The 144,179-nt window shown below is 38.5% G+C and overlaps 2 protein-coding genes across 7 annotated transcripts; one reads left to right on the top strand and one right to left on the bottom strand.

The window, feature by feature from the left end:
* Positions 1–34,897: 34,897 nt before the first annotated feature.
* Positions 34,898–93,524, bottom strand: SRP54 (signal recognition particle 54). Of its 2 annotated transcripts, XM_066277738.1 has the most exons (16): positions 93,290–93,520; positions 84,610–84,720; positions 81,655–81,746; positions 80,525–80,609; positions 64,579–64,683; positions 63,734–63,800; positions 63,595–63,652; positions 60,885–61,035; positions 58,163–58,311; positions 57,805–57,905; positions 57,258–57,344; positions 53,107–53,180; positions 52,790–52,898; positions 46,816–46,986; positions 41,922–42,017; positions 34,898–40,830 (listed from the first exon to the last, which is right to left on the bottom strand). In XM_066277738.1, exons 2-16 carry the CDS (start codon positions 84,685–84,687, stop codon positions 40,739–40,741), a joined length of 1,515 nt encoding a protein of 504 aa, XP_066133835.1. In that variant the 5' UTR covers positions 84,688–84,720; positions 93,290–93,520; the 3' UTR covers positions 34,898–40,738. The 2 variants fall into 2 exon arrangements, with proteins under 2 accessions (XP_066133835.1, XP_066133837.1); XM_066277740.1 differs by lacking the exons at positions 52,790–52,898; positions 53,107–53,180 and having other exon boundaries at positions 93,290–93,524.
* A 156-nt stretch (positions 93,525–93,680) lies between these two features.
* Positions 93,681–138,725, top strand: LOC136336242 (uncharacterized). 5 transcript variants are annotated; one of them, XM_066277742.1, is made up of 9 exons: positions 93,681–93,808; positions 93,909–94,058; positions 115,544–115,671; positions 118,295–118,433; positions 121,140–121,261; positions 123,522–123,632; positions 129,351–129,457; positions 135,792–135,882; positions 138,409–138,725. In XM_066277742.1, exons 2-9 carry the CDS (start codon positions 93,962–93,964, stop codon positions 138,523–138,525), a joined length of 912 nt encoding a protein of 303 aa, XP_066133839.1. In that variant the 5' UTR covers positions 93,681–93,808; positions 93,909–93,961; the 3' UTR covers positions 138,526–138,725. The 5 variants fall into 5 exon arrangements, with proteins under 5 accessions (XP_066133839.1, XP_066133843.1, XP_066133841.1 ...); XM_066277744.1 differs by lacking the exon at positions 93,909–94,058 and adding an exon at positions 97,554–97,623 and having other exon boundaries at positions 93,722–93,808; XM_066277746.1 differs by lacking the exon at positions 93,909–94,058 and having other exon boundaries at positions 93,685–93,808.
* The last annotated feature ends 5,454 nt before the right edge of the window (positions 138,726–144,179 follow it).

The following is a 144,179-nucleotide window of genomic DNA, read 5'->3' as shown; positions in this document are numbered from 1 at the left end:
ACCAAATAAAAACAAAAGATAGAAAAACGAAAGAGAAGGATCAAACAAGACACAAAACTAACAGAAAGCAACCTATAAAATGGCAATAGGGAACTCACAAGTGTCAATAATTACACTAAATGTAAACGGATTAAACTCACCAATAAAAAGGCACAGAGTAGCAGAATGGATTAAAAAAGAAAATCCAACTGTATGCTGCCTACAGGAAACTCATCTAAGTAACAAGGATAAAAACAAATTCAAAGTGAAAGGCTGGAAAGCAATACTCCAAGCAAATATCCAAAAAAAAGTAGGCATAGCAATACTCATATCTGATAATGCTGACTACAAGACAGCAAAAGTACTCAGAGACAAAAATGGCCATTTCATAATGGCTAAGGGGACACTGAAGCAAGAAGACATAACAATTCTTAATATATATGCACCAAACCAAGGAGCACCAAAATATATAAGACAGCTACTTATTGACCTTAAAACAAAAACTGACAAAAATACAATCATACTTGGAGACCTCAATACACCGCTGACGGCTCTAGATCGGTCATCCAAACAGAGAATCAACAAAGACATAGTGGCCTTAAACAAAACACTAGAGCACCTGGATATGATAGACATCTACAGGACATTTCATCCCAAAGTGACTGAGTATACATTTTTTCTCCAGTGTACATGGATCATTCTCAAGAATTGACCATATGTTGGGCCACAAAAACAACATCAGCAAATTCAGAAAAATCAAAGTTATACCAAGCATATTTTCTGATCATAAAGCCTTGAAACTAGAATTCAACTGCAAAAAAGAGGGAAAAAATCCCACAAAAATGTGGAAACTAAACAACATACTTTTAAAAAAATGAATGGGTCAAAGAAGAAATAAGTGCAGAGATCAAAAGATATATACAGACTAATGAAAATGACAATACGACATATCAGAATCTATGGGATGCAGCAAAAGCAGTGATAAGAGGGAAGTTCATATCACTTCAGGCCTATATGAACAAACAAGAGAGAGCCCAAGTGAACCACTTAACTTCACACCTTAAGGAACTAGAAAAAGAAGAACAAAGACAACCCAAAACCAGCCGAAGAAAGGAGATAATAAAAATCAGAGCAGAAATAAATGAAATAGAGAACAGAAAAACTATAGAAAAAATTAATAGAACAAGGAGCTCATTCTTTGAAAAGATCAACAAAATTGACAAACCCTTGGCAAGACTTACCAAGGAAAAAAGAGAAAGAACTCATATAAACAAAATCCAAAATGAAAGAGGAGAAATCACCACGGACACCGTAGATATACAAAGAATTATTGTAGAATATTATGAAAAACTTTTATGCCACTGAATTCAACAACCTAGAAAAAATGGATAAATTCCTAGAACAATACAGCCTTCCTAGACTGAGTCAAGAAGAAGCAGAAAGCCTAAACAGACCTATTAGTAGAGAAGAAATAGAAAAAACCATTAAAAACCTCCCCAAAAATAAAAGTCCAGGCCCTGACAGCTATACCGGCAAATTTTATCAAACATTCAAAGAAGACTTGGTTCCTATTCTACTCAAAGTCTTCCAAAAAATTGAAGAAGAAGCAATACTTCCAGACACATTTTATGAGGCCAACATAACCCTCATACCAAAACCAGGCAAGGATGGCACAAAAAAAGAAAACTACAGACCAATATCTCTAATGAATACAGATGCTAAAATACTAAACAAAATACTAGCAAATCGAATACAACAACATATTAAAAAAATAATACATCATGATCAAGTGGGATTCATCTCAGAATCTCAAGGATGGTTCAACATACGTAAGACGGTTAACGTAATACACCATATCAACAAAACAAAGATCAAAAACCACATGATCTTATCAATAGACGCAAAAAAGGCTTTCGATAAAATACAACACAATTTTATGTTTAAGACTCTCAACAAAATGGGTATAGAAGGAAAATATCTCAACATGATAAAGGCCATATATGATAAACCATCAGCTAACATCATATTCAATGGCACTAAACTGAAGGCTTTCCCCCTTAAATCAGAAACAAGACAGGGTTGTCCATTCTCTCCACTCTTATTTAATGTGGTACTAGAGGTTCTAGCCAGAGCAATCAGACAAGACAAAGAAATAAAAGGCATCCATATCAGAAAAGAAGAAGTAAAGGTATCACTTTTTGCAGATGATATGATCCTATACATCGAAAACCCCAAAGAATCCACAAAAAAACTACTAGAAACAATAAGCCAATACAATAAGGTCGCAGGATACAAAACTGTTATGTCTTTTTGATTCAACTTCCCCTTAATCATTATGAAATGACCATTTTTGTCTCTGAGTACTTTTTCTGTCTTGTAGTCAGCATTATTAGATATGAGTATTGCTACGCCTGCTTTTTTTTTGGGTGTTGTTTGCTTGGAGTATTGTTTTCCAGCCTTTCACTTTGAATTTGTTTTTATGCTTGTTGCTTAGATGTGTTTCTTGTAGGCAGCATATAGTTGGATTTTCCTTTTTAATGCATTCTGCTACTCTGTGTCTTTTTATTGGTAAGTTTAATCCATTTACATTTAGTGTAATTATTGACACTTGTGGGTTCCCTACTGCCATTTTATAAATTGCTTTCTGTTAGTTTTGTATCTAGTTTGATTCTTCTCTTTTGTTTTTTTATCATTTGTTTTTGTTTGTTTGTGTTCCATACTTCTTTCCTCTGTTTCTACCTTTTTTAAGTCAAGTGTTTTTTGTGGTGGTTTTTTCAAGGGTGGTTACCATTAAGTAATGAAAAGGGTACCTACCATATTCATTGTAGTACCCTATCTTATAAGTATTTCTGCACTTCATCGTCCTTTGCTACTGTTAATCTCCATCCTCTCCCCCCTTTTTTTCCTTTGTTGTCACAGTTTAAGTTTGGTTTTATTGTGTTCTTGGTGGAGCTGTTACTTGTGGTGTTGTTTTCTTTTGTTCTTTGAATCTGGTTGGAAAACCCCCTTTAGTATTTCCTGGAGTGGGGGCTTTCTGTTGATAAATTCTCTCATCTTTTCTGTATTTGTGAATGTTTTTATATCTCCTTCATACTTGAAGGATAGCTTTGATGGGTATAGTATTCTTGGCTGAAAGTTCCTCTCTTTCAGGGCTTTAAATATTGGGGTCCACTCTCTTCTAGCTTGTAGAGTTTCTGCTGAGAAGTCTGATGATAATCTAATAGGCTTTCCTTTATATGTTGTACTCTTCTTTTCTCTGGCTGCCTTGAGAATTTTTTCTTTGTCATTGGTTTGTGTCATCTTTATTATGATGTGCCTTGGAGTGGGTTTGTTGGGGTTAAGAAAACTCGGAGTTCTGTTGCTTCTTGAATTTGAGGCTTTAGTTCTTTCCACAGGCTTGGGAAGTTCTCGTCTATTATTTGTTTGAGTATATTCTCCATTCCATTTTCTTTCTCTTCTCCCTCTGATATACCTATTATTCTTATGCTATTCTTTCTGATGGAGTCAGACAATTCCTGTAGGGCTTTCTCGTTTTTTATTATTTTTGAATCTCTTTCTTCTTCTCTGTGTTGTGCCTCAAGTTGTTTGTCTTCTATTTCACTAATCCTATCCTCAATCTGGGCTGTTCTGTTAGCTAAGCTTGTTACCTCATTTTTCAGCTCGTGAATTGAGTTTTTCATTTCTGTTTGATTTGTTTTAATAGTTTCAATTTCCTTGGTAATATATTCTTTGTGTTCATTGAGTTGTTTTCTGAGCTCCCTAAATTGCCTTTCTGTGTTTTCTTGTATATCTCTGAGTATTTTTAAGATTTCTATTTTAAATTCTCTGTCATTTAGCTCCAAGGCTTCCAATATGTTAAGTCTTTTCTCCATAGATTTTTCCACATCTATTTGTGTTACCTCTCTTTCTTTTGTATCCATAATATTTGATTTCCTCTTTCTTATTGGCATCTGAAGGTGGTCTTGTTGATAGCACTAATTAGAATTAATAAAGAGTAAAAAGTAAAAAAAAAAAAGGTAAAACACCCCACAAAAGAAACCAGTAATAATTTATTATTTCCCCCTTTTTTTCTTTCTTCTCTTTCCCTCCTCTCCCCTCCTCAGGGAAATATCGTGCCTATAATGGAGGGCCTGATTTGGGGTGAAGAGGTCAAGGGGCAAAAAAAGGGATTAGGGACTTACTAAATGCAAAAAAAAAAAAAAAAAAAGGAAGAAAATTTTAGACAAGCATAAGATGATTTTCTTGTAAGTGATGGTCAACTAAGAGATATAATGAGAGGGATAAGAGGGAACCAGAAAAAAGGACCAAAAAAGAATAATAAAGAAGAAAAAATAAAAATAATAAGTAAAAATCTGTTGTATTAAGTGGAGCGAAGGACTAAATACAATGGAGACCTTGGGTTGGGAAGACCCAAAATGCCACAAAATAAACAAACAAGAAAAAAACAAAAACAAAAGCAAAAAAGAAAAATAAAGCCAAAAAAAGCCTTGAGTCCCAAATTAACTAATTGTTTGTGATTGAGGATTAAATGGGAGGAAAGTAAAACGAGAAAAGAAAAAATGAATAGAAAGGAAAAAATAAGAAAAAGAGAAAAACGAAGGAAGAAATAAAAAAGGAAGAGAAAAAAACAAATAAAGCAAATAAAAAAAAAAACAAAAGAGGAGAGAGTGAGAGTTAAGTGTTTTGGAGTATAACCTTAAAGGAGGGTGAGGATGAAGAAGAGAAATAAAATGTAACAGTTATGGGTAGTGTAGTTCAAGAAAAGGGAAGCATAAGATGGGCAGAGAATAGAAGGACCGAGGTGGAGGAAATAAAGGCAATAAGATAGAAGAAACAAACAACAACAACAAAAAAATTAGTGGAACAAGTTGTGGATTTTTCTTGATTTTGAGAGGTTAACTTCTTCCTTTTTCTTTTCTCTCCCTCTTCCTGGTCTGTGACTCTGTACCCCAGGCTCTGCCCCTGTGTCACACTTAGGTAGGGATTTTCAGTTGATGGGATTCTATGGCAATGTCATATAATTGGCTTTAGTCTTGCTGGTAGTCAAGGCTTGTTGGCGTTTGCAGGGTCCAACGATGAGAGAGTTTGCTTTTCTGGATTCTCTCTCCTAGTCCCCCCTTCCTGAATTAGCAGCCTGGTGATCCAGCTATAAGGCTGCAACTGCTTCTGCCTGGGGAGTAAGAGGCTCAAAGAGCTGGGAAATCCCCACTCTATCCCCACTCAGTGCAAGGCTTTGGGAAAGGCTCTGGCAGTCAGGGCCTCCAGTGTAATCAGGTGGGGTGGGGAGTCAATTGTTGTCAAGGTGACTGTTCAGCGCCTAGCATTCAGTTGGACCTCTCAACCCAGGCTTTCCACACTTTGTAGCCTGTTTTGGCTGGGAAGAAGAGGCACTAGTCTCTGCTTGCGACTAGTGTAGTATAGATCTTATTATCTGCCAAGTCCCTCTTGTTAGCGTTTATCCCTGAATATGGAGGCTCTATCAATCAGAAGTTGCCCCCACCCCTTTAGCGAGAGGCACTAAAAAATATCACGCCTCTTGTCTTGGGTCGCTGAACTGAGAGAGATCTTATCAATTAGAACCGAGGGTGCGCAGATTTCATGGGTTAAGCTAATTTCAGTGATTGGGTCGCAGCTGTGCTCCTGAAGGTATTTTAGGCTGCCTGCGTGCACCCCTCCCCCAACGCTTGATTGTTAGCTTGAATGGCTGGGTGAGGTGCCCCGCCCACGGAGAGAATCTCCCAAGTAGAAGACCACCCTGGTGCCTCTCCCGCTCGCCCTGCCACTGGCGGCTGAATCCCACCAGGCGCAGGATAATGGGGCACCCTGGGTGTGCGGGCCAGTAAGGTGCTCTGGGCGTGTGGAATGCCCAGGGCACGCGCGCGAATGGGGTGCTCCGGGCACCGGTGGCTGGCGACTCTCACTCGCAGTGCGCCGGCCGCTGGGAAACATTAGCGGTGCTCGCTCTGCAACCGGACCCCGTGGCGCGCGCACAGCGGCTGGCTGGCTTGCTCCCGAGTGTGGGGCGGTGCTGCTCTGCAACGGCCCGGGCACGTGGGTGGCTGGCTCCGCGCTCGGTGAGATGGGCGGTGCTCGCTCTGCAACCCAACCGGGCGCGCGCCCGTGGCTGCTCGCGGCTCCCGAGTGTGGGCTGACTCACCACAGGCGCACTCCCTCACGGCTTGAATGAATGTCGCTGTGGTAGCTTCCTCCACACCCTCGTCTCTCAGATTCAAGTGATAACAGTCCTTTCGCTTTCAGTTTGTGTGGAACTCCGGAATGCTCCAAGGATAAATTTTTCTGTTTCTAGTTGATAAATTTGTTGTGATTTAGGGGAGATCTGTCGGACGCGCTGCTCACGGCGCCATTTCCGTGACGTCACTCAGGATACAAAATTAACATAAAGAAGTCAATAGCCTTTCTATATGCCAACAATGAAACAATTTAGAATGAACTCAAAAGAATAATCCCCTTCACGATTGCAACAAAAAAAAATAAAATACTTAGGAATAAACATAACAAAGAATGTAAAGGACTTATATAATGAAAACTATAAACCATTGTTAAGGGAAATCAAAAAAGATATAATGAGATGGAAGAATATACCTTGTTCTTGGTTAGGAAGAATAAATATAATCAAGATGGCTATATTACCCAAAGCAATATACAAATTTAATGCAATTCCCATCAAACTTCCAATGACATTTTTTAAAGAAATAGAGCAAAAAATCATCAGATTTATATGGAATATAAAAAACCCCGAATAGCCAAAGCAATCCTAAAGAAAAAGAATGAAGCTGGGGGCATTACAATACCTGACTTCAAACTCTATTATAGGGCCACGACAATCAAAACAGCATGGTATTGGCAGAAAAATAGACACTCAGACCAATGGAACAGAATAGAAAGTCCAGAAATAAAACCACATATATATAGTCAAATAATTTTTGATAAAGGGGCCAACAACACAGAATGGAGAAAAGAAAGTCTCTTCAATAAATGGTGCTGGGAAAACTGGAAAGCCACATGCAAAAGAATGAAACTGGACTACAGTTTGTCCCCCTGTACTAAAATTAACTCAAAATGGATCAAAGATCTAAAGATAAGACCTGAAACAATTAAGTACATAGAAGAAGACATAGGTACTCAACTCATGGACCTGGGTTTTAAAGAGCATTTTATGAATTTGACTCCACAGGCAAGAGAAGTGAAGGCAAAAATTAATGAATGGGACTACATCAGGCTAAGAAGTTTTTGCTCAGCAAGAGAAACTGATAACAAAATAAACAGAAAGCCAACTAAATGGGAAATGATATTTTCAAACAACAGCTCAGATAAGGGCCTAATATCCAAAATATACAAAGAACTCATAAAACTCAACACAAAACAAACAAACAATCCAATAAAAAAATGGGAAGAGGATATGAACAGACACTTCTACCAGGAAGAAATACAAATGGCCAACAGATATATGAAAAGATGCTCATCTTCTTTAGCTATTAGAGAAATGCAAATCAAAACTGGAATGAGATACCACCTCACACCTGTTAGATTAGCTATTATTAGCAAGACAGGTAATAGCAAATGTTGGAGAGGCTGTGGAGAAAAAGGAACCCTCATCCACTGTTGATGGGAATGTAAAGTAGTACAACCATTATGGAAGAATGTATGGTGGTTCCTCAAAAAACTGAAAGTAGAACTACCTTATGACCCAGCAATCCCTCTACTGAGTATATACCCCAAAAACTCAGAAACATTGATACGTAAAGACACATGCAGCCCCATGTTTATTGCAGCATTGTTCACAGTGGCCAGGACATGAAAACAACCAAAAAGCCCGTCAATAGATGACTGGATAAAGAAGATGTGGCACATATACACTATGGAATACTACTCAGCCATAAGAAATGATGACGTCGGAACTTTTACAGCAAAATGGTGGGATCTTGATAACATGATACGAAGCGAAATAAGTAAATCAGAAAAAACCAGGAACTGCATTATTCCATACGTAGGTAGGACATAAAAGTGAAACTAAGAGACATTGATAAGAGTGTGGTGGTTACGGGGGGGGGAGGGGGGAAAGGTAGAGGGAAAGGGGGAGGGGGAGGGGCACAAAGAAAACTAGATAGAAGGTGACAGAGGACAATCTGACTTTGGGTGATGGGTATGCAACATAATTGAATGACAAGATAACCTGGACTTGTTATCTTTGAATATATGTGTCCTGATTTATTGATGTCACCCCATTAAAAAAATAAAATTATTTAAAAAAAATGAGACAGAGGGTGTGAGTTACACAGAAAAGCCTATAAAGCCCCTTTATCTGGGCTCATAGACATAGGAGGCTGGCTATGATATCCCCCGAAAAGGGTTAAGTCTGTACAAAAATTCCCTCCTATAAATCATGTTAGAAAAAATAGATTGTGACTTATGAATAGGTAGAAAATAGTAACTATGCACAAAAACACCTTTCAGCCTTCACTTAATCCATTACTTTACCTCCCTAGCTTTTTCATGTGGTAGAGCAGAGAAACTTTTCTTTCTTCTTGCATACCTGACCTGCAGGTGGTGGAACTCTCTGAGAAAAATAAAGTTGGAACTTAACTACTATATGAATACAGTAGACTAATAAAATTTGACTAGACAATAGACCTTTAGATAAAATAGAGTTATTAATCAATGCTAACCTTTCAGAAGCTTGTGTCAATATTGTTGTTGCTGCTCAAGTTATTATATAACTGTACTTCGAATGACTTACCACCTGATTTATAGCTTATAGAAATGTACTAACCATTGCCTAGAAATATGTAACCATAGTATAACAAAAACAATTATTAATCAACGTATTCTGTATACCATGTGATTGTAACTTAGTGTGTGTATGTAAAAATAAAGCTATACTAGCCATTGGCAAAGATGCCTGGTGTGAATGCTAAAGAATTTGGCTCTCTCACTTGTTTCATGCCGACGCTGTCTCTTCATGTGGGATTTCTGGATTCCCCCCAGGGCTGGACCCTGGCATTTGGCGCTCAAACATGGATTTGCAGGTAAGCCCCCTCATTGTCAAGGGATGGATAGGACTCCACTCAGGGTGCTGCAGACCCCCCTGTAAGGAAGACAAGATGAGGATAGGTGGAAAGTAACAGAACTTGAGATTTTGAGAAGTTATGGGATATACTGAGTCTAAAGAAAGAAAACTCTTTATAGGAATTATTAAGCATACACTTCCTCTGAAAGGAGTTAGTGTTTCCCCTTAACAAGTGGCTCATTTTCTGCATATTGTACAAGAATGTTCTCCATGGTTTTCAAGAAAAAAAAAAAACGCTGAGTCTCAAGACATGGGCTAAGGTTGGAGAAAATTTGAAACTCTATTATGAGCTACATAGGCCAGAAAAGGTCCCAGTTGATACATTTGCATTATGGAGCTTGATTAAAGATGCTTTAAATCCAAAATACGAGGCACATAAATTTTCAAAAACAACTGCTCCTCCAAAAGAAGGGATTTCATTAATTAGAAATAGAAGGCAGTCTCAAGATAGTGCAGATTATGGAATGGCCTCTTTAAAATTAAGTAAACATCAGGATGATAATGAAGACCATTTATCACCATCTGGTGAGGCTGTATTAAAAGATAAGGTGGCCAAATATAATAGAGACAATGAGAATTGAGGTTCAAAACCAGTCTTGCCCATATTACATTCCCCCGAGACTGACAAAAAGAATAAAAATAAGGTTATTAGAATGCCTTTGCCTTTACCAGTACAATCACCAAATGTTTAAAAGAAAAAAATCATCAGGGTTAACAGGGTAGCAGAAGGCAATTCAAGCTTCTTGCGACCAAGGGGAAACTGATTTGGCATTATATTTCCCTGTGGCTACAGCTGGTGAATTTGATGATGATGGGTTTCTACATAGGAGCCGCTTCCTTATAAATTATTGAAAGCTAAAAATGGCTTGTAGTCAATATGGGCCCACCTCTCCTTATACTATGTCCTTGGTGGAAAGTGGAAGTTTCTTATAATTGGATGACTCCTTTTGATTGGGAACAGGTAGCTAAAGCTTGTTTATCTGGAGGAAATTATCTCCTTTGAAGAACTGAATATGAGGAGCAAGCTAAACAACAGGCAGTTAGAAAGCAGAGGTCTTATAATCCCGTAATTAGAGAAGTGATCACAGAAGAAGGAGATTTTGCTAATATTAGTAAACAGTTAAAACTTTCTAAGCCAGCTTTGATGCAGCTGAATGGTTGTGCTATGAAAGCTTGGAGAAGGTTACCTGCTCTGTCTAGTGGAGATGCTACTATAGTGGGAGTAAATCAGAAAGGTGATGAACCTAATGAGGATTTTGTTGCTTGGTTGATTCAGACAGAAGAGTTATTTCAAATGAGACAGCAGGAGATATCTTAATTAAGCAATTGGCTTATGAAAATGCTAATTCCACCTGCCAGACCATGTTATGGTCAGTAAGGAGAGAAGGAACAATAGGAAATTTCATCAAAGCCTGTCAGGATGTAAATCCTGCCTTTATTCAGGGAGTGACTATTGCTGCAGCTCTAAAAGGAGAAATGTATCCTCAATTTATTAAGACTATGTATCAAGAAAAAAATGCCCTCTAACAATGAGGCTTCCTAGGGAAGCCCTACTTATTTTACTTGTAACCAAACGGGCCAGTTTAGCAGACAATGCCCTAACAAGAGTGGGCAAGTAGGCCCTGGAGTGCAAGGGACAGATCATAATAATGCCAATAATAATGTCCCATTACCTAAGACTCTGTGTCCATGCTGTCAAAAGAGATTACATTGGGCAAAACAGTGCTGTTCTAAATTTCACAAAAATGGACAGCCATTAGGACCAAATTTAGGGATGGAATGGCAGCCCCCACAAAATCAAAATCTGGCAAGTAATCAAAGTAGCAATCATGAAAATGGCAAGGGAGCCAGCCCCAAGCCCCGATAACAATTGGGGCTAGCCTGAATCCATTTGCTAACTCCATTCTGTCACAAACCTCACCAGGGCAACCCCAGGCAGCACAGGACTGGACCTCTGTTCCACCGCCTCAGCAATATTAACACCTGACAGTCCTGTGGTTACATTACCAACAGGAATTAAAAGTCCCCTTCCTAAAGGAATGGTTGGATGATTAATTGTCAGAAGTTCAACATCTTTAAAAGGAATAAACGTAATGCCAGGAATAATTGATTTGGACTATGAAGGGGAGATAAAAATAATGATTGCTTCCCCAATTAAAACACTTAAGATTTATCCTGGCTGAAGAGTTGCTCAGCTTTTACCTGCTCACACATTGCCTTACTCTCCAGTTGAAAAGCCTATATCTGAACAAAAACGAGGAGAAAGTGCTTTTGGCTCCAGTTATTTTGTATTTTGAATACCAGAAATTAAGAAAATCCAGCCATTAAAAAAATTTTAAATCTCTGAAAAAGAAATTGAGGGGTTTTTAGATACTGGGGCAGACGTTTCCTATATCGCTAGCAAAGATTGGTCTCGAGCCTGGCCAATCAGCCAACTCCAACCTCATTAGTTGGACTTGGCCAGGCTTCAAATGTTCTCAAATATTAACCTGGCAGGATGAAGACAATAACCAGAAACTTTCTGCCCCTATGTAATGTCAAGTATACCATTATCTCTCTGGGGTAGAGACATTTTAGAATAGATGGGTTTTTTTCTGTATGGCCCAGATTCAAAAGTAACTACACAAATGTTACAGATGGGTATTGACCCTAATCGAGGGCTAGAAATGAAACAGCAGGGCCAAGTTTATCCAGTTCAGGTGCTGGAGAATCAAGAGAGACATGGTATAGAATATAGAAATTTATAGTTGGGGCCACTGAGTTATTAGCTGTCAATGCCATTAACTGGAAATCCAACAACCCAGTATGGATAGAACAGTGGCCCCTGAATTCAGAAAAAATTAAGGCAGCCAGAGAATTAGTTATGCAACAATTACAGGATGGACATATAGAAGCTTCTAATTGTCCTTGGAATACTCCTATTTTTGTTATTAAAAAGAAATCAGGAAAACGGAGGCTGTTACAGGACCTTAAGGCTATAAATGCCACTATGGAAAATATGGAGTCACTATAACCTGTACTCCCCTCACCAGTCTCAGTACCTTATGACTACAGTGTGATTGTAATAGATTTACAGGACTGATTTTTACTATACCATTAATTACACTGAATTGTCAAAGGTTTGCATTTAGTTTGCCATCAGAAAATTTTAAACAAGCTTATGAGTGGTATCAGTGGAAGGTATTGCCCCAGGGAATAAAAAACAGTCCCACGCTTTGTCAAAAATTTGTGAATCAGGCTTTAGAACCAATAAGAATAAAATATCCTGTCCTTTACTTAATTCACTATATGGATGACATTTTACTTGCTCTGCCTGATCGGCAAAAATTACATAATATTTTACAATGAACAGCTCAGTCTTTACAGAATTTTGGATTAAAAATATCCTCAGAAAAAATTCAAGTAAAGCCACCTTTTAATTACTTAGGGTGTATCCTGTCTATAGACATTGTCAGTCCTCAGAAGTTTCAATTAAGAAAAAAATATTTTAAAACTCTAAATGACTATCAAAAATTATTAGAAGACATTAATTGGATTAGACCTTATTTGAAATTAGCTACAGCAGAGCTTAAGCCATTGTTTGATATTTTGAGAGAAAATGCCAGTATAACTTCTTCTCGAGAGCTCACAGAAGAAGCGGCAAAAGCTCTTAGAAAAATAGAATAATTAATAACCAACATTTAGTCAGAGTTAAAATAGAGAAACCATGGCAGCTTGTGATTTTAGCCACTAAACAACACACCTACCAAATGTTTGTGGCAGAATAGCCCTCTAGAGTGGCTTCACTTGCCTGTTTCTCACAAGAAAGTTATTATGCCCTAAACTGATTTGGTGGCTACTCTTATAATTAAAGAAAGAAACTGCAGCAGAGAGTTGTTTGATAAAGAAATGATGGAGGTAATTGTTCCTTATAATAAGAATCAATTTTAAGCATTATTACAGCTAAATTCGGAATGGCAAATTGCTTTTAGTAATTTTGCAGGGCAGGTTTTATTTCATCTTCCTGCTCACACATTGCTGCAATTTCTAAAAAGACCATCAGTAATTTTTCCCACTAAGACTTCTAAAAATCCACTGCCGCCACCAGCTGCACTGGTTTTTACTGATGGCTCATCTAATGGTAAAGCTTTATCAATTATAGGGAATGAGCATGTTATCACTGAAACTCAGGAGAAATCAGCGCAAAACCCAGAAATTATTGCCGTTATAACAGCATTTCAGAAATTGAAACATGTTCCCTTTAATTTGTTCACTGATTCACAGTATATAGTTAAGATGTTTCCTCACATTGAAACCGCCTCCTGGGCCACATCATCAAACCACCATTTTTTCACTTTTAAACAGCCTACAAAAGCAAATTTACTCCAAAACACTCCCTTTCTTTTTTACTTTTTTTAAATTTTTCTGAAGCTGGAAACGGGGAGGCAGTCAGACAGACTCCCGCATGCGCCCGACCGGGATCCACCCAGCATGCCCACCAGGGGGCGATGCTCTGCCCATCCGGGGCATCGCTCTGTCGCTACCAGAGCCACTCTAGCGCCTGGGGCAGAGGCCAAGGAGCTATCCCCAGCGCCGGGCAAACTTTGCTCCAATGGAGCCTCGGCTGCGGGAGGGGAAGAGAGAGACAGAGAGGAAGGAGAGGGGGAGGGGTGGAGAAGCAGATGGGCGCTTCTCCTGTGTGCTCTGGCCGGGAATCGAACCCAGGACTCCTGCACGCCAGGCCGATGCTCTACCACTGAGCCAACCGGCCAGGGCCCAAAACACTCCCTTTCTTTATCAGCCACATTTGCTCTTACACTTCTATTCCAGGACCACTACATGAAGGAAATCTTCTTGCTGATTTACTTACACAGCAAAACTTAGTGTTCACAGCAGTCGAGGAAACTAAGCTTTCGCATGCTTTACATCATCAGAATGCATCTGCACTCCCATGGCAGTTTCAACCATCTCATAAAGCTGCTCAAACTATTATGCATAGCTGTGACACTTGCCCTACTCACTTTCCTAATCGTAGTTTTGGAGTTGACTCATGAGGACTCCACCCAATGACCTTTGGCAGATGGATGTCTGTCATATTCCATCTTTTGGCAAACTTTGCTATGTGCATGTTTGTGTTAATACCTTTTCAAATGTTGTCGCTTGTACTGCACGAACTGGGGAGGCCTTCAAAAATGTAGTACAACCTGACCAGGTGGTGGCGTAGTGGATAGAGCATCGGACTGGGATGCAGAAGACCCAGGTTTGAGACCCTGAGGTCGCCAGCTTGAGGGTGGGCTCATTTGGTTTGAACAAGGCTCACCAGCTTGAGCCCAGGGTCGCTGGCTTGAGCAAGGGGTTATTCGGTCTGCTGAAGGCCCATGATCAGGGCACATGTGAGAAAGTAATCAATGAGCAACTAAGGTGTCACAACGAAAAACTAATGAATAGCCCTGGCCGGTTGGCTCAGTGGCAGATAGTCGGCCTGGCGTGCAGGAGTCCCAGGTTCGATTCCCGGCCAGGGCACACAGGAGAAGCGCCCATCTGCTTTTCCACCGTCCCCCTCTCCTTCCTCTCTGTCTCTCTCTTCCCCTCCCGCAGCCAAGGCTCCCTTGGAGCAAAGTTTCCTTGGGCGCTGAGGATGGCTCTGTGGCCTCTGCCTCAGGCACTAGAATGGCTCTGATTGCAGCAGAGCAACGCCCCAAGATGGGCAGAGCATCGCCCCCTGGTGGGCATGCCGGGTGGATCCCGGTCGGGCGCATGTGGGAGTCTATCTGACTGCCTCCCCGTTTCCAGCTTTGGAAAAATACAAAAAAAAAAACCAAACCAAAAAATTAATAAATAATGCTTCTCATCTCTCCATTCCTGTCTGTCTCTATCTATCCCTCTCTCTGACTCTCTCTCTCTCTCTCTGTCTCTGTAAAATAAATAAATAAATAAATAAATAAAAAGAATGTAGTACAACACTTTTTCCACTATTTTGCTATTCTAGGCATGCCAAAGGCCACTAAAACTGATAATGCCCCTGCATATACGTCAGCTGCTTTAAAAGGTCTTGTAACACCTTTCATATTTCACATGTTACTGGCATCCCTTAAAATCCACAGAGACAAGATATAGTAGAGAGGACCGATTGGATCATGAAAATGCAGATTCAAAAACTACAGGAAGGTGAGTTAAAATATAATTCCCCACACCAGCTTTTAAATCATGCTTTGTTTGTGATTAACAATCTTAATTCAGACTGTCAAGGCCACACTCACATGTTGTGACATTGGAATATAAATCTGGATAAGCCTAAACCAATGGCAAAGTGGAAGAATTTATTAACAGGTCAATGGAAGGGAACAGATGTAATTCTAACCCAGGGGAGAGGGTATGCTTGTATATTTCCACAGGACGCTGACTCTCCTCGCTGAATCCCAGATCAGCAGATTCACCATGTCTCACCAGAGGCCTCTGCTGCCACCGTTGCCCCCTCCTCATCTCCATCCTCTTCCTTATTCGTCCAGCATGGAGGAGACTCCTGTGCCACCCTCGTCACTGGTGACTCTCCAGAAAAGGCCATCGAGAAACTCTCCATATAATCCTGTTACTAGAGCGATGCAACGACTGTCACTACAGGAAGCTAGACAACCTCCTTATTGTGGTCAATGGCTGGCTCGCTCTGCTCAAACCATCAACCCACCAACTTGGAGCCAGTTGAAGGTGCTATCTGAGAGGGCTGATTTAATTTGTAATCAACAAAATATACATCATAACCCTACTACTATGTTTCTTGCTATGCTAGCTGTAATTTCAATTCAAATACTGACTGTTGGGGCTATTGGACAAAACAAATCTTATTGGGCTTATATTCTAAATCCATCATTTTTAAGCCTGTTACTTGGGAAGGAGATGATATATCTGTATTTAATAATCATACTAAATTCTTGAAAGAATCATCTAGTTCTTTTATTATACATAAAACTAATTCAAATTTCTCATTCCATGAAAAAACAAATAATATACCTATATGTTTTATGTTTAATAATACTCTTAAGATTTCTGGATGTTTTCCTACTACACTTAAGACTATTTTGACTGACTCTCCTGAAAGTAATAAACCTGGACATATTACAAGAGACTTATGGTCTCTCACAATTTTAATGAATGGAGGCCCTGACCCCCATGAGTATAATCCTGTTGCATTGCCCGTAAGAGATTTCACCCATATAAACTTTATCCTCCAAAAAAGGCAGCTCGAGAGCCTTACTGATGGTTTGTGAAGAATAGATCTGGTGTTCCCCCATGACAAGAATGGGCATATTCCAATTATATGAATTATAAAGCATGTGCTGTTAATTTTACTATACAAGATTGGTCTAGTCCTTATTTTCCTCATGATTATAGAATGCTAGTACAGAAAATGAAATATGTATATAATTGAACAAATGAATATCATTTTTTAAATAAATATATCACATGCTGACAAACTACTGGATGAATACCTGCACAGCTGACATCAGAATGAATCAACCGTCAGATATCAAACAAAGCTTTGATAGGTAATTGCATCTGCCGCATCTGTGCATATGGTTAGACCTCACCCTTATCCTGTTCAAAATATTTTTGTTCAGGTTTGTATACAGACTCCTTATGTACTCTTGATTGCTACAATAGACAGTAATCTTTCTATTATCACTTATAATTCTATGTTTAGCATTTCCTGCTCTCACAGTGTTTTAACAAACTGTCTATCTTATGATATCAAAGCTCAAGCCATGTTTATTTTACAGCAGCCACCTTATGTGATGTTACCTGTTTGTCTCAGCCTTGGTATGATGACCCAGGGTTGCATGCATTACAGGCTGCTTCTGAAGCGCTTGCTCACCATCGAGAAAAGTGATTTATTGCAGAATTAATTTTAGAAATTACTGCTCTTATTGCTATTATAGAATCTGTAGCCACTTCTACCACCACATTAGCTCAATCAATTTACACTGGAAATCATATAAATTGCTTATCTTGTAATATATCTCTTGCTTTAGCAATACAGGAGACTATAGATAGAAAGTTAGAAATGAAAGTGAATGCTTTAGAGAGGGTTTTTATTCACATAGAAAATGAGCTGTTAACTATGAAGATTAGAATGACTCTTAGATGCCATGCAGGGTTCAAGTAAATATGTGTGACTCCTCTAAAATACAACCAGTCTATCATATATTATAATAATAATATTAGTTTAAATTTGAAAAAATTACATCAACAAATACAAAATTTAGAACATTCAGGCTCTTTAATCTATGCCTCAGAAGTAGCTGGTCAATTTGTTGAAAATATTAAAAGTATGTTTTCTATACATAGCCTGACCTCTTTGGTTACCTATATAGACATAATAATAGCTGTAATAATTATCATTTTTCTTGTCCTTCCAGTCATCTTCTGACTCTTAAACAATGGTCTCTGGGAAACAGTGGTGCAAATAGAAAAGTTTCAATTAAAAAACAAAAAAGGGCCTGACCTGTGGTGGCGCAGTGGGATAAAGCGTCGACCTGGAACACTGAGGTCGCCGGTTCGAAACCTTGGGCTTGCCTGGTCAAGGCACATATGGGAGTTGATGCTTCCTGCTCCTCCCCCTTCTCTCTCTCTCTGTCTCTCTCTCTCACTCCTCTCTCTCTAAAAAAAATCAATAAATAAAAAACAAAAAAGGGGGAGATGTCGGAAGCTGATCAACAGTTGCTGGTTGACATAGTCACAGCAAAGAAGATCAATAACTGCTGGTTGACACAGTCACAGAAAGAAGAGGCACAACAATACTTCCCCCTTTCACTTTTTGAATTAATTTGGTTTTTTATCTCCCCTTTTCTGGGTGTGTGTGCTATCATTTAGGACACAGAGATTCTAAATAGCTTCGTGCTTTCCCTGCAGATTTGTAGTAATTTCTCTAAAAATGAGACAAAGGGTGTGAGTTACACAGAAAAACCTATAAAGCCCCTTTACTTGGGCTCATAGACATAAGAGGCTGGCCATAATATCCCCCTAAAAGAGTTAAGTCTGTAAAAAATTTCCCTCCTATAAATTATGTTAGAAAAATTAGATTGTGACTTATGAATAGGTAGAAAATAGTAACTATACACAAAAACACCTTTCAGCCTTCACTTAATCCATTACTTTACCTCCCTAGCTTTTTCATGTAGTAGAATAGAAAAACTTTCCTTTTTTCTTGCATACTTGACCTGCAGGTGGTGGAACACTCTGAAAAAATAAAGTAAAACTTAACTAGTATATGAATATAGTAGACAAATAAAATTTGAGTAGACTATATACCCTTAGATAAAATAGAGTTATTAATCAATACTGATCTTTTAGAAACTTGCGCCAATATTGTTGTTGCTGCTCAAGTTATTGTATAACTAACTTAGAATGACTTACCACCTGATTTATAGCTTATACCAATATTAACCATGCCTAGAAATATGTAATCATAGTAAAACAAAAACAATTATTATTAATCAACATATTCTGTATACCATGTGATTGTAACTTAGTGTCTATGTATAAAAATAAAGCTATACTAACCATTGGCGGAGATGCCTGGCATGAATGCTAAAGAATTCGGCTCTTTCATTCATTTCATGATGACACTGTCTCTTCCTGTGGGACTCCTGGATTCCCCTCAGGGCTGGACCCCGGAAATTCTGTTTAATCTTTTTTAGTAAGCAGTCTTCCTGTTGAAGACATATTGGGCAGGTGGGTGTATATGTTCAGCTTCTCATTGGATCCTGCTGACGTTATCCCAGAAAAAGTGGAGTGCTTATTCTCACTGCCTTGCTGCAAATGGATGAAATGGAATTTTATCTCCTCCTTGGTTTTTCTCAACAAAAATGGGATATTAACTCATACAGCTTTGCTGCATATAAGCTCAATTCCACAGAGTCCCTCTGACACCACATGAAGAACCATTGGAATTACTCATGCTGGCTTTCTGCTGCAGGAGATTGGTGCGATCTCGGCTCCCTTGGAGACCCTGGCATACCAGAGAAGGGGAGAAAAAGCAGAGTGATGACTTGTCCCACCTCCTACCACCTATTCCTTTTTGTTATTGCTGAGTAGGGGTAGAAGTTCAGCTGCTTGATACTACTACCCATTGACATGCAGGTAGTAGGAGACTTTTTTAGTAGTTTATGTAAAAAATAAAGTTGGCTTAATTACAATTTTCTTTATTTAAGTTCAGGTCAGTGGAGATACTGAGCTTTCCCCCTTCTTTCCAGTTTAATTGAAGTATAATTGACAAAATTTTTAAATATTTAAATTTTAGCTCTGGTGGGTGGATCATTTGGTTGGAGCATCATTCTGATAATGCCAAGATTGTGGGTTCAATCTCTGGTCAGGGCACATACAGGAATCAACAAATAAAAGTAAGAAAGTGGAACAACCAGTCTCTCTCTCTATCTCCCTCCTTCGCCTCATTTCCCTCTTCCTCCTCCCCTCACTCATTTGTACCCTCTCCCTCCTCCTCCCTCTTCTTCTCCTCTAAATCAGTAAAATGTTTACATCATAATTTAATATACAGAGTCATTGTGAAAGAATTTCATCTATTCAATTAAAGTATCTATCAAGTTATATATTTTTATATCTATATTGGTAAGCACATTTTAGTTTTAATTTAAAATTTTTTAAATATTTTTTCAGAGAGAGAGAGATAATGGGAAGGACAGAGAGAGGAAGGAGAAGTATGAGAAGCATCAACTCATAATTGCTTCACTTTAGTTGTTCATTGATTGTTTCTCATATGTGCCTTGACTGGGGTGCTTATTTTGAGCCAGCAACCTTGGGCTCAACCCAGTAACCTTGAGATCATATTGTTGATCCCATGCTCAAGCTGGTGACCTCAAGGCTTCCAACCAGGCACCTCAGTGTTTCTGGTTGATGCTCTATCTACTGTACCACCACTGGTCAGGCTGCCATGTTATACTTTAGATCCTCAGATCTTATTTATGTTATAGCAGAAAGTCTGTACCCTTGTACCAACTTCTCTGTTTTCTCCATCCCCCAGTCCCTGGCAGCTTCCACTCTGTTTTTGTGAGCTTGACATTTTTTAATTTTAGTTTCCACATGTTAAGTGAAACCATGGAGTAATTGTGTTTGTGTGGCTTATTTCACTTAGCATAATGTCCTAAAGATCTATCTATGTTGTTTGCAAATGGCATATATTACTTTTTCTTTCTTTATCTGTTGATGAACATGTAGGTTGTTTACATACTGTAGTTATTGTGAATAATGCTGTCATGAGTATGGGAGTACAGGTCTCTCTTTGATATCCTGTTTTCATTTCCTTTGGCTACATACCCATAAGTGAAATTGTTGGATCACATGGTAGTTTGTTTTTAATTTTTTGAGAAACCTTCACACTATGATCCATAGTTGTTGCATCAACTTACATTCCCATGAACAGTTCACAAGGGCTCCCTTTTCCCCATTTCCTCACCTTGCCATGTGTTATCTTTTATGATGAGAGCTGTTCTAACAGATGTGAGGTGATAATGAATTGTGGTGTTTGGATTTGTGATGATTAGCGATGTTGAGCACCTTTTTATGTCCTTGATGGTTAGTTGTATATCTTTGGGAAAATATTCAGTTCCTTTGCCCATTTTTAATTATATTTGTATTTTTGCTACTGAGTTATGTAAAGTCTTTATACTGTACATTTTAGATACTAACCTGTTATCTAATATATAATTTGCAAATATTTTGTCCCATTTTATTTCATAAGTTGCCTTTTCTTTTTTTCTTTTTTTTTTTTTTTTTGAGGCTCATTAGCATTTATAGGTTTCGACAGTGAGATAGTCCGTGTTCCTGGAGCCTCTCTCCTAGTCTTTCCTTCCTCAATTAGTAGCCTGACAATCCAGCTATGGGGTTGCTGCTGCCTCTGCCTGGATAGTAAGAGGCTCAAAGAACTGGCAACTCCCCACTCTATTTCCACTCAGCACAGGGCTCTGGGTAAGGCTCAGTCAGTCAGAGCTGCTAGCATAATCAGGTGGGGTTTCCGCCCACTCAAAGACCTCTGGCTCTGCCACTCTGTCCGGTAACACGGGCGGGTGCCCACTCCTGGGGCTCTTGGAGGAAACTCTCGCTCACTATCTGTGTGCAGACCAGGATATCAGGCCGGAAGTCTCACACTCTGAGTGAAACCCCCGCCTGCATGGAAAAGTTCCAGCGTTGGAATTGGCTCTCGCTCCCTCCCCGTGCGCGGCCTCTTCAGGGCACTGGGGTGGCCTGGAGATTCCGCCTTTGGCCCACACAAAGGCCCCCAACTCTGCCCCTCTGTGGGACAACAGGGGCGCGCACTGCTGAGGCACTCGGAGGAATCTCTCGCTCACTATCCCCGCTAAGTTGCCTTTTCATTTTGTTGATGGTTTCCTTTGTTGTGCAGAAGTTTTGTAGTTTGATGCCATCCTACTTGTTTATTTAAAATTATTGTCAAGACTGATGTCAAGAAGCTTACTCCCTTTATTTTCATCTAGAAGTTTTAGAGTTTAAGGTCTCTTTTATTAAAAAAAAGATTTTATTTATTGATTTTAGGGGGCATGGTTGAGAAGTATAGCTGCTTCACTTTAGTTGTTCATTGATTGCTTCTTGCATGTGCATTGACCAGGCAAGCCCAGGGTTTGAACCAGCAACCTCAGCACTCCAGGTCAATGCTCTATCCACTGTGCCACCATAGGCAAGGTGGATTTAAGATCTTAAATTTGATTCTAATCTGTTTTGAGTTGATTTTTGTGTAAGATAGGGGTCCAGTTTTATTCTTTTGTATGTGGGTGTCTAGTTTTCCCAGCACCATTTATTGAAGTGGCTATCTTAAGGACTTTTAGGTTCTAACATTTTATAGTTTCTAATATGAAATGATAGAATCATGGCTCACTGAACTCATGCTTCAGTTTCTGTTCTGTAAGAGGTAGCATTAGATGGTTTCTGCTCTCAGGAATATTGTATTGGTGTTTGGGAGACTTAAGTAAACACTTAATTTTAAAGATTGAAGGAATACTCAGTATTTATTTTTGCAAATGGAAAATTTACAGGTCAAGGTTATTTAGCTAAGATTTTTTTTTACCAATTCAACTTTTATAATTATTGTGACAAAGTAAGACATGGACATGGTTAGACTTTCAAACTATATAAATTGTTTTATGTACTAACGACTCATTTAAAATCACAAATCTCTAAAATATGAAATGCTAACTATATTACTTTATTAGAAAATTTAAAACAACACAATGACTAGGAAGCTATTAACAGTACTTATAATCATGGCAGGTAGGCCATTATTTCATAAGACATTACATTACCTTATTCAATCTCACTTAAGTATAGTTTTGTTTAAAATAACTGCCTCTTACCTTGCCTGTGGTGGCACAGTGAATAGAGCATTGACCTGGAGTGCTGAGGTTGCTGGTTCAAAACCCTGGGCTTGCCTGGTTAAGGCACATACAAGAAGCAAGCAATGAAAAACTAAAGTGAAGCAGCTATACTTCTCAATCCTGCCCCATAAAATCAATAAAATACCTGCCTCTTTAACATTTCTTCTAGAATGACTTAGAAACATCCCAAATTCACATATCTGAAATTGAAATAATCACAGCAGTTTCCATAACTCTTCTTCTTCTTCTTCTTCTTCTTTTAAATTTTTTTTTTTAGTTTTTTTTCCAAACACTTGTGTCTAGGACTGACTTTCAGTAGATCGCAGTGAGAGAGCTGCTTTGCTACATAGAAAACCCCAATCCATATACCTCTTCTTAAAAGCTATTTCTTATTGTGTAATCACTAGTTTTCTAAGCCAAAAACTTGGGAATGACCCTTGTTGCCTCATCTAATACATCTCTGTACCCAGTCTGTGATATTCTGGTGATATTTTGTTTGTGATGTATTTATCTTACATTTTTGGTAACCGGGTAATGTTGGTTTCTTAAAAAGAGCTCTGAAATGTTTTCTCCTCCTCTGTTTTCTAAAGAGTTTGTGAGGTTTGTATTATTCTCCTTGAGAGAATTCACTGTTGAAACCAGCTGAGCCTGAATTTTTATTTATTTTTAATTTATTGTTTTAACATTGTTTCATGGACTTTGTATTGTAGAAGATTTTAAATTACTAATCCAGTTTCTTTACTTGATATCCTTATACGTATTTAGTTTCTCTGTTTCCTCTTAAATCAGTTTTGATAATTAATATTTGTCTAAGAATTTGACTTAAGTTGTCTTAACATATTGGCTTAAACACATTCTTAATATTCTCTTAGTTTTTGATACCTGATTTTTAAAAATACTAACCAATTCTTAATTTGCAGGCCATACAGGAAAGGCCGGACCTGATTTGGCCTGTGAGCCTTAGTGTGCCCATCACTGGACTAATAACTGATCTGTCCTTGAGAATGTTCCCTCTGTGCTTGAAGAGAATGTGTATTGTACTATTTTTGTATGGAGTGTTCTTTGTCAGTTACATCAAGTTTTGGTTAGTATGTTGTTCAAAGCTTCTGTATCCTTACTAACTCAGTTTTTAAAAAACGAGTTTCTGAGGAATAAATATTGAAATCTTCAACTGAAATTGTTGAATCTTCCATTTCTTTAAATATATTAGTTTTTGCTTCATGTATTTGTTAGGTACATAGATATTTATAATTGTCATAATTTCCTGTGACAATTGACCCTTTATTATATAAAATGTTTATCTTATCTTTGTGTCTAGTAATAGTCTTCATCCGAGAGCTTTATCCACCCCTTCCCATGTCAATATAGCCACTCCACTTCTCTTATGATTACTGTTTTTATAATTCATTTTCCCCCCTCCATATACTTTTAACCTGTTGTGTCTTTGAATCAAAATGCTTATTTTAGACAGCATAGAGTGAATTTTTGTGTTTTATCCATTCTGACAATATGTGCTGTTTTATTGAAATACTTAGTCCATTTATATTTAATGTAAGTAATGATATGGTTGGATATAGGTTGGCCATTTTCTATTTGTTTTATAGCCATGTCATGTCTTATTTTAATGTAATTTTTTTAATAAATAAATTTTTATTAATTTTAATGGGGTGACATCAATAAATCAGGGTACATATATTCAAAGAAAACATGTCCAGGTTATCTTGTCATTCAATTCTGTTGCTATACCCATCACCCAAAGTCAGATTGTCCTCCGTCACCTTTTATCTAGTTTTCTTTGTGCCCTTCCCCCTCTTCCTCCCCCTCTCCCTCCTTCCCTCCCCCTGCCCCCTGTAACCACCACACTCTTGTCCATGTCTCTTAGTCTCATTTTTATGTCCCACCAATGTGTTTTTTTTCTGATTTACTTATTTCATTCCATATAATGTTATCAAGATCCCAGCATTTTGTTGTAAGTGATCCGATGTCATCATTTCTTATGGCTGAATAGTATACCATGGTGTATATGTGCCACATCTTCTTTATCCAGTCTTCTTCTTCTTTTTTTTTTTTTTTACAGTGATTAAAGCCTTTAAGCAAACTCTTGGCCATTAAAGCAAGAATCCATAAAAGAGTAGTGTCCTTAACATGTTCACCAAGTCCAAGTTGGCCCCAACACCATGCCAAATCCCTGAAAAATGCAACCAAACCCCAGTTCAGTCTGTTAGGAGCTGTCATAAGGAGCAGGAGTCCAGGAAAAGTCCACATCCATGAAAAGTCCGCATGGTACTGGAATTTGTTGTCACAATTCTATACTTTGCAGCTCTCATCCAAATCCCAACGGCTGCTGCTTCTAGCTGGTAATGATTCAGGTAGACTGGAAAAGCCATCTGCAGCATGTGTGGAGATGGAGCTTCTGTTCTCCTCTGCCTGAAGAGATGAGACCAGGTTGCTCTTCCCTGGAGCTCTGCGACTGTGGTGTGGTAAAGAGAACCTTGGGATACACTAAGCTGGGTGGCAAAGGTAGATTCATAATAGAAGCTGGCAAAAGGGGGAAAGAAAGCTCTAAATTAGGAGTAAATCCCAGCCTGAAATCTGAGTGGGGCATTGAGGTAGGAGGAATAAAGGAAACACTATATATTAAACAAAGCAGCTGAAAATAGGATTATCAACACCCACAACAGAGATCTTCGAGGGAAGAATTAAAAACCTGACTATTCAGGCAAGACATAGTTAAGTGGCCCTTGTGCAAATGAGATCAGTTTACCTGCTTCTTGGAAGAAATACCCTAGGCTCGTCCACAGTGCCGTAGATGGGGCCGACGGCCCTGGGCACCTTCAGCCTTCAGTGGCAAACCCCAGCATTCTGGGCAAGGTTAGGTCATAGGTGGCTGGAGTAGGGCTGGAAGAGACTGAACCCTCCCTTAGAGGAGCGAGGGGGAAGCCTACCTTCCCGTGTCCCTGCTTCCTCACAGCAGAGGCATGTAAGTCTGTCAGGCTTCAGCTCGATGGCCTTCCTTTCCACTATTGAAGCAGGACCCAGATGGCATCCTATGAGATCCCTTTGGGGCATTGGAGCCTTTAAGAGCATATCCTAAAAGCTGGTAGTTCCCCTGATCTCTATTAGGCTTTTTCTGCCTCTTGGTATCTTAAAAACCATGCTCAGAAGATCTTGCCGAGGGGTTTGAGGATCCCCATCCGCCTATATAAATCTTTTCCATATATCTGGAGCTAATGTCATTTTTTTGTTATGGTTTTTACCTAGCCTTTTTCATTAACTAGTATTTTTAATGTATTTTTAACAATTTCTTTGGTTGCTGTAGCAATTACATGTCTTTTTCACAAGACACTTCTGGATAATACTGTATTAATTTTCTTAAAATATAGCAACTTTGCTCCACTATAGATCCATTCCATACTTTGTACTGTTATTGCTATATTATTCTATTTATATGTTTAAAATGATTATTGCTTTAAACAATCTTATGCTTCTTTTAAACAAATTAAGAGAAAATAGTTTTTTATATCTTCCCTCATGTTTATCATTTCTAGTGCTTCTCATTTTTTTTCTGTGGATTTGAGTTATAGTCTAGTTTCAATTCTTTTCAGCCTGATGGATTCCACATAGTATTTTTTGTGGTATAAATATGCTAGTGACAACCTCTTAATTTTTTGTTTATCTGGGTATATTTTTGTCTTCATTTTTAAAAAGAGTTTTGATTGATATAAAAATCTTGATTTATAAACCTCTTTCAATTCTTTAACAATATTATTTAATTTCTTTCTGGCCTTCACTGTTTCTGATGAAGTCAGATGTTTATGGTGGCTTTGTCTGGTTGGCTCAGTGGATACAGCATTGGCCCAGTGAGCAGATATACTGGGTTCAGTCCCTGGTCAGAGGCACACATGAGAAGTGACCATCTGCTTCTTATTCCCTCTCTCTCCCTCTTCTCTCCCATAGCCAGTGGCTCAATTGGTTTGAGCGATGGCCCTGGGTGCTGTGGATAACTAGGTTTCTTTGTGCATCGGCCCCAGATGGGGTTTCCAGGTGGATCCCGGTTGGGGCGCATGCAGAAGACTGTCTCATTATCTACCCTCCTCTACCTTAAAAAAGAAAGAAAAAGAAAAAAAAAAGATGTTAATGGTATTATTACTCTGTAAGTCAAGAATTGCTTTTCTCTTGCTTTCAAGATTTTCTCTGCATGTCTTTGTCTTTCAGCTCTTTGACTGATATCTTTAGGTTTGGTTCACTTTGCATTTATCACATTTGAAGTTTTTCTAACTTTTGGAATCTTCAGATTAATGTATTTCATAAAGTTTGGAACATTTTTGGCTATTCTTTATATTTCTTACTCCTGACTCATCTCCTGGGACTCTCATTACATTTGTGTTGGAATTCTTGATGTGGTCTCTTTTTTAGGTCTATTTTCCTCTTTTAGATTGGATACTTTTCAATTATCTATCTACAAGTTTACTCAAGCCTGTTATTGAGCCCAGATATGTAATGACATTTTTACTATGGATATTGTACTTTTCATCTCTATGGGTTATCATTTTTAGTTCTCTCTTGAGACTTTTCTGTATGTTGAGGCATTGCCATTGTATTTTACTTTATGCTTTGAAAGGTTCCTTTTATTCTTGGAAATATTTATACTAGCTGCTTTGAAATCTTTGTCTACTAACTTCAGTGTTTGTGCTCCATTGATTATTGACTGATGATTTTTACTCCTGAGATTAGGTTACAATGACCTGTTTCTTTGAAAGTTTCCACAACTTGACATCTTAAGGTAGTGTAGCAACTCTGAATTCTGCTTCATTTTTCTATGGTTGTTGCTATTTTTTAGTAGCTTGCTTAAAGTATAAAATCTGTCTTCTGTGCAGTATGTTGCCACTAATGTCTCATATATAATTTGTTTTGCATGGCTTCCTGGGGGTTGCTCCTGTATCTGCATAGCTTGGTAGTCAGCCTGGGCTTTGGCAGGAGTTGTGGTCTTGAACCTATGAGCCTTACAACCACTAATGATTGATCTTGTGGTTTTGGAATCACATTCAAAGTTGCAGCCAGTTTTTACTTTCACTTGGCCTTTTGTTTTTGCTGGGCTTTCCTGGGTCTTTTTTAATTTTAATTAATTTATTATTATTATTATTGTTTTGGTGACAGTGACAGAGAGAGGGACAGATAGGGACAGACAGACAGAAATGAAAAGAGATGAGAAGCATCAACTCTTCATTGCAGCACCCTAGTCGCTCATTGATTGCTTTCTCATATGTGCCCTGACCGGGAAGGGGGGACACAGCAGACTGTGCTCAAGTCAGCAACCTTGGGCCCAAGCTGATGAACCCTGCTCAAACCAGATAAACCCGTGCTCAAGCCGGCAACAATGAGGTTTCAAACCTGGGTCTTCCACATCCCAGTCGACGCTCTATCCACTGTGCCACCACCTGATTAGGCATCTTGGGTCTTCCTTTTAGTTGGCCAGATATGTGTGGAAAGTTTATTTTAGTCCTTCTCTGACTCCCATTTTCAATATCTCATATTAATTTTCTTTTGGGGCAGCTGCTTGCTCTGTGATCCTAACCTCAGGACAGCAAAGCTGTTTTTTTTCTGAGATATCTATCTTAAAAGCTTCTGTTTTCATATTTGCCTTTTTCCTGCAATTGATTCCACCTCATATGGTAGCAAAACTGCTGTTTTTGTTTTTGTTTTTTGAAAGTTTATTAATTTCAGAGAAAGAAAGGGGGGGGGAGAGAGAGAGAGAGAGAGAGAGAGAGAGAGAATCATCAATTTTTTTGTTCCACTTATTTATGCATTCATTGGTTGATTCTTGTATGTGCCCTGACTGCAGATTGGACCTGCAACTTTGGCAGATCTGGACAATGCTGCAACCAGTTGAGCTACCCTGCCAGAGTCTAAGTTGCTGTTTTTATGGCCAGTCCTCATTCTAGTAAAATTAACCTTGCAGACCAGACTGTTGGGGTGGGAGTTGGGAATCATAAGATCATCCTCAGGTGAAAGGCCAGTGCCTCTCACTGTTTTCACCTAAAACTCTAGTAGTTTTTATACAGTAAGCACTGTATGTGTATGTGACAGTTTTGTCCAGTTTTAGATCTGTGCTTTGAAAACAGGATTTGCTCTTCATTCTTTCATTAGTTGAAGTTGGCTAGCTGTTCATTTTTTCTTTTGTACAAAGCCCCTTTCCAAGTGCTCAATTGCCAACTATTGTATTGGCTACTACATTGGACACTGTAGATATAGCACATTTTCATTATTGTGGAAGGTTCCATTCATTACACAGTGATGCTCTAAAATCTTTGATACAAATGGTAACTAATAATAATAGCTAACACTTTTTGAGTCTTACTGTGTGTCAAATTTTATAGTTATTAACATATGCAGTTTTTCAACACATTTTAAGATAAGTACTATTATTATCACCCTCATTTGTATTAAGACTCCAGTGTTAAGGAACTACTAACCCAAAGCCACATAACTCAGAAGGGGGTGGGCTTGGAATTGAAACCTAATTGGTCTGGTTCCAGTCTGTGTCATTAATTATTTTGTTATATTTGCCTCTTTGATAAATGGTGCTTGGTTTCTGACTTTAAAAGTTTTTAATGTTTGGCTGGTTTTGAATGCTGTTTGATTTTTTTTGTGGGGGGGTAAATGATTCTTTTCATATTTAAGTTTCTCAGACTTTTTATTAATATCTGAATTTTATCATATGCCATTTTAGTATTTATATAATAACCATATGGCTTTCTCCTTTAGTTGTTTTGACAGGATTACTTTGTTAATGATCCTGCTGTTGAATAGTTGAATTCCTGATGTAAAGCTTGGTTGATCATATTTTTTTTGACAGATTGCTAGGTTAATTACTAACATTATATTTAGAAATATAGAATTGAGATATTAGAATGGTCTGCAGTTTTTTTTTTCCTTTTCCATTGTCTTTGTCAACTCTGAATATTAAAATAATGGGCTTTATGAAATAAATTGAGATTTTCCTTTTATACTATTATTCTAGATGAACTTAAATAATGATGGAATGCTGGCTGGCCTGTTATTTAAACATTACTTTTCCATAAAAGAAGCTTGATTTGGATTTTTTTAAATGGCAGTTTTTTCCAAATGGTATGCTAATCTCTACTTCAGTTTGTATTTTAACTTTTAAAAATTTTTATTGGATCATAATCTGGATATGGATTGTAAAAATTATTGTCTTTTGAATTGGAAGTTCTTTTATTTGTTTTGATAACAAAATACAACATTACATTTTCTCAGTAGTCTAAGGACATGACAAACAATATATTTTTTAAAACCTAATATATAAATAGTTCTTAAATTATATCATTTTCTTTTTGTTTTTCTTTTTTAATCTTATTTAAAAAGTATATGAAAAATTTCAGTATACTTTTATTTTTATCATGGACTCCTTTCATTTTAATACTTTAAAGTTTTATCATTTAGTTGTTTTTGTTTCTAGATTACTGTTCTCTTTGAAATTTTTTTGTTTTTTTCTTCATCATAGTAATGGTATTTTGTTTTTGTTACATTAAACATTCATTTTATATTTATTTACTGATATCTGCAATCTCTGCTGTTACTTTTTCCCCCCCAAAGTTTATCACTTGGTTGGTTTGATTATTCGTGTGTGTGGGTTTTCTTGCTTTCACTGCTTTAAAGATGTTACTCCATTAATCTCTGGTTTTCATAGGTTCTGATGATAGGTCATTGTTCTATTTGTTCCTTTATATGTAATGCTTTTTACTTTTCTACTTCTAAGATTTACTTTTTATTATTGGTTTATAGTAGTTTGATTTTATGATGTGCTTTGGCATGGTATTGTTTAGAGGTATTATCCTCAGACATTATTGAGAGTCTCACATCTCTGGATTATTGTTTTGTTCAAGTTGAAAAAAAATGGCCATTAAAAAAATAATTTTCTCATTATTTTTTGTCTCTTCCCCTCTGGGACTCCTCCAATTACACATACAGATGATCCTTGAACAACACAGTTTTGAATTGCATGGGTCTACTTATATGTGGATTTATTTTCAATAAATCGAGTTGGCCCCTCCTATTCACAGGTTTCATATCCATGGATTCAACCAGCTGTGGGAGGAAAATAGTATTTTTACATTTTCTTTTGAAGATGTCTAACCGTGGATTGAAAATACTATTTTGAATCTGGTTGGTTGAATCTGAGGATACTAAAGGCCATAGAGTCTAAAGTTATATATGATTTTCAACTGTGCAAGAGTTGATAACTAACCCTGCGTTGTTCAAGGGTTGGTTGTATATTAAACCACTTGATATTGTCTCACAGGTAGTGAGCTTCATGGTTTCTTCCTCTACTCTTGTATTTATGTTCATGCTTTGTTTTATTTCTTCCTTAATTTTACCAGTTTTTTCTTTATATATTTTGGAGCTGTCTTGTTAAGAGTACCATATGATTATAATTACATCTTTTTGAAAATTGACATTTTTATCATTATAAAATGTTTAGTTTTCTTTGTTAAAAACTTAATCATATATCAGTATAGCTCCAGTGTAGCTACTGTTTCCATGACATTTTTTTTGGACAGAAGCAGAGAGAGTGGGTCAGAGAGAGGGACAGGCAGACAGGAAGGGAGAGAGATGAGAAGCATCAATTCTTCATTTCAGCATCTTGGTTGTTCATTGATTGCTTTCTCATCTGTGCCTTAATGGGGGAGGGGAGGAGAGGGTCTACAGCAGAGCAAGTGACCCCTTGCTCAAGCCAGTGACCACTGGGCTCAAGTGAGTGACCATGGGGTCATGTTTATGATCCCATGCTCAAGCTGGCGACACCATGCTCAAGCAGGTGAGCCTGCGCTTATACTGGCGACTTCAGAGTTTTGAACCTGGGTCCTTCGTGTCCCAGTTCAAAGCTCTATCCACGGCGTCACCACCTGGTCAGGCTCTATGACATACACAGCCCACAAAAATTAGGGGATATTTTATAGCTTCATATTCATTTTGAAATATCCTTTAATTTTTGTGAGATTTTTCCATCCTATTTGTGTCTTTGATCTAAAGTGTGTTTCTTGTAGAAGTGTATATTAATATATTTTTTATAACTAGTATGGCAACTTCTACCTTTTGATTAGTGTTTAATTCATTCTTTACTGTTATTATTGATACTATCAGATCTGTTTGTTTTCTAATGTAACTCAGATATGTTTTTGTTGTTCCTTGGTTCTTATTTATCTTATGTCTTAGATGTTTTCTTTCTTTTAAAATATTAATTTATTGATTGATTTGAGAGAAACATTGCCTTGTTGCTTCACTCATTCATGCAATCACTGATTGATTCTTCTGTGTCCTGACCAAGGATAGAATTAGAAACATTGGCTTATTGGAATAGTGCTCTAACCAAACTGAGCTACTTGGTCAGAGCTGTATTAAATAGATCTTTTTTAGTGTTCTATTAAAGTTTTTATTTTGGTGTTTTATTTAACTCTTAGTGTTAACGTTAGTAATTAGTGTAGAAATTTCAGTACATATTATATATATTAGTTTATCATAGTCTATTTCAGGTTACTACTGATTTGATTTCAGTAAGATATAGAAACTTTGTTTAGTATGGCTCCTTTCCTCCTCCCTACGTTGGCCTTATATACTGCTCACAAAAATTAGAGGATCAGGGAATGTGCAAATACTCCACAAATTTCAGCCTTTTGTATAGTGCATTTTCACCAATAAAATAAGTTGGTTTTGCATGTCATTTGCATAAGAACAGCTTTCTTTGACTTGTCATTTGCTTTTCTGATGTTCTTGTTTAATTAAAAGAAATCAAATGCTTTTTTCATTGGTTCATATTCACTTTTGTATATCCCCCAATTTTTGTGAGCAGTGTATGTCATAAATTCAGCAATACCGTTATAGTTATCATCGATAACTTATGGTTTTAAAGAAATTGTAGAAAAAGGGAAAAATATAATCTTTTATAGTAACTTTCATGTATATACCATTTTTGATACTTTAATTTCTGTCAATTTGAGTTATGATTTGGTGATATCCCCTTACTCCACTATAACTCCATTTTCTGTCTTCTCCTTTATGCTTTTTTATTGAATCAGTTAAAGAAAGAAATAATAGGTCTATACTGTGTTGTATATTTACCTATGTAATTTAACCATACCTGTTATTTTATATGCATTTTTTCAATTAATTTTTATTTTTTAGTTACAATTGACATATATTATTATATTAGTTTTAGGTGTAGTCCCCAGTATTTAGACATTACATAACATGCTAAGTGATTATCCTGATAAATCTTGCACCTGACACCATAGTTATTATAGTATTATTGACTATATTCTGTATGCTGTACTTGACATCACCATGATTCTTCTATAATAACTAGTTTATTCTTCTTAATCCCTTGACCTTTTTCACCCATCCTCTCAGCTCTCCTCTCATCTGGCAACCATCAAAATGTTCTTTGTATTAGTTCGTTTCTATTCTGCTTGTTTGTTCACTTTGTTTTTTAGATTCACCTTTTGATATGTATTGCTACTTTGTTTATATTTTTTATCTTTCTTTTTCTTCTTAAAGAAGACCCTTTAATATTTCATATAATAATGGTGATGACCTCTTAGCTTTTTCTTGTCTGGGAAACTCTTTGTCCTCTGATTCTAAATTAATAGCTTTGCTGAATTGAGTAGTCTTGGTTGTACATCCCTGCTTTTCATCACTTTGAATATTTCTTGCCAATACCTCTGGTCTGCAAAGTTTCTGTTGAGAAATCAGCTGACAATCTTATGGAAGCTCCCTTGTAGGTAATTAACTGCTTTTCTTTTTTATTAATTTGAAAGGGGTGACATTAATAAATCAGGATATATATGTTCAAAGAAAACATCTCCAGGTTATCTTGTCATTCAATTATGTTGCATAACCGTCACCCAAAGTCAAATTGTCCTCCATCACCTTCTATCTGGTTTTCTTTGTGCCACTCCCCTTCCCCCCTCCCGTAACCACCACACTCTTGTCCATGTCTCTTAATCTCGTTTTTATGTCCCACCTATGTATGGAATCATGCAGTTCTTAGTTTTTTCTGATTTACTTATTTCACTCCGTATGTTATCAAGATCCATCAATTTTGTTGTAAATGATCCGATGTCATCATTTCTTATGGCTGAGTAGTATTCCATAGCATATATATACCACATCTTCTTTATCCATTCATCTATTGAAGAGCTTTTTGGTTGGTTCCACGTCTTGGCCACTGTGAACAATGCTGCAATGAACATGGGGCTACATGTGTCTTTATGTACCAATGTTTCTGAGTTTTGGGGGTATATACCCAGTAGAGGGATAATTTTCGATAAAGGGGCCAACACAGAATGGAGAAAAGAAAGCCTCTTCAACAAATGGTGCTAGGAAAACTGGAAGGCCACATGCAAAAGAATGAAACTCAACTACAGTTTGTCCCTTTGTACTAAAATTAATTCAAAATGGATCAAAGACCTAAATATAAGACCTGAAACAATAAAGTACATAGAAGAAAACATAGGTACTAAATTCATGGACCTTGGTTACAAAGAGCATTTTATGAATTTGACTCCAAAGGCAAGGGAAGTGAAGACAAAAATAAATGAATGGGACTAAATCAGACTAAAAAGCCTTTGCACAGCAAGAGAAACTGATAACAAAATAAACAGACAGCCAACCAAATGGGAAATGATATTTTCAAACAACAGCTCAGATAAGGGCCTAATATCCAAAATATACAAAGAACTCATAAAACTCAACAACAAACAAACAATCCAATAAAAAAATGGGAAGAGGACATGAACAGACACTTCTCCCAGGAAGAAATACAAATGGCCAACAGATATATGAAAAGATGCTCAACTTCATTAGTTATTAGAGAAATGCAAATCAAAACTGCAATGAGATACCACCTTACACCTGTTAGATTAGCTGTTATCAACAAGACAGGTAATAGCATGTGTTGGAGAGGCTGTGGAGAAAACCCTCATCCACTCAAAAACAAACTGCAATAAACTAAAAAAAGCCAATTGTTAAAGATGTCATGAATTGATTTTCATAAACAAGATAGTTCTACACTGCATCCAATCAAAATCCCATTCTTCTTACTGGCAAGAAGAGTAATCAATAATCTTTATCATTAAAAACTTGTAGATGTTTATAAATATATGATTTTATTTTACAAATTGGCAATTAAACATCAAATTACAATTTTCAATGTTCAAGCAGAACTCATTTTCATTGTTTTTAAGTATATTCACTAGTTTACTGAAAATTTAAAATGAAAGTCAGATTCCAATATTAGTATTTTCTAAGAGTTATTTTTAACACAAATATGCAATTGAAGAGCAGTCTATTATAAACAACTCATGGCAACAGAAAAACATAAAAATTCGAACAGTTTTAGTTTGGGCATTTACATTTCTATCATTTCCATACTGTCAAAGGTCAACTAAAAGTGGGCAACAAAGTAAGAGCCAAATCTCTCCTTCTTTTACTTTATAGTATAAGTTGTATCACTATGGCAAAAATAAATCCAGGTGTTACTATAATTTATCTACTTGAAAACATAATTGTGGTCTAAATTTATCATTTAATGATACATACAGAACTAAAAAGGTAAATTTGGATCTATTTCTGTGAAAGGCTGGGAAACAGCTGGATAAAATTCAATAACCAGGACTGTGCCTCAAATAGAAAACAAGACTTCTTGTGGTTTTGACAGTTACATTTTTGTAAAGTATATTTTTAAGGTTAGCCCATCCCTCAAATATGGAGATATATTTTTATCATCGATGTACAAGAATAAGGTGGTAAAAATGGATGTTAAGTTGATTTTAAGTATAAGGATAAAGACACTGTTAACACTAATTCAGTTATTCACTTATGGATCCCAATATGCTAGGTTTTGTGATAGGGCTTTCCTTGCAATAATTTCCTCACAACTCTGAGACACTATTGTAATTACCAATATTTTACAGATGAGCAAACAAAGGCTTAGTAACTTGTTCAAGGACACAGTTGATACACAGCAAAGACTCAAACCAGACTGTCCAATTCCAAAGCCTATCCTCAGCCACTCTGATCGTGAGACTGAAAATGACAGACAATAGACTATTAGAAAGGCTGTAAATTCTTAAGACCAAAGCTAAGTGTGATATTTGGAAAGATTTGCATTATTAGTAAAATGTGTACATTTTTAAAGTCTATTATAAGTAATAGCCATTTGTAAACTATAAGTCCCTCTATGTAAGAAACAAATGAAAATGTCAAGTAAACTTGTTTTATTTAGTGCTATGTGAATACATTTGTTTTAATTGAAATTTGGCCAGACTTTTTCGCCATAATACTCTATACCCTTGATATTCAATTATCAAAATTTTTCTCTTTTTTCCTGTTGATTGTTGTGGGCCCATTACCAAAAATCAAAACATTTTCTGTCACTGTATTTGTCTTTCTTTACTCCCCTCCTCCGCAACCTCCTCCCCCTAGTAATTACTTGTTTTATCTATGTCTATGAGTCTCAGTATTATATCCCACCTATGTGTAAAATCATAGTTACTAACTTTTCCTGATTTACTTATTTCACTTAGTATAATGTTCTCAAGGTCCATCTATATATTTTTTTACATGGCATTAGTTATATTAGTTTCTCTGTACAATATGCCTAAATGCAGTAATCTCAGTGTCAAAGATCTGTGCATCTTAATCTGAAGCCCACATAGAACCTTAGAGGTCCTCTGATAATCTAAAAAACGAGTTTAAAGATGTAACAAGGATTTACACCAGTAAGTATGCTTTTTCTCTTGGGGCAAGATAATTAACAGTATCTTTTAAAATAAGGAGCCTGACCAGTGGTGGCACAGTGGGTGGAGCATTGACCTGGGACACTGTGGTCCCAGGTTCAAAAACCCAAGGTCACCAGCTTAAGTGTGGGATCATCAACATGATCCCATGGTTTGAGCCCAAGATTGCTGGCTTGAGCAAGGGATCACTGGCTCAGCTGTAGCCCCCCAGTCAAGGCAGGTATGAGAAGCAATCAATGAACAACTAAGGTGCAACAACTACAAACTGATGATTCTCATCTCTCTTCCTTCCTGTCTTTTCTGTCTCCCCCTAAAAAAACAAAAAGACCAAAAAAAAGAAAAAAAAAGAAATTGCAGAAAAATCAAGGTACACACAACTGTGCATTTCCTATCAAATAAAGTCAAGAAACGGGCTATTTCTTGCAACACTTCTGCCAGAAAATAAATTCTGAATCCCTTGATTAATTTCCCAAAATCAAAAATTTTGAGCCTGACCAGGCAGTGGTGCAGTGTATAGAGCATCGGACTGGGATGCTGAGGACCCAGGTTTGAGACCCTGAGGTCGCCAGCTTGAGCGCAGGCTCATCTGGCTTGTGCAAAAAAAGCTCACTAGCTTGGACCCAAGGTCGCTGGCTCAAGCAGGGGTTACTCGGTCTGCTGAAGGCCCACGGTCAAGGCACATATGAGAAAGCAATCAATGAACAACTAAGATGTCATAACGAAAAACTGATGATTGATTGATGCTTATCTCTCTCCATTCCTGTCTGTCTGTCCCTATCTAACCCTCTCTCTCTCTCTCTGTCCCTGTAAAAAAAAAAAAATTGAGCCCATGAATATATCCACCTTACATCCTTTGGGCCACAGAGGAGCAAATTTCCCTAATTCTATTATAAAACCATAAAAATCAAGCAAGCATGATTCTTAAACTTTATGCAGATATGCAGACATTATATGTTCTCCTCCCCTGATTCAGATATGGGACCTTTCTCTGAAAAAAGGCTCACAAAACTTTGCCATACGTTGCTTCAGAAAAAGAGATGTCACAGAATATCACTTCCTTCTGCTTGCCCTAAGAAGGAAAAACCTTTATGCAGCAGTGTCAGAGGAGTCTCAGGCACCAAATAGGAGATTTCTTTACTTGTCAGGCTCTTCTGAATTACCCCTCTTACAAGCAGGTACTGTTGTGTAACTTCTTGACTGTTTTTCCATTTATGACCCAACTGTTACCAAGAAATACATTATTTTAGGCCAGCAATTTTCCATTTATTTTTTATCTTATGGCACACATAAACTAATTACTAAAATTCTGCAGCATACCAAAAAGGGTATTTTTTTTTGCCAATCTGACAAAATGAAGGTATAATTGTGATTTACAAAAACAATAATAATAAATATTAGTAATTACCTATCCTTTTTGCTTCAAAGTGACTTTTTAAAAAAAACCAGGTGCCTATACTTCTACATAAGAATTTCTGGTACCAAGAAATTAACCATTCAGACACAACCTTATGATATAACGGGACCAGTAAGATGCAACTCTATTATATAATCTATACATTTATGGTTCAAGACATGGCATTCACACCAAACGGCTATTTTTGTATTGACTGTTCTCACTTTTTTTTTTGACAATCTTACGAAAATGAGGTCAGTGCCTCTGACTAAATAGTCAAGTATTGCATGCTTTAAAAATTCTTGTGGCACACCAGTTAAAAAAATCACTGTATTTAAGCTAATGAGAGAACCTATTAAGGCAAGTAAAGCTAAAAAATATAACATACTATTCAAATGCCACCAAATATACTACCAGAACACTGACAACCATCACATCACATTAATATTGCCTTTTCTTGGTAGTGTTTGCTGATAATTCATTTCTAAGTATTTTTGTTTTATAATTACATACGCACTGAGGGCTTAAAGAATTATATACCTAGTTTTATGTCTGTACATATTTAAATAACATTACAATAAAATTCTCAAGGAATTCAATGTTGTTCGATGTTAGATCTAGCTGGTGGTTTAAGTTGGGAATATAACATCAAAAAACGAAGGAACCAATTTTAACAATATTGAAAAATAAAAGGAAACTTGTTCAAATTATTAAAGAATTTAATTTTAGTATATAGTACTTATGCTGTCAAAAATCAGTATCTTGATGCCTAGTTAAAGAATTAATGAAATCTGAATTTTAGCAAGCTTCAATTCCTTCATTTTACAGAAGAGCAAAGGGAAATACAAGCTGAACTATGTGTTCTAACCTTTAGTTGTTATTTGCCACTGTTACTTTTGCTTCTAAAAAATATCATTTGCATCAGACACAAAAATACTAAAAACAATGCCTAAAGCCATAAAGTTTGGCCAAGTGTCTCATTTCCTTTTCTGGTCAAAATATAAAACTGGTACCCCAAAGATAGAAATCACAAAATACATGTCCAGAAAAGGCGTATACATCAGTTTAATTAGAAACTAAGCTAGAGAAGAATATTTTCTATGTTACCAAATTTCTGTAGTTGGATCTTGCGATGACATTTCTACAAAAACAGGATACATCATTTTCATAGGGTAGATATATATAAAATGTCCTATAGGAATATTCTAGTTTTTAGCTAGTAAAAATTATTTAGTGGGATATAAAATCTTTACCCAAATAAGCAAGAAGATCAATTACATTCTTTTTTTTTCTTTTTTTCTTTCTTTTTTTTTTTCTGAAGCTGGAAACGGGGAGATACAGTCAGACAGACTCCCGCATGCGCCCGACCGGGATCCACCCGGCACGCCCACCAGGGACGACGCTCTGCCCACCAGGGGGCGATGCTCTGCCCATCCGGGGCGTCGCTCTGTCGCGACCAGAGCCACTCTAGCGCCTGGGGCAGAGGCCAAGGAGCCATCCCCAGCGCCCGGGCCATCCCTGCTCCAATGGAGCCTCAGCTGCGGGAGGGTGAGAGAGAGACAGAGAGGAAGGAGAGGCGGAGGGGTGGAGAAGCAGATGGGCGCTTCTCCTGTGTGCCCTGGCCGGGAATCGAACCCGGGACTTCTGCATGCCAGGCCGACGCTCTACCACTGAGCCAACCGGCCAGGGCCTAATTACATTCTTTATATAATTATTTTTTTTAAATATTTAAAAATTTTTAATTGATTTTAGAGAAAGAGAGGGAGAGAGTGAGGAGAGAGAGAAACATCTACATATTGTTCCACCTACTTATGCATTCATTGGTTGATTGTTGTATGTTCCCTGATCAGGATTGAACTCACAGCCTTGGTGTATCAGGACGATGCTCTAATAAACTGAGCTACCTGGCTAGGGCTAAAAACACTTTGACTTATGAGAAAATTAGTACTATAAAATTAGTACTATAAAAACTAGCTATTTGTTTCACTCTCTCCTACTACTACAATCAACCATTTGTAGAAGATCAGTTCATCCTAGTTCAAAATACCCCACATCTATTATCTTCATGTTGTCAATAATAGACATAATTATTCTAGTATTTCTAAATAACTCCATAACTTATTTAAAAATCATTTGAAATCAACTGTGCAGCAATCCAAAGTAACCAACAATCAGATTGACCTTGTTATAGTCTCATTATTTTTAATATATAACATGACAGTCTAATATTTGCAATTATTTTTCCACTAGGACATCTATATATATTAGCTATTGTCATCAAAGTAGATCAGTTTCTTCCAGCAGATTTTTGGTATGTAGGAAACATAACAAAATTGGCTTTTCAAAAAAATCAAATATTGCCTTAAGGCTTGAGAAATATGAGGTAAAAAATGCAAGTTATATACAAATCATTATATTGTGAATTGTAACCAAATTCACAATTTCAATTTAAATGGCAGAGCCAAGACTGTCTATGGCAAAACTATCTTAATTATTCAAAGTTAAATAAAATTTCCTAGTACTAATGGTTAAGTTACTCTACCATGTTTCCCCTTAAAGGTATACTTCTAGGGATAGCTTTAAATGACATAGAGCTATAGATTTTTCTGTCTGCCTTTTAATGTGATACACTGATAATTTTAAACCATAAAGAAAGTTAACAAATCCTTAACTGATAATGACTTAGAAGTTTATTTTATAGCACTTTTATTGAGAAATCATGTAACTACTGACCAGGACTGTTTACAAATGAAATGCTTGGCCACTGAAACAATTAAAAACTTAAATACTAAAATTTTACATCATGATTTGTTTAACTAAAGAAGTGTTATGATGGTCAAAACAGACAAAAGAAAATCTAAAGCAAAAATGATTTCCACTAAAACCATATATTCTTCCCTTATATCCAAGGGAAGGAGGAAAGAAAGAAGAAAGGAAGAAAAGGAGAGGGAAAATGATGAGCAGAGAAAAAAAAAGGGCAAGACAGGCAAGAAAAATACTTTTTCCCCATTTGCAAAAAGAGGAAACTCTGAGGTCTCAGCAAATAATGTGATCAACTGAGTCAGTTTATATTAAGGCATCTTCTTTACATATTATTGAATCCCATCATGCCTTTCATATTGCCAGCAGCACCCTGTTGAAACTGCCTCATCATTGACTGAAGTCCTGCCATACCACCTAGAGAGAAAGTAAAATCACATCATTATTAAGCAGAACTTGAAACATTTGTTTCTTTTGTCTAATATGTTAACTTCTAAAAATTATACTGGGTTCTGACTGCAATTTGGTCCTCAGCCTTGAAGAACAAACCATTTCAAAATTTGTATATTCACCAGTAACCTCATCTATAAAAGAATGAAAAACTTACCTCACCAAGTTGTGAAAAATAAATGAGATAATACCTGAAAGACCTTAGAACAGTGCCTGTCATACAGTAAGGCGTCAATGAATCTAAACAAAAAAACTATTTCCTGGGAAATACAGAAAAGTCTTATTGTAAACAGTAATCAATTTGGGAGGGCAGGGAGTTCTTTCATGAAACTTACAGAAAGAATTAACCATTTATTGAACATCTACCATATGCCCATAACTGTACCAAATGCTTTCATATTATTAGCTCATTTAACTGTCACAATTTCCTGATGAGATATCATCTGTGATTTTAAAGAAGGAAAAAGTGAGGTTTAGCAAGTTTAAGAAACTTTTTATAGGTTATACAGTAAAAGTCGAAATGGGTTTCAAAATCCCTAAATAATTTCAAAGTCTCATCATTGGAAATGTCCATATTCTAAACTAGGGCAAAAGGTCACCAGAATAAGCATTAATAAAAGATAATTAACTAGCCTAGCCTGTGGTGGCACAGTGGATAAACCTGGAATGCTGAAGTTACCAGTTCCAAACCCAGGGCTTGCCCAGTTAAAGCACATAAGCAATCAGTGAACAACTATAGTGAAGCAACTCTGAGATGATATGTCTCGCTACCACACCCCAACCCTTCTCTCCTCTCTCCATAAAATCAATAAAATAAAATCTTAAAAAAAATAAAATGATTAAGTAGCTTGCTCAAAAATCACACAGATGACAGCAGAAAAATTAACAAAAGGTCAGCTTATACAGTATTATTATAACCATTTAACTTAGAATTCAGATACCCATTTCCCTCAAATCACACATTTGTCGAACAGATTTTCATAATATCACAGCAGACGCCTTATTAAAACTCAACCCTTATAAACTGTATTAACAACTGACAACAACTTTGTATTTACCCATGTGATGAAGAACTCTTGGGTCCATCATTTTGGCCATTTGTTGATTCAATTTTGCCATCTGTGACTGGCTCACATTCTTAGACATGTCACCACCTAAAAATAAAAAAAACATTTTGAGTCAATATAGAATGTAATACAATCAGGATATCATAGAACAGTTAATAAATTGAGTAAATAAAAAGAAAAAGTCACCTATACTCTTATGCTAAATCAATTATTCGTTTGTACATACTCCCTTCTAATCTTATCTCAACTACATACATACTTTTGAGAAAGTATAAGTGACATTCTATATTAAAAATCATTTAGCCCAACCAGGCAGTGGTGCAGTGGAGAGAGCATCGGACTGGGATGCGGAAGACCCAGGTTTGAGAACCTGAGGTCACCAGCTTGAGCGCGGGCTCATCTAGTGTGAACAAAAAGCTCAACAGCTTGGACCCAAAGTCACTGACTTGAGCAAAGGGTTACTAAGTCTGCTGAAGGCCCATGGTCAAGGCACATACGAGAAAGCAATCAATGAACACTCGCAACGAAAAACTGATGATTGATGCTTCTCATCTCTCTCCGTTCCTGTCTGTCTGTCCCTATCTATCCCTCTCTCTGACTGACTCTGTCTCTGTAAAAAAAAAAAAAAAAAAAAAAAAAAAATTTAGCCTGACCAGGTGGTGGCGCAGTGGATAGAGCATTGGACTGGGATATGGAGGACCCAAGTTCGAGACCCCGAGGACGACAGCTTGAGTGCAGGCTCATCTGGTTTGAACAAGCTTACCAGCTTGAGCCCAAGGTCACTGACCTGAGCAAGAGGCCACTCGGTCTGCTGTAGCCCCTTGGTCAAGGCACATATGAGAAATCAATCAATGAACAACTAAGGAACCGCAACGAAGAATCGATGTTTCTCATCTCCCTCCTTTCCTGTCTGTCTGTCCCTTTCTCTGACTCTCTGTGTCTCTGCCACACACACACACACACATCATTTATGGGACTTTCTTCATGCCTAAGATTTTTCTTAATACTTTTAGTTATACCTGTGAATGAGTCATTATAAGCAAAACTATATCCAGTAGCTACTAATGTAAGCTATAACTATATTTTTAAGAGTGATATGGCAGATCACCAAACAAAAAACTGTGTTTATAAATATGAATTGGAAAAGGCATTGAATTGCTAGTAATCGAATATGAAAGAATGAGTCTTAGACAACTTGAAAATTTGTATGTATATAAGAAACTATTAAAAATATCAAAAGGCTTCAAACAATCCAACTCCATTGATGAGTGAATTTCCACACATTTAGTCACAACTCCACAGTAAAAAAGGAAGCCAATGAAAGAGACATACTCTGGGGCTAAACAGGTAAGAGCTTTCCTTTATAGAATAGCTGCTGTGCATAAGAGACAAAAAGCAAAAGAGATCAATGTAACAGCAATGAATCAATAAAACTGCTTCAGTAAAATTATTTATTTCAGGCCCTGGCCAGTTTGCTCAGTGGCAGAGCATCGGTCCGGCGTGTGGAAGTCCCAGGTTCGATTCTAGGTCAGGGCGTACAGGAGAAGCGCCTATCTGCTTCTCCACCCTTCCCCTTCTCCTTCCCCCCTCTCTCTCTCTCTCTCTTCCCCTCCCACAGCCAAGGCTCCATTGGAGCAAAAGTTGGCCCGGGCACTGAGGACGGCTCCAATTGCAGCGGAGCAACACCTCAGATGGGTAGAGCATCGCCCCCTGGTGGGCATGCTGGGTGGATCCTGGTCAGGCACATGCGGGAGTCTGTCTGTCTACCTCTCCACTTCTCACTTCGGAAAAATACCAAAAAAAATTTATTTCAAAAACATTAACTATCATACTTCTCAGGAGCATTTGGGAAAATGAAAAACAAAGCTGCCCCTGATTTTCTTTTTTTTTTTTTTTTAGATTTTATTTATTCATTATAGAGAGGAGAGAGAGAGAGAAGGGGGGAGGAGCAGGAAGCATCAACTCCCATATGCGCCTTGACCAGGCAAGCCCAGGGTTTCGAACCGGCAACCTCAGTGTTTCCAGGTTGACGCTTTATCCACTGCGCCACCACAGGTCAGGCTTTTTTTTTTTTTTTTTTTGCCCCTGATTTTCTGATCAAAGCAGGCGAATCTGAATAAATTATATGAACTAACTATGTATAAAAGAGATTTTTTTTATAAAACATGATAAAACCTGTGAAAAAGAAATCTGTATAAAATGTGAATTCTATGTTCACTGGTGAATTGACATAAGAGTTTGTTTCTGAGGAGCTAAAATTTATAAAAAAATGTTTAAGACTTTGCTGTGACAAGGATATGCCCCATATCCAATGCCAATTTCATCTTCGTTGTGCCTTTAAGTCTTTATTGAGTAATCAATGCTTAGAAAAAATCTGATTGACAGATCTGCAATAGTTTTATCAAGAACAGTCAGGGACATTTGGGAAAGATGTTAAACTGATACATGTTAATTAATTAATCACTATCTGAAACAGCATATGATGTTAGGAATTATATAACCAAGTTTAAACATGTTTGTTAATTTTTTTCCCCTTGCCACAAAAGAGAAACTAGGACATAGCAAGCAAGGAAAATAAGTGGCAAAGACAAAAAGTGGTAAGAACTTCTTATAAATACTCATTTTTAAGAAAGATATACATCTTTAGAGTATGCCTAATCAATAGTTTTTGAAATAATTAAGTTCACTTTAATAGTGTTTATAATATAGGAGAGAAAAATTAAGACAGGGCCAGGACAGTTGATTAACCTTTGGAAAAACAAACATATTTTTACCTTACACAATACAGAGTAAAATAAAATTCAGATGGGACAAAAAGTAACACCTAAAATTTACATAAACCCAAAATGAGTATTAGAAAATATAGCTGACTACTGTTGTACATGGGATAAACTTTTATGAGCATAAAATAAATCAAAGAAAATGATAAACAGTCTTGGTTACATTAAAAATGAACATTGGGCCCTGGCTGGTTGGCTCAGCGATAGAGCGTTGGACCAGCATGTGGAAGTCCCAGGTTTGATTTCTGGCTGGGGCACATAGGAGAAGCACCCATCTGCTTCTCCACCCTTCCCCCTCTCTTTTCTCTCTGTCTCTCTCTTCCCCTCCCACAGCCAAGGCTCCACTGGAGCAAAGTTGGCCCAGGCGCTGAGGAAGGCCCCATGGCCTATGCCTCAGGCGCTAGAATGGCTCTGATTGCAGCTGTGGAGCAATGCCCCAGAGGGGCCAAACATTGCCCCCGGGTAGGCATGCCGGGTAGATGTCTGTCTGCCTGCCCCCCCCCCCCTTCTCACTTCAGAAAAATGCAAAAAGAAAAAAGAAAACTGTTCGTTAAAAAATAAAAGACAAGTGAAAAACTGGGTCAGACTGGTGGTGGCAGTGGACAGAGTATCGACCTCAGACACTGAGGACTCTGAGTTCGCCAGCTTGAGCATGGGACCATTAATATGATCCCAAGGTTGCTGGCTTGAGCAAGGGGTCACTGGCTCAGCTGGAGCCCTCCCAGTAAAAGTATGTATGAGAAGCAATAGATGAACAACTAAAGTGCTGCAACTATGCATTGATGCTTCTCATCTCTGTCCCTTCTTGTCTCTCTGTCTCTCTATCAAGAAAAGAAAAAAAGTGGAGGGGGGGCCCTGGCCGGTTGGCTCAGTGGTAGAGCGTCGGCCTGGCGTGCAGAAGCCCCGGGTTCGATCCCGGCCAGGGCACACAGGAGAGGCGCCCATCTGCTTCTCCACCCCTCCCCCTCTCCTTCCTCTGTGTCTCTCTGTTCCCATCACGCAGCTGAGGCTCCATTGGAGCAAAAGATGGCCCGGGCGCTGGGGATGGCTCCTTGGCCTCTGCCCCAGGCGCTAGAGTGGCTCTGGTCACGACAGAGTGACGCCCTGGATGGACAGAGCATCGCCCCCTGGTGGGCGTGCCGGGTGGATCCCAGTCAGGCACATGCGGGAGTCTGTCTCACTGCCTCCCCGTTTCCAGCTTCAGAAAAATACCAAAAAAAAAAAAAAAGTGGAGGGGGGAAATATTTGCAAACATAAAGGATTTTAAAGAAATAATGAAGAAAATGAAGTAAACAGGAATCTTGAAAGGTGATTCACAAAGGAAATTCAAACCAGTAAATGCAAACATGTTAAAACTTGATTAGTAACCTAAAAACCACATCTGAAAAACATTTGACCATTAAATTGGAAATATAAAATTGTGTCAAAATGTATTCAGTTATCTACTATATTTCTGACCAAAAAGACAAAATCCCTGGTCTCATGGAAGATGGCACAGAAAACAACGCAAGAACTGATATTGTTGAATCAGATGAATATACAACAGACAGAGAAGCAGATGAATCAGCCCAAATATCCAACATAGAAGTACTGCATTAAACAAAGATACATGCTCAACTGAAATAGTATACAGTGACTAAATGTTATAATTTGAAGATTTGACAATATGGAAAATAGTCACAATGTATCAGAAAAAAATACAAGTTAGCCTGACCAGGCGGTGGCACAGTGGACAGAGCATTGGACTGGGACGCAGAGGACCCAGGTTCAAAACACCTGGCATGTGGAGGACTCAGGTTCAAAACACCGAGGTTGTCAGCTTAAGCACAGGCTCATCCAGCTTGAGCACAGGTTCACCAGCTTGAGCACGGGGTCACTGACTTGAGCCTAAAGGTTGCTGGCTTGAGCAAGGGATCCCTTGCTCTGCTGTAGCCCCCCGGTCAAGCCACATATGAGAAAGGAACCAATGAACAACTAAGGTGCCACAACAAAGAATTGATGCTTCTCATCTCTCTCCCTTCCTATCTGTCCCTCTGTCAAAAAAAAAAAAAAAATACAAGTTATATCAAATATTTTTTACAGTAGGACCCCTGGGATTCTCTTACCTTTGAAAAGTCCTTTGATACCTCCCATCTTTTTTACCATCTGTGCAAATTTGGTATATTGCGTCAAAAGTTCTTGAACATCTCTTGTTGAGACTCCTGATCCTCTTGCTACTCTTTGGATTCTTCCTGGTTGCTTACTAAAAACCTTGGCACCATCTGTACTGTCAAGTTCTGCAAACAAGGGTCAATTACTTTCACTTACATACAATTTACATTCATTGTCAAAGCAGTAAAGTGCAAATATCTTACACACATAAAAACAATTATAATGGTCAAACCAACAACAGCTTTAACAAATGTTATCATCTGCTCTGCTAGCCTGATTTTTAAAAGTTAAACACGATCAAAAGAATACTTGTAATATTCATAAGCTATAAAATAAAAAACCAAATATATGCGTATTTACCTTACAGTTTAAGTAAAATAGAACATTCTGAAAATATTTGAAATCCATGTCCACCCTTTCCATATCTCATTTCTATCTGCTCCTCAGAGCATGTAACAGCTAAAAGGTCTATTTCAAAAAAGAACAAACGTGCTCACCTCAGCTCTCAATACTATTAACATTTATATCATAAATTTAGGCATATAAGCAAGCAGCAGTAAGTAGTTCTACTTATAATCAATAGAATAATTGTTATATTTTCTATAATAAAGTAGTTACTACTAGTATTTTAATCCTTTCTGTAACATAAAGAATGAGTAATTCACTTTAGTGTTTTGATAACTCTTAGAATATGAGGTGCATTTCTTCTGGTGTTAGCAGCATACAGTCTCAGAAATGAGAGAGCCTTGAGTCAAATATTTATTCTGTTTGAATTTTCTATACAACATCTCCCCAACAGGTCATCTAGTCTCGATCTTAATATCCCCAGGAGAGATGATCCGCTATCTAAAATAAAGCAATTTCTGCCATCCTATTTTATATATTATTATGGAAAATCTTTTCACATATTAAAATGAAATATGTTTGCCTGGTTCTTCTTTCTATTTGCATAAATATCTCCTCACCAGGAACAAAGAATAAGGCTTTCAAATATTTCAGAGACACATGTTACCTATGAATTTTCTCTAGGTGACAAATATCCAACTTTTTTGACTATTCCTCCTACAACATAGTTTAGAACCCCACTTATCATCCTGACTTCCTAAATACAACTTCTAATTTGTTTCTGCTCTCTAAGCATACTGTCCAGAAGTAAACTGAAATCCAGGTGAAGTTTAATTTCTAATACAATACAAATAAAGATCAAATTGTCTCATAATAATCTTACAGTCCATTAAAACCTCCAAATCCATTTCATAAATGCAGCTTTTAAGCCACATCTTCACTATAAAATATTTAGGAACTGAGTATCATATTCCTTCCAAGCGCTCAAGTATACAGTACGAGAGAAAGAAGGTAAGCTAATAACAGCACATAATGGTAAACAATATGATAGAGTTAAACAAATTGCAGAAGGAGACATAATTTAAAGAAGACTGGAAGTCAGGAAAGACTCTATGTGGTGGAGTTAAAGGTTTCTCTTGAACTGAGTAGTCTCTCCTCCCCCAATTGATTTGAGAAAGGAAGGAGGGAGAAAGGAAGGGGGAAGGGAGAGGGAGAGAGAGATAAGCATCAACTTGTTGTTCCACTTAGCTGTGTGTGCAGTCATTGGTTTACTCGTATGTTCCCTGACCACAGCCTCAGTGTACTGGGACAACGCTTTATCCATTGAGCCAGAGCCTTTAAACAAGTAGTTGTCTTGAAAGACAAGATTGAATTAAGTTCAGAAGAGAAAAGAGCAAGGGATACACTAGGAAGTAGAACACAGATTCCTACAGTAATAATTGTGGGTAGAAGGAACCAAGCATGGGTAAGAAGAACTGAGAGACTTAAGAAGTTGCATAAGTAGATAAAGACAAGATTATAACAGAATTTATATGCCAGGCTTAGGAGTTTGGAATTCATCATGAAGACAATAAAAAAACACTGAAAGATTTTTGACCCCAGAACTATTTTAGAAAGACCATTCTTGTGGCAGTGAGGAAGAAAGGTTGAAAAGAAGAGTGAAAAAAGAGAAAGGATAATATTAGGAGGCTACTATAGCAATCCAGATAAGAAATGATGAGTGTATGAAGTAATGCAGGGGATCCAGAGGCAAAGAGAACAAGAAATAAATGAGAAATATTTTGGAACTAGAACTCACTAAAATCTAAGGCAATGTTAAGGTTTCTATATTCCACTTAAAAGAAGTAAAACACTGATACAAGTAGGTACATTAAAATAATGTTCAAATAATCCATGGGCAAGTAGAGAAAAGAAAGAATAATAAAATGGCAGAACTAAATCCTAATATGAGTAATATATCACCCACATCTGTTTTACTAGCTTCTGGCGTATCAATCAGTTAGATATATTATTAGAAGGTATTAAAAGAAAAAAACACCCCAATTGCAGGCTGTTGACATGAAACTCACATTAAATATGATATAGGTAGGTTAAAAAAAAGGATGGAAAAAAATACACAATGAAAAAACTGAAGGAAAATGAAAGTGGTTGTATTTATATCAAAGTACAGTGGTCCCTCGTTTATTGCGGGGGTTAGATTCCAGAATGCTCCATGATAGGCGAACTAGCGACCTTACTTTATTATTTATATATGTATTAAGGCTTTATAAACCCTCCCCACACTCTTATAAACATTTCCCACACTTATTTTCCTTATTTTACCACAAAAATAATTAAAATAATAAATATATAAAAATACCAATATACCACAAAATCCTGCAATATAGTGAAAAATCTATGATACAAAATTAGATATATATAATTTAAAAATCCGTGACACAGTGAGACTACAAAAAGTGAACCACGATATGGCGAGGGATGGCTATAGATCAAGAACAAAAGAGGATATTACATACATAATGATAAAAGGGTCAATTCACCAAGAAGCCATAATAATTCTAAATGTATATGCACCCAACAAAAGAGCTTCAAAATACATAAAGCAAAACTGACACAACTGAAAAAAGAAAATTTAGGCACTTCAGTAATTCTATCTCCACAATCAATAGAATCTCTAGACAGAAAACCAGGGGTCCCCAAACTTTTTACACAAAGGGCCAGTTCTCTGTCCTTCAGACCGTTGGAGGGCCAGACTACAAAAAAAAACTATGAACAAATCCCTATGCACACTGCACATATCTTATTTTAAAGTAAAAAAACAAAACGGGAACAAATACAATATTTAAAATAAAGAACAAGTAAATTTAAATCAACAAACTGATCAGTATTTCAATGGGAACTATGCTCCTCTCACTGACCACCAATGAAAGAGGTGCCCCTTCTGAAAGTGCGGCGGGGGCCGGATAAATGGCCTCAGGGGGCCGCATGTGGCCGTAGTTTGGGGACCCCTGCAGAAAACCAACAAGAATATACATCTAAATTGGCCCTAGTTTCTAGGTTGGGTGACTGAGGAGATAGATGGAAGTATCACCAAGGGAGAAGCACATTTTGGATCTGATATGACTCAGAAAACTTTCAAACATGAAAAAAAAAATGTCCACCATTTAGTGAACACCTAGAGAAAAGGTGATCTACAGGGTAGATTCTTAATCCAGAATAACTGAGTTTGAAGCCCACTCTACTCTCTAGTTAGTGATTTTAAGAAATTACTCAACCTCCTTGTATCTCAGTTTCCTAATTTGAAAAGCTAGATAACAATGGATTTTGACCCAAGAATTGTCCCTTAAGAGTTGTTGTGAAAATTAATTGGGTTAATATGTTTGGGGAAAACATTTTAAATGAGAAGAATATTAAGAAACACTACCTGAGGACAAAACCCTGTACCATATAATCACTTAAGAGGTACTGAGAAAGACCCTGGCCGGTTGGCTCAGCAGTAGAACATCGGCCTGGAATGTGGAAGTCCTGGGTTCGATTCCTGACCAGGGCACACACACAGGAGAAGCGCCCATCTGCTTCTCCACCCTTATCCCTCTCCTTCCTCTCTGTCTCCCTCTTCCACTCCCACAGGCAAGGCTCCACTAGAGCAAAGTTGGTCCCGGGTGGTGAAAGTGGCTCCATGGCCTCCGTCTCAGGTGCTAGAATGGCTCTGGTCTCATTGGAACAATGCTCCAGATGGGAAGAGCACTGCCCCCTAGTGGGCATCCCAGGTGGATCCCAGTTGGGCACATGCAGGAGTCTGTCTGTCTGCTTCCCCACTTCTCACTTCAGAAAAATAAAAAAATAAGTACTGAGAAAGAAACCCATGAAGAGACTGAGTTAACAAGAAAGCTAAGGGGTAAAAATGGGGAGATAGTATAATAGAAACTAAGAAAAAAGGTGATTAACATCCAATGTTGTATAGGTCAAGAAACAGACTATAAAGTATCCATTGGAGCAGACCAATAGGTTATTGACAATCATTGTATGATCTATCTCAGAGTTATAGTGGAGAAAAAGTCATACTTCAATAGTTTAAAAATATAAACTGTTCTTTAAGAACCTTATCTGAAAAGAAAAATAGAATAAAAGCATAAGGGAAAGCCTAGAATATGTGAGTATAAGAATATTTATACACTGATGAAGAAAATAAGTCAGTACATTTGAAGAGACTAGAGATACAGAAAATAATTTTATTGATGTTGAGAGATCCTTGAAAAAACTTAAAGAATGGTTAGCAAAAGATAAAAAGAATTCAATGCCAAAAGCCTGTATTTCTTTGTAAATAAGGCCAGAAGTCAAGCAGTAAAGAAGAGGGACTTAAAAAAAGGGTATGTTTGGTATACCTGCTGGATTGAATCAAAAAAGTTACTTAAAAAAATAAAGGAGTCATGGGACTAGAAATGCTAATGGAATGAAGACCAGATGAAAGACCTAAAGTACAGAAGGCAGTGATAATAAAGGATTAGAGATAGAGCAATGAATGTACTTTACCTGAGAAGCCGGAAAAGTAAACAAAATGCAAACATTGCTTAAACTATCCCTCTCTTATAAATCCCATTTCATGTTAGCATATTAGAGCTCTGAAGAGACTTCCAATAAATAAACTTGGTTGTTTTGTTTTGTTTTTTGACAGAGACAGAGAGAGGAACAGATAGGGACAGACAGACAGGAAGAAAGAGAGATGAGAAGCATCAGCTACTAGTTGTAGCACCTTAGTCGTTCATTGACTGCTTTCTCATATATGCCTTGACCTGGGGGCTACAGCAGAGCGAGTGACCCTTTGTTCAAGCCAGTGACTTTGGGCTTCAAGCTAGCAACCATGGGATCACAGATATGACCCCACATTCAAGCCAGCAACCCCTCATTCAAGCTGGTGAGTCTGCACTCAAGCCGGTGACCTCAGGGTTTTGAACCTGGGTCCTCCACGTCCCGGTCTGATGCTCTATTCACTGCGCCACTACCTGATCAGGCTAGTTGTTCTTTTATAACCCAGCATTCCACTAAATTTATTTCACTACAGAACTACCCTACTTTTTTCTTAATTTTTCCATTGATTTGAGAAAAAGAGAAGAGGGGGGGGGGAAGAGAGAAGAGAATGGGGAAAGAGGGGGAAGTGGAAAAGAGAGAAAGAAGAATCAACTTATTGTTCTATTTAGTTGTTCCATTTATTTGTTCACTCACTGGTTGATCCTCCTATGTGCCCTGACTGGGGACTGAACCTGTGACTTCAGTGTGCAGGGACAACATTCTATCCATTGAGCCACCTAGCCAAATCCAGAACTACTCTTTTAAAGTTCTTTCTTCCAACATCATGAAGAATTAGTGTTATTTCCATGGAACTCGTTCAGAGAAGCACTATACTAGACTTCTCTCTCAGTGAATTCCATCTACTAATCATTAACCTTTGAGTAAGAGCTTTCAAACAAATATAAATCTATCTAATAAAAGTCTTGCAATTTAAGTCTTTCCCCATCTTGTCCTCAAGACCATAGTAAAACTCTCAACTTGTTGAAATTCAAAACAAGTAATCTAATATCTTACCTTGATCATTCATACTATCCATTATGGTCATTAATTTTTTTAGCCTTGCCATTGATTCCTGTTCATTTCCTTTGCTCATAAAATCTGTTCCAAAACCAGGGATCATCCCCTAAGACAGATATATTTAAACATAAAATCAATAATAGCTTGAGATTGTTCACAGTATTGACATTTAATTATTGGCTTTAATATTGACACTAAGGTCTTAAAGTATGTATTTTACCCAAATATTAAAAGTAATTAAAGCAAGGGCATCTGTTCTTAAAATTTTAATAAAGAATAAAAGAAGTTAGGAAAAACTTTTTAGGGTAACTAACCAAGATTTGACTGAAGGGGCCCATTTTCATGATATTTTGAAATTGTTCATACATGTCTCGCAATGTAAACTGACCTGAAATACAATAAAAGTGAGTCAGATATATTCAAGAATGTACAGTTCATTTAATAAAACTAATCTTTTCCTTAATTGTGGATTCATCTTTATTTCTTTTTTTAAAACTTATTTAATGATTTTTATTTAGAGAGAGTGGTGGTGGGGGGAACAGACAAACAGAGAAACATCTATCTGTTTCTGTATGTGCCCTGACCAGAAATCGAAATGACAATTTTTGTGTATTGGGACAATGCTCTAACTCAGCCATCCGGCCAGGGCAATCATGGGTTCATCTTGAAGCACACTTATGAAATATCCAATCAATAAATATTCACTGAGCAGTTACTATGTGCAAGATGATAGAATGAATGCAATGGAGAATATACAGATACACAGACCCTATTCTAAAGAAACTTACACTCTATCAGAGAAAATGGAATAAAAAAATTCACAAGAAACTTGAAAACAAGGCAGAAAAACTGTACCTACTAGAATGACTAAAATTAAAAACTTTGACAATACCCAAAGTTAAAGAAGATGTGGAGCCCACAACAATCTTGAGAAAGGACAAAGCTGGAGAAATCATACTACCTGATATCAAACTATACAGGGCTATAATAATCAAAATAGTAAGGTCCTGACAAAAAAACAGCCATATAGATCAATGGAACAGAACAGAGTAACCAGAAATAAACCCACATCTCTATGGTCAATTAATATTTGACAAAGTAAGCAAGAACATACAATGGGGTAAAGATAGTCTATTTAATAAATGGTGTTGGGAAAATTGGACAGATACATGCAAAATAATAAAACTAGACCACCTTTTTACACCATACACAAGAATAAACTCAAAATGAATTAAAGACCTAAATGTTAGACTTGAAACCATAAAAATCATAGAAGAAAACATAGGCAGTAAAATCTCAGTTCTCATAGCAATATTTTTTTTCTGATATATCCCGAGGCAAGAGTAACAATAGAAAAAATAAATAAATGGGACATCAAACTAAAAAGTTTCTGCACAGCAAAGGAAACCATCAAAAAATAAAAAGACAATCCATTCAATGGGAGAACATATTCATCAATGATACATCTGATAAGGGGTTAACATCCAAAGTTTATTAAAAACTTATAAAACTCAAGACCAAAAAACCCAAACAATCTAATTTAAAAAATGGTCAAGAGCCTGAACAGATACTTTTCCAAAGAGAACATACAGATAGAAAATCGACATATGAAAAGATGTTAGAGTCATTAATCATCAGAGAGATGCAAATTAAAACTACAATGATATCACCTCACACTTGCCAGAATGGCTATCATCAATAAACCACTAAACAGTAAGTGTTGGCATAAATGTGGAGAAAAGGAAATGTTTGTGCACTGTTGATGGAAATGCAGATTCGTGCAGCCACTGTGGAAAGCAGTATGGAGTTATCTCAAAAAATTAAAAATAGAACTGCCTGATGAACCAGCAATTCCACTTTTGGAAATGCATCCGAAGATACCCGAAACAGTGATTCAAAAGAATATATGCCCCCCTATGTTCATTGCAGCAGCATTATTTACAATAGCCAAGATTTGGAAGCAGCTCAAGTGCCAATTAGTAGATGAGTGAATAAAAAAGCTGGAGTACACAATGGAATACTACTCAGCCATAAAAAGGAAGGAAATCTTACCCTTTGCAACAGCATGGGTGGACCTAGAGAGCATTATGCTAAGTAAAATAAGCCAGTCAGAGAAAAACAAGTACATGATTTCACTTATATGTGGAATCTAACGAACAAAGCAAAAAAAAAAAAAAAAAAAAAAAGATGTGGAACAAGCAGAACTTTCATATATTGCTAGAGAGAATGTAAAATAACAAAAACACTTTAGATGATTATTTGGGAGTTTCTTAAACAGCTTAATTGTCCATGAACGGGAAAATGGATAGACTGTGGATGATATACCACTTAGCCATGAAAGAACAGACTTCAGGTAAGTAAAACTACATGGACGAATATAAAAAATATTATGCTGAGTTAAAGAAACCAGATGAGGAAAAAAAAGGACATACCATAGAATTCCTATGATATGATATACTGGGAAGGGTAATAAACTTACTGGAGTAACGGAAATATTGTTTCGTGATGGAGTATGAATTATTGTGCATTTGTCAAAACTGATAGAATAATATCTTATGATCAGAGCATTTCATTATATGCAAATTAACTTCAATTTAAAAAAAATAGAATTAACAAGACAGGGGAGCAAAAGTACTTTCTATTTATGTCCTAAAGATATAAATGGAAAAGGTATTTGACTTTTAGCATTCTGAATTTGAAGTGGCAGTACAATATTTTTAAAAAGAAATGTACCAGTAAGCAGCTAAAAACTCAGAATTAAACGGTGGTAGAGAAGATTAAAGCTGAAATACGTATCTGGCCATTACACAGAAGAAACAACTGAACCTACGATAATATAGGAAATCCACTTTCATGGAACCTAAGTAAAAAGTCTGAAAATAGAAAAGGCATATAACACCATTAACTATTGGGAACCAAGGAAAAAGAAAGATCACTATATTTGAAAATTAGGAGGTCCTTGGTGACCTCAGATATAAATAAGATGTTAAGAGTAGAAGCAAAATGCAGAGAGAAGTAAGGAATGACCAGGAGTCAGAAAGTAGACTGACTAGGAGGAGTATGTTACCCACTTTAGTGTGGTGGTGAAAGCAGTGGTAGGGCTAGTTAAGATAGTAGAAGGCAGGGGGACAGAATTAGGCACTAAAGGAGAGATTCTTTCATTCAACAAGTATCTACTAAAGACCAACTGAGTGCCAGAAACTGAAGTAGATACTGTGAACATAAAACACGAAAAATATAGCTGTGAAATCTCCCTTCTTCTTCAAGCAGGGAAGACATCAAATAATTGGGATGAGTAATACAACAATTACAGGGTGAAATGGAAACAAACATCAAAAGATTCTACTTAGCCTAGGAAGCAGGTAAGTAGTTGCTAAAGGACATTTAGGGAGAAACCTGAAGTATGAGCAGAATTAGCTAGTTTGGCTGAGGAGAGGAGGGTAGAAGTAGAAAGAAGAGAAGATACCTAACAGGCAACTAGCAAGGGCAAAGGCCCAGAGCTGAGGGCTGGCAATATACCTTTGAGACACTGAGAGAAATTCAGTATGACTGGCACATGGAATGCTAAGAACAGTGTTAAAACATACCATGGAAGAGGTGGGCTAGATTGTAGTCATTTTAAAACATTCTAAGGGCAATGGGAAGCTAATGAAAAGATACTAAGAAAGGTAGTAATGGGATCAGATTTGCATTTTGAAAGAACATTTTGGCTGCAATATAAAAAATAGATCCAAAGGGGAAGAGTATAAGAAGCTAGAAGATGTTAAAAGACAGAACAGTCTCACCAGGTGGTGGCACATTGGATATAGCATCGAACTGGGACACAGAGAACCCAGGTTTGAAACACCGAGGTTGCCGGCATGAGCGCAGGCTCATCTGGCTTGAGCACAGGATCACCAGTTTGAGTGAGGGGTTGCTGGCTTGAGCGTGGGATCACAGACATGACCCTATCGCCGCTGGCTTGAACCCAAGGTCACTAGCTTGAGCAAGGGGCCACTCGCTCTACTGGAACCCCCTGGTGAAGGCACACATGAGAAAGCAATCAATGAACAACTAAGGTGCTGCAATGAAGAATTGATGCTTCTCATCTCTCTCTCTTCCTGTCTGTCTATCCCTATCTGTCCCTCTCTCTGTTTCTGTCACAAAATATAAATAAATAAAAATTGTAAGTAAACAAACAGAATAGAAGAGAATGTTCTAACTTTTAACCTGTTTTACTTCAAGGAACCCAATGAAAGCCTCAATTTTAACTTCAAGACAATTTAATTATAAGAAAAAATAAAACGTAATTTTATAATTGCTCAGATGTCTGAGGTTTTGCATGTTTAGGTTTCACCTAAAAAATAAACACTTGAGGAACTGACTTTAGCAACAGATTTATCATTTCAAACAAATTAATACTAGTTTTATTAAAAAGAAATCAAGAGAAGATATCTGAGAGAAAATGCTTTGGCTACTCATATACCATGTTTCAACTTCTCTATAAGTGCTTCATTGTCATCCAACTTCAACTCGTTGACTTTATCTATCAGTCCTTCAATGTCACCCATACCTAGAATACCCCAAAAAATAAAATTAGCAATAGCATACTTGCTTTACATTATACAAAATACATGCACATGCACAATTACCCTGTGAGATAAGCAGGTCTGTTATTTCTATTTCACTTTATAGGTGAGAAAACTGAAGCTAGAGAGATTAAATGGTAAAGCAGGGACTCTGGCTGAGGGTTGAATTTCAAATTCCAAGCTCCCTCTAATACCTGGAGACATTACAAAAGTTTTACCACTGCTGTTACTACAACCACGTATATTTCCAAAGCTCATGTTACCACTCTCTACACAAGAAGCAGATAACCATCATCCCTATTTTACTGGTGAGGAAAATAAATCATAGAAGAAAATGATTTCCTGAAGTAGGTACTGAGAGCATAGAGTAAAAATACTAAACTGCCCTTAAAGATTCATGCTATTTCTTGAAGGTTTCTGTGTATCCATCACCACCATACATACCAAGAAGTTTGCTGATAAAAGGCTGTGTTTTGAAGGGTTCAAAGTCATCTATATGTTCCCCTGTACCAATGAAAATAATTGGACTTTTTGTGGCAGCAACTCTGCAAAAATAAAACAAATGACTCGCATATTTCAAAGTTAATTAGACAAAGGTACATAGCTCAAGTTTCTTTTAACTAGTTAAAACAGAACTATATATCAGAGGGACTCTAAAATTGTTTCTACTTAAAGTTCTTTTATAGGCCATATTAAATCCATTATTGGAATATATTTTAAATGATTAATAAGAAAGCCAAACACACACACACACACACCATATAAGCATAAGACGTAGGACAAGAGCATCAATGATACTTACGCACTGAGTGCACCACCTCCTTTTGCATGGCCATCAAGTTTTGTCACTATTACTGAGGCTACATCTACTTTATCTTTAAAAGCTTTAGCCTGAGCTTCACAAGCCTGTCCAATGGAGGCATCCATCACATAAACAATGTTATCAGGTTGCTAGAAAATTTAAATAGGAAAGATAAATAATTTTCCTGATTTTCAGCAATTTCATCATTAGAAACTATACAAAATATTTATTATAAATAATTACTCATTCAATCAATAAATATTAATTGAGGAAGCACTAATTATTAGGCACTATTTAGGTACTAATACAAAGAAATGAACAAGAAAGTCCCTGTCCTCATGAGACTTACATTCTACTCAGAGGAGACTGGTATTAATAGGCAAATAAACATTTCGTATGTACAACGATTAAAATAGAATAGAGAATGTCATTTTTGAGGTGTGAGAGACTTCTTTAACAGGGTAGTCAGGAAAGGCCTCCCTGGAGGTAACATTTGAGCCAAAACCTCAATAAACAGAAAAAAGTTATATAAAGATCTGGAAGAACTACATTCTAGACAAAAAGAACAAAAAGTAAATCAGAGAATAATAAAACGTAGAAGAGTGTACATGGAAATCAAAATAAATAAAATAGAGATGAAGATATTTCCCTAGCTCTGTTCAACTGGGTCAAAAAAATAGTACTGCAGCCTGACCTGTGGTGGCGCAGTGGATAAAGTGTCGACCTGGAAATGTTGTGGTCGCCAGTTCGAAACCCTGGGTTTGCCTGGTCAAGGCACATATGGGAGTTGATGCTTCCAGCTCCTCTCCCCTTCTCCCTCTCTGTCTCTCTCTCTCTCCCTCTATCTCTCCTCTCTAAAAATGAATAATAATAAAAAAATGGCATTGCTATAAAGAAGCTTATGGCCCTGGCCAGTTGGCTTAACACTTGAGTGTCAGCCTGGCATGTGGAAGTCCCAGGTTTGATTCTCAGTCAGGGCACAGAGGAGAAGTGCCTATCTGCTTCTCTACCCCCTTTTCCCCTCCCACAGCCATGGCTTGAATGAGCAAGCTGGCCCTGGGTGTTGAGGATGGCTCCATGGCCTCACCTCAGGTGCTAAAATAGCTCAGTTGCCAAGCAATGGGACAGTGGCCCCAGATGGGCAGAACATCAGCCTGAGACAGGGGCTGCTAGGTGGATCCTGTTGGGGTGCATGTGGGAGTCTGTCTCTCCACCTCCCTTCCTCTCACTTGATTTAAAATAAAAAAAAGAGGCCCTGGCCGGTTGGCTCAGTAGTAGAGTGTTGGCCCGGTATGTGAAAGTCCCTGGTTCAATTCCCAGTCAGGGCACATAGGAGAGGCACCCATCTGCTTCTCCACCCTTCCACCCTCTCTTTTCTCTCTATCTCTCTCTTTCCCTCCCGCAGCCAAGGTTCCATTGGGGCAAAGTTAGCCTGGGTGCTGAGCATGGCAGCATGGCCTCTGCCTCAGGCGCTAGAATGGCTCCAGTCGCAACAGAGCAATGCCCCAGATGGGCAGAGCATCGCCCCCTATTGGGCATGTTGGGTGGATCCCGGTTGGGTGCATGTGGTAGTCTGTCTGTCTGCTTCCCCGCTTCTCACTTCAGAAAAATACAAGAAAAAAAAGAAAAAAAGAAAAAAAGAAAAAGGAAAAGAAAAAGAAACCTATTAGTATTAACTATTAACAAAAGAATCACTGCCTCTACCCCAATGGTACAACATGGGTTTGAAATGTGCTACAGATTACCTATAAACTACCTGTCCTCCCAAAATTTATTTATTTATTTATTTTTAATTTTTTTACACAGAGAGAGTCAGAGAGAGGGATAGACAGGGACAGACAGACAGGAACAGAGAAAGATAAGAAGCATCAATCATCAGTTTTTTGTTGTGACACCTTAGTTGTTCATTGATCGCTTTCTCATATGTGCCTTGACTGTGGGGCTACAGCAGACTGAGTAACCCCTTGCTCGAGCCAGCGACCTTGGGTCCAAGCTGGTGAGCTTTGCTCAAACCAGATGAGCCTGTGCTCAAGCTGGTGACCTCGGGGTCTCAAACCTGGGTCCTCCGCATCCCAGTTTGACGCTCTATCCACTGCGCCACCGCCTGGTCAGGCACTTCCATCAAATTTTAAAGAGACACTAAATGATGATTAATATTTTGAAATGCATCATCTTGAAAATTTCTGAAACCCATTTAAATGTTTCTAATTTAATTTAAATATTTACAGAAAGGAAATTCAATAGTTATTAAAGATTAATTCTTAAATATTTTGGGGTTTTTTTTGGTTTTATTTATTCATTTATGAGAGAGAGAGAGAGAGAGAGAGAGAGAGAGAGGAGTGAAGGGGGAGGAGCAGGAAGCATCAACTCCCATATGTGCCTTGACCAGGCAAGCCCAGGGTTTTGAACTGGCGACCTCACTGTTCCAGGTTGACACTTTATCCACTGCGCCATCACAGGTCAGGCCCATTATTTTTTCTCATACATACTAATAAGATGAATGAGACAGGAAATTATTTTTCTGATACTTGCTCATAAAAATTTCATATTTAATGTAGAGAGGATTAAGTCCTTATCATATAGATGGAGGTGCCCAAAACAAAAATAAATAACTTAGAATCTGTCTTCCAGGCAAAAAATAATTTATACAAAACATAAATTCAATCAGGGTTTACAATGAAATTAACTAAACTCTTTATAATGTTAAATTAAAGCAACTTACTATAGCATTAGCAACTTGAAGCATTTCTTCAAACAAAGAGTCTTCCTGTTTATGACGGCCACTTGTATCAACAATAATAATTTCAAAATTTTCATTTTTGAATTTCTCCACTCCTTCAGAGGCAATGATAACAGGATCCATTTCCGTATAGCTATTTAAGATGAACAAATGATTTAACACCCACAACAGCAAAACTTCCAAATACTAACTATAAGGAATTGTTATATACCTTTAATCTACTCTGGAAAAGTCATAATGATCTCAATTTCAATTGAGAAGATAAAATCTAGTAAGTGTCAAAAATAGTAATTTACTTCTAGATCAGCATGTAGTATCCAGTTTTTCAACTACAAAATCCTGTATGATCCTCCTGCATGTCTTTTCTAAGTTAGTTGTGTTTCCTTTAATTTTTTAATACAGTAATTGAATTTATATTACCTTGTGCTTCACACATTTTCTTTAATACAGTAATTGAATTTGTGTTACAAAATGTTTCACACATGCTTTTTCATTTAACACCTTTTTGTAGGCATTACAAAAACTATTAAATCTCCCTGTACATGACTTTCAGTCTATACAGCATTCCATCAGATGGTTATTCTATCATTTAAGGTTTCTCCAATTTCTACTGTAGGCCATTTAAGGTTTTTCCAATTTCTTGGTATTAAAAATATAGCCAATATGAGAAGTACATTAATATTGTTTCTTTGAAATTGTTATGACACACTTCTACAGGTTAAACTTGAATAAAGTGGTCTGATCATTTAGACTTTTGGTTTTTAAAATGAAAATGTCAACCTGACCAGGTTGTGGCACAATGGATAGAGGAGCGTCAGCCTGGGATGCTGAGGAGCCGGGTTGAAGCCCTGAGGTCACCAGCTTGAACACTGGCTCATCTGGCTTAAGCACGGCCTTATTCAACTTGAGTGGGGGATCATAGACATGACCCCAAGGTCGCTGGTTTGAGCATGGGCTTACCAGCTTGAGTGTGAGTCACTGACTTGAGCAAGGGGTCACTGGCTCAGCTGGAGCTTTCAGGTAAAGGCACATATGAAAAGCAATCAATGAACATCTAAGAGTGCCACAACTCCAAGTCGATGCTTCTCACCTCTCTCCTTTCCTATCTGTCTATCCCTGTCTGTCTCTCTCAAACAAATAAATGTCCACTTTAATCTGCTAGGCTGAATCAGAGGAGTCGTGTTATAGTAATAAAAATTAACAAAAAAAAGTTAACAATTTATTAAGTATACCCCCACATTGTCCCAGGAAGGATATAAGCTGTAACTATATTATTAAAATGTAGATTAAGAAATTATGATTCTATCAATAAAAATTTTCTGATTTTAAATATGCAAGGACTATCAAATAACTTTCCATGCAAAATGTAAAATTAAGAGTTTAGATAGGTTGACGAAGTTATTCTTAATACTCAATATTTTCATATATCTTGTGAAATCTACAATCACATGGATTATTCTCCTTGACTGCTCAACATCCATGTTAACTTTTTAGTTGTATGTGTGAAGAAAACAAAAGGAATGTTCTCTTTTGATTTAGTACTCTTTGGCATTCAGTGGTCGGCAAACTGCGGCTCACGAGCCACATGCGGCTCTTTGGCCCCTTAAGTGTGGCTCTTGGGTCAGCTTAGGAGTACCCTAATTAACTTAATAACAATGTACCTATCTATATAGTTTAAGTTTAAAAAAATTGGCTCTCAAAAGAAATTTCAATCGTTGTACTGTTGATATTTGGCTGTGCTAATGAGTTTGCCGACCACTGGCATAGATTAACTTCTACAGAATAGCTGTAATTTCAAATCATTGCAATGCAATGTAAGAAAATGCTTTAAAAATTAGAATTTAGTCAAATGTGCTATTTTTTTTTTTGTACTTTTCTGAAGCTGGAAACGGGGAGGCAGTCAGACAGACTCCCGCATGCGCCCGACCGGGATCCACCCAGCATGCCCACCAGGGGGCGATGCTCTGCCCATCTGGGGCGTCGCTCTGTCGCGACCAGAGCCACTCTAGCACCTGGGGCAGAGGCCAAGGAGCCATCCCCAGTGCCAGGGCCATCTTTTGCTCCAATGGAGCTTAGGCTGCGGGAGGGGAAGAGAGAGACAGAGAGGAAGGAGAGGGGGAGGGGTGGAGAAGCAGATGGGAGCCTCTCCTGTGTGCCCTGGCCAGGAATCGAACCTGGGACTTCCGCACGCCAGGCCGACGCTCTACCACTGAGCCAACTGGCCAGGGCCAAATGAGCTATTTTTAAAATTACTGAATTGTAATGAAATCTTTACCATTCACATCCTTGCCTTCCTCCTTCCCTCCCTCCCTTCCTTCTTACCTCTCTCCCTTCTCTTGCTCTTTTTCTTGAAAGTTTTTATATGTGGGTCCAGTATATAGGATAGTGATCTAATTTGGAACAAAGACTAAGCAATTTAAGCTGATGAAGGAATGCCATTAGTTTGAAATTGGGCTCATAAAGTATTCAATTACATGATTATGTGGAAAATCAGGTCACAAAACAGTGTATATGCAATAATCACTTTATTATTAAATATACCTAGTTTTAATTATATAGAGTATATTTGTGTGAGCACATGTGTATCTAAGAAAGATTTAAAAAGAAAGTTAAATAAATAAAATGTGACCAGATAGCAGAAAATAAGACAAAATGAGGCACTTGATTATCAAAATAAAAAACAAAATCCCACCTTCCATAGAATGGAATTCTTGCTTTAGTAGCATTCTGTTTTAGTTGGTCAAAAGCCCCTAGAAGATAAAGAGTTAATGAGTCTTCAACATTCAAAATTAAAATTATAAAAAAAAAGTTTTCAAATTTCAATACATTACCTGCTCTAAATGTGTCTGCACATATCAAACAGGTCTTCCAACCTTTCCTCTGATAATAATAGGCTAACTGGGAAAGAAAGATTGAAATATATATAATACCAACAAAAACAAATTATTATATATATACTTTTTCTTCTATTTATCCTTGTTATTTGCTTAAGGAATTAAGTAAAACTACCCATATTCTCCTAAGAGTAATGTTATTAAATTTTTAAATAGAGCAACTTTCCCAAAGAGTTTAAATTTTAACTGCCATACAATCACATTCAAAGGATATAAGACAATCAAGCAACAAATGACTATAGTACAAAATTAGTGTTAAGTAAAAAATAACATAATCCTCTAAGAAATGACCTTTTCCTTTTTCTAAACAAAATAGTTAAGGCTTGTGAAACAAAAGATGGTAACAAAGAGTAGGCACCCAATTCTGGAGGAAAGGGTGGTATAATACATTAAAAATTAGCATAAGAATATATAAAATGAAGATCTATATTATGCCGGGTGTAACAATGTGAAAAAGGTGTATATGAGCCATAGGAGATAAGATAAATGTTCCATTTTTTTCCCCCTCTAAAAAATCATATACTCATCTCCTTAAAGGACAGGAAGTCTTTTCAGTAAAAGAAATAACATAGTTATACAAAAGTCTATTACTCTTACAAAAAACAATCACAAAAGAGACTATGGGATTACTTTTCTTTATCTTATAAAAAGCTATTACAAATACATAACAAATACATTAAGTAACAAAACTGTAAAGCAACAATACTATAAAGGGTGGCTTTAACATAAGATTTGATTTATATAAACCTATCTTCTCTATTTTAAAATTAGGTATAATTTACCTTTGAACATGTGGTAGTTTTACCACTCCCTTGCAATCCAACAAACATGATCACATTCTGTTTTCCTTTAGTGGGTGTCCATGCTTTAACCCCAGGGTCTACAAGCTACGTTCCAAAAATAAAATAAGCATAAATTCAGGTTAACACATGCTTACATTCAAAACCTCTTTCCACAACTTTTAAATTGTAAAATTAATTTAAGGACATGTGGTATTACAGGTAACCATATGTCTACCATTCCAATACAATTAATTCTATTTCCCTTTGTACACACAGTGAAATTTACACTATGTTAATCACAAAGTTACACTATGGGCCTGGGTAACTTTCAAGTCACATACTAATATATTTTATTAATTTACCACAAGGTGGCATATACATCTTGTTATATAATTTCTTCTTCTTTTTTTTTTTCTTTTTTGAAGCTGGAAACGGGGAGAGACAATCAGACAGACTCCCGCATGCGCCTGAACGGGATCCACCTGGCACGCCCACCAGGGGCAATGCTCTGCCACGACCAGAGCCATTCTAGTGCCTGGGGCAGAGGCCAAGGAGCCATCCCCAGTGCCCGGGCCATCTTTGCTCCAATGGAGCCTTGGCTGCGGGAGGGGAAGAGAGAGACAGAGAGGAAGGGGGGGGGGGAGTGGAGAAGCAAATGGGCGCTTCTCCTATGTGCCCTGGCCGGAAATCGAACCCGGGTCCCCCGCACGCCAGGCCGACGCTCTACCGCTGAGCCAACCGGCCAGGGCCTAATTTCTTCTTAGTAACCAATAACATTCTTGGAAGCAGTTATCAACTCTAACCTGAGATATCAAAGTAAATGCTTTTGCAAGTTGTCTGCAGATAGAGGCCATAGGAATCATCTTGTGCAATTGTGGTTAATTTTTCTTCTATCGGTGTATGGTAACAAGAAAAGTCTACATAATTGCTCTTGGTTTGTATATCAAGAATCTCTTATTTGTTTGCAATTCAACAATCATTTTGTTATTTTCATATGATATAGCTTTGTGACTTTTAAGTCACAATGAGCTATAATGGTAGGGTTTGGTGTATTTGTAATAATGCTTGTTTTTTCTTTGCTTCTTAGATTTATATACCTATCAGAAGCCTAAAATATGAATTAAAAAGCATATAAAAATAAAAGAGCAGTATGACTAAGAAGCATTAGCGGTAATAGATCCAAAGATTCTTTATTAGAATCTGACTTAAACAAAGATCATCCAATAGTATTTACCTGATGACGCATATATATTATTGACTGCTACAATGAATTTAGTGGTAAATCATCATCAGATGAGGATTCAGAACCACAAAAAAATTTTTTGCCAGGTACAAGGGGTTCCAAAAATAAAAGGTTAAAAATTCAACATATATCTATGCTTAACGCCAAGCACAAACTGTTTCAGTGAATTACATACTTAAGCTTATATAGACACAAGTGCAACATTGTAAGCCATTGTGACTCCAAAGTCACAAAACATATTCATTATAATAAAATCGTTGAAACTGCTGAATTGTTAATTTGTACTTATTTGTTGATTTTACATGTCATAATTTTTTTAAAGTCATGAAAAGAATTTGGCTCATAGAAGTATAAAATAACACATTGCAAATTCATAAGCAAGCCTATATACTTCCAAATCAATTTGAGTAAGGATTTCAAAACATTTTTAGGACAAAGTAGAATGTGAATAATATGTGAGACCAATTTTAAGCCAAAGGAGCAATCTACATCAGCACTGCAGAAATATAAAAATCTATCCACAGGCCACATATGAGTTTTTAAATTTCTAGTAGTGACATTTAAAAAAGCAAAATACAATTTATATTAATCTTAATATTTTATTTATTTATTTATTTTAAAAATAATTTTACTTTTTAATGGGGTGACATCAATAAATCAGGATACATATATTCAAAGATAACAAGTCCAGGTTAACTTGTCGTTCAATTATGTTGCATACCCATCACTCAAAGTCAGATTGTCCTCTGTCACCTTCTATCTTGTTTTCTTTGTGCCCCTCCCCCTCCCCCGTTCCCTCTCCCTTTCCCCCCTCCCCCCCAAAACCACCACACTCTTATCAATGTCTCTTAGTTTCACTTTTATGTCCCACCTACGTATGGAATAATGCAGTTCCTGGTTTTTTCTGATTTACTTATTTAGCTTCGTATCATGTTATCAAGATCCCACCATTTTGCTGTAAAAGTTCCGACGTCATTATTTCTTATGGCTGAGTAGTATTCCATAGTGTATATGTGCCACATCTTCTTTATCCAGTCATCTATTGACGGGCTTTTTGGTTGTTTTCATGTCCTGGCCACTGTGAACAATGCTGCAATAAACATGGGGCTGCATGTGTCTTTGCGTATCAATGTTTCTGAGTTTTTGGGGTATATACCCAGTAGAGGGATTGCTGGGTCATAAGGTAGTTCTATTTTCAGTTTTTTGAGGAACCACCATACTTTCTTCCATAATGGTTGTACTACTTTACATTCCCACCAACAGTGGATCAGGGTTCTTTTTTCTCCACAGCCTCTTCAACATTTGCTATTACTTGTCTTGCTAATAATAGCTAATTGAACAGGTGTGAGGTGGTATCTCATTGCAGTTTTGATTTGCATTTCTCTAATAGCTAAAGAAGATGAGCATCTTTTCATATATCTGTTGGCCATTTGTATTTCTTCCTGGTAGAAGTGTCTGTTCATATCCTCTTCCCATTTTTTTATGGGATTGTTTGTTTGTTTGTTGAGTTTTATGAGTTCTTTGTATATTTTGGATATTAGGCCCTTATCTGAGCTGTTGTTTGAAAATATCATTTCCCATTTAGTTGGCTTTCTGTTTATTTTGTTATCAGTTTCTCTTGCTGAGAAAAACTTCTTAGTCTGATGTAGTCTCATTCATTAATTTTTACCTTCACTTCTCTTGCCTGTGGAGTCAAATTCATAAAATGCTCTTTAAAACCCAGGTCCATGAGTTGAGTACCTATGTCTTCTTCTAGGTACTTAATTGTTTCAGGTCTTATGTTTAGATCTTTGATCCATTTTGAGTTAATTTTAGTACAGGGGAACAAACTGTAGTCCAGTTTCATTCTTTTGCATGTGGCTTTCCAGTTTTCCCAGCACCATTTATTGAAGAGGCTTTCTTTTCTCCATTGTGTGTTGTTGGCCCCTTTATCAAAAATTATTTGACTATATATATATGTGGTTTTTTATTTCTGGGCTTTCTATTCTGTTCCATTGGTCTGAGTGTCTATTTTTCTGCCAATACCATGCTGTTTTGATTGTCGTGGCCCTATAATAGAGTTTGAAGTCAGGTATTGTAATGCCCCCAGCTTCATTCTTTTTCTTTAGGATTGCTTTGGCTATTCGGGGTTTTTTATATTCCCTATAAATCTAATGATTTTTTGCTCTATTTCTTTAAAAAAAATGTCATTGGAAGTTAGATGGGAATTGCATTAAATTTGTGTATTGCTTTGGGTAATATAGCCATCTTGATTATATTTATTCTTCCTAACCAAGAACAAGGTATATTCTTCCATCTCATTATATCTTTTTCGATTTCCCTTAACAATGGTTTATAGTTTTCATTATATAAGTCCTTTACATTCTTTGTTATGTTTATTCCTAAGTATTTTATTTTTTTTTGTTGCAATCGTGAAGGGGATTATTCTTTTGAGTTCATTCTCAATTGTTTCATTGTTGGCATAAGGAAAGGCTATTGACTTCTGTATGTTAATTTTGTATCCTGCGACCTTATTGTATTGGCTTATTGTTTCTAGTAGTCTTTTTGTGGATTCTTTGGGGTTTTCAATGTATAGGATCATATCATCTGCAAAAAGTGATACCTTTACTTCTTCTTTTCCGATATGGATGCCTTTTATTTCTTTGTCTTGTCTGATTGCTCTGGCTAGAACCTCTAGTACCACATTAAAGAAGAGTGGAGAGAGTGGACAACCCTGTCTTGTTCCTGATTTAAGGGGGAAAGCTTTCAGTTTAGTGCCATTTAATATGATGTTAGCTGATGGTTTATCATATATGGCCTTTATCATGTTGAGATATTTTCCTTCTATACCCATTTTGTTGAGTCTTAAACATAAAATTGTGTTGTATTTTATCGAAAGCCTTTTCTGCGTCTATTGATAAGATCATGTGGTTTTTGTTCTTTGTTTTGTTGATATGGTGTATTACGTTAACCATTTTACGTATGTTGAACCATCCTTGAGATTCTGGGATGAATCCCACTTGATCATGATGTATTATTTTTTTAATATGTTGTTGTATTTGATTTGCTAGTATTTTGTTTAGTATTTTAGCATCTGTATTCATTAGAGATATTGGTCTGTAGTTTTCTTTTTTTGTGCCATCCTTGCCTGGTTTTGGTATGAGGGTTATGTTGGCCTCATAAAATGTGTTTGGAAGTATTGCTTCTTCTTCAATTTTTTGGAAGACTTTGAGTAGAATAGGAACCAAGTCTTCTTTGAATGTTTGATAAAATTTGCTGATATAGCCGTCAGGGCCTGGACTTTTATTTTTGGGGAGGTTTTTAATGTTTTTTTCTATTTCTTCTCTACTAATAGGTCTGTTTAGGCTTTCTGCTTCTTCTTGACTCAGTCTAGGAAGGTTGTATTGTTCTAGGAATTTATCCATTTCTTCTAGGTTGTTGAATTTAGTGGCATAAAGTTTTCCATAGTATTCTACAATAATTCTTTGTATATCTACGGTGTCCGTGGTGATTTCTCCTCTTTCATTTTGGATTTTGTTTATATGAGTACTTTCTCTTTTTTCCTTGGTAAGTCTTGCCAAGGGTTTGTCAATTTTGTTGATCTTTTCAAAGAACCAGCTCCTTGTTCTTTTAATTTTTTCTATAGTTTTTCTGTTCTCTATTTCATTTATTTCTGCTCTGATTTTTATTATCTCCTTTCTTCGGCTGGTTTTGGGTTGTCTTTGTTCTTCTTTTTCTAGTTCCTTAAGGTGTGAAGTTAAGTGGTTCACTTGGGCTCTCTCTTGTTTGTTCATATAGGCCTGAAGTGATATGAACTTCCCTCTTATCACTGCTTTTGCTGCATCCCATAGATTCTGATATGTCGTATTGTCATTTTCATTAGTCTGTATATATCTTTTGATCTCTGCACTTATTTCTTCTCTGACCCATTCATTTTTTAAAAGTATGTTGTTTAGTTTCCACATTTTTGTGGGATTTTTTCCCTCTTTTTTGCAGTTGAATTCTAGTTTCAAGGCTTTATGATCAGAAAATATGCTTGGTATAACTTTGATTTTTCTGAATTTGCTGATGTTGTTTTTGTGGCCCAACATATGGTCAATTCTTGAGAATGATCCATGTACACTGGAGAAAAATGTATACTCAGTCACTTTGGGATGAAATGTCCTGTAGATGTCTATCATATCCAGGTGCTCTAGTGTTTTGTTTAAGGCCACTATGTCTTTGTTGATTCTGTTTGGATGACCGATCTAGAGATGTCAGCGGTGTACTGAGGTCTCCAAGTATGATTGTATTTTTGTCAATTTTTGTTTTAAGGTCAATAAGTAGCTGTCTTATATATTTTGGTGCTCCTTGGTTTGGTGCATATATATTAAGAATTGTTATGTCTTCTTGCTTCAGTGTCCCCTTAGCCATTATGAAATGGCCATTTTTGTCTCTGAGTACTTTTGCTGTCTTGTAGTCAGCATTATCAGATATGAGTATTGCTACGCCTGCTTTTTTTTGGATATTTGCTTGGAGTATTGTTTTCCAGCCTTTCACTTTGAATTTGTTTTTATCCTTGTTACTTAGATGAGTTTCCTGTAGGCAGCATACAGTTGGATTTTCTTTTTTAATCCATTCTGCTACTCTGTGCCTTTTTATTGGTGAGTTTAATCTGTTTACATTTAGTGTAATTATTGACACTTGTGAGTTCCCTATTGCCATTTTATAGATTGCTTTCTGTTAGTTTTGTGTCTTGTTTGATCCTTCTCTTTCGTTTTTCTATCTTTTGTTTTTATTTGGTTGTATTCCATACATCTTTCCTCTGTTGCTATCTTTTTTATCTCATGTGCTTCTGTGGTGGTTTTTCAATGGTGGTTACCTTTAAGTAATGAAAAGGGTTCCTACCCTGTTCATTGTAGCGAACTATTTTGTGAGTACTTTTGCACTCCATCGTCCTTTGCTACTGTTAATCTCCATCTTCTCCCCCCCTTTCTTTTTGTTGTTGTCACAGTTTAAATTTGGTTTTATTGTGTTCTTCTTGGAGCTTTTACTTGTGGCTCTGTTTTTTTTTGTTCTTTGTATCTGATTGGAGAACCCCCTTTAGTAATTCCTGGAGTGGGGGTTTTCTGATGATAAATTCCCTCATCTTTCCTGTATCTGTGAATGTTTTTATTTCTCCTTCATATTTGAAGGATAGCTTTGATGGGTATAGTATTCGTGGCTGAAAGTTCCTCTCTTTCAGGACTTTAAATATTGGGGTCCACTCTCTACGAGCTTGTAGAGTTTCTGCTGAGAAATCTGATGATAATCTAATGGGCCTTCCTTTATATGTTGTATTCTTCTTTTCCCTGGCTGCCTTGAGAATTTTTTCTTTGCTGTTGGCTTGTGCCAATTTCATTATGATATGCCTTGGAGTAGGTTTGTTGGGGTTAAGAAAACTCGGAGTTCTGTTTGTTTCTTGAACTTGAGGCTTTAGTTCTTTCCACAGGCTTGGGAAGTTCTCATCTATTATTTGTTTGAGTATGTTCTCCATTCCATTTTCTCTCTCTTCTCCCTCTGATATACCTATTATTCTTATGTTATTCTTTTTGATGGAGTCAGATAATTCTTGTAGGGCTATCTCATTTTTTAAAATTTCTGAGTCTCTTTCTTCTTCTCTCTGTTGTGCCTCAAGTTGCTTGTCTTCTATTTCACTAATCCTCTCTTCTATCTGACCTGTTCTATTAGCTAAGCTTGTTACTTCGTTTTTCAGCTCGTGAATTGAGTTTTTCATCTCTGTTTGATTTGTTTTTATAGTTTCAATTTCCTTGGACATATATTCTTTGTGTTCATTGAGTTGTTTTCTGAGCTCCCTAAATTGCCTTTCTGTGTTTTCTTGTATATCTTGGAGGATTTGTAGGATTTCTATCTTGAATTCTCTGTCATTTAGCTCCAAGGTTTCCAATATATTAAATTTTTTTCTCCATAGATTTTTCCTCATCTAGCTGTGTTACCTCTCTTTCTTTTGTATCCATGATATTCGATTTTCTCTTCCTTAATGGCATCTGAGGGTGGTTTTGTTGATAGTATTAATGAGATTTAATAAAGAATAAAAAGTTAAAAAAAATAAAAAATCGAAGAGTTGTTTTTTTAAAAAAAATTAATAATGAAATAAAAATAAAATAAAAATTTTAAAAAAAGGAAATTATTCCCCCCCTCCTTTTTTCCTCTCCTCTCCTCTTTCCTCTTTCTTGAGAAAATCTTGTGGTGAACTGTGAATTATAACAAACAATGCCTGTAATGGAGGGCCTGAATTGGGGAAAAGTAATAAAGGGGCAAAAAAAAAAAAAAAAAGAAAAAAGAAGGGAGTATGGACCCACAAAAAGCAAATAAGGAAAAAATTTGGGTCAAGAATAAAATGATTTGCTTTTAGGTGTTGGTTGACTAAGAGTTATGATGAGAGGAAGAAGAGGAAAACAGAAAAATGGGGGGACAAATTAAAAAATTACTATTGTATTTAGTGGAACAAGAAGTAGATAAAATGGAGAGCCAGGGATGGGAGCACTGCTAGTGAGTTAAAAAGGTGAAGTAAAAACCCCCCAAAATGCCACAAACATAAGTTTCAGTCCCAGATAAGATAATTTGTTTGTTATTGAGGTTTGAATGAGAGGAGATGTAAAGGAGAAAGGAAGAAACTAATATAGAGGGAGAAAAGAGAGAGAGAGAAAAAAAGAGGGAACCACTAAAAGAAGAAAAAAGAAAAAAGAGGAGAGAGAGAGAGAGAGTTAATGGTTTTGGAGTGCAACCCTCATAGAGAGAAAGGAAGAGGAGAGAAAATGGGAGATATAACACTTATGGGTAGTGTAGTTCAAGGAGAGGAGAGAGTAAGACCGGCAGAGAGTTAATCGGCCAAATTGGAGGAGGAAAAAAAAATATCAAGAATGAAGATAAGAGAAACAAATGAACCAATATAATAAAATGGGATAGGTTATAAAGTCTGCAGATTATTCTTGATTTTGAGAGGTTATGTTCTTGCTTTTTCTTTTCTCTCCGTCTTCCTGGTCGGTGACTCTGTACCCAGGTTCTGCCCCTTTGGCACGCTCAGGTAGAGGTTTGCAGTTGATAAGTCTCTATGGCGATGTCATGTATTGTGCTTTAGTCCCATTGGCAGTCGAGGCTCATTAGCATTTATAGGCTCAGACATTGAGAGAGTCCGTGTTCCTGGAGCCTTTCTCCTAGTCTTTCCTTCCTCAATTAGTAGCCTGATAATCCAGCTATGGGGTTGCTGCTGTCTCTGCCTGGATAGTAAGAGGCTCAAAGAGCTGGCAACTCCCCACTCTATTTCCACTCAGCACAGGGCTCTGGGTAAGGCTTAGTCAGTCAGAGCTGCTAGCATAATCAGGCGGGGTTTCCGCCCACTCAAAGACCTCTGGCTCTACCACTCTGTCCGGTAACACAGGCGGGCGCCACTTCCGGGGCGCTTGAAGGAAACTCTCGCTCACTATCTGCGCGCGCAGACCAGGATATCCGGCCGGCAGTCTCACGCTCTGAGTGAAACCCGCAACCTCATGGAAAAGTTCCTGCATTGGAATTGGCTCTTGTTCCGTCCCCGTGCGCAGCTTTTGCAAGGTGCTGGGGTGGCCCGAGATTCCGCTTTGGCCCACACAAAGGCCCCTGACTCTGCCCCTCTGTGCGATAACACGGGTGCGCACTGTGAGGCACTCAGAGGAATTTCTCGCTCACTATCTGCGCGCGCAGGCCGGCCGCGTTTCCCTCTGAGTGAATCCCCTACCAGCACGGAAAAGTTCCACCGTTGGAATTAGTTCTTGCTCCCTCCCGTGCGCGCCTTTCCCAGGGCGCTGGGGCTGCCCAGAGATTCCGCTTTCGGCCCACACAAAGGCCTCTGATTCTGCCTCTCTCTGGGGTAACACGGGCACCCACTCCCGGGGCTTAGGAAGAAATATCTCGCCCACTATCTGCACGCGCCAACCAGGAGATCGGGTAAAATGGCTGCCCCGCTTGTCTTACTTTGTTTGGGTTTGGCGCGAGTGTTAGCTTGTATTGCCCGGGTTGCCACACGATCAGTTTTTCCTCAGCTTGGATCTTCATGCCACAGCCTGGTTCGGCCGTTTGTGTCGCGGCCTGGATCTATTCACCCCCTTTGCCCCCTTTAGTTTCTATATTCACGGATCCCAGAGAAAGCCGCCCTGTTTAAGTTAGTGAGGAAGGCGGAGCATTTCTTACTCCCTATTTCCTTCGGGGTTTGGTTATATATTTAGCCAATTTTTCACTCAATCATACCTTCGGGTGTATTGCGAAACATCTGGAGGCTCCAACGATAGGTTTTTCTGTTTCTGGTTGAAGATCTTGTTGAGTTTTGGGGGAGATTTATCGGTATCGCTTCCTACTCCGCCATTACTCTCTTAATATTTTATTTAACCCAATACACTCAAAATATTAACATTACAACACACAACCTACATTTAAAAAATAAGATTATTTTATATTCCTTTTTCCCATACTAGGTCTTCAACTTGACATGTATTTTATTCATACTTAGAGCATATCTAAGTTTGGACTTGCCATATTATAAGGTCTACCGGAAAGTTCTGTCCGTTCCTATCACAAGTTTCGACATGTAAACACATGTTTATTTGGCGCATGTGTGCCTATTTTTATCACTTAATGTATACATACTGACGTAACAAATTAACTAAAACAAAGTTTATTCACATTAGACTTATGTGTGAAGCGATAGTGTACCCATGGCTACTGATAAAGTTCATTTAAGCCACTGTAATTTTTACAAATTTCAACAAGAAAGAAATGCTACAGAAGCATGTCTGTTGCATCCACCATATTCCCTGGACTTAGAACCCTCTATCACTTGTTTTTGTCCTTACAAAATTTTTTGAAGGGCAAAAAATTCAAAAATGAAGAAGATATCAATCAAGCACTGGTTCAATTTTTCGCATCAAAAGATAAAACATTTTTCAAAAATGGGATATACAAACTGCCCTCACGCTGGCAAGAAATCATTAATAATAATGGCAATTATATTATTTAATAAAGTTTATTGATGGTAAGAAAAATTTGTATTTTGTTTTATTCCAAAAACGGACAGAACTTTCCAGTAGACCTTATACTAAAGTGCTCAAATAACCACTTGTGGCTAATGGTTACAAAATTGAGATACCCCCTATATTGATGTTTAATGTGACATAATGTTTATGTATGAGTAAAACTACAAATTACATGTGAAAGATTTTCTAGGTCAGTCAAGTGTCAAATTCTCCATTGTCAAAGACCTACTGTTCTAAAAATTTATTAGTGTTAGTAAAAAAATAATCAACAATTTTATAATGTCAGTGGAAAATTAAGGTAGTCCCCAAGCAAGCATTAGGCATTTTTAAAGTTCATTTAAAAAGTAACTAATTTGCACGTCAATTGTTTAGAGATTAAAACATGTATCTCCAGATGATAATAAAGCCATAACAGTAGTGAATGTCCTAGGTAGGCAAACTATGTGTCTAAAAAAGTTTAATGGGCCTGACCAGGCAGTGATGCAGTGGATAGAGCGTCGGATTGGGACATGGAGGACCCAGATTTGAAACCCTGAGGTTGCCGGATTGAGTGCGGGCTCATCTGGTTTGAGCAAGGCTCACCAGCTTGAGCCCAAGATCACTGGCTTGAGCAAGGGGTCACTCAGTTTCCTGTAGCCCCATGGTCAAGGAACATATGAGAAAGCAATCAATAAACAACTAAGGAACCACAACGAAGAATTGATGCTTCTCTTCTCTCTCCCTTCCTATCTATCTGTCTCCACTATCCCTCTCTCTGTTTCTGACAGGAAAAAAAGAGTGGGGGGTTTAATGGAACATAGCCTTGTCCACCTGGTCCATTCAGTTAACTGCTTTTGTGCTACAACAGCAGGACTGAGTAGCTGCAACAGAAACCACATGGATACTGGTAATCTTTTCGACTTTTTCCCACTTACTATGTATGATAGGCTTTTGAGGAAAGGGAAAGGGAAAGGGAAAGGGAAAGGGAAAGGGAAAGGGAAAGGGGAAGGGAAAGGGAAAAGGAAAGGGAAGGGAAAAGGAAAGGGAAAGGAAAAGGAGGGAAAGAAAGATAAAAAACCATATGGCCCACAAAGCCTAAACTATCAAATCTGAGTCTGTAAGAGAAAGTTTGCCAAGCCCATGCTAAAGGATACCATAAAAGTGACATAATCCATATTACAGTTCACTTTATTATGGTCCCTCACCATATCACAGTTCACTTTTCGCAGTCTTACTGTACCGTGGATTTTAAAATTGTATATATCTAATTTTGTATCGCGAATTTTTTGCTATATTGCAGGATTTTGCAGTATATAGGTACTTTTATATATTTACTTTTAAAATTATTTTTGCAGTAAAATAATCATTTTCTAGCCTAAAAAACTGAAAACAATAAAAAAATTAATTAAAATATATTAGTATTCACTGGTGAGTACCCATATAGAATTTTGTATGTTGTTAAAATTATGTAGGTTAAGAGTATAGAAAGTGTTTAAGGAAGTGTTTATAAGAGTGTGGGAAAGGTTAATAACAGTGTGGGAGAGGTTGATAAGAGTGTGGGGACGGTTTATAAAGCCTTAAAATATATATAATAAAATAAATATAAGGTCACTACTTTGCAGATTTTCGCCTATCACGGGGAATTCTGGAACCTAACCCCTGTGATAGACGAGGGACCACTGATACTGAATTTCAAGAAAAGCCACGTGGTGGGGGGGGGGGAGAATACAAATTTTTCTATTTCTTTCCCAGGCATAGGCCCAGTATTAAGCGAATTTCTGAAATAGGCAAAATCTGTCTTAAACATAAAGCCACTCTCCTCCCTCCTGGATCCTTTCAGAACACTGCTACCCTACATTTACCTCTATTCTCTGTATCTCATGGCCGAACCAGCTCTCTATTAACCTAATATTTGAAATATATGAATTTTATTGAATTATTATTTTATAAATCTCCTTTTCCAGCTGCAATCTACAATAGCAGTAATGAACTTTTTAGTCTCAGGACACCTTTATAATCATTGTAGTTTGTAAAAGCTAAAATGTAGACTCTGGAACTATACAAACTTTCATACTCTATTATAGTGACTTTTAGCCTTTTTCATTTCATGGCACACAAACTAATTACTTAAATTCTGTGGCACACCACAAAATATTATTTTTTGCAGATTTAATTTTGATTCATTCACACCAGATGGCTACTGTGTTGGCTGTTGTCATTTTTTTATTTGACAATCTATGGACAAAGAGATAAGTTATTCCTCACTAAATAGGAATTGTACGTTTTAAAAATTCTGTGTGGCACACTGGTTGAAAATCACTGCTCTACTACATTAAAATCCGTTATTGCACCTTGTGCTTAGCATGGATCTTATGCTGGTGCATGATTTTGTAACATCATACATTAGTCATTTTGAGAATATTGGGGTTTATATTCACTATACAACACCAAGTAATTTTTATTTATCTATTTATTTATATATTTTTGTGACAGAGACAGAGAGAGGGATAGACAGGGACAGGCCGACAGGAAGGGAGAGAGATGAGAAGCATCAATTCTTTGTTGCAGCTCTTTAGTTGTTCATTGATTGCTTTCTCATATGTGCCTTGACTGGAGGGCTACAGCAGACCAAATGACCCTTTGCTCAAGCCAGTGATCTTGGGCTCAAGCCAGTGACCCTGCGCTCAAGCTGGATGAGCCTGCGCTCAAGCCAGCGACCTCAGGGTTTCAAACCTGGGTCCTCTGCATCCCAGTCTATCCACTGCACTACCACTTGGTCAGGCTATTTTTTATTTATTAAATTGATACTGATCTGATCAGAAAGGTAAATATTAGAACACTGTCAAACTCATGGTATAGAATCAAATTTTTTTCATTTGAAAGTTTGAATTTTATCACTGGCCACAATATTGTTGGTTATTTGCCTCGATACTTAAAAAAAAGTGAGTAAGAAAGCTCACTTTATTTACTTCAGAGAAAATATCTGCCAGATGCCCAATCTGAATTACCACAGATTATGTTTGTTGTTCATTCACATAAAAATGGTGATCTAAGAAAAGAGTGTCTTACAATCAATCACACATGTGCTTTCCTCAAGACAGCCATCAAATATCAGTATACAGCAAAAGGGCTTCTGCATATTTCCCATTTCAACACATAAAAGCTTGTATACTCAAGGGTCAAGATTTAATATAAGTAATAATTTTTATTACTCCATCAAGGACATTTCAAGTGAAACTGGTTTTTTGTTTGTTTTTTGTATTTTTTCAAAGCTAGAAACAGGGAGGCAGACAGACTCCTGCATGCGCCCAGCATGCGCCCGACTGGGATCCACTCGGCATGCCCACCAGGGGGTAATGCTCTGCCCATCTTGAGGCATCGCTCTGCCGCAGTCAGTCATTCCAGCGCCTGAGGCAGAGGCCACAGAGCCATCCTCAGCGCCTGGGCAAACTGTGCTCCAGTGGAGCCTTGGGGAAGAGAGAGACAGAGAGGAAGGAGGGGGGAGGGGTGGAGAAGCAGATGGGCGCTTCTCCTGTGTGCCCTGGCCAGGAATTGAACCCGAGACTCCTGCACGCCAGGCTGACGCTCTACCACTGAGCCAATCAGCCAGGGCCTAAAACTGGTTTTCTTTTTAAACTGCAAGTGTATAGTAGTAAAGAGAACAATGAGCCTGACCAGGTGGTGGTGCAGTGGACAGAGCGTCGGACTGGGATGTGGAGAACCCAGGTTCGAGACCCCTGAGGTCGCCAGCTTGAGCGTGGGTTCATCTGGTTTGAGCAAAGCTCATCAGCTGGAGCCCAAGGTCGCTGGCTCAAGCAAGGGGTCACTCGGTCTGCTGTAGTCCCCAGGTCAAGGCACATATGAGAACGCAATCAATGAACAACTAAGGTTCCGCAATGAAGAACAGATGCTTCTCATCTCTCTCCCTTCCTGACTGTCCCTCGCTCTGACTCTCTGTCTCTGCCACAGGAAAAATAAAAAAGAATGTAAAGAGAACAATGACTACTAGTACTGATATAATTTGGTACCACTGCTTTGATTCACGCTACGGAGTTTTACGCAGCAGTTTTACTCATAATTGCTTCTGCACCATCAGTGCAAATATCAACACAGTAAGAGACAAAAAAGGCAAATAATGTCTTCATGTTATTGTGAAAACAGTTTGAGCTTACTTGTATACCACTGCTCTGGAACATAAGCTTCTGAGTACAAGGACCAATCTTATGCATCTCTGTTATTAGCAGCATTCAGCACACTGCTTAGAATAAAGCAGATACTCCATAAATGCTTCTTAACAAAGCACTTAATGCTCCCGAATTGCCTATAGATGCCAACCCCTAAAAATAACAATTTTTACTCACCTTGTGGTCACCACCTCAAGTGCTAAATAAAAAGCAATCTGGAAATAGTGTGAGCAGTCCTATACAAGAATTTAAAGATCAGAAAGATCTGGGGCTGCCCTGCCTAGCTGACTTTTTTGCAACTGCAAACTGAGAAAAGTAAGACTGGATCAATTCTCTGATTTCTTTCATCTCTGAATTTCCTTTTTGATTAACTAGTCTATAAGACAAAAGTGAAATGACATAGCCATCCAAGGTAACTAACATTTTTTACTATTCAGCTCTGTAGGAACCAAAGGAGTAAATGAAACTAATTACACAACATAGGGAAAAATACTAGGAGATCACGAGCAGATATCTGTTGCTCTTAAAGAAAGTTCCTTCTTTTCCCCTACCATTAGACCCATACGTATTTTTAAAGCTCTAAAGATCTTCACCATAACATTCATGACAGCAGCAGCAATATCACTTCTAAGGTGAGACAGGGTAATAGGTTATATTTACTACATACAAAATAACATTTAATTCAAAATTTTTCATAACCTAAGCAAGAGTTGAGGTATTTGGCCTTGTTTCAAAGGGAATTCTGTACACAAAGAGTGTAGAAAAGAATATTTGATTTTCTGTACAAAAGTAGGACATCGCAATAGGCAAATCAGAGTCATCTCAATATGTCAAAATTGCGAGTTCAAACCTTGGCCAGGGCACACACAAGAATCAACCAACGGGCACACAAATAAGTGAAACGACAAATTAATGTTTATCTTCTCTCTCTCGCTCCCTTCCACTCTCTCTAAAATCAATCAATAAAAATGAAGAAAAGGGCCCTGGCCAGTTGGCTCAGTGGTAGAGCATCGGCCTGGCGTGCAGGAGTCCCGGGTTCGATTCCCAGCCAGGGCACACAGGAGAAGCGCTCATCTGCTTCTCCACCCCTCCTCCTCTCCTTCCTCTCTGTCTCTCTCTTCCCTTCCCGCAGCCGAGGCTCCACTGGAGCAAAGTTGGCCCAGGCACTGAGGATGGCTCCATAGCCTCTGCCTCAGGCGCTAGAATGGCCCTGGTAGCAACAGAGCACCGCCCCCTGGTGGGCATGCCAGGTGGATCCCGGTTGGGTGCATGCGGGAGTCTGACTGCCTTCCCATTTCCAACTTCAGAAAAATACAAAAAAAAAAAAAAAAAAAGAAAATTCTATAATAAAAGTGGGCCACTTTAGAAAAGTTAATACTCAATATTTTTCATATATATGAGCAGTCTATAAAAACATAAAAAGTATTCTGAAATAGTATTCCTGTTTATAGTGCTAAATGTATTTTTACCCATTGAGTCTATAGAGAATCATAGGCAGAATCTTGATATACTTTTACCTTCACGAGTTCTTTAAATACAGCATGCTGAATCATTTTTCTTTTGTTAAGACCAGATGCCATCTCTTCAAGATCAATAGCAGACCTTCATGATGACGGTATTTGGGAGCAGGAGGGAGAAAAGCCAGTTAAAACACTCTAAAAAGGAAGCTTCTGTCCCAAAGAATGTTAAGAATACTCAATCATTCATATTAATAGCCTTCTAATTAACATGCATATAATTACTGCAGATTCAAAAGCCGAGACCATAAAGAATTGACCATGAAATATTACATGTAAGACTTTGATTAGTTTTACAAGGCTCTTTTTTTTAATCTAAATATTAATTTGTCTTCACATCACTGCAAAGTATTAATTTTACTTATTTTTCTTGCAGCATATATACTTTAGATATCTTTATACCTAGAAGAAAGTAAGACTATTTTACTCTAGTCCTAAATACTTAAATGCTAGTAGTTCTACATTTATTACCCAGTTTGCTAATGTAAAAAGGAGGGACGACCTGAACATGACAAGGGCTAAGATTCAAGCAGGTAACTGAGTCACCTACATTATTCAATGTGCCCTGCTCGAGTCAGTGTCCCTCCCAATAAACACCATTACTGAGACCACACACATTATTTATTCCTTCATTCCAATTGGACATAGAAACCAAAAGGCAAACAAAAAACAATTCTTCAGTAATAAAAGAAAATGATTAATGCCATCTTAAGCCTAAGGAGGATAAAATGGTGCCACTTTTCTATAAAAAAACTGAACTGTTAAAAGGTTTTTATATTAAAATACTGTAGTATATGACTGAATCCATCCAAATATAGTACACTGCTCACAAAAATTAGGGGATACTTTATCGCTTCATATTCATTTTTGAAATATCACCTAATTTTTGTGAGCAGTATAAAAAGCAGAAGGAAATCCATAATTAAATGAAAGCCACATGTAGTTTATTCTTTGAACAGTCATTATGAAAACATACTATATACACAATCTTCTAACATATGAGCTCTATTCTTTCCCAGTACTGTATAGCAGGAACGTTTCATGATATAACAGACTTTTCTAGTTGATTCTTCATCCCAGTAAATGAAATTTAGTTTTGCTTATTTTATTACCTAATTAATTGAACTTACTTTACATTTTCTCTTAGTTGCTTCACTAGTTTAATATTAACATCTGCTTCCAGTAGTGCAGTACATACTTCTTTTAGCATAGCATTTAATACCTACCAAAAAAATAAAATTAAGACAGTGTATTATTTCAATCATATATAAAAACAATGGTTGTCACCATATAATGCCATAGTTTAATAAAAACAATACTTATATCACATTATTGGGGGGTCAAAAAGTTTTTATTAGCCTTAGAGAGATCATCTTATTAAATGTCTAATCATCTTGTCAAAATAAGACATTTTGTTTAGTTTTACTCAACTAAGTATTAATTACAGTTTTATTCCTAAAGTAATAATAAAGACAATACACAAGTCAAAGAAAGTTACTACACAGTACTGTTGCCATTGAAGTTTTCTGTCACTGAACACCTCCTGTTGCTGATACACAATACTTTATATGTATAATATCTGCTGAACGGGACTACCACGGAGGAAAATGTAACAAGTAAAATGACCCAGTCCAACCTAAGAGTCCTACTATTTCAAACATTCCGAGCAGAGGAACAAAGTGAAAAGAAACTATCCTCACTAATAACTCACTATCATCTTGTATTTGAGTGGCAAGGCACTATGATTAAAAGATCATGAACTGTTAAGGTCTTAAAATAAGATGAGATGTCACCCCATTAAAAAAATAAAATTATATATAAAAAAAAAAGATGAGACTTTTGCTACTCATGTAAATAAGTATTTACACACTAGTGTGCAAGCTCCATGTGGGCAGGAATTTTAGTCTGTTTTTTTCACTCCTCTATCCCTGCTGCCAGCAAAAATGTCTACAAAAATGTAGGCCCTCAAATACTTCTTGAATGAACTCTCTTCTTCAACTTCATACGTCCTAAGAGGCTTATCATATTTCTCTATCCCTCATTAAAGGGATTTGATAAAAATGGAGCTGATCTTTCATTAGAAAGATTTCTCCTTGTTAATCCCCTAGCAGCACCAAGAACAGAGAAGCTACCAATTTAAGCAACAGCTGTTAGTCTACTTCACACACCCTCCCTCTTCTCCTAGTTTCTTTTTTTCACTACGATAATCACAAACAGCATTAAGAGTTACACAACAGGGAAAACTGTCAAGAAAGCTGCTGTTTTATTTACTCCACATTCTAAAGACTAACCCATGGTTTAAGTTATGATTTTATATTTAATAATGATTATTAGAAAAAGTTCTGGCCTGACTAGGCGGTGGCGTAGTGGATAGAGCGTCGGACTGGGATGCAGAGGACCCAGGTTTGAGACCCCGAGGTCGCCAGCTTGAGCACGGGCTCATCTGGTTAGAGCAAAGCTCACCAGCTTGGACCCAAGGTCGCTGGCTTGAGCAAGGGGTTACTCGGTCTGCTGTAGCCCCACAGTCAAGGCACATATGAGAAAGCAATCAATGAACAACTAAGGTGTCACAACAAAAAACTAATGATTGATGCTTCCCATCTCTCTATGTTCCTATCTGTCTGTCCCTATCTATCCCTCTCTCTGACTCTCGGTCTCAAAAAAAAAAAAAAAAAAAGAAAGAAAAAGAAAAAGTTCTGGATGAGGAATTAGAGAAAAGATTCTAATCCTGGTTCTTCCAACAAATAAACACGTGAAACTGACTTTCTGTTGCTATTAAATGAGATTCTGAACCAGCTGAGCTCAAAGATGGCCCAAAAATTATTTAATTCCATTAGCTTACTGTGTTGATATCAAATTCTATATTATAATTATTTTAAAGCTCCAAGTTAGAAAACACTTTTAACCTATTATTACATTTGATTTTTAAAGCCATCTTGTAAGGTAAATGCTATTTTCTCATTTTATACATTAAGGAATCTGAAGTTGACTTGCCCAAATTTTTATCACACATCTACTAAATAGGATGTTAAACAAGATCTTCCAAAACCAAGTTTAGTACTTTTCCATTGGTACCACAAAATATGTAGAAAGTATTCTTGTGAATTATAATCTTTTTTCAATTGACAAACCATTAAAATACAATGTGTGGGGTGGAAAATGGGAGAAAAAAATCTTAAAACAAGTGGTAGAGCATCGGCCTGGCATGCAGAAGTCCCGGGTTCGATTCCCGGCCAGGGCACACAGGAGAAGCGCCCATCTGCTTCTCCACCCCTCCCCCTCTCCTTCTTCTCTGTCTCTCTCTTCCCCTCCCGCAGCCGAGGCTCCACTGGAGCAAAGATGACCCGGGCGCTGGGGATGGCTCCTTGGCCTCTGCCCCAGGCGCTAGAGTGGCTCTGGTTGCAACAGAGCGACGCCCCGGAGGGGCAGAGCATCGCCCCCTGGTGGGCAGAGTGTCGCCCCCTGGTGGGCGTGCCGGGTGGATCCCGGTCGGGCGCATGTGGGAGTCTGTCTGACTGTCTCTCCCTGTTTCCGGCTTCAGAAAAATACAGAAAAAAAAAAATCTTAAAACAATAAAGCCAAGAAGAAGAGTTTTTCATATACCATACAAGGAGTCAGTTACAAAATCTCCAAAAAAAATGGAATGAGGACTTCAGAAAAAGTAAAGTAGCCAAGATGAAAATATTGGCTTTATGAAAAGATGCTAAATAAAAGTTGAGGAGGAAAGGTCAGGTACACACATGCCTAACCAAAAAGAAACAAGAAGGATACTGAAAGTTCAGGCCTATGTCAAGAAAAAAAGCAAAAATAAATTTCCAGATCTAAGCCATTTTCAAAATATAAAATGTATGTCGTTTTTACATTTCAGTTAAGGTTTTGTTCTGTTGTAATTCTTTATAGAAAGTTGAAATTAATAATAAGACAGTCAAACTTAATAAAAAACACTATCTAGTATATTCATTTTATAGTTTATCTACATATATTAAATGAACATTAAGATAAATATAAACAGAGATTACTAATAATCCATCTCCCCAATGCTAGTGATGACCTTCAATAATATATATTTCACATATTTTACATACCTCTTCATTGATAATAGTGGCATTGCTCAATGAGCGTAATGCTGATGTTATTTTTCTTCCAAGGTCTGCTAGTACCATCTTGAAGGTTTTAAGATGTGATCACAAGAAAATCTAAGAATGGGAAAAAAAGTTAATTGAAAACAATCAACACCAGTTCCCAAAATTATAGACTTCTAAAGAAGAGTATTCAAGTTCAAATAAAAGTACTTTGGTGTTTAGATACTGTCATTTCAACTTCTATAGCCTCAACCTGCAGTTCCAATAGTCAGGTCCAAAGCTAAAGCAGCCACCTGGTTATAACGCCTTATATTTGAATTCCCAATTGGAATATTCTATATCAATCAGTAAATTCAACATGTCAGATAATATGTTTAGAGGAAATAATGACATGAACTCAAATTAAATCTGTCCTCATTTTGGACACACTTGTATGAGTAACTGATATAGCATGTACATTTTTAAATGAAAAGAGAAAGAAAAAGAAGAAGATAAATTTTCCACCCAAAAATATTACCAAATTGAAGGACTTTTTTTTTTAAACTTTATTTATTCATTTTAGAGAGGAGAGAGAGAGAGAGAGAGAGAGAGAGAAAGAAGGGAGGAGCAGAAAGCATCAACTCCCATATGTGCCTTGACCAGGCAAGCCCAGGGTTTTGAACCAGCGACCTCAGCGTTCCAGGTCGAAGCTTTATCCACTGCGCCACCACAGGTCTGAAGGACTTCTTAAAAACTATTTTGATTCATGATCTAAGCCAAAAGAAAGTTTTATTCAGTAAGTTACTTAAACTTTTCACACACATTATCTCATTTTATTCTTCTAACAACCAAGAAAGGTGATATATTATTAACCTCCCTATTTTAAAGCTATTCTTAATTCCCCAAATTCTAAACCGCAAAGGCTCTTCCCAGCTCTAAAATGTTACGGTTTTATAAAGTATGTGGATGTACCTACTACACGTTAAGTCAGGATGCAAAGACTCATGGATAGTAAACAAGCAAACACAATTTACAGACCTTACGCTCAAGTTGCTTATCTCCTAGCTGGCAAGACAAGGCATATGAATGAACAGCAGAATAGTAAGAGAGAATTCCTCTAGCCTGACTGTCTTCAAACTGGGACATTAGCTTTTTCCTCTCTTCAGACTCAAACTAAAACATCAGCTCTTCCTAAGCCTCAAGCCTGCCAGCCTTTAGACTGGACCTACATCATCAGCTCAGCTCCCGAGTCTCCATCTTCCTGACTCACCCTGTTGATCTTGGGACTATAAACCTCCATGATCACATGAGCCAATTCCTCACAATAAAGCTCATTTTATATGTGTGCACAGACAGACCCACATCTTTGTGGGTCTGTTTCTCTGGAGAGCCTTAACTAATACCAGTGAAGTACTAAATCAAAGCTAGCAATAAAAGTTTATGGTGAACTGCCAATGACTGATTATTTCTGTAAACATTCAAGGAAAGGAAAAACAGGCACAACACTCATAATAGGCTTTACTGAAAGGATGAATATGAATTTGATCATGAAATATGGGTAGAATTCACAGAGGTGGAGAAGAAGACAAAGTGAATTTAAAGAAGGTGAAATAGAACAAGTAGAAATGGAGACATGGAAAAGTTTGGAACATACTCATACCTTACGTAGGCACTGTACTTATAGATTATTATTTGGGGGACAGTAAATAAAACATTCTGATCAGGACAGAGAGCTCTACAGTTCAAAGGAAATACAGGTTGCAAAAAGCTCTAAAATCCTGGTTAAGAAATATTGTCGGCCCTGGCCAGCTGGCTCAGTGGATTCAGCATTGGCCAAGCATATGGATGTTCTGGGTTTAATTACCAGCCAGGGCACACAAGAGAAGTGACCACCTGCTTCCTTCCCCTTCCCTCTCCTCCTTCAGTCTCTCTTTCCCTACAGCAGTCGGTGGCTCGATTGAGTCGAGTGTTGGCTTTGGGTGCTAATGATAGCTCGTTTGGTCCGAGCATCATCCTCTGGTGCTGAAGATAGTTCAGTTGATTTGAGCATTGTCCCTAGATGGGGGTTGCCAGGTAGATCCCGGTGGGGCACATTCAAGAGTCTATCTATCTCCCCTGCCCTCACTTAAAAATAAAGAAAAAAAAAAAATAAAGAAAGAAAGAAAATAAAGAAATACCAATTTTCAATATAGCAATATTGTCAGAAAAGTTCATTGTTCAAAGCAATTGTTTTGATAACTCTTCCAAGCTAATCTAGTCAACAAAAATTATCTCAACAAGATCCTATCTATACAGTATACAGATTAAAAATAAGAGAAACAGGAGAGAAAAAAAGAGCTGAAGAGCTGACTGATTGAACACAGAGAAAGTGGAGTGATACAGGGAGTCACTTTTGAAAGTCACATAAGAAAGGGAAAGCACACGCAAGGGCCAATCACTGGCAAAGACATTTCAGGCTGAACTCTAAATTAAACAATACCCTTCCACTCAGGTAAAATTTCATAATTCAGAACTGAAAAGTTACTACCAACAAGTGATGGAATTGAAAAAGAAATGTTCTTACCATAAATTTTTTACAATTACATGGTTACCTAACTTGAAAGAGCAACTGCATCATAGAAAAGATGTATAACTTTTTATTTCTTATTCCATAGACATTATACTACATTATTATGGCACAAGTAAACATATGTTAAGAAATAAAATTCAGATGTTTCAGTTCATCTCCTTTACCACTGCAATATCAGGAGTGACATAATCTTAATTATGACACCACAATTAACTTTTTTAAAGATCAGGTCATAATAGATCATCCTCCATTTTAAAAAGCTATACTAGTTAACTCTTAAAAATAAACCTATCTTCCCATCTTGACTAGCTCTTTTAAATTAAAAAAATCTCCCATGAAGTTTCCCAACACATTTTTTTTTATCTAAGTGCTTACTGGCAGCATATATTTAAATATATTTGCCTGATTTTAAAAACTTGCACTTCAGTAGAGGAATAATAATATTTAATATCTTCTATTTATACAGTATTTATACTCTGCAATTTCCAAGGATGTGTTTCTGAAAACTCTGGTGTTAGAATTCTGCTCAAAACCTCAACAACATGCCAGACCAGGTGGTTGCACAGTGGATAGAGTGTTGGACTGGGACGCAGACAACCCAGATTCAAAACCCTGAGATCTCCAGCTTGAGCACGGGTTCACCAGCTTGAGCGTGGGATCATAGATACAACCCCATGGTCGCTGGCTTGAGCCCAAAGGTCGCTGGCTTGAAACCCAAGGCCACTGGCTTACAGCCCAAGGTTGCTGGCTTGAGCAAGGGATCACTTGCTCTGCTAGAGTATCTCCCCCAATCAAGGCACATATGAGAAAGCAATCAATGAACAACTAAGGAGATGCAACAAAGAACTGATGCTTCTCATCTCTCTTCCTTCCTGCCTGTCTGTCCCTCTTTCTGTCTCTGTCTCTGTCACAAAACAAAACAAACAAAAAAACCCCTCAACATCCCATTTCATGCAGAGGGAGTCCTTAGAATGAATGGACTATGAGGCACTCCGAAACACACACACACACACACACACACACACAGATTGTAATCACACTGACCTTGCTGTTAATGATGCACATTTCCATCATTTCCATCTCAGGCTTAAGTAATAGTGGGAAATAAAGCTCCCTCCCTCAAATTCAGATGCTCTCCACTTCTTAATAAGACCTTCCCTAATCGCTTGTTTAAAATTGCAAATTCCTGACACTTTATTTTTTCTCACTGTTCTATTATCAATTTATCAATCATAAGTAAACACATGATTTACCTATATTGTATGTGGTCTATATGTCCCAACTGAAATGTAAGCTGCATGCAGCCAGGTATTATTGCCTCTTCTGCTCTCTTCTGTGAGCTCACTGCTTTATCTATTATATATATATACTGCTCACAAAAATTAGGGGATATTTCAAAATAAAGATGAAGCTATAAAAAGCCCTTAGTAAAAATGAACTTTATAATCAATGATGTACTTAAAACTTTAGGGGAAAAGCAAGACTAGGGAACAGGCATAACAGGCCTTACAAATATTTCTCAAAGACCACTAAAATAAACAAATGAAGGCAACATGACAATTCAAAAGAAACTCAATGACCTAGGTAACTGATACTGTCCAATTAACACTCATTTGCCATTATTTGAAAATCATACTATGTTGTATCTCTGAAACTAATATAATATTGTATGTCAACTGTAATTTAAAAAAATAAATTACTAAGTAACTGATAATATAATTAATATTTATTTTCTATTACTTATTATAACTTTTCAGAATTTCCCTAAAAAACATTTTTTTTCAACCAAAGTTTTAAAAATTAACTTCACCTTGTTCTAATATGCACACTAAAATACAAAACATCTTTTATAATGTTAATAGCTAACCCTATATCTCAAATTGGGTAATTTATAATTCAAGCATACTCACTCAAAATTCTCTAGGCTAACTAAAAATTAGATTTCTGGAAGTAAAACAGTGTATACTATAATTTCACAGTGTATACTAGAAATCTGTATTCAGATGGGGCAGTTGGAAAGATAAGGAATTATTGTACAGAAACAACAAACAGAAATAAGGGGTCAAAACTCAAAAACACACTAGGAATTACTGCTTTGTCCCGCTATACCAAAGTTGCTTTTGATCTTGGGTCAGGGCACATACTCAACCAATGAATGCATAAATAAGTTGAACAACAAGTTGATATTCCTCTCTCTCTTCCTCTTCTTTCCTCTCTCTCTAAAATCAGTAATAATAAAAATTAAGTGATTACCAGTGCTTTTGAGTTATTCTATTGCTAATTGAATTTTTGGTACACCTTTTCTGCTATTAAACTATGAAGTGTTGCAGTGATTTTTTTTACTATTAAAATGAGTTTTAAAATTTGAAAACAATTTTTTTATTCCTATTGATTTGAAAGAGAAGGGAGAAAGGGAGAAAGGGAGAAAGGGGGAGAGGGGGAGAGGGAGGGTAAAAGGGAAGAAGGAAGGAAGAAAGGAAAAGAGGGAGGGAGAGGGAAGGAGGGAGGGAGGGAGGAGGGAACATTAACTCACTGTTCCACTTAGTTGTGCACCCACTGACTGCTTCTCATACATGCCCTAACCAGTGCCCTTAGAATAGAGCCAGACACCCTAGAATTGAGTCAGCAACCTCAGCATGCTCCAAGACGAAGCTCTATCCACTGCACCAATGGACAGTGCTGAAAACAATTACTTTAATGAAGAAGTAATTTATGAGACTTGTTGACATAACTAAATATAACTGTTGGTGCAAAATTAAGACAGCAAGTCATTGGTGATGCTATGTGTAATTTACCTTTTGGCATTAACAGAGTCTTATCTGTATTAAGTTGATGTAATTCGTTGATTTGGAGTTAGAACTTTTCTCATGCTCGAACAATTCCTGGAGCACATAGGAGGTGTTTAATGAATGTATAACTAAATGAATACAAGTGGCAACTCCACCTGAACCTCTAATACAATATCACTCTAGTTTTCACAAGGAGCAATTTGAAAAATAGGTAACTTCCCCCTTGACATAAAAATAACCTAGTCAGTGCAAAAAATTTGGAAATTAAGAAAAGATATAGCTAGGAAAATAAAATTTTCTAGCATTTACCATCCAGAGATGACAAATAATGTTTTCTAACAGCTGTTTTTTTAGTGAGAGAGAGGGAGGGAGAAAGATTGAGAGAGACAGGAAAGGAGAGAGACGAGAAGTGCCAACTCATAGTTGTAGCACTTTAGTTTTTTGACTGCTTCTCACACATGTATGGAGTAGGGTTGGGGATTGGGAGTTGAGGAGTGGGAGGAGGTAGTGCTCAAGCTGAGCCAGTGATCCCTTGTTTAAGCTAGCGACCTTGGGCTCAGTCCAGTGACCTTGGGCTTTAAGCCAGCGACCCTGGGATCATGTCAATGATCCCACACTCAATCCTGTGGATGAGTCCACATTCAAGCCAGTGACCTTCAGGTTTCAAACCTGGGACCTCAGCATGCCAGATCGATACTCTATCCACTGCACCACCACCAGTCATGCAAGGATCTGTTTGTATAATCTCAGATCAAGCAAGGTTCTGGCAGGAATATTTATTATTGCTTATGTAAAGTGGCTTTTTGAACATCCAGGTTCTATTGAATAATCACGTACATATAACGTGGTGCTAAATGTTAAAGATTCCAGGGGTGGTTACTGGGTAATGAGACTGGCACTTTAGTAGTATTATTCAGAAAATTTCCAGTTTAGTCATACTTCAGATAGTATTGAGTCAGTGGTTTCTTTCATGAAGAGAAGTTAACAGTTAATAAATATAGTAGGCACTTACAGATAGTTTTATACATGTTTTCATTTAATCCTCACAACAGCCCATCAGGGTAACTATAATGATAATGGTATTATCTCCATTTGCAGATGAGGAAAGTGAGGCTCACAGAGATTAAGTAATTTACCCAAATTAACACAGCCAGCATGTAGCAGAGCTGGGCTTTGAATCCAAATCTGTCAGGCTCCAAAATTCAGCTCTTCCCAGTACTTCACACTGTAGCAGCAGGTAAGTATGGTACTTGGCTCTGTGCTTGCCTTATTTAGGGAACCCCAAACTTGAGCCTGTTTCCATCACCTCACTCTGCAACTCCTGTCAGAATCCTGTTAGAAGAGCATGTGACTTGGACCAAGATCAATCCTTGTACTACATCCTGATTATAGTAACATACTCTGGACATTGCAGTTACATTTTGTATATAAGACATAATAATGGAAAAAAGAAGGTGAGGGTAAGGAATTTGGTTTTGGACCTCAAGTATGTGGAACTAAAGAACCAAGTCACTCAGAGACAGAAGTTAGAGTAAAAGATCTGAAAATGGTTGGCATACAAGGATAATGCCATGGAAGCCATAGAAATCTCCAGAAGAATTTGTGGAAGACCATTTGGATTATAGCAATGGCCAAGGGCCAACTAAAAGGAGAGAACCAACTAAGACTAAGAACAATCAAAGAGATAGAAGCTTTTTACTAATTCCGCTTCCTTCTCCAAAGGCATAAAAAAGGAAAGCAATCTGCCTAACCGGGGGTGGCGCAGTGGCTACAGTGTCAGACTGGGACGCAGAGGGCCCAGGTTTGAAACCCCAGAGTCGCCAGCTTGAGCGCCGGCTCATCCAGCTTGAGCACGGGGTCACTGGCTTGAGCATGGAATCACAGACATGACCACATGGTCAGCTTGAGCCCAAAGGTCGCTGACTTGTGCCCAAGGTCACTGGCTTCAGCAAAGGGTCACTCACTTTGCTCTAGCCCCTGGTCAAGGAACATATGAGAAAGCGGTCAATGAACAACTAAGGTGCCACAACGAAGAACTGATGCTTCTCATCTCTCCCCCTTCCTGTCTGTCCCTATCTGTCCCTCTCTCTGTCTGTCACACACACACACACACACACACACACACACACACACGAAATCAATTTAAAATACAAAAAAAAAAAGCTACTGCTTATGATTATCTTACTATTGATATATTCCAGTGGCAGTATTGTAATGTCCAGATAGCTGGAGTTAAAGGAGTAATCAGTTGGACACAGTACTTGAAGATGCTTTGCATATACTATATTAAGTTAGAAAATACTAATTTTTTCAAAAAATCAAGGTAAAGAGGTTTCAGGGAAATATTTCCCCTCCACTTTGGGACCACCACTTCTATACTGTAGGCAATGCACCAAATGTGTTACCTAATCTTTCAATCCCTGTATCTTTCTTTTTAAATTTTTAATTAATAAACATTACTTTTAGAGCAGTTTTAGGTTCACAGCAAAATTGAGCAAAATGTAGTTTCCATATACCCCTGTCCCCATACATGTACAATCTCCTCCTCTATCAATATCCTCTGATCTTTCATCCTCTTAATAAATGTATTAAGTTGATGAGGAAACTGAGGCTAGACTGGAATTGCAACTTTGCTCAGTCAGGGTCATAAATCACCTGTAGTTCTTATCTGTATTCCCACAGCTCTCATGGCTCTTTACACCTTATTAGTTTCTTATTACTCATCTAGGTAGAGTGTTATGTTTGTGCTTCTCTTTCACCGTACTGTTAGCTCTTCAACGGCAAGGTTTGCGTCATTCACTTCTGTATCATTAGAACTAAGAATGGGTAAATATTTTGTTGAATTAAGCATATGAAAAAACTTGGTAAGAACAGCATCAAGAAAGCCAATAGGGTAAAGAGTTTCAAGAAATGAATGGGTAGTAGTGTCAAATGCTACAGAGAGCCCTCAGTACATCTTAAGTTATCATTGACACTGAACTGATATCCCTTATTTATTTCCTGAACGCTTACTATATGCAGGACAATATGTTAGCACAAGCTGTGACCCTTTTGACTTCATATAGTATTTACCCGAGCCAAATTACATGAATAGGCAGTTCCTGATCTGCACATGTAATTTGGCTCGGGTAAATACGAAGTCAACTTAAAAGAGTCACAGCACATCTTTTCGTAAAACTTCCGATGAGGGGTCATGAGATGAAAAAGGGCCAGAGCACTTTCGTGTCGGTAACGACAACAAGTGGCCAGGAAAGTCGACTCTCTCCGGAGTCTCCACCACCTATTCAAGGTTGGGGCTGCTGCTAGTTGCCAGTCCGTAGTCTGGGGCTCGAAAAAGCAGACTTACCGCAAAAGGCACCGGTACGGCCGTGGCCCAACAGGGCCAGGGAGTCCTCCGCGAGGTCCCACGCCGTGGGAAGAATCAGAAGAAAGCGGGACCAGACAGTGCGACGCCACAAACCGACTTTCCAAACTATATAAACGAGGGTCCCAGAACCCAGCACCGCGTCGCCAACTCCCACCAGCTGGAAGATCGACGACTGCCACTGAGCCTTCCGCCCAATGAGGAAACGTCACCAGTCCGCGTAGACCAGCCTTTCATGAAGAGGATGCACTTCCGCTTCCGGGGCATCCGCAGTGTTGTTTCAGTTCAAGAGTATATTGAGGTGGTTCTTTGCTTCGGCTGACTTTTGACGTTCGTTTTCTATCGCTCAACAGCCACGGCAATAACAATGATAAGATAAGAGGCGACCTCAGAAAAGAAATCCTGCCTCGGAAGAGACGCCTTAAAAACAAATGAAGCTAAGCACCACCAGCTGAGAGGACTGAAGAGAGATAAGTGTGCGGTTAAGTGTCCTGATTCCCGGTGAGCTCCTGAGTGATAACTCCAAGAAGGGGCGGGGCGTAGTTCCTTCACAGCCTAGGAAGGCGGGTTCCACCCACGTCTGATCAGGTGTCTCGACCAGCCTCTGCTTGCGCCTGCGCACCGCGGCCGTCCGCCAGAGCTGTTTGGTGAAACATGGAATTCTGCTCCGCGCGGCGAGCTATACTGGAACTACTTCGCACCACGGCTCCAGCAGACCTCCCACCGCTGCTCGAGTGGATGCGAACCACCAGTAAGCGACCAGAGCCAGAGGCAGGCGGTTGGGGTCATGGATATGCTATGGGCACTGACTTTGGAGGCTTTGAGTGAGGCCAGAGACCTCCCATGGGGTCTTTACTCTGCTACGGGGGACGTTGAGGGAGGCACATCTCAAACCTTGCCAGATTCAGAGGCCAATTTAGGACAAGGTGCGCGACGATTAAGTAAATGCAGTCTCTGGGTTGTGGTGGCGCTGCAGACTTCAGACAAGCCGCTAGGGATTCCTTGTGCCTAACCCATTTTCTGAAGGCAAGGCTAGCCCTGTGTCCCTCCCCCCATTACTCCCACAAACTTGTGATAACCAGTAGGGTACTATCTGAAAAAAGCACTTTGCAAGGGAAATTTTGGGCTGTAGAGCTGGAAACTTTTACCCTGCAGGCAAAATCACCTGTAGTTAGTAAGTTTATTTTCTCAGTTGCAATATGGACCATTGATTTAATAAAAAAAAAAAAAAATTATGGGGTGAGGGAGAGAGAAAAAAGGGGAAAAGACTTTGATTTTTAAACTTAATAAAATTAGTAACAGTAATGTTAAAAAGCACAAGTTAGAATCGAGGAGATGTGATAATTAGGTAGTTATTGAACAGTGAGGTAGATCTATTAGGCAAAGTAAAGCCTAATGAAGACACAAGAAAATATATAGAATACTGCTTGTTTGAGAACTATGCCAAAGCATACTATGACTCTATACCTCTAAACGTTGATTCCCATGTTTATTTTCATCCAGACTAATGACGTGAAATATACCTGTTTGCTAATGACTCCCAATTTTAGACTTCCAACTCTGACTTCTTCCTGGAATTTTCTGTGTGATGTTCGAGTAAATATTACTGTTATTATTATTATTATTATTACACATTTGAAAGGATCGTTTTAGATAAAATGCCAAATTAAAATTAACTTGAATATCTGATAATAAGGTTAAAACTGGGAAAGAGAGAAAACTAGAGGCTTAGCTTCATATTTATTCACAAATGCAAGATTCAAGATAGGCCCTGACCGGTTGGCTCAGCGGTAGAGCGTCGGCCTGGCGTGCAGGAGTCCCGGGTTCGATTCCCGGCCAGGGCACACAGGAGAGGCGCCCATTTGCTTCTCCACCCCTCCCCCTCTCCTTCTTCTCTGTCTCTCTCTTCCCCTCCCGCAGCCAAGGCTCCATTGGAGCAAAGACGGCCCCTGTGGCCTCTGCCTCAGGCGCTAGAATGGCTCTGGACGCAACAGAGCGACACCCCAGAGGGGCAGGGCATCGCCCCCTGGTGGGCATGCCAGGTGAATCTTGGTCGGGCGCATGCGGGAGTCTGTCTGACTGCCTCCCCGTTTCCAGCTTCAGAAAAATGGAAAAAAAGAAAAAAAAAAGATTCAAGATAGGAATTTCCAAGATATCCTGAATCTCCTGTCACTTCATTTACACCCTGTATTGCCAGTTTTATTCAAAATAGCCACATTGTTTATAAAACAGTGCCATTTTCCATTTGGTTTCTTTCTACATTCCCAAACACAAGATATTTAATTCCAAAAGCCCTGAGTGCCTACAAAAAAAAAAGCCACCTACTGCCTGGTTCTGGCAATTGCAATATTCTAAAAAAAAAGAAATCTTGGCTCTCATGATTTCAGTTCTTTGGAATCTTTTGTAATCTAAATCTCCAGTTTTGAAGGCATCAAATGAGACTCCATTTTTCAAAATCAGGAAAATTTCAAAACATGTTTTGGAAGATCATTTTGTAAACAAGATCCAGTTTCACTGGCTAACAAATATATTTTTACCTTTTTTTTGGGTATTTTTCCGAAGTTAGAAGCCAGGAGGCAGTCAGACAGACTCCTGCATGCACCCAACTGTGATCCACCCGGCACGCCCACCAGGGGCGATGCTCTGCCCATCTGGGGTGTTACTCAGTTGCAGCTGGAGCCATTCTAGTGTCTGAGGTGGAGGCCATGGGACCATCCTCAGCGCCTGGGCCATCTTTGCTCCAGTGGAGCCTTGGCTGCAGGAGGGGAAGAGAGAGATAGAGAAGAAGAAGAGGGGAAAGGATGGAGAAGCAGATGGGCACTTCTCCTGTGTGCCCTGACCAGGAATTGAACCTGGGACTTCCACAAGCTGGGCCAACGCTCTACCGCTGAGCCAACCGGCCAGGACCTATTTACTTTTTAAAAACTCACTTTGACTGCCTTTCTCCAGCAGACCTTGTAGTCAGAGAAGTTCAAGCAGCTTGTTAAAAAATTTAGAAAACTACCTGAGTTTCTGAAGAATATTTTTTAACATGAATATTTTAAAGTAATTTAAAAAAAATTTTTCAATTACAGTTGACATACATTGTATTAATTTCAGGTATACAACCCAGTTATTAGACCATTATATAACTTACAAAGTGATCACCTTAATAACTCTGGTACCCATCTGGCACCATGCGTAGTTATTACAATATTATTGATTATATTCTCAGTGCTTTCCTTTACCTCCCCATGACTATTGTGCAGCTACCAATTTGTTCTTCCTAATCCCTTCACCTTTTCACTTACACCCCCACTCCCTTTCCACCTAGACTCTCACCCCCTTTCCACCTATACCCCCACCCCCTTTTCACCTGGCAACTGTTAAAAGTGTTCTTTGTATCAGTCTATTTCTGTCCTGCTTGTTCATTTATTTTGTTTTTTAGGTTCCACGTATAAGTGAAATCATATGGTGTTTTTTTGGTCTTATTTCATTTACACAATATGTTATATTATAGGTGGCATGACATTCATTTTATTTTATTTTTTTGAGACAAGAAGGGAGAGGGGGAGGAGAGAGATGAAAAACATCAACTCATAGTTGACGAGATCGGGCGCGTTCAGGGTAGTATGGCCGTAGACGCCCATCATCAACTCATAGTTGAATCTCTCATAGTTGCTTCTCATATGTGCCTTGACCGAGAGGCTCCAGCTGAGCCAGTGACCCTTGTTCAAGCCAGCGGCCTTGGGCTTATGTCGATAATCCTGCACTCAAGCTGGTGAGCCTGTGCTCAAGCCTATGAGCCTGCACTCTAGCTGACAACCTCAGGGTTTTGAACTGGGGCCCTCAGCATCCTGTGCCAAAGTTCAATCCACTGCGCCAGCACTAGTCGGGCATGATAGCATTCTTTATAGCTGAGTCATACATACTCCACTGTATATAGGTACCACATCTTTATCCATTTATCTATTGATGGACATGTTTGTTGCTTCCATATTTTGGCTATTGTAAATAACATTGCAGTGAACATATGCATGCATATGTTTTTTCAATTTAGTGTTTGGGGTTTCTTTGGATAAATACTCAGAAGTGGAATACTGGGTCTTTGTTTATTTCTTGTTATAGTCTTTATTTTAAAGTCCATTTTGTCTAGTATAAGTATTGCTACCCCATATGTTTTTTAAGATTTTGTTGATTTTATAGAGAGAAAGGGAGGAGCAAGAAGCATCAACTCGTACTAATTGCTTTTATGTGCCTTGACCAGGCAAGCCCAGGGTTTCAAATGGGCAACCTCAGCATTCCAGGTCAACACTTTATCCACTGCGCCACCACAGGTCAGTCTACCCAGCTTTTTTATTTCTTTCCATTTTTATGAAATCTGTTTCCGACTAAATATCTTTACTTTCAGTCAGTGTGTCTTTTGATCAGAAGTGAGTCTCTTGCAGAAAGCACATATAAGGGTCTTGTTTTGTTATCCATTCAGCCAAACTTTGTCTTTTGATTAGAGCATTTAATCCATTTACAGTTTAAGTAATTGTTGATAGATAGGTAGTTATTGTCATTTTATTCATATTTTTTATCTTTTTTCTCCTTAAAGAAGTCCCTTTAACGTTTCTTGTAATACTAGTTTGTTGGTGATGAGCACCTTTAGCTTTTTCTTGTCTGGGAAGCTCTTTATCTATCCTTCAACTCTAAAATAAATGATAGTTTTGGTGGGTAGAGTAATCTCGGTTTTAGATCCTTGCTTTTCATCACTTTGAATACTTCTTGCCACTCTCTTCTGACCTGCAAAATTTCTGTTAAATCGTCTGACAGTCTTATGGGCACTCCTTTGTAAGTAGCTAACTCCTTTTCTCTTGCTGCTTTTAAAATTCTCTCTTTGTCTTTAACCTTTTGCATTTTAATTATGATGTGTTTTGGTGTGAGCCTCTTTGGGTTTATCTTGTTTGGGACCCTCTGTGCTTTCTGGACTTGTATGTCTATTTCCTTTATCAGGTTAGGGAAGTTTTGGGGTTATTTTTTGTTGTTGTTACGTTTGTTTGTTGTTTTTTTTTGCAGCAAGTAAAGGAATTCATTGGCTGTGCAGGAAGAAAGTTGGAGACAGGTTCAGAGGGTTAACTAGGGATGAGTCGCTGCTGCTCATCGCTCTGCTGGTTGCAAGTCTTCTGGGGTCCTTTAGAGCAGTGATTTTCAACCTTTGTTTCTCACGCACTCACAAACTAATTACTAAAGATAAAGGGGCCCTGACCTCTTCTTCTTTAGTAACTATTTGTGCCATGAGATGAAAATGGTTGTATTTAGTCAGGGGCACTGACCTTAGTAATTAGTGTGTGTTTGTGCCATGAAAAAAAAAAGGTTGAAAATCACTGCCGGGAGCTTAAGAGAAAGAGGGCAAGGAAAACATGATGGGGGTAAAAGGAGGGGGGAGAAGGTGCAGGTATGCACCCCAAAGAGAGAAAGCACCTCATTATTTTTTTCAAATAGTTTTCAATTCCTTGCTCTGTCTGTTCTCATTCTGGCATCCCCATTATTGGTATGTATAAAGTTGCCCCAAAGTCTCTCAATTTTTCAGAATCTTTATTCTTTTTTTTTTTTTGAGAGAGAGAAAGAAGTAGGGGGGAAAGAATGGGCAGCATCACCTCATAGTAGTTGCTTCTCGTATGTGCTTTAATTTGGCCAGCCCAGAGTTTTAAACCAATGACCTCAGCATTCCAGGTTGACATTTTATGTACTGCACCACCTCTGGTCATTCCAGAATCTTTATTCTTTTTGCTGTTCTGATTGTGTGTTTTCTGCTTCCTTATCTTTCAAATTGCTGATGTGTTCCACTGTTTCATCTCCTCCAGTGTTGATATTCTGTTATGTATTCTTCATTTTAGTTATTGTATTCTTCATTTCTGACTGGTTCTTTTTATGTTTTCTATCTCCATTTTTATATTTCCTATCACTTTGTTGAAGTTCTCATTAAGTTTGTTTACTCTTTTTTTTTTTATTGAGAGACAGATAGGACAGACAGACAGGAAAGGAGAAAGATAAGGAGCATCAATTCTTTGTTGTGACACCTTAGTTGTTCATTGATTGCTTTCTCCTATGTGCCTTGACACCTTAGTTGTTCATTGATTGCTTTCTTCTATGTGCCTACAGCAGAGAGAGTGACTCGTTGCTCAAGCCAGTGACCTGGGCTCAGGCCAGCCACCTTGGGCTTCAAGCCAACAACCTTTGGGCTCAAGCCAGCAATCATGGGGTCATGTCTATGATCCTACGCTCAAGCCAGTGAGCCTGTGTTCAAGCCACCGACCTCGAGATTTCAAACTTGAGTCCTCTGCATCCCAGTCGACGCTCTACCCACTACGCTATCACCTGGTCAGGCTCATCTACTCTTTTTAAAAAAAATGTATTTATTGCCCTGGCTGGTTGGCTCAGTGGTAGCATGTCGGCCTGGTGTGCAGGAGTCCCAGGTTCGATTCCTGGCCAGGGCACACAGGAGAAGCGCCCATCTGCTTCTCCACTCCTCCCCTTCTCCTTCCTCTCTGTCTCTCTCTTCCCCTCCCGCAGCCGAGGCTCCATTGGAGCAAAGATGGCCTGGGCGCTGAGGATGGCTCTGTGGCCTCTGCCTCAGGCGCTAGAATGGCTCTGGATGCAACAGAGTGATGCCCCGGATGGGCAGAGCATTGTCCCCTGGTGGGCGTGCCGGGTGGATCCCGGACGGGCGCATGCGGGAGTCTGACTGCCTCCCCGTTTCCAGCTTCGGAAAAATGAAAACAAACAAACAAACAAAAAATATATTTATTGATTTTAGAGAGAGAGAGAGGAAGGGAAAAAGAGTGAGAGAGAAACATCCATCTGTTCCTGCATGTGCCATGACCAAGGATCGAACCCATAATCTTTGTACATCAGGACAATACTCCAGCCAACAGAACTATCCAGCGAGGGCATCATCTACTCTTCCTTAAAGTTCATTGAGCATCCTTATAACCAGTGTTTTGAACTCTGCATCTAGTAGATTGCTTAGCTCATTTTGTTTAGTTCTTTTTCTAGAGTTTTGTTCTGTTCTTTCATAGGGGACATGTTTCTTTGCTCCTTATTTTGGCTGCCTCCCTCTATTTGTTTTTATGTATTAGGTAGAGCCAGTCTTGTTAGAATGGCCTTATGTAGTACACGTCTTGTAGAGCCCAGTGGTGCAGCCTCCCCAGTCACCTAGTCTGTGTACTCTAGGAGCACTCTCTGCCTACCCCTCCACCCCAGTGATCTTCTCTTGTAGTTGAGCCTTGATCGCTGTTGGCATGTCAATGGGAAGGATTTCCCCTTAGGTTGATTAGCTGCAAGGACTGGCCTCGAGCGCTGTTGAGGGTCTGCTGTGCAGTGGTTGACCCCAGGGCAGGACTTGCTTCAGTGGGGCTCTGGTGCACATTGAGTCTGCCCCTTGAGTGTGCACTTGTGGATGTGGTTGACTGGTGCTCTGCATTGTCTGAAACTGTACACTAGGTTCCCTGGCTCTGGTGCAGGCCAGTATCAGCCACCACCTGTATTCTGCCCGGGGTCACCCAGCATGAGTTACATAGCAATCTGTAAATGGTTGCTACTTGTGCTGGGCATGGAGGTACCAGCAGAGGCCAAGCTGGAAACTGAGGCCAGCTGCTGCTATGCCAGATCTGGGACCACTTAGCAAGAAGTACATGGCACTCAGAGGCCAGATGTTTGTTTGGGGTTTGTGAACCTCTGAAAGACTTTAGGGAAGTCTAAAGTATAGGCCATTGTTTGGGGAAGCCACTGGAAACAACTTGGGTGGGCCCACACATTGGTCCCACACATTGGGTGGGACAGGGTCTTAACAAATAACCAAGGCAGGGTGAATGGTGTTAACTAGGTTGATAGAGACACAGATATGGTACCCATCTGCCAGCACTTCTTTCTGGTAGAAAGCTTCCCCTCCAGCCTGCGCCCAAAGCCAGACAGTACAGTTTCTCTTTGTATGTTGCTGGCACCCTTGGAGCTGCTGCCCCAGTGCTGAAACTCATTAGGAGTGAGTCTGAAAAAGTCCATGCACAGGCCCTTCAAGAGGAATGCCTGGGACTCCAGCATCCCTCCATCTTACTCAGCTACAGGTCCCGCTTGTTTTTGCAGCTATAAATTATGGGGCCTTCTGTTCCCAGCACTGGAACCCTGGCCTGAGGAGCTGATGTCAGGCTGGAACTACTGGCTTCTTAGGGGGAACCTTTGAAGCTGAGATATCCCTTCCAATTTTTAAGCATTACACGTGGGTGTGGAACCAGCCTGTTCTACATCTCCACCCCTCCTACCAGTCTGGACATGCCTTCTTCTGTATATCCTTAGTAATAGGACTTCAGTTCAGTTAGATTTCAAACAGTTCTGAATGCTGGTTGTTCTGTAGCTTAGTTGTAATTTTGATGTAGTTATGGGAGGATTCCAGTACCATGTTTATCTACTCTGCCATCTTGACCAGAAGCCTCAAGTAACATGAATATTTTTAAAAATGAGAGTATCACTTAGCTTAAAATGAAGCACTGTGTTTTAATATAAATCTTAAATGAAAGTAGTATAATATATTATAATACCTTTTCATAGTAGTAAAATAACATAAAATTTGCTTTAAGTACATTCACATCATGCAACTGTTATCCCCATCCGTCTCAAGAACTTTCTCATCTTCCCAAACTGACACTTTTAGTAAGACTTTTTTATAAAGTGGTTTTAAATACAGCATAGAAGATTCTTCCACTTTTTATTTTTCTAATTAATTTTCTTCTGGGGAAAAAAATTATCTTTTATTCCTAGCATATAAAAGTCATTTGCACTATCTCTTACTTGTATGACATTGCTTAAACCTTTAGTAATTATGACTCTCCCTGAATTTTTATATCTTTTAATTGAATGGCAAGTGACAACAGGTGTTGAGTATGACTTTGGTTTTGAGTTCATAGTTTATTGAAATTAACAAATATCTATATATTGCTAGCAGGTAAAATCACAATAATTTTAAATACACAAAAGGCAGAATAAGCCTGATCAGGCGGTGGCGCAGTGGATAGAGCGTCGGACTGGGATGCAGAAGACCCAGGTTCGAGACCCCGAAGTCGCCAGCTTGAGCGCGGGCTCATCTGGTTTGAGAAAAAAAAAAAAAAAAGCCCACTAGCTTGAACCCAAGGTCGCTGGCTCCAGCAAGGGGGTTACTCCGTCTGCTGAAGGCCCGCGGTCAAGGCACATATGAGAAAGCAATCAATGAACAACTAAGGTGTTGCAATGCGCAATGAAAAACTAATGATTGATGCTTCTCATCTCACTCTGTTCCTGTCTGTCTGTCCCTGTCTATCCCTCTCTCTGACTCACTCTGTCTCTGTAAAAAAAAAAAAAAAAAAAAAAAAAAAAGGCAGAATAATATTCTTGGTCTTTCAAGGAGTAATGGAATTATCATATCAAAACCCATGATTATTTAGGATTAGGCTGGTGGAACCAGAAGCTTGAACCAAAGCAGAGTCAAGCACATGTTAATTTCTGGTATAAACTGAAGACCTACAGGAAATAAAGGTAGGAGCCTACATTTTACCTTGGATACAGCTTGCTTAGGCCAAAAGTCTAGGAGATAGGTGAACACCATCCATATAGGAAGGATAAACCAAGTCTGAGGGACAAGCACACAAGAATACCACCCCCTAAAAATGAGTAAAAAATACAACAGCACTTCAGCACATGGATTCTGATCTGGTGGCAGAGCATCTATTCTCTTGTATTTCTTGTATGTGTTTAATAAAGTGGACTCCTGAGGTAGATTTCAAAGTGTAGGAGACTGATTTTTTTTTTTTTTTTAAGGTGAGAGGAGGGGAGATAGTAAGACAGACTCCCGCATGCACCCTGACCAGGACCCACCCAACAACCCATCTTGGACAATGCTCAGTACTGAGCTATTTTTAGCACCTGAGTTTGTTGCACTCCAAAGGAACTATCTTCAGCACCCAGAGCCACACTCGAACCAATGGACCCACTGGCTGCAGGAGAGAAGAGGGAGAGTAGGAATGGAGGGAGAAGCAGATAGTCATTTCTTCTGTATGCCCTGACCAAGAATCAAACCTAGGATGTCCAGACACCAGGCTGGTGCTCTATCCACTGAGCCACTGGCCAGGGCCTAGACCAGGGGTCCCCAAACTTTTTACACAGGGGGCCAGTTCACACTGTCCCTCAGACCTTTGGAGGGCCGGACTATAAAAAAACTATGAACAAATCCCTATGCACACTGCACATATCTTATTTTAAAGTAAAAAAACAAAATGGGAACAAATACAATATTTAAAATAAAGAACAAGTAAATTTAAATCAACAAACTGACCAGTATTTCAATGGGAACTATGGACCTGCTTTTGGCTAATGAGATGGTCAATGTCCGGTTCCATATTTGTTACTGCTAGCCCTAACAAGTGATATGACACCCTTCCAGAGCAGTGACGCATGCGTCCTGCGTCACCAGAAGTAGTACTGTACGTGAGCAACGCCGTGCTTTGCGGCACAACCACATATGGTACTCCAGGAGCATCCGCATCCTGTGCTCCTCTCACTGACCACCAATGAAAGAGGTGCCCCTTCTGGAAGTGCGGCAAGTGCCAGATAAATGGCCTCAGGAGGCCACATGTGGCCCACGGGCCGTAGTTTGGGGACCCCTGGCCTAGACCGTTTAACCTTTAATTATTAATATGTTAGAACTTATGTGGCGTTTTATTGTTTGTTTTCTGCTTGTTTTTTCTTTTTCTCAGCATCTTTTTATCTCCTCTTGCCTACCTATAGGTTACTAAAATAGTTTTAGAATTCCATTCTTATTTATAGTGTTTCTCAATATATCTCTTCATATAGTTTTTGTTGTGGTCGCTCTGAATATTAAAATATAATATGTAACTTATCACCATCTGATATCAGCATTTTATCACTCCAGTGAAATATTGATATCTTCCATTTAGATCCCTTGACCCTCCCCAACGTTTTAAATACAATATGTTTTATTGTACAGTATTTTCTCTATATACATTCACTACTATATTACATGGTTATATAATTTTTTTTTTTTTTTTTTTTTACATGGACAGAGAGAGAGTCTGAGAGAGGAATAGATAGGGACAGACAGGAACGGAGAGAGATGAGAAGCATCAATCATCAGTTTTTTGTTGCGAGACCTTAGTTCATTGATTGCTTTCTCATATGTGCCTTGACCACGGGCCTTCAGCAGACCAAGTAACCCCTTGCTCGAGCCAGCGACCTTGGATCCAAGCTGGTGAGCTGTTGATCAAACCAGATGAGCCCGTGCTCAAGCTGGCAACCTCAGGGTCTCGAACCTGGGTCCTTTGCATCCCAGTCCGACGCTCTATCCCAGCGGTTCTCAACCTGTGGGTTGCGACCCCGGTGGTGGTCGCCTAAAGTCATTGGAAAATACATATTTATTATACAATACATTTTTAAATAAAATATGTATTTCCCGATGGCTTTAGGCGACCCCTGTGTTTTGGTTGTTCGACCCCCGTCGGGGTCGCGACCCACAGGTTGAGAACCACTGCTCTATCCACTGTGCCACTGCCTGGTCAGGCAGTTTTATAACTTTTAAATTAACGATCAAATATGGTTTAAGAAAGTAGTAAGAAAAAAATGTCACTATATTTATCCTATTTTTACCTATTTTGTTGTTTTCTTTCTGAAGTTCCAAGTTTTCTGCTATTTCCTTTCTGTTGGAGGCCAACCTATAGCCATTCTTTTTTTCTTTTTCCTTTTTTTTTTTTTTTTTACAGAGACAGAGAGAGAGATAGATAGGGACAGACAGGAACGAAGAGAAATGAGAAGCATCAATCATTAGTTTTTCGTTGCGACACCTCAGTTGTTCATTGATTGCTTTCTCATATGTACCTTGACAGGGGGAGAGGGGGCTACAGCAGACCTAGTAACCCCTTGCTCGAGCCAGAAACCTTGGGTCCAAGCTGGTGAGCTTTTTTTGCTTAAACCAGATGATCCCACACTCAAGCTGGCGACCTCGGGGTCTCAAACCTGGGTCCTCCACATCCCAGTTCGTTGCTCTATCCACTGTGCCACTGCCTGGCCAGGCCTTATAGCCATTCTTTAAGTGTAGGTCTGCTGGCAACAAATTCTCTTAGTTTTTTTTTTTGTTTGTTTGTTTGTTTTGTATTTTTCCGAAGCTGGACACGGGGAGAGACAGTCAGACAGACTCCCGCATGCGCCCAACCGGGATCCACCCGGCACGCCCACCAGGGGCGAGGCTCTGCCCACCAGGGGACGATGCTCTGCCCCTCCGGGGCATCGCTCTTCCGCAACCAGAGCCACTCTAGCGCCTGGGGCAGAGGCCAAGGAGCCATCCCCAGCGCCCGGGCCATCCCCGCTCCAATGGAGCCCCGGCTGCGGGAGGGGAAGAGAGAGACAGAGAGGAAGGAGGGGGGGTGGAGAAGCAAATGGGCGCCTCTCCTATGTGCCCTGGCCGGGAATCAAACCCGGGTCCCCCGCACACCAGGCCGACGCTCCACCGCTGAGCCAATCGGCCAGGGCAAAATTCTCTTAGTTTTAATTTTTCCGAAGATATATTTATTTCTCCTTCATTCCTGAAAAATAATTTCATCAAATATAAAATTCACAGTTTGCAGTCCTTTTTTTCCAACACTTAAAAAATATTGTAACTTCCTTTTGACTCCCATAGTTTTGGGTGAAATAACCACTCTTGTTTGAATAGGTAATGAATCATCTCTCTGGTTGCTTTTAAGGTTTGTTCTTTGTCCTTTGTTTTCAAAAGTTTAATTATGATTTGTCCTTGTGTGGGTTTCTTTGGTTCTATCCAATTTGGAGTAGCTCAGCTTCTTAAATCTGTAGATATATGTCTTTCACCAAATTTCAGGAATGTTTAGTTATATTTATTCACTTTTCAACCCTACAGTCTTTTCTCACACTTCTAGAACTCATACTAAAGTTAGGTCTTTTGTTATTGTCCCACAGGTTACGGAGGCTCTCTTAAGTTATTTTTTTTTTCAGTCTATTTTCTGTGACGTAAATTTTGTTAATTTGTCTTCCAGTTCACTAATTCTGCCGTTGTCTTCTGTCATCTCAGCTCTACAACTGAGTTCATCCAGCAAGTTCTTTAAAATTTTGATTATTGTATTTTTGGAATTAAAGAAATTGCCATTTTAATCTTTTTTACAACATTTCTTTGCTGAGATTTTGTTTTTTCACTTGTTAGAAGAGAATTTATAAATGCTTATTGAAGCATGATTATGATGATTGCTTTAAGATGCTTGTCTGACAACCCAAGTTCTGATTCATTTGAATATTAGCATCAGGATTGCCAAATTCAAATTATGATTTTTTCTGTTTTTGTTCTGATGAGTGACTTTTCACTTGTATCTTAGATATTTTGGATATTATGCTAAGATACTTTATCCTATCAATTCTTCTATCTTAGTAGGTAGTTGCCCTGCTTAGGTTCAGCCAGTTGGTTCTGGCCTACTTTGGTGAGCTCCAATAACAGTTTATTTTTCAGTGCCCTTGCAGTGCTATTCAGATCTGCTTTGTTCTTTGGCACTGCTGGGGTTCTTGCTCAGTCTATGCTGGTGTCACCTGCATAGAGAAAGACACTTTCTTGAACCTTATGTTGCTGAGCTGCCTTCTGCCAATGGGGATGTGACACAAGCACTACAGGGCCTGGTTTACTCTGCTACAGGCAGAAGGCTAAGAGCTGCCAAGCCCAGGTCTTTTTATGCCACTGGGTAGAGGACCGGGAGACGGTAGGTTCCCCTGATGCTGCCAGATAGCCTGCATCTGCCCAGTGGTGTGGCATGGGGAATAAGGCTCCTCAGCAGTTCTCTTGTTTTAACTCTTTATTGGCCTTTGGTGAGAGAATGCAGGCTTTTCTTTGTTCTCTTTTTGGTCTGTGCCTGTTGGTGGTTTTGGAATGCAGGCTCTCTGGTGCTCAGTCCAGGCTATGTGGAAGATAAGAAGAAAAGCTAAGGAACTCACCATAGGGATCTTCCTTAAGTCCTGAGGTCCTTAGATAGTTCATATTCTTCCTTTTAGCTTTCAGCATCCTTTATGATTGCCTATTGAATTATTTTCAGAGTATTTAGTTGTATTTAGAGGAAGGAGCAGGGGAAAGTGAGGGAAGTTTCTGTCATGTCTGGAACCAGAAATCACTTCAATAAATTTTTAAAATTTGAATAAGGGCCCTGGCCAGTGGCTCAGCGGATAGAGCGTCAGCCCAGTTTATGGACATCCTGGGTTCAATTCCCGGTCAGGGCAGACAAGAGAAGCAACCATCTGCTTCTCATCCCCTCCTTTTCCCCCTTCTCTTCTTCACTTCCTGCAGTCAGTGGCTCAACTGGATCGAGCATCGGCTGCAAGAGCCTAGGATGGCTCGTTGTCCTAGTGCATCAGCCAGTGGTGGGATTCAGCTGGTTCATACCAGTTTGGCAGAACTTAAACCTAATTTTTTGTTGAGTTCAGCACACCAGTTGTGAAAATGGCACTTGTAATTAGGGTTCTCTCTAAGGTGATTGCCTGGGCAGCCACCCAATGTGAAAATCACAAATTTACATTTCTTACTCTTTTTTTAATGTTCATCTGTGCAACAGCATGTTCTAAGTGCCCGTAGATATGTTCATTCCATCCATAGGTGAAAATCTTGCAAGTGAGGATGCCAATAAAGAAACAATATGGAAATATCTTAAATAACAGTTTTAATTGTTTTTTGTCAAGTATTATTTAATATTTTTTCATTAATATTTTAAAACTTTTATAACAGTCTATTTCTGTGTACCTCTTTTATTCTTATTTAACTATTAAATGCATGAGATAATAAACTACCTTTCAGTATATTCTTTTTTTATATTTAAAATGGTCATTACAGCCCTGGCCGGTTGGCTCAGTGGTAGAGCGTCAGCCTGGCATGCAGGAGTCCCAGGTTCGATTCCCGGCCAGGGCACACAGGAGAAGCGCCCATCTGCTTCTCCACTCCTCCCCTTCTCCTTCCTCTCTGCCTTTCTCTTTCCCTCCCGCAGCCAAGGCTCCATTGGAGCAAAGATGGCCCCGGGCACTGAAGATGGCTCTGTGGCCTGTGCCTCAGGTGCTAAGATGGCTCTGGATGCAACAGAGCGACGCCCCGGAGGGGCAGAGCATCGCCCCCTGGTGGGCATGCGGGGTGGATCCCAGTCAGGCGCATGCGGGAGTCTGTCTGACTGCCTCCCTGTTTCCAGCTTCAGAAAAATGGAAAAAAAAAAAAAAGTCATTAGGACAGAGAACTGGTTATTAAATTATTTGAATCCCACCACTGACATCAGCCTCATGTGTTAACAATAGCTCATTACTTGTGCATCAGCCCAGACAGGTTGCCAGGTGGATCCTAGTCAGGGTACATGTGAGAGTCTATCTCACTATCTCCCCTCCTCTCACTTAAAAAAATTTTTTTGAATAGGAACTTCAGAGTAACATATGATATGAATGAATAAGAGGTATTATATAACCCAGTATTTAATTGTGTATTTTAAATCTATTAGAGGTAAGGGTGTGGGTGAGTGAAGGCTAGAGGTCGAGGGGAATTCTGAAATAGGTATTATATATCTTAAAAGATGTTCAGTCTCACTAGTAATTAAAGGAATGCAAATTAAACAACAGAGTTTGTTTTTATGATAATATTAAATGCTATAAGGGTTTAATGGAATGTTTACTCCTACTTCTAAGAATTTACAATAAGGAAATAATCAGAAATGCAGAGACCATGCATGCCAGATTGTTAGCTGCAGTGTTCCCAGTGTTTCACAGTTATAAATAAATGGTGAAATAAATATGCATATGATAGAATATTTAAACAGCCTCTAAAAATAATGTTTTTTTAAGTTGATCTTAGAGAGAGAATAAAGAGAGGAATACCGATTTGTTGTTCCACTTATTTATGCAATCATTGGTTGATTCTTGTATGTGCCCTGACCAGGGCTCAGACCTGCAACTGTGGCATGTTGGAATGATGCTCTAACAACTGAGCTACGCAGCCAGGCCTTAAAAATAATGTTTTACAGGTTTAATTTTAGTAACAGATTAAATACTTATGATGTATTAAGTGAATTCTAGTTTTACACACTTCAGTGATATCATGCTTTTTTGATGTTAAGTAGTTATTAAGATAAAAATATCTTGTTATTCTTTTCAGATGTTATTTGTCAACCACCACAGATAGATCATCAAACTAATTTAAGGCCTGTTGGGCTAAAAAAAATTTTTTTAATTTATTCATTTTAGAAAGGAGAGAAAGAGGGAGAGAGAAAGAGAGAGAGAGAGGAGAGAGACAGAGAGAGAAGGGGGGGAGGAGCAGGAAGCATCAACTCCCATATGTGCCTTGACCAGGCAAGCCCAGGGTTTCGAACCGGCGACCTCAGCATTTCGAGGTCGATGCTTTATCCACTGCGCCACCACAGGTCAGGCTGGGCTAAAAGTTTTCACAGTGCTTTACACATAGTGCTCAATAAATATTGGCTATTATTGCCAAAGACCTCTTAAGAATTTTGTTTCTAGAAGAGTATACATATTTATGTATACAACCAAGCATGCAATTTTAGACTCTTTATGGACTGTATAAAGCTTATACATGGGTCCTCTTAGCTGGGGCCATGTTGAAGAATTCCTGCTGGAACTAAAGACTTTTTATCCTTGAATGTGGTTGAGTCAGTTTGTTGTACAGGGTAAAAAGTGTCAATTCTCATTTTCACTTAAGAAATGAGAAATTTTCAGTCATTTCCTTTTCTTAAATGACTAATTTAATATACAATCTTATGTTATCTTAACTGAAGATGCTCATATTAATTGGGGGATTGACTCCCAAATTAACATATTTAACTATGGAGACAGAAATCCGTTGTTCTGGTTCACAATTTGCAGCCATCCTCGTCTTTCATTTTTCCACTGCTGCCACCACCAGCCCTTCCAAATCTATTAATAACCCAGTTGCTGTAGCAGTCAGAGTCTTAGATGTTACAGTGATAGAATAAAGTAGTCCTGGATCAGGGAGCTGGATTGCCAAATTGTGTTCTGTTCCAGGGCTATGTTTAAATGGGCTGTTGAACAAGTCCAGAAGACAGCAGCCAGATGGCAAAGGAAATGGCTGTCATAACATACGAAGAACCTTGGTCATGAGCGAGGGAGAAGAGGAGACTATGGTACTGATAGAACTGTTATCAATACCTTGTTTGCCATTTTAGAGAGGCTGTTGGGTATAGTTATTATATATAAAGTTCAGCGTTAGACCTGCATTCAGTACCATCTCTACAGTTTTCTGGACCCTACCACTTGAGACAAGTAACTTAACCTCTGACCTCAGATTCTTTTTAATAAAATAGAAATGAAAATACGTAGTGTAAGGTAGTTTTCCCCACCGTGGAAGAAGGAAGGGGCGTAGCCCCGAAGTGTGGGTAAGCAAAAGCTTTATTGAGTACAGAGCGCATCCCGCCTGATGATGTTTCCTGGTCCCAGGGACAGAGGCCAGGGAAGTCGCATAGGGTGACCCGCGTGGGGAATATTTAAAGGGTCTGTAGGGTGGTCGAGCTAATATGACGTGGTGAAATCTCACTGGTTGACAGAAGGTCGCTCTTCCCAAGGACTCCTGGGAAGTTTCTTTTGGCGCACATGAGTGTGGGCGGTTCTAGCCAAAGTTCCCGGGTCTGGGTTCCTCACGTGACCTCCCATTGCTGACCACTTTACACGTAGTATCACCTATAGGAGTCTTAGGTTTTTTTGACAGTGTTTGTAAAGCACTGCTCAAAATCTAGCCTGCTGTTAAGTGCTCATTCAAAAAATGTATAGCATTAGAGATGACATTTTCTCTCAGGCTGAAATTGGAAAACTGAGTTAAAGGTACTGAGAGGCAGATTCTGACTCAGCAGGGGAAAGAAATGCTGTCCTTGAGAGTGTTCAGACAAATGAACAACTGTCATTTCAGGAATGCATGGATAGATGCTGCCATTTAGTAATAGGTCATAGTCTAAGTTCCTTTTACACTGTCAGGCTCTTTATATAAGGCAGACCCACATGAAAACTGTTTTATAAACATGTTGGTTTATGTTGCAGAACTAAGCCCAAAGGAGTTGGGCTATGAAATATCTCTATTTAACCTAATGAGATTTTTATTGGCTTCTTCAGTTATACTGTTTCCTACAAAATGGGAGAACTAGCTGAGGATCACTGGTGTGAGTGATGTTATTAGAATTAAATGTGAGTCATAGAGGGTTCTAGTGTGCTATCATAGGAGGGAAGCTAAGCAGATGTTAAATATTAATTAGCACCTTGAGGAAATTTAACTAGATTTTAAGAATACATTAAAAAAGGCCAGGTTTCTTGTTGTTGTTTTTAATGCATCTCAGATGCTATTTAAATTCTACCTAAAACAATTTGGAATTAATACTGTTTTTATTTTTCTAGAATTTATTTTCAGCCTCTTTCTAAAAACACTGTGAAGCACCAGCTTAGATTATACTGTATAGGTGAGGAAAGAAAGAAGAGCTAAAAGACCTTCCTTCCCACATCAGTTCAGAGAGCCAAGTCATATTTCTTCGTCTTAACCCCTGTTACTCAAAGGGAAGTTATGCAGAGAAAAGAACCTTTATATGTAGGAACACAGAGTGGTATAGTGAAAAAGAAGACTACCTTTATTTAGAGGCAGAAAACCTAGGTGTATTTCCTTGTGCTGCTGCTGACCTGCTTTGTAACTTTTCACAATTCATTTAATTTTAGAAGACTCAATTACCTTGGCTGTGAATCTGAGAATGTGATCTTGTTTTGTCTTTCTCACAGGATGTTATAATTGTTAAATAACCTAGTTTCTATGTAAGAGAACTTTGTAAACTATACAGTGTTGTTCAAATTTTTTTTTAATTCATTTTAGAGAGGAGAGGGAGAGACAGAGAGAAGAGAGACAGAGGGAGAGAAGGGGGGGAGGAGCTGGAAGCATCAACTCCCATATGTGCCTTGACTAGGCAAGCCCAGGGTTTCGAACCGGCGACCTCAGCATTTCCAGGTCGACGCTTTATCCACTGCGCCACCACGGGTGAGGCTCTGTTGTTCAAATTTTAATTGTTTTTTTGTAACATGAAAATAGCATTCTTAACCAACACAAGAATTATTTTATGTTAAGAAGGAAATCATGAAGCCCTGGCCGGTTGGCCTGCCATGCAGAAGTCCCGGGTTCGATTCCCGGCCAGGGCACACAGGAGAAGCGCCCAACTGCTTCTCTACCCCTTCCCTTCTCCTTCCTCTCTGTCTCTCTCTCTTCCCCTCCCGCAGCCAAGGCTCCATTGGAGCAAAGTTGGCCCTGGCGCTGAGGATGGCTCTATGGCCTCTGTCTCAGGCACTGGAATGGCTCTGGCATGCCGGGTGGATCCCGGTCAGGCGCGTGCGGGAGTCTGTCTGACTGCCTCCCTGTTTCCAACTTCAGAAAAATATGAAAAATAAAAAAATAAAATAAAAAATAAAAAAAGAGAAGGAAATCATGAGCTTACTTAAAAACAACCAAAGATTTGGGGAGGGGGCAGGGGATGTGGAGAAGGATGAGATTTCCTTCAGGATCTTTATGTTTTTGTTCTACAGCTATTTTAAAACAGTAAGAAAGATACAATCCCCTTTAGGTCACCTTACTGTAGCAAGAATTCAATATAAGAAAGTCTTTTAAGAGAAAGGTAAAATATTTTCATTAATAGTCCTTTCCAGTCTCTATTTGGCATCCCAGACAGTAGCTGAGTATTTTGCTTCCAGATAAATTACATTCTATTTTAAATTACATATGAGCTTCTTAGAAATCATACATTTGCCTGACCTGTGGTGGCGTAGTGGATAAAGCATCATCAGCCTGGAACGCTGAGGTTGCAGGTTCGAACCTTGGACTTGCGGTCAAGGCACATAGAAGTGCCACAACTCTAAGTGATGCTTCCCGCTCCTCTCCCCCCTTCTCTCTCTCGCTCGTTCTCTCTCAAATCAATAAATAAAATCTTTTTAAAAATCATACATTTTTAGAGACAATTTAAAAAATTTAAACAGAAGTCAAAACAACAGAACAGTGAACTCCACATCTACATCCACCAACTATCAATCTTTACCATACCTTCCCCAACTTTATTGTTTACACACTTCCACACTTCCTCTTTTCCAGGTCATTCAAAACTAGGCACAGCAGAGAGAAATGGCGGCGTGAGAGATACTCCTCATTTCTCCCCTTGAAATTTCAACAAATGCTACAACTATATGCAGAGAGAAAACCCCAAATGAACCTGAAATATACACATATCGGATAGACAAAAGTAGGCACAGCCACCAGAAATATGCTACTTTAATGATAATTTTATCTGCTAAGACCAAACGCAGTATGAGCAGCAACATGATTGTTGTAAAGTTTATTTTTTAAATTATTTTATTCATTGAGAGGAGGGGAAACAGAGAGACAGACTCCCGCATGAGCCCTGACAAAGATCTACTTGGTAAGCTCACTAGGGCCCGATGCTCTGCACATATGGGGCATTGCTCTGTTACTCAGCAACCAAGCTCTTAGCACCTGAGGTGGAGGCCATGGAGCCATCCTCAGCGCCTGGGGCCAATGGAGCCATAGCTACAGGAGCAGAAGAGAAAGAGAGAAGTGAGAGGGGGGAAAAGTGAAGAAGCAGATGGGTGCTTCTCCTGTGTGCCTTGACCGGGAATCAAACCTGGGATATACACAAGCCAGGCCGACGCTCTATCACTGAGCCACTGGCCAGGGCCATAAAGTTTATTTTACAGTTGGCATCAGCTGTTAGTGTTTATTATCTGAAGTCTTGGGGACATTTTGTTGGAGGCAAGGATTCTCAGATTAAAGTTATCTTAGTTATCCTTGTGTGGTGCCTCCTAAACTTCTAAGATACAGTCAGAGAAGGAATATTTGACTACTTACTGGTGAGTTTAAGATCCTAAAAACTAATGGCAGTGCTATTCTTGAGTAAAGGTAGTTAAAATACTACATTTTAAAAATGCCTTTGTTTTTCTATAACATGCTGAAATAGTCAAGTTTTATGTTTTTGTTGTTTTTTTTTTAATTTTTATTATTTTATTGATTTTACAGAGAGGAGGGAGAGGAGCAACTCATAGTTGCTTCACTTTAGTTGTGAGGAGCCACTGAGCCACTTTACCCGCAGGTGTTGTAAAGTACCAAAAACTACAAAATTAATATTAATATTTTAAGAGGCTTGGAGAACATTTTATTAATTTGGGTTAAGGTGTGCAGAGAAGTTGTGAGTATAGTCTCTGTACTGTGTGATTGGCATAGTCAGGATGGCCCTTGGCATTGTATTGTAAATGCAAAGGGGAGGAAAACATGGATCCCCAGACATTCCACCACACCTGTGGGGAAAGGGGTGAATGGCTAGCCAGGTGCAGGGAGAGAAAAGCCAAAATAAACCTATTCTTATAACTGTGAGCCATTTGCGAGCATTTGTCCCCACGGAAACTACCTCTCCTATGTAAATGTGTGTAGTTAACACGTGTGACTGGACAGAGAGATAACAGATGAACACTAGATAATATGGGAATGCCTTTTAATATGTAAAAAGATATCTTTCTGCCATTGTGTTGACTTGTAAATTTTGTTTTCTCCAAAATAATGTATGGCTTGCAAATTGAACATGGTCCTATCATGTTAAAGGACATATGACTATAACCAATAGTGGTAAGGGGCTCCTAATTACAATTTTTGCTTCTGTACTTCCCACTTACAAAACTATAAAAACTAGGTAGAACAAAGGGCCGGGGCGCTCTCCTTCAGATTTCTGTCGGAGTTGCTGGAGTTGCTGCCGCTTGGCCAAGCTAGATAATAAAGCTTTGGTGTGTAATGGACGGACTTTGTTCGTGTCTTCAATGTTTTGGGTTCCTCCGGAATAGGATTAACAGTTGTTCATTGATTGCTTCTCATATGTGCCTTGACCAGGCAACTCCAGGGTTTTGAACTAGCAACCGCAGCATTCCAGGTTAACGCTTTATCCACTGTGCCACCACAGGTCAGGCAAGTTTTATGTTTTCAAGCAGTTTCAATAAAGGAAAAACTCAATATTTTTAATGGAACACTTGTCACAATTTGAGTATTTCATTGGCTAGAAGGTTTATTTATTGTTATGAATTGATGCCATCTGGTGGAAAATACACCCATTGTAATCACTTACTCTAGGTTACCACAACCATAAAAGCTATTTCTTCTCTTTTTTGTTCCAGGAGATTTTGATGAGTTCACTCAAGATAATAATGACAGTATGTTGAAAAACATAGCAGAAGATCTTCGGAATTGCTTACCTCTTGAAACCATGCTTTCCTCAGAACATGTGGCCCTCCAAAAAGTAAATGTATTATTATTAATTTACTCTTAGTATTACTTGAGGATTCTGCAGTCCCTCCCTAACCCTAGTCCTGAATTCTGCTTTAAATTACTTTTCATTTGGTGCTTCAACCATGTTCCCAACTCTTTGGAGTCTCTAAGCCTCTGGCTTCCCAGTACTATTCACATAACAAATAGATTTTTGAGGGCATCCTGTTTGCCAAGCATTCTCAACTGTTTCACCCCATGCTTCCCCATCCCCCCAATTCAAAGCCCCATAGTAATGTGGTTCCGCCTATGTCTGCCCTGCTTTTCTTTTCCTGTTCCATTTCCCTCGCTTTTATCAGTGGTGAAGTTTTACTTCTTTGTTTTCTTCTTCTACTTTTGCATTTGTACAATTTTTGCTTATTCTTCTAGTCCTTTATTCCTAGAATTAGTTCTCATTTTTTTTCTCCAGACAGCCCCTCAAGTCCCTTCAAATCCCAACTTCTATGAGATACATATGCTATAAATATTGTTTCCTAAAGCAAAGCTAATGAAAATAATCTCTTCTCCCACTGATCCAAAAGCAGCAACCCTCCATATGGTTTTTCAGAATGTAAGTTCCTGAGCAGAGAGGCTAAATCCTGTACATTTTTAGCAATGCTGTTCACATTGTGAGCACTTAGCAAATCTTAGTAAACATCTGCTCAATTCAGAGTGGATTCTCAAGGAAGAAGATAGTAAATAGTACTAAAACTGAGAGAAATAATCTTGTAGGGCCAGTAGCCTCCGCCATCGTGGCCAGGCGCGTGCAGGTTCCCCTTGAATTCGGATAGACAGTAAAGAAACAGCGAAGCCAAAAAATGGTGGGCCATTCCTTTAGTCAAGTCTCGCACTGGCCTATAAGCAAAGCACAGGGCTGCCAGAGCCACTGACACATTCTCCAGTTCGACAACCAGGAGAATCTTCTCCGGTTTCTCCTAGAATCAAAGGCCTCACTAGTCTCAATGGAGCTCACAAAAGCTCCTCACCTTTGGCTCCTCATCTGCACACCTTCTCTCTTCTCTGCAAATTTCTTTCTGCCTCTTCTCCTTCTCTTCTTTTCAAAATTTTTGGCGCAAAGACCTCTTCAACAGCAAATATTCAATATTAGCAAAAACAATGGCCCTTCCCAAGTAGGAAAGTAATTTGCAATTTCACAGATCACATATACCTGGCGCTGCCCAGCCCCAATGCAAACTATAAGCAAGCAAACATAAAAATCATATTTTACAAGCTTATTTGACCAACATATCTGTACTGTAGTTTTGATGTTATTAATAAAACAGTCTTATCAGTATCATGATTCACCACAATACATAAAATGAGGAAAAAGTATTCATTGCAAGTTAATGACCAACCCACAATCACCTTTCCCAGTGATTGGCAAACTGCGGCTCGCTAGCCACATGCAGCTCTTTGGCCCCTTGAGTGTGGCTCTTTCACAAAATACCACGTGCGGGCACTACTTTGATAAGGAATGTACCTACTTATATAGTTTAAGTTTTAAAAATTTGGCTCTCAGAAGAAATTTCAATCATTGTACTGTTGATATTTGGCTCTGTTGACTAATGAGTTTGCCGACCACTGACCTATTCTAATAAACCTTTCATCTTCCTTTGTTTCCTTCTGGTCCTTGTGTATGTTCATACATCTTACATACTTGTAATATAGGTTGTGTGTGTAGATGTAGATATAATTTTGTAGATTTCCAAGCAGATAGGTTTATACTTTACCATAGTTAAGGTAGAAGGAATTAGACTTGCTATTATATATTATCAGTATTTGGAAAAGGGTCATTATTTGTAAGCCATAGGGTTTACTAATATCTTTTATTATTTGAAACCTTTGCCTCTAGGCAAAGATTACTTGTTAAGTATTTTGATGGGAAAGTCACTGACATGTAGGACTCAGAAGACCTGGTATTAGTCTTCATTCTTACCCCTCTTACTAGCTCATATCATTTCTTTGGAAAAATCTCTCTGGGTATTGGTTTCTTTATTTGTAAAAATACTGCTTCAGATAGCAAGATGGTCTCAAAATACTCCTTTCAAGTAAAATTTTATGCATTTTTCGTAGCCGTGTTTTGCATCATTACAGATCAAAAAAGTTGGCCACTGACAAAATGACCCCCATTTGTGTGATTTTCTTGAGACTCCTTACCTGAATGAGCAGGTGAAATCCATCAAATTGGTTGACCATGCAAGATGTGAGCCCCTCATCTGGAATGGCAGAGTATGTCTCTGACAAGCACACCCAGGGAGGCAGTGATGAGAGCTCAGCCTTAGACTGGCTTCCCAAAGCCACAAGGATGACTTTCCCGGTCACCAAAGCAGTACATGATGTCAGAATTACCTTTACCTTTTCTATAAATTGTACCAAATTATCCACTTAGGTCCTTTTATTTGTACCAGTCCTTCAAATAAAGTAATTTGGTACTCTAACCCCACTCCCCCCAAAAAAAGTCTCAGAAAGAAATGAAAAAAGTTGCTGACTTACAAGTGAAACTAGTTTCTGTGCCTTGTTGGCAAAATTTTAGCATATGAACCACTGATGTTTTGCCTTATTTAGCAATAAAAAGAGACTTTTTTGTACTCTGTTTCTTTTGATGTGTTTCTTCTCTCCACCAGATACAGCAGCGACCAGAACCCACAGTTCACGTGGATGCATTCCTTTATGATGAAGACTTTATTGATTCATTATGTGAGGAAGGAAAAATGAGCAGAAACTACTGTATGATGTGCGGCTCACACCAGATAGCACCTTTAGGTCAGCACTCAAGTATGCAAACCTGATGACCGTGTGTGTGCTTTTCCTTAGATGTCATGAGTATGCAAATTATTGGCAAGGCCATTCAATGTTTTCTGAAAGCAGAAGGCCAACCTACAGCATAGCCATTACCAGTTATAGTGGTTAGGGAGACTAAATAGAAATTGTCTAAAGAAGCCAGGCCCCTTAATGCCTCCCAGGAGGGTATCTCTGCTTTTCACAAGAACTGTTTAATCATAGGTGACTTTTGAGGTCCAGAAACTAACCAGATGTGACTAAGTACAGAAAAAATGACTCATCTTTTCCATACTCAATAGAAATTCATATATAAACCATAATGCTGATTTATTATACTATAGTTATATTAATTAAATATACTTAGGGAGCTGAAATGTTCTCCCTATGAACATATCTGCTTGAGAAATCAGATATTAATCAGATATTGTTGGATGAACATGGACTCAGAGAATGGATAATCTTGAGAAAGAATTTATTCAGGCCATGATTTAACCTAGTAGATCATCTCCAGTCCATAACAGGAAACCAATTCTAGTAGCAGAAATTCTCCTGCATCTCTGCCCCTCAGATGTAGCACCTATGTCTCAATTGGCAAATTAGACTGACTGCTATTATTAACTTTCCTATTAATATATACATATTTTTTTCCTTTCTTTTTAGGGAGAGAGACAGGGACAGACAGACAGGAAGGGAGAAAGAGGAGAAGCATCAACTCATAGTCGTGGCACTTTAGTTGTTCGATTGCTTTCTTTAACATACATGCCTTGACCAGGGAGGCTCCAGCTGAGCCAGGGACTCCTTTCTCAAGCCAGCAACCTCAGGCTTCAAGCCGGCAATCTCAGTTTCAAACCTGAGTCCTCTGCATCTCAGGTTGATGCTCTATCCACTGCACCACCATCTGGTCAGGCTATTAATATACTCTTTGTTCAAACTGGATATGATTGTCTATAACTTTAGACCTATGTTAATTTCCCTGCTGAGATTGGTTGCTTAGAGTGTGGGCTATCCTCCAGGTGAATAACCTTGTGCTCATATCACTGTTTTTAGATATTATTCTCACAAGTTAACTACTACTACCAAATAGGTAATATGTTGTGAGTGCAAATATAGTATATTGTACCTGCATTATAGTTGGGAATTGAACTTCCTGATTTACTGGTTTAAGATTCTATTTTTAGATAGTACTTATGGTTTCCATTTGAAGTAGTTGAAATTCACAGAATAAAAAAAGACTTAGACAAGAACTGTGAAGGGAAAACTAAAAAGTTAACTATAACTATAACACCATATCAGCTCTGATTTATTAAAATATATAGAAGAGCTATGCTTAGCTCTGGCCAGGTTACTTAGTGGATGGAGTGTCATCCCAGTGTCCCAGGCTTGCAGGTTCAATTCATAGTCAGGACACATTTGAGAAGCACCACTGAGTGCATGACTAAGTGGAACAACAAAGTGATGCTTCTCGCCCTCTCTCCCTCCCTCTCTCTCTCCCTTTCTCCCTCTTTCCTTCTCCTTTTTCCCTCTCTCTCCCTTACCCTCTTCCTCTCCCTCACCTCTTCCTCTCTATCTCTCTCTTAAATCAATAGAAAAAAAATTTTTTAAAAGGAAGAGCCATGTTTGAAAAAAAATTGAAGATAAAAATGCACTTTCCCATAAAAATCAAGTTGTAAATAGAGACTGGGTATCTATGCCAGTCCAGATAACTATCATGAATCTGAAATGGCTATCATCATGTGGGACTGTCGTTCCCTATATGACAAGGGGATTGTCTAGCTACTAATGATGACTCTGTAGCCCAGGGTAGAAATGCTAATGTGGCAAAGAAGATAGTGAAGATGAAGATCTGAGGGAGATAAGGATTGCTGTAGGCAAGGCCCACCCATACTGCATTACTTATGATGTCTACTCATACCCTTTATTTTCTTCCCAGTAATTACCCTCCCTGCTTCCATTTTCTTTGCCACAGTCTATTAGTTATGACCAACACTTCTTTCCTTCCAGACCATTATGTTATGTAAAATGTAGCATAGTCTTTGCATTACCTCCATATAAGAAAAAAACAGACTCAAGCTCTCCCAGATAGTTCATTAGAGAAATAATGGTGTGAGAAGATGAGGTAGAAGGCTAGCAACTAAATTAAGGAAACTAAAAACAATTTGTGAGAGTATCTTAACCTTCTTCCATACCACCCCTCTTCTGTAGTCCAGAACACATTTTAGGTTGGTCAAGGCTGCCATGTTGCGCAAGAATGATCATCTCTGATCATTCAACTCCAGAGATGATCATTCATTTGGTAGTCTGCAGTCTCTGCTGCAATGCATGTGGCAGTTCTCTGGTTGGCTGTGGGTAAGGTGAAAAAAGCAGATGGTTTGGGAGTTAGGAAGCAACAGGTCATAAGGAAAAAAAGGAAATGAGGGGCTGGCAGAAATGCGGACAGGCAGCTGATTAGTTGGTCCCTACAGGCTTTTTAAATGTCAGAGACTTCATACTTATTCTTCTCTAATACAATTCAGAGTGAATGAGGGAAAAAATGTCACATTAATTTTTTATCATTAAATGGCTTTCATTGATTAAGAAAATAAAAACATGAAATATCCTTTATAAATATAAGTGAAAGATTTAGAAATACAAAATGGAATTATTAATACCCAAGCAGAATTTGATGTTCATTCTGTTCTAATTCTCCAGGATTTATTTCTCATTCCTTTTCTCTCATGGAATTGAAGTTCATTTATCATCACGTACTCCCTGATCTGTCGGGAAAGCTCTTGGTTGACGTTGGCTCCAGGCTTGGCACAGTCCTTTATGGGGTAAAATCCAGCTTGTGGACATACTCAACATTTGGAAAATGTTTTCTTCTGCTAGCAAGAGTTTTGCCTGTCATGATTCAGTGTGACAGCTTGATTTCTTTTATTAGAGTAACGATAATGAAGTTAATATATTGAACTTGGAATTTCAAAAGTCAGCTCTGATTTCCTTATTAGTTTGTCTCTGTGACACAAATGAAGGGATAGCAACAGAACAGAAGCAGCTAACACTCATCATAATGCTTTGCTGGTCACCACTGCCCTTCTTTTTTTTTTTTTTTTCTTTTTTTTTGTATTTTTTTCTGAAGTTGGAAACGGGGAGGCAGTCAGACAGACTCCCACATACGCCCAACCGGGATTCACCTGGCATGCCCACCAGGGGGCAATGCTCTGCCCATCTGGGGCATCGCTCTGTTGCAACTAGAGCCATTCTAGCGCCTGAGGCAGAGGCCACAGAGCCATCCTCAACCCCTGGGCCAACTTTGCTCCAGTGGAGCCTTGGCTGCGGGAGGGGAAGAGAGAGACAGAGAGGAAGGAGAGAGTCAGGGGTGGAGAAGCAGAGGGGCGCTTCTCCTTTGTGCCCTGGCCTGGAATCGAACCCAGGACTCCTGCACGCCAGGCTGACGCTCTACCACTGAGCCAACCGGCCAGGGCACCACTGCCCTTCTTAATCTGTTTTATTTGTACTGTACCAAAGTTGTATACTAACTTTGATAAGGTTCTTATAAAACTGACAAATTTACTGGACCTAGGAAATTGCATATGACCGTAAGCAAGTCACTTAACACCTCTGGGCCTCGAGTTTCTCTCCTATTAGTGAGCAATCTAAATGATATCCAAGAACAGACATATCTTGCTATAATTTTCTGTGATCCAAAGTTTGAATGTAGACATTTGTTTCTGAAATACCACTTCAGTGTGGCTTTTTAGAAAACTTAAATCATGATTGTTGCCAGTGGTCGGCAAACTCATTAGTCAACAGAGGTAAATATCAATAGTATGATTGAAATTTCTTTTGAGAGCCAAATTTTTTAAACTTAAACTATATAGGTAGGTACATTTCTTATCAAGGTAACGCCCACACGTGGTATTTTGTGGAAGAGCCACACTCAAGGATCCAAAGAGCGGCATGTGGCTCATGAACCGCAGTTTGCCAACCAGGGGATCAAAAAGCCAAAATGTGATTTCTGGTTGTCATTAGCAGATTTGTTAAAACATGTGGCAAACAGCAGGAGAGGCTCATACCAGAAACCCACACTGTCATTTCCCGGCATCAATGCCGGCCCTAAGCAGTAACGATTAACTCTTTGATGCTTCATTGATTCTTCAGCATTAAAACTTTTTTTTTTTGTAGTCAAGAAAGCCATCATAATGGAACATACACAGTTGTCAGATGGTTTTCTTTAGAGATCAGTAGAGATTGTGATTGTTTACCACATATTGTCCACTGTTGTCTGTTTTCTGGATTTATTAAAAAAGTATATAACTGAAATAATTGACTATGCAGATATGTGGCAGTGTTAATAAATTTAAACATATAGTCATTTTTCTTCATAGTAGGTCACTTAGTCAACCTAAATTTTTCAGTATCTACATATGCTCTGTTGAACATATCCTAAAACCCATGAGCTATGAACATAAATCTGGTTTAAACTTAGGTGTTAGTTGATGTAAAATGATATTCAGAATATGATTTGACATTTTCCAGATATTTTGTTATTGAAACCAAAATAGATACATAACAATATATAGTCTGTTCTTGATTATCCTTGTTAATTAATTGGTCTTTATTTTGGCGGATTGCCAGACACCAGGCTGACTTCCTGAGCCAAACAAACATACTTCCAGTTACCTTCCTTGTCAGGTGGTATGTGATTTTTCCAATTGTAGTCCCCACAGGTTTACTCCCTTCCCCTGAGGCAACTTTCAAAGAGATTACTAAAATAGGGTATTAAACAGAGAATCTATCTATATGTGGTCACTTTTCTCATTTTCACTTATGTTGAATTCAGTTTTATCAGAAAATGTAAGAAATCAATCTTTAAAAATATAATTACTTTTAAGTAATGGAAATTAATAAACTACAATCAAGTTGTTGATTAGTAAATCTAAGTTCTTAAAGTTTTACATAAACTGCAAGATGTTATTTATCTTTTATTTTTACTTTATGGAATTCTTCTTAAAAGTGTGACTTTTTAAATTTCAAGTAGAAATAAACCAACAATTTAATTCATTTGCACTCTAATATATTCTCATTTTTTAGGGTTATCTTTATAGTTCAGCATTGCAGCTATATGGAGTAGAATTGAATGGAGACTTCTGCCAGTTGCAGGAAATGATCATTAAAAAGTACCAATTCACTGACAGAATAAAGGTACCCTTTTAAATATATATTCTGTTTTTCATTGAATAGCATAATTTAGCCAAATTTCTTCTGCACTGTAGTTGGAAAATTGTTTTGAATCTGTTCTTGGTTGCTCTTGTGTAGAAACAGATTTGAGTTGACTTAATATTTTAAAAACAATAATAAATATGAATTATTATCATTATATTCCACTCACATATTTCTCTTCCAATTTTATTAGAAAGTAGGTTTTTTTCCCCTTAATTTTCTTTACATCAGCTATAGTATTGGTAGCTGCATTTTTGAATCTCTCTAGATCAGGGATCGGGATCCTTTTTGGCTGAGAGAGCCATGAACGCCACATATTTTAAAATGTAATTCCGTGAGAGCCATACAACAACCCATGTACATTACGCATTATCCAATAAAAATTTGATGTTGTCCAGGAGGACAGCTGTGATTGGCTCCAGCCACCCGCAACCATAAACATGAGCGGTAGGAAATGAATGGATTGTAATACATGAGAATGTTTTATATTTTTAACATTATTATTTTTTTATTAAAGATTTGTCTGCGAGCCAAATGCAGCCATCAAAAGAGCCACACCTGGCTCACGAGCCATAGGTTCCTGACCCCTGCTCTAGATGTTGGTCAGAAGTGTATTTAATTAAACTCTGAATGTAGAAAGTAAGCAAAAGGGTTAAGTAATGTCACAGTTTCTTATCTTTCGTTATCTAAGCTTTTGGGAGGAATTGTGGATGCCACAGAAGAGTTCATGGGGGAGTGATGCCCTAGGTTGGGTGCCAACAGAAGTTTTCTCTTTTTCTTATGTGTCAGTGCCCTTTTCATCTCATGGCATATATTAAACTCATTACTAAAATTCTGCAGCACACCAAAAAATCTTTTTTGCTGATATGACAAAAAAATAATAGGTATAATTTTGATTGTTTTACAAAAGAAATAATAGTAATTATCTACCCTTTTTACTTCAAAGTGACTTTTTAAAAATCACATGTCTATACTTGTATATAAGGATTTCTGTTACCAAGTATTAACCAATCAGATGCAACCTTATTACATGACGTGACTAATAAGATTCAACTTTATTATATGATGTATACATCTATGGTTCAAGACAGGGCATTCACACCAGATGGCCGTTGTCACATTTTTATTTGACATTCTGAAGGAAAAGAGGTCAGTGCCCTGACTAAATAGTAAAGTAGTAAATGTAAAAATTCTTGCAGCACAGCAGTTGAAAATCGCTGGTATAGGTGAAGGGAAAAATAACAAAAAGGGAATGGAAATTTTTTGGTTAATGAAATGATCCTGCAGTATTTTGGTAACAATTCTACACTTTTAATGGCAATGTGAAGAAATATTGAGTGTTTTAACAATATCTGGTGTTAGGGACAATCTAATGTGCAAAGTCATATCTCAGTGAGAGTAAGGATCTAGCCTTGCCCTTTGATTTTTATTTACTTATTTACTTATTTTTTCTTTCAGTGAGAGGAGGGGAGAGAGACAGACTTCCTGTCTTGTGGCTTCTGTGGCCTCAGCAACCCAATGGTAGAAAGCTGTCTTTATACCCCATGTTGGCAACCTTAACAGTTTCATTCTGTGAAACTAAAATGTTGGAATTGCGGGGACCTACAATAACAGAAAGCAATTTTAAGATTTTTTTTTTGTATTATCTGTTTTTTTTTAAATTTTTTTTTTATTTATTCATTATAGAGAGGAGAGAGAGAGAGAGAGAGAGAGAGAAGGAGGGAGGAGCAGGAAGCATCAACTCCCATATGTGCCTTGACTAGGCAAGCCCAGGGTTTTGAACCGGCAACCTCAGCGTTTCCAGGTTGACACTTTATCCACTGCACCACCACAGGTCAGGCTGTTTTGTTTTGTTTTTGTTTTGTTTTGTTTTATCTTGTTTAACAGAGCTTTCCTCAGAAGTCTAGGAATCCTTTGTTGTCTGTTCATACTTGAGAAAAATGTTGATTGAAGTTCTCTTCTTTTATTAAATTGGAGTGACATTCATTGGAGTTCTGATTAAAGCACTTAAGTAGGGATTCTGAGCACTGTGGTCTTCATTGTTGAGTGATCTTGTTGGGTAATTAATTAGTTGGGGAATATCTGATGAAGTATGTTAAGATCTTTCTTCTTGGGCTGATCTGATTGCCCAGAGAAAACATTTCCAATCTTCAATGGCAAGCAACATCCTGGGAAGTGATCGGTAGCAGAAAAGAACTTGAGGGAGGTATTTTTTTTAAGTGAGAGGAGGAGAGAAAGACAGACTCCCACATGCTCCCCAATCTACCTGGCAGCCCCTGTCTGGGGCCAATGCTCAAATCAACCAAGCTATCCTCAGCACCTGAGCCTGACGTTCAGACCAATCAAGCCAATACTCTAGTGAATTTTATGTAAAGAGTTAGACAAGGCCAATTAACATGCTCTATTAACATTTTATTTTTTATTCATTGATTTTTAGAGAGGAAGGGAGAAAGACAGAGAGAAAGAAAGAGAGATGGTTTGTTTTTCTCCTTATTCATGTCATCATTGATTGACTCTTTTATATGCCCTGACCAGGGAGAAAAGCTGCAATCTCAGCATGTTGGGACAATGCTCTAACCAACTGAACTACCCAGCCAGGACCCTTTATATTAACATTTTATCATTTATAAATTACTTTTATAGTTATATAATCTAATTTGATCTATGAATCAGGACAGATAGTTATGAGGGCCCTAACTACCTAAGTGTACAAATCTTGTTAAAGATGAAGCCAGAATTTGATGACTCTTACAACTAGTGGTGTAGTCTCCCCTTATCTGTAGGGAATACATTTCAAGAACCCTAGTAGATGCCTTAAACCATAGATAGTACTAAACGCTATATATACCATGTTTTTTACTATATATACATACCTATGATAAGTTTATCTATAAATTAGGCACAGTAAAAACTTGACAACAGTAACTAATAATAAAATAGAACAATGATATTATAGTAAAAGTTATGTGAATGTGTGTGTCTCTCTCCAGTAATTTTTATATTTTTCAGTCCAAACCATCCCTTACTTTCCATAAATGGCTTGGTGTCACTCATTTCAGGAGATCCCTTGCTGAAGACTTTGTGTAGGCTTAGTGCTTTCTGGCACAACACAGTGCTGTCAGTGGGAACAAGTTTTCTATTTATGTCTCTATCACCCACAAATTTAATGACTTTTCCATATTAATTAAGCACTCACCATGCACTGTGGCCATAACTTTTGCTGTTTGAGATGCAAAACTAGCATGAATTTCTGTTTCCTTCTTCACAATTTCATGGATAGAAGATCTGTTCTTATCATAGATCTTAGCAACTTCATCATATGATTTTTTTTCTTTCCTTATTAAGTCTAGAACTTTCACCTTTGCATTTATTTATTTATTTATTCATTTTAGAGAGGAGAGGGAGAGACAGAGAGAGAGAGAGAGAGAAAAGAGACAGAGAGAAGGGGGGGAGGAGCTGGAAGCATCAACTCCCATATGTGCCTTAACCAGACAAGCCCAGGGTTTCGAACCGGCGAACTCAGCATTTCCAGGTTGACGCTTTATCCACTGCGCCACCACAGGTCAGGCTCACCTTTGCATTTAAAGAAAGCATTTTATGGCTTCTCCTTGGCATATCTGAATTGCCAACACCACTACTCTAGGCTTTGGGGCCATTGTTAAGTAAAATAAGGGTACTTGAACACAAGTGCTGTGATACTGCCACAGTTGATCTGATAACCAAGGTGGCTACTCAGTGACTGATGGGTGGGGAGCATGGACAGTGTGGAAATGTTGAACAAAGGGATGATTCACATCTGGACAGGATGGAGTGGGGCAGTGGGGGGTTTCTTTCTTTCTTTCTTTTTTAAATTTCATTTAGAAAATTAAATTTAAACAGGGTAACATTGATCAATAAGAGTACATAGATTTCAAGTAAACATTTCTGTAGTATTTGAACTGTTGTATATTTGTTCCTTTACTCCCTTCCCCCTCAGTCTCTCCCCTATATTCCCCTCCCCCTGGTAACCACTTTACTTTTTTATCTATGTCCATGAGTCTCAGTTTTATATCCTACCTATGTGTGAAATCACATAGTTCCTAGCTTTCTCTGATTTACTTGTTTTATTCAAGTATAATGTTCTCAGGGTCCATCCATTGTTGTCATAAATGGCAACATATCATTTCTTAAGGCTGAGTGGTATTTCATTATATATATGTACCACATCTTTTTTATCCAATCCTCTATTGAGGGACACTTTGGTTATTTCAATGTCTTGGTCATTGTGAATAATACTGCAATGAGCATGGGGGTGCATGTGTCCTTACATACCAGTGTTTTCGAATTCTTTGGGTATATACCCAGTAGAGGGATTGCTGGGTCATAAGGTAGTTCTACTAAGTTTTTGAGGAACCACTATACTTTTTTCCATAATGGTTGTACTAGTTTGCATTCAGTGGGGAGTTTCTTCATGCTACTCATAATAGTTCACAATTTGAAACTTAGAATTGTTTATTTATTGGATTTTCCTATTTAATATTTTCAGACGATGTTTGACCATGGGTAACTAAAATCACAGAACAGCCTGACCAGGTGGTGGCGCAGTGGATAGAGCGTTGGACTGGGATGCCGAGGACCCAGGTTCGAGACCCCCAGGTTGCCAATTTGAGCGTGGGCTCATCTGGCTTGAGCAAAAAATAAGAAATGCTCACCAGCTTAGACCCAAGGTTGCTGGCTCAAGGAAGGGGGTACTCGGTCTGCTGAAGGCCGACGGTTAAGGCACATATGAGAAAGCAATCAATGAACAACTAAGGTGTCGCAACGAAAAACTGATGATTGATGCTTCTCATCTCTCTTCGTTCCTGTCTGTCTGTCCCTATCTACCCCTCTCTGACTCTCTCTCTCTGTCCCTGTAAAGAAAAATAAATAAATAAATAAATAAAAATAAATAAAATCACAGAACACAAAGCCACAGATAAGGGAGGACTACTATAGTGGGAAAAGCTCTGAACAGGGAATCAAAAGAGTATGCTTATGACTATATTAATAATTCCATGTATCATGGGGATGTCAAGTATAGCATAGGGAATATTGTCAATAATATTCTAATAACTATGGTGTCAGATGTGTATAAGGCTTATCAGGATGATCACTTAGTAAGTTATGTAATGTGTAATCACTGGGTTGCACACCTGAAACTAATATAATATTGAATGTCAAGTGTAATTGAAAAATTTTTAAATGATTTAAAAATAATTCCATCTAAGCGCAGTGAATAGAGTGCGCTTGACCTGGGATGCTGGGGTCCCAGGTTCAAAATTCTGAGATCACTGGCTTGTGAGTAGGCTTGCTGGCTTGAGTCCAAGGTCACTGGCTTAGCTGGAGCCCCCTGGTCAAGGCACGTATGAGAAGCAATCAATGAGCAATTAAAGTGCTGCAACTACGAGTTGATGCTTCTTACCTCCCTCCCTCTCTCTCTCTTTCTCTCTCTTGCTAAAAATAATAACTCCATCTAAAACAAACAGATTTTCACAAGTTTACATTTTTTATTAGATATTATCTCCCATAGGTGGTAATATTAAATATACTTTGCTTTTTTTCATTTTAAGAAGGGTTAACTTCGCCTATTGCCTCAACAACATTATTGAACCAGTAGATACTTCTTCTGTGACTCTAAGACATGGCATCTTTGTTCTCTTAAATGAATTCATTCTTCTTTAGGTGCTTCATGCAGACATCTGTACCCAGGATTCACTTCTGCAAAATGCTGATGTTGTTATAATGAATAATGTCTTTGAATATTTCCTTGATGAGGAAAAACAGGCCAGGTATGTTATTTATTCAAAGATGAAGTCTGTTATTATCCAACAATGTATGAAAAGGGATTAGTAAAGTGGAAATGTTTTCGTATTAAACTTTTTTTAAATGACCTCAACTGTGATATCATATTAAAAAGGAAAAATGTTCTGTATAAAACAAAAATAAAAAATAAGCTGCCTTTGTAAAATACTGCATTTAATTTTAGGCAGACATAAAATGATATCATGATGTAGCATTTGCTTAGCAGTCAAGGATGAAATAAGATCTCAGTTCCTAGTGGACCTTTATTCTTATTCTTTTCTGCCTCAGTTTTCTTTTCCTTGAAAAAATGTCATATGCTATCCTATCACAAAATGATAGGAATTAATGCCTATAAATGAAAATAAAACAAGGTACAATAATATTAACCAAAATTGTGATTAATCAACTCAAAAAATGTTTTTAAGGTGTAATAAATAGTAGGTTCCTGGAGTTTATTCTACTATTCAGGTAATGGAAAAGTTAGCAAATTTGTGATCACTGTCTTGACTTCTCTACCATCATTTAATGCTTTGTGACCCTTAAGGAATTAAGGCTTCTTTGATTAGAAAAATCCTATAGTCTGTACTCTGAGACGCTGATTTTCTGGCTTGATAGACTTGCTGACTTCTTTCTTATCCTCAGGGCATATGTGTATGCTCAGTGTGGGGAAGCTCCTTTCCATATGTTTGAAAGGGGATTACACAGATGTTTGGATTAGCAGTGGTCTTCAAACCGTGGCTCGAGAGCCACAAGCGGCTCTTTGGCCACTTCAGTGTGGCTTTTCCACAAAATACCACGTGCGGGCGCTTCCTCGATATGGAGTGTACTGACCTATATAGTTTAAGTTTAAAAAATTTGGCTCTCAAAAGAAATTTTAATCGTTGTACTGTTGATATTTGGCTCTGTTGACTAATGAGTTTGCCGACCACTGGATTAGTGCATCAGTAAGGTATCTGCCTCAGATAAAAATGCATATAATATAGACAGTAAACAGTTATTACTGAGTGGAATCCTGAATGGTTAAACCGCTTTACTCTACCACCCTTTTGCCTCTGCATTCACCCCCCAACTTCCGCTTTCTCTCACACATACATGCACACCCAAACCCATTACTGGTAGGTCTAAGTCATTACAAATATGACAATTTAAATAGTTTTAAAAAGTAACTACTGGCCCTGGCCGGTTGGCTCAGTGGTAGAGCGTCAGCCTGGCGTGCAGGAGTCCGAGGTTCGATTCCCGGCCAGGGCACACAGGAGAAGCGCCCATCTGCTTCTCCACCCCTCCCCCTCTCCTTCCTCTCTGTTTCTCTCTGGCCCTCCCACAGCTGAGGGCTCCACTGGAGCAAAGTTTGCCCGGGCACTGAGGATGGCTCTGTGGCCTCTGCCTCAGGCGCTAGAGTGGCTCTGATTGCAGCAGAGCAATGCCCCAAGATGGGCAGAGCATCACCCCCTGGTGGGCATGCCAGGTAGATCCCAGTCAGGCGCATGCGGGAGTCTGATTGCCTCCCCGTTTCCAGCTTCGGAAAAATACAAAAAAAAAAAAAGTAACTGCTTTTACAGAAAGCTGATGATATAATTAAAGCTCAGCCAGAATCAGTGGCAATTTTCTGTCACAGGCTAAAGACTAAAAACACAACCTAAGCAAAGTTGTTTTAATCATAATGCCCACTTTAAGCTTAATTTCCAGTGGACAAAGCATGAAGAATTTTTTACCTTTTTAAATTAATATCCAGTAGCCAAAACATTACATAATTGTTGGAGAATGAAATATTATGAGGTTTATGTTGTATAAGAAATTTTAAAACACCTTAAACTCTTGGGAGACTTTTTTTTTTTAATATATTTTTTTTATTGATTTTTAGAGAGAGGGGATAGAGAGAGAAAGAGAAAGAGAAGGAGGAGGAGCAGGAAGCATCAACTCCCATATGTGACTTGACCAGGCAAGTGCAGGGTTTCGAACCAGCAACCTCAGTGTTCCAGGTCGACGCTTTATCCCATTGTGCCACCACAGGTCAGGCCTTGGGAGACTTTTTATAGAAAGATTTTCGAATGCTAAAGAATGTTGAAAGCTGTTACTGAACTTGATACCGGAAACACTGCATGTTTGGATTGTTTTAAAAACTTTCTTGGTGCATCTGTTCACAAACTACATGATTCACTAAATAGGTATTGGCCACCTATGTTAGTTCAATCATCTTTCCTAAATAAGTCTAGCACAATGAATTCTAAGTATAAATAGGGGATAGCCTCTCATGGTTAATTATCTTATCTCTTCCATCTTGAATGACAATTCACAGGAGGTAGGTTAGATATGGTAAAGCATTCTGATATTGCAGTTGTTCTGACAGAACCTATCGTTTATCCATATTCATTCTATATTGTAGTGAGTAAGAGAGAGTAGGTGGCACAGCATATAGCCTCCAAAGACTTGTAATCTTAATCAGAACCTGAGGACAAGTGGAATGGTATTGCTGTAGGAGTTAGTATATAAGAGAAAACAAATACGATAATAAAGCCTGACCATGCGGTGACCCCAAGATCTCCGGCTTGAGCGTGAGCTCATCCAGCTTGAACGCGGGCTCATCAACTTGAGCACAGGGTCACTGGCTTGAGCGTGGGATCATAGACATGACCCCATGTTTGCTGGCTTGAGCCCAGGTCGGTGACTTGAGCAAGATATCACTTGTTTTGCTGTAGCCCCCCAGTCAAGACACATACGAGAAAGCAATTAAAGAACAACTAAGATGCCACAATGAAGAATTGATGCTTCTCATCTCTCTCCCAGCCTTTCTGTCTCTGTCTGTACCCCCTCCCGCCACTGGAAAAAAAAAAGGAAAGAAATAAATATGGCTAATAGAAAATGTGTTCTTAGGAAAGGCTCAGCCTCCAGAATGTTAGGTCTCATTACAGGTGAACACTCAGATTGTAATTTTTGATTTAAAAGATGCCTCTGTGTATGATTTTAGTAAGTGAAACATAACTCCTACCATCTCCTACCATGACAGCTTAGCAGAAACAGCAAGTGCTGTTTTGAGAGCCATGCCCAGTATACCTAGCTTATTCATTCTTATTACATAAACTTATAAAATGTCTTTTTTTTTTTTTCAATTTAGTGAGAGGAGAGGAGACAGAGACAGACTTCCACATGTGCTCTGACCAGAATCCACCCAGCAAGCCCACCAGGGTCGATCTGCCCATCTGGGGCCCTTGCTCTGTTGCAATTGAAGCCTTTTGGGGGGCTTTTTTTTGTATTTTTCCAAAGTTAGAAGTGGGGAGGCAGTCAGACAGACTCCCACATGTGCCCGACTGGGAGCCACCCAGCATGCCCACTAAGAAGCGATGCTCTGCCCATATAGGGTGTTGCTCCGCTGCAACCAGAGGCATTCTAGCGCCTGAGGTGGAGGCCATGGAGCCATCCTCAGAGCCGGGGCTAACTGCTCCAATGGAGCCTCGGCTGCGGGAGGGTAAGAGAGAGATAGAGAGGAAAGAGAGGGGGAAGGGTGGAGAAGCAGATGGGTGCTTCTCCTGTGTGCCCTGACTGGGAATCAACCCCGGGACTTCCATACGCCAGGCTGACGCTCTACCGCTGAGCCAACCGGCCAGGACTGAAGCCATTTTTTTGCGCCTGAGGTGAAGTCCATGGAGCCATCCTCAGTGCCTGGGGCCAGTTTGCTTCAGTTGAGCCAAGGCTGCAGGAGGAAAGTAGAAGAGAGAAGTGAGAGATGGAGAGGTGGAGAAGCAGATGGGCACTTCAGTGTGCCATGACCAGGAATCGAACCTGGGATATCCACATGCCGAGCTGATGCTCTACCACTGAGCTAACCAGTCAGGGCCAAAATATGTCATTTTTTTTAATAAATAAATTTTTATTTTAATGGGGTGACATCAATAAATCAGGGTACATACATTCAAAGAAAAACATTTCCAGGTTATCTTGTCATTTAGTTCTGTTGCATACCCATCACCCGAAGAGAGATCGTCCTCCGCCACTCTCCATCCAGTTCTCTCTGTACCCCTCCCCCTCTCCCTCCTTCCCTCCCCCCACCCCCCATAACCACCACACTCCTGTCCATGCCTCTTAGTCTCGCTTTTATGTCCCACCAATGTATGGAATCCTGCAGTTCCTGTTTTTTTCTGATTCGCTTATTTCACCCCGCACAATGCTACCAAGACTCCACCATTCCGCTGTAAGTGATCCGATGTCATCATTTCTCCTAGCTGAATAGTATACCATGGTGTATATGTGCCCCATCTTCTTCATCCAGTCCTCTATTTTTTTTTACAGTGATTAAAAGCCTTTAAGCAAACTCTTGGCCAATACAGCAAGAATCCATAAAAGAGTAGTGTCCTTAACATGTTCACCAAGTCCAAGTTGGCCCCATCACCATGCCAAATCCCTGAAAAATGCAACCCAACCACAGTTCAGTCTGTTAGGAGCTATCACAGGGAGCAGGAGTCCAGGAAAGTTCCCCACAGGAAAAGTCCGCATGGCACTGGAATTGTTGTCACCATTCTATACTTTGCAGCTCATGTCCAAGTCCCAATGACCGCTGCTTCTAGCTGGTAATGATTCAGGTAGACTGGAAAAAGCCATTTGCAGCATGCGTGGATATGGAGCTTCTGTTCTCTTCTGCCTGGAGAGTTGAGACCAGGTTGCTTTTCCCTGGAGCTCTGTGACTGTGGCATGGTAAAGAGAACCTTAGGATACACTAAGTTCCCGCTACGCGAGTCTCTCCCTGCTGCCGTTCGCTCCGAGGAGCTGGGCAGCCCTCTCCGTGTTTCTGCGTTTCTGCTTTTCCTACCAGTCTCGGTGTGGCTTCTTCAGTGTCTCTTGGTTGAAGAGTCCTCTTAGTTTAGTCCAAAGTTGGTTTTTCCAGATGATAGTTCATAAAGTTAGTTTGTAATCCACTTTGGTTCCGGGAGGTAGATGCTGGTATGTCCACCTACTCCAGCACCATCTTGATCAAAATATGTCATTTTTAACACCAAAGAAAACCCCCAAACAAAAAGACAAACAGCTCTAGCCCAGGGGTCTCAACTCAACTCAGCATGTGGGCCGCAGAGCAAGATCACAGCCGTTTGGTGGGCCGCACTAGGTCTACAAAAGGCAACTGTTACGCAACACTTTTCTCACTGCAGTTGAAAACAAAAAAAAAATCAGTACAAGCACAATCGTACATGCAGTTTACTCAGTGTCACAAAACGACCAGAAACTGTAGTTCACATCACAACTGCTGTTAACTAAGCTAATATCTGGCTAGGATGCTAGAGAAATGAAAAATACAAGTAGGCCCCTAGGCTTACTTAATTTTATCCAAAATATTTTGAACTTCGTGGATTAGTCTGCGGGCCGCACAAAATAGTTCGGCGGACTGCGAATTTGAGACCCCTGTTCTAGCCCAAACACCATGATATTTATTATCAAACACTGCTACATGATTTTAGATATAGCCTAAGGGTAGGAGGGAACATTTGTATCATTCTGCCTAATAAATTCTAGAATATACTAAACTTAATAACCATTTCTATAACTAAAATAAGTACAAATGACCCAGTCCACCACCTGCCCCACTAAGGGATGCACATCCCTGCTTTGCTTGACCATTGCTCCCAATAGTGGGGTATACTAGCAGTACTCAGTGTAGAAATCCAGTTCATGTCTGCACTGGAGGTTAATCAGAACTGGTCAGACACTGCCCTCTGACACATGCACGTGGCATGCCATCATGCTTTAAACCAGCCTGATCCCACTCGACTTTTCAGGTGTCATATTGTCCAGAAGTCTTTTCTTTTAATATTTATGACAGCCAAATAAAGTATGGTTTTACTTTTGATGTTATTTCGAAAGATCTAGTCTATATTGTATACGCTTATTGCTAGTTTTTATTGAGCATCTGGTTCCTATGGTCTTTCTCCATGACTTTTCCCCACCACTACCCCTTAGCCCAGTTCCATTCTGCAGAACTGTTTTTGACACACTTTTTAAAGAGTTTAGGGGCCTTTGATCTGCTGATGCAGCTTTGACTTCTGAATCTGTCCTGAAAATTGAGTTTTGGCCTTACAATACCTTATACTAACCTTAATCCCAATTTGTTAAATCTTATCAATACTGTAACTTCACAATTTTGCCAACACCCCTTCAGGAGCTGAAGAATTTACCAATTTCTAATATGTTGCCACAGTCCTGTGTTCTGCAGGGAAAACATTTTGCCTGTCTGGATTTTGAGATACCACCTGTGCTGCATTTTATTTTGTCATCCTCATTTATAAAAAATTTCTTGGTGTCTGAATGATCTAACATATGGTTTTTAATGTGTTAAAGAGCCTGGGAATATATGAGCCATAATGTGAAGAAACAAGGATCATTATTAGTGACAGTACCAAGTCTCAAAGAGTCTTTCTCAGGTCTTCAAGTACGTAAGTAAGCCTTCCCAGTATTTTTATTGTCAAAACTTCTTGCCTGACCAGGCAGTGGTGCAGTGGATAGAGCGTCAGACTGGGACGTGGAGGACCCAGGTTCAAAACCCTGAAGTCGCCAGCTTGAGCGCGGGCTCATTTGGTTTGAGCAAGACTCACCAGCTTGAGCCCAAGGTCGCTGGCTTGAGCAAGGGGTCACTCAGTCTGCTGTAGTTTCACGGTCAAGGCACATATGAGAAAGCAATCAATGAACAACTAAGGTGCTTAACAAAAAATTGATGCTTCTCATCTCTCTCCCTTCCTGTCTGCCCCTATCTGTCCCTCTGTCTCTCTCTGTCTCTGTCACACACAAAAAAAACCCAAAAACTTTTCTTTTACTTTTTCTGATAGTTATTACAATAGTCTAATGTGTTGTCTGAATATAATGACAGATGATAGAAAGAATAGCAAAAACTTATGACTTAACAACTGGTTTGTGGTTTGTTAACTGGCCTCAAGAACTCTCACATTTTAATTCTTGATACATACTCCTTTGCTTCTCCACCCAATTTTTCCAGCTGTGGGGTTACAGCTTCAGGATAACAAATATTATTAAATGTTTGTAAGAGGCTTTGAACATCCACATCATAACTTTTTCCTTAAAAACAAAGGGGTCAGTTTTATTCATGATTCTGGAATCAAATAAGTAAACTGGAGACCACGCAGTTTAGCTTCTAGGTCAGTTTGGAATTTCACACAAACCACTTTCCCTCAGATTCTTCATATAGAATAAGGCTGATATTTAATAATAAGATTCAACCTAATAGATTCTTATATAAAGGTTAATTAGTATTTGCAAAGCTCTTTGATATCCAGATGAAAGATATTGGGTGTGTGTGTGTATATTTTTTAAGAGAGGAGAGAGAGAGATAGAAATGGTGGGGGGAGTATCAGCTCATAGTAGTTGCTTCCTGTATGTGCCTTGACCCAGCAAGTCCAAGGTTTTGAACTGGCAACCTCAGCATTCCAGGTCTACGCTTTATCCACTGCGCCACCACAGGTCAGGCTGTTGTATTTCTTATTACAGAGCATTATTATTGTTAGGAGTACTTTCCTTATTATATAAGCACTGCCAAAGGTAAGTAACTATTTTTTTTCTTAAAAACTAAACAATCATCAATAATACCTTTTTAAAAATATTTGTCAACCATCTAAATTATAAAAGTGATTCAAGTTTGCCATGCCAAGGAAAATAATCCACAGATATTTAAAGGTGTTAGTGTTCCCACTTTCCCCCACGTAACCTTTCCTCTTCAGATCCCTACCCCATGAGTGTGTGATCCTACCATTACTATTCCATACTCAGAAAAACATACCTTTTAAGATACATGGTTTCTAATTTATAATTTCTTTATGTATTGAAATAATTGTTATTTTATTAAAATAACAGCTTTCACACTAAATACATAAATCTGTCTAGATAACCATTGGAAGTTAGTATTTATGAAAGAGTATGTATAATTCTCGAATATCTTTATTGCTCTCCTATTTAATGAAACTTTTTTAAACAGATATATATCCACAGTGGCTCCAGAATTTATGTCTCGTGGAGACTCAAGTTTGCAGTAGGGAAGGGCCTGATGAATAAATGGAAGGCGATTAGCCCTGTTCATGTGACCCAGTGGTGCTATCACTGTGTGTATATTAGCAGTTCTTCTCTGTCCTCTGTGTATTTCCGTTGTTCTAGCCTTTCATTGTTTAGCCTTATGATAATTCAACTATTTACATTAAAACATTACTATATTCTTTATTTTCTTTATTCTTTAAAATTCCAAAATCAGAGTAAATTAAGTCTCTGAATCCACAGACCTTTAGTACCACAGGGAGTCCTTGGGTTACAACATTCTGGACATACAACGTTTAGAGTTTATGATGCTCACTCCCATAAAAACTTTAAAAAATTGAGACATGAGTATTTCGGCTTATGCCATTAGTGTCATACTTAGAGACTATGTGGGCGAACTAGTTTGGTTGCACGTGGTGGATGAATACTCAGTATATTTTTTCTGTGACTTTGTTGTGTTTTTATGTTCTAGATTATGCTTCTACAACTGTGTTAGGTTAGGTAAATGACTTAGGCTAGGGTGTGTTTCAACTTACTCCAAAATTTGGGTTATGTCACTGTCATAGGAACAGAACTGTGTTGTAAAGTAGAACCTAGTCCTGTTCATTGTAATTAAACTCTGCTGTGCCTGACCAATAATGTAGTACGGATAAAGTGTCAACATGGAATGCTGAGGTCACCAGTTGCAAATCCCAGATTTGACTGGTCAAGGCACATACTAGAAGCAACTACTGCAAGTTGATGCCACCTGCTCCTTCCCTGCCCCCTTGTTCCCTCTCTCTCTTCTTCTCTCTCTCTCTCTCTCCCTCTTTCCCCCATCTCAAAAAAAAAAATGTTGTGTTCAGTTATTTAGGCATGATTTCTTCCAGAAAATAGGATTATTCAGCAATTTTTATGTTTGTAATCTTTTTTCTTTCAGGTTAATATACAGTTATCCTCCTGGGTTGAAGAGGTACCACTGAACTATGATGTGTACCCAGAAAAGGATATTGACAGGGAAGCTCTTGAACAAATACATTTATATAAGATTCTCTAGCACTAAAATAGTCCAACCTCAGTGTAATATATTTTAGTATATTAGAAAATACTGAAAAAGCATAACCCCAGCACCTTAACACATATATTTTTGTGTATTTCTTTCTAGTCTTTGTATATATGTTTATATATTTATAAATAGTTGTATATGTATATATACAATTTTGTTTGATTTGTATAATGATTTGATTAAAATATTTATCTGAGAATTTTTGGTTTTCCTCTGGTGTGTTTTATTCTGTTACATATAAATGTGTCTTTTTTAGTCACTAACTCTGTATACCAAGTGATATGACCCTCCAAAAGGAAAGACAAGAAGTAGCTTCTATCAAGAGAAGGGTGTAGGGAAGGTTAGTTACATTGTATCCCAATTATTAGATCTCTGTTCTGTAAGCTTCCTTGTACACAGCTTTATCTGAAGACTCTAGCACAGGGGTCCCCAAACTTTTTACACAGGGGGCCATTTCACTGTCCCTCAGACCATTGGAGGGCCGGACTATAAAAAAAACTATGAACAGATCCCTATGCACACTGCACATATCTTATTTTAAAGTAAAAAAACAAAATGGGAACAAATAAATATTTAAAATAAAGAACAAGTAAATTTAAATCAACAAACTGACCAGTATTTCAATGGGAACTATGGGCCTGCTTTTGACTAATGAGATGGTCAATGTGCTCCTCTCACTGACCACCAATGAAAGAGGTGCCCCTTCCAGAAGTGTGGCGGGGGGCCGGATAAATGGCCTCAGGGGGCCGCATGCGGCCCACGGGCTGTAGTTTGGGGACCCCTGGTCTAGCACAAGGACTAAAATAAAAAATAATTACAGTTGCTAGGGAAAGGCAAAACTAGAAAGATAGCTTCCAAAATATACATAGAGATTATATCTAGGTGGAACAGTTACTGGTGATTTTATTTCTCTTTTGTGCTTTTCTTTATTCTTTTTTTTCTGTAATGACCATATATATATATATATATATATATATATACACACACACACATACATACATTTTTTTTTTAATTTTCCATTGATTTGAGAGGGAAGGAGAGACGGGAAGAGAGAGAAGCATCAACATGTTCCACTTATTTTTTCCATTTACTTGTGCACTCATTGGTTGCTTCTCACATGTGCCCTGATCAGGAATCAAATCTGCGACCTCAGCATGCTGAGATGGTGCTCTATCCACTGAGCAACCTGGCCAGGGCCTATATTTCTTTTGAAGTCAGAAAAAACAAAACTTTTTTTAAAGAGTACAATGGAACATCAAAACTTAAACACATTACTAGTTTCAGTAATCTCATATTTAGTATTCTACTTAAGTTACTTTTTTAAACTAATCCACATTTTGGAATTGTAGAACCTTTTGGAGATCTATCTGTTGAAAGGGTTTATCTGATGTATTTTTTGTAATTATCTGCTTCTGAAAAGGAATTTGCATTAGCAGTCAATTCTAACTTTCAAAAGGAAGTTATTGGTCAATAGCTAAACAAAATACTAAAAGAGATGTTTGGAACTTTAGGTTTACTGTTGGTATTAATAAATTTAATATTTATAATTGGTATAATACTGAGTATCAGAATAAATGCTGGAATTAAACATTTTTAAATTGATTTTAGAGTGAAAAGAAGGGAGAGAGAGAAAGAAACATCGATTTGTTGTTCCACTTATGTATGCATTCATGGGTTGATTCTTGTGTGTGCCCTGACCAAGGGTCAAACCTGCAACCTTGGCTAATAGAGATGTCACTAACCAACCGAGCTACCTGGCCAAGACCCAATAATTTCTTATTCATAAAAGCATTGTTTACTCCTGCTTAACCTACTAAACATTCTTACCATACTAGTCATCCAAAAAGAAGCTAAAGCAGCATTAGGAAGTCACTAACAACTTCTGGCATCTCTCAGGAACAATTGGTGGATATTGCCAGGAGGTTATGCAGACTTTCTGAGATTTGGGGAAAAGATTTCCAGAAAAGGAGAAAAATTACAATTATTTCTAAATAGCTGTAGTTATTAGTCATGTGATTATTTTATACATAATTAAATGTATTTATTGGTTTATTGTGAGGTCTTATATTTAGGCACCTAAATTTCACATACAACAAACAATACTACTAACTGTAGCAAATAGAGCGTGACATGAGATGCACATAGTAATCATCCATTACAAACAGGTAACAGTTGCTGAATTTCACTTTATGCTATATCTATTCTTAGGAAATTGTGTTTCCTACATTCTGATTCCCAATTGCCCTGGTGTTTATTTGAATGTTCCTCAGAAGCATGAACCTCTAAAGCAAAATATGCTGCTGTGGCTCTCAGTGAATGCCAGAACTCTCATTCTATAATGCCCTGGGCAGGGCAGGAGGAGAGAGAGTACTAGCAATACTCAGGACCACGAGGGGAGAAATCCACTTGTAAACCAAGTTTCAAATAATTCATCCCCTCCACCTGTAAAATATAACTATTCAGCTCTCGGTGGAATATAGTCAAGAATACAGATTACAGTGGTTACCATAGATATGTGATCAAAATTACAGAAATAATAGGAAATAGTTTAAATATTGTCACTTCTATGATTTTATTTTTTGTCATTGCTATGATTTTAGACATGTTAATGAACTATGGATTTTTAGTTGATGGAGTGGGTAAAAGGTATAAATCGTCTAAAATATTGGAAAATATCTGTGTGATAGGTATATACTAACATTTTTAAATAAATGCCTGAGGCAAATACTAAAACTATAAGATTGAAAAAAAAAACAAACAAACAAACAAAAAACTATAAGATTGAGACATCCCTGTACTGGTATTAATATTCTGCAAGTGGAGTTACTTTATTTTTTAATGTCTATATATTTGTCTTGAGACAGATACTGTCATTAAAAAGGCTAGGTTCTTATTTTAGGAGAATTTTTGGTGTTGGAAGTTTGTCACTTTTAGCAGTTCGTTGCTCCGTAACCTTGATCACACTCTCTATCCCCTAATATCCATGCAGTGTGTCTCAGAAGGCTCAGGAAGGAGGGTAGTAGAGTTAAGATATTTTTATATTTCAGCAGCCAAATGAAAAATAGACAAAAAAAACCCCATTTTTCATATAGCATTACTTGTGCTCAAACAACTAAAAACATTAAGGTTGCAGTAAATGTCCAAATTATCTCTACCTAATAACATGTATGACAAATTTGATGAAACTTAATAGAAAACAGAAAAAATTGCTTATTGGAACTGTTTTCTGCCAGTGTTCTTTTAAAATTATTCAACTTCACAGAACTTCTCCAAGTTTTATTCTTTCATCCAGCCTCCAATCCCCTCTACTAGTGCAGATGCCCATGAGGTCCTATTTAGGGATACCATAGCTTCAATGTTTCAGAATTTCATGAAAACTTTATAGTCAGTAGACAATTGAAAGGTATTTTCTATTGATGGTAAAGGTACAGCCATGCAACTTAATTGCACTAACTAATCACATGAGTGTGTATTAAGCTCCCACTGTATATCTAGCACTGTCACTGCAGATACAACACTGGAGTACTTGGGTCCAACTTGAAGGTTCTCAAATGTAAGGGGAGGAGGACACCTTAGCAAGCTTGTTTTGTTTGTTTATGTTACAAATGAAAAGTACCATCTGACCTGTGGTGGTGCAATAATGGATGAAGAGTCGACCTGGAACACTGAGGTCTCCAGTTCAAAACCTCGGGCTGGCCTGGTCAAAGCTCATACGAGAAGCAACTACTACCAGGTTGATGCTTCCTCCTGCTCCCCTTCACTCTCCTCTCTCTAAAATCAATAAGCTCTTTAAAAAAAAAGAGAGAGAAGTGGCCTGACCAGGCACTGGTACAATGGATAGAGCAACAGCCTGGGATGCTGAGGACCCAGGTTCAAAACCCGCAGATCACCAGCTTGAGCGTGGGCTCATCTGGCTTGAGTAAGGCTCACCAGCGTGAGCATGGGGTCACTAGCTTGAGCATGGAATCATGGACATGACTTCATGGTCGCTGGCTTGAAGCCCAAGGTCGCTGGCTTGAAGCCCAAGGTTGCTGGCTTGGGCAAGGGGCCTCTGGCTCAGCTGGAGCCCCCTGGTCAAGGCACACATGAGAAAGCAATCAATGAACAACTAAAGTGCTGCAACAAAAATTGATATTTCTCATTTCTCTCTCTTCCTGTCTCTCTGTCTCTCCTCTCTTTCTCTCTCTCGCAAAAAAAAAAAAAAAAAATCATTTTATTTAGTGCATAGTGGATTTTTGCATCTAAACTTGAATACAAATCCTTGTCTAGCCCTCCACCTTGAGTTGGGGAATAGGTAAGGAGTTTTAAAATCTGTGGCGCAGTCAGGGACACATTAGTTTAGATATAGGGTAAGGAATGATGTTCTTGGTAAAGGGGACAGCTTGTGCAGAGGCACACAGCATAAAGAATACCTTTTTCTTTATTAAGTTGGGAGTAAAACTGATGATTTATCTCTTAGTAATCAAATTTATTGTGATTACTTGCATTTTCCATAGCTTTTGTCTAAATAGGATAGTTATGTGTATAAACATGAGTTTTTTTATTGACTTTATATATATTATATTTATTTCAATTCTAGTTTACATTCAGTATTATTTTGTATTAAGTTCAGGTGTACTGCATAGTGGTTAGACAATTATGTACTTTACAAAGTGTTCTCCTCTATATTTCCAGTGCCCACCTGTAACCATAAAGTTATTAGAATATTATTGACTGTATTTTCTTTTTTTTTTCTTTTTTTGCGAGACAGAGACAGACAGACAGGAAGTGAGAGACGTAAAGCATCAGCTCATAGTTGCAGCACTTTTAGTTATTCATATGTGCCTTGATGCGGGGGGTTGCCCCGTGAGCAAGGGACTGCTTGCTCAAGCCAGTGACCTTGGGCTTTAAGCGTGGTAGGATTCCAATAATTTAACAACTGATTCTCTGCCCTAATGACAATTTTAGGTATGAAATATATATATACTGAAAGGTAGTTTATTATTTCATGCATTTAATACTTAAGTGAGAACAATAAAAGAGGTACACAAAACTTGATTATAAGAGTTTTAAAATTGGCCTGACCTGTGGTGGTGCAGTGGATACAGTGTCGACCTGGAAATGCTGAGGTCGCCAGTTCAAAACCCTGGGCTTGCCTGGTCAAGGCACATATGGGAGTTGATGCTTCCAGCTACTCCCCCCTTCTCTCTCTGTCTCTCCTCTCTCTCTCTCTCTGTCTCTCCCTCTCCTCTCTAAAATGAATAAATAAAAAAATAAATTAATTAAATTAAATTAAAAAAAAGTTTTAAAATATTAATGAAAAAAATAATACCTGACAAAAAACAATTAAACTGTTATTTAAGATATTTCCATATTGCTTCTTGATTGGCGTCCTCACTTGCACTTTTTTTCACCTATGGACGGAATGAACGTTACTACGGGCACTTAGAATACTCTGTTGCACAGATGAACATTGAAAAGAATAAGGAATGTAAATTTGTGATTTCCACATTGGGCAACTACCCAGGCGCCCACCTTAGAGAGAAACCTGATTACAAGTGCCATCTTAATAACCGGTTAGCGGGACTCGACCAAAAATTAGTTATCGGTTCTGCCGAAACCATGTCACCTGGCTGAATCCCACCAATGGCTCCAGCTGCAATGGA

The sequence above is a fragment of the Saccopteryx bilineata genome, chromosome 4 (assembly GCF_036850765.1).
Source record: "Saccopteryx bilineata isolate mSacBil1 chromosome 4, mSacBil1_pri_phased_curated, whole genome shotgun sequence".
In the NCBI taxonomy this organism is placed as follows: Eukaryota; Metazoa; Chordata; class Mammalia; order Chiroptera; family Emballonuridae; genus Saccopteryx; species Saccopteryx bilineata.
The sequence above is the reverse complement of the archived record's forward strand: the minus strand, read 5'-3'. Positions and strand labels throughout refer to the sequence as shown.

Coding starts and splice junctions, on each gene's coding strand:
- SRP54 (XM_066277738.1), bottom strand. CDS start 84,687: ATGGTACTAGCAGACCTTGGAAGAAAAATAACATCAGCATTACGCTCA. Junction 64,684..80,524: donor TATTTAAAGAACTCGTGAAG/GTAAAAGTATAT, acceptor TTTGGAACGTAG/CTTGTAGACCCTGGGGTTAA. Junction 57,345..57,804: donor TTTTATCAGCAAACTTCTTG/GTATGTATGGTG, acceptor GGGGTATTCTAG/GTATGGGTGACATTGAAGGA.
- LOC136336242 (XM_066277742.1), top strand. CDS start 93,962: ATGGAATTCTGCTCCGCGCGGCGAGCTATACTGGAACTACTTCGCACC. Junction 94,059..115,543: donor CGAGTGGATGCGAACCACCA/GTAAGCGACCAG, acceptor TTTTTGTTCCAG/GAGATTTTGATGAGTTCACT. Junction 129,458..135,791: donor GATGAGGAAAAACAGGCCAG/GTATGTTATTTA, acceptor AATGTGTTAAAG/AGCCTGGGAATATATGAGCC.